At 40.3% G+C, this 144179-nt stretch overlaps 3 protein-coding genes and 2 pseudogenes across 6 annotated transcripts; 3 read left to right on the top strand and 2 right to left on the bottom strand.

Annotated features, from left to right (window-relative positions):
• Window positions 1-28235: 28235 nt before the first annotated feature.
• On the bottom strand, window positions 28236-59363 carry LOC114681710 (guanylate-binding protein 1-like). Of its 3 annotated transcripts, XM_037207143.1 has the most exons (16): window positions 59312-59363; window positions 56350-56467; window positions 53287-53495; window positions 51369-51496; window positions 50213-50322; window positions 49789-49988; window positions 49193-49435; window positions 47656-47936; window positions 46071-46283; window positions 45556-45658; window positions 43964-44157; window positions 41827-41920; window positions 40167-40360; window positions 38999-39101; window positions 37801-37991; window positions 28342-28476 (listed from the first exon to the last, which is right to left on the bottom strand). In XM_037207143.1, the coding sequence occupies exons 3-16, from the start codon at window positions 53480-53482 to the stop codon at window positions 28366-28368; spliced, it is 2361 nt and encodes a 786-aa protein (XP_037063038.1). In that variant the 5' UTR covers window positions 53483-53495; window positions 56350-56467; window positions 59312-59363; the 3' UTR covers window positions 28342-28365. The 3 variants fall into 3 exon arrangements, with proteins under 3 accessions (XP_028711197.1, XP_037063038.1, XP_037063039.1); XM_028855364.2 differs by lacking the exon at window positions 59312-59363 and having other exon boundaries at window positions 28236-28476; window positions 56350-56675; XM_037207144.1 differs by lacking the exons at window positions 53287-53495; window positions 59312-59363 and having other exon boundaries at window positions 56350-56674.
• On the top strand, window positions 55703-97643 carry LOC114681711 (guanylate-binding protein 1-like). 2 transcript variants are annotated; one of them, XM_028855369.2, is made up of 13 exons: window positions 55703-55788; window positions 75249-75458; window positions 77367-77494; window positions 77909-78018; window positions 78394-78590; window positions 78896-79138; window positions 79718-79998; window positions 80575-80787; window positions 81885-81987; window positions 82258-82451; window positions 89654-89747; window positions 90755-90902; window positions 97558-97643. In XM_028855369.2, the coding sequence occupies exons 2-12, from the start codon at window positions 75269-75271 to the stop codon at window positions 90826-90828; spliced, it is 1827 nt and encodes a 608-aa protein (XP_028711202.1). In that variant the 5' UTR covers window positions 55703-55788; window positions 75249-75268; the 3' UTR covers window positions 90829-90902; window positions 97558-97643. The 2 variants fall into 2 exon arrangements, with proteins under 2 accessions (XP_028711202.1, XP_028711200.1); XM_028855367.2 differs by lacking the exon at window positions 55703-55788 and adding an exon at window positions 66446-67095.
• LOC114681706 (guanylate-binding protein 4-like) lies at window positions 97558-111171 on the top strand. The gene is made up of 10 exons (XM_037207146.1): window positions 97558-97750; window positions 98589-98716; window positions 100951-101060; window positions 101250-101446; window positions 103218-103463; window positions 104756-105036; window positions 106829-107041; window positions 109127-109229; window positions 109502-109695; window positions 110523-111171. The coding sequence occupies exons 1-10, from the start codon at window positions 97564-97566 to the stop codon at window positions 110727-110729; spliced, it is 1866 nt and encodes a 621-aa protein (XP_037063041.1). The 5' UTR covers window positions 97558-97563; the 3' UTR covers window positions 110730-111171.
• A 9546-nt stretch (window positions 111172-120717) lies between these two features.
• On the bottom strand, window positions 120718-135989 carry LOC114681714 (annotated as a pseudogene).
• LOC114681704 lies at window positions 124274-125628 on the top strand (annotated as a pseudogene).
• Window positions 135990-144179: the final 8190 nt, after the last annotated feature.

Here is a 144179-nt window from a genome sequence, read left to right as displayed (position 1 = left end):
AGAACTCCATGACAAAATATTAGCCAACCAAATCCAGGAATGTAACCAAATAATTTAATTACATCAGGTAGGTTTATCTTAAGGAAAATGGCTGGGGCAAAAACATATAATTTAATACACTGAAAGCCTAAGAAGACAAAACAAAATGCTGTGTTTCTCATGCAGCTACATAGTAAGGCTGACATGGCACCCATGAACAATGGAACAGTTCCCAGAGCAGTGCAATTCTCTTCTCTTGTGTTATATAGATTGGGGCTTGGGAATGGTTGTTGTTTGTTGTGTTGTTTGCTTTGATATAGTGTCTTTTTACACTGCCCAGGCTACCTATAAATTTGCACCAATTCTTTATTCTCTGCTTCCAAGGTATTGGCATTGTAGGTATTCACCACAACAGGCCAGATATCAACTTTTTAAAGGGAATAAAGTGCAGCTACCAAAAGCCTTCACCAGCATCATAGTTAATGAGACATTAAATGTTTGCCCTTCTGACCTAGGAAAAACTCCCAGGGCTTCCATCCTCACCACTCATATGCAACCTGACACTGGGTCCTAAAGGCATGTGGATCAGAAAGGATAAAATAAACTGTATTTGTTTGCAGATATCATGACTATGAAAATCCCAGGGAATTCACAAAACTATTCTGACAAGTAACCAGTGAGTGTCCCAAATCTGTGAATCCAGATTCACTGAGAAAGTCTGTCTCAAAAATTAGGGTAGGACCTATCAAGAAATAGATGTCCAGTGTTGACCTCTGACCTCCTCATGCACACATATACATGCTCACAGGAAATACATAGATCACACATTTTATACACACACACACACACACATTTTATACACACACACACACACACACACACACACACACACACGAAGACCCATCACCAACTCAATCAAAAAATAAAATCCAAACATCAACTATTTCTATATGCAATCAATGAACAACCAGAAATAAAAAAACAGTAACTAGAGAAAAAAGTGAAATATTTAGTTGAAAATCTAACAACATATGCAGGATCTCTATGTTAAAAACCAATCTAAGAACAGACATTTGCAGGAAAACTCATGATCCACGAATCTCAAAATACACTTCAAGGGGCACCACAGGCCTGAGCATGGCAAACATGGCACTGACAGGCTTTGGCCTTCTCTCCTGTTTCCTCCAATTAGCTAAAAACTTTAAGATTACATCCTTAAAGCTAGCTCCCAAGGTCTATGTCCTTATTTGGCCACTTCCTCCTCCTAATACTGACTACTAAAGTCCAGCTATCAAAACATAGAGATCCAACAATCAAAAGCCCCCTTTGGTTCACCTAGTTTATATGCCCAATCTAAATTAAACACCTCGTCGTAACATGGGGTTTCCCTCTTACCTTTATAAATTCCATTTGCCCATGGGCCATGTTCGACTCCTCATTATCCAAGGCAGTCCTTTTCATCATCCTCCCCAAATATCCATGTCCCTCTACATTGCCTCTTTCCCCCCCTCCCCTTTTCCTTCCCTTCCTCCCTAGTCCTCTATCTCCTGTCTTTCGTCTCTTATTCCTTGCTCTTTGTCTCTTTGGAGCAAATAACTCTTGTGTCAAGAACTTGGATTTGTAGTATCTTGAGCCTACTTCAAGGTCCCTACAATACGATTACATAACTGTATTTGGCACTCAACTCTGTGAAGATTCCAGACCCTCTTTCTTATAGGAGTACTTCCTAGGGTGGTGATGCAAGAAGTAAGAAAGTATGTGCCTCATATTGCAAGTGCCAGTGGACACTAAATATATCTAGGTGAGTTTCAAACTTTATTTAAATTTGCTTAACTCATGAGATATCAACTTTCATTATCTAATTTATATTACTTAAGTACAAAAGTAACTGATTCACTTTTATAATTCTTAATTATATTATGAACATGCTATCTATTCTTTCATAATTTATATCTCTTAATCTTTTTTTAGTATTTTCTTTTGAATTCTTAACTAAGGAAGACTATAACTATCTAATCTTTAACTAACTATAACTATCTAATCTTCAATTCCCTCAGAGACCCAAGGAGGAAATAATACTTACCTAATAAAAAATAAAAACAGGAAGTGCATGCAAGCAGCTTTCAAAAAAAAAAAAATGTGAGTTGACAGAAACAGCCAGCTGCCTGGACAGTCGCTCAAGGTTTCTCCGCAGCATTGGGGCATTATCTTCAGCCTATAGGCTTAGCATATCTGACAGACTCATTTGTGAACTAGGATGTATGCAAGGCCAACAGTTCGACCTCACATTTGGTGAGAGCAGTCCATCTACCAGAAACATCTGAATTCCACCAGTGTTCTGTCATGATTCAGGATTTTAAATTCTGGAAATTGTTGTTGTTGTTGTTGTTTTAAATTCAACTCTCCATTCTTCCTAGCTTGTGTGTGTGGCTTCATCTTGGCACCCCATTCTCCGCATCCCTTTCTTCTCAGCTTGTGGGTGGCTTCAACTCTTGTATTAAATGCCAGTCTACCATTGAGAGGTTAGACTCCATCAGCTTAGTTACTCTTTCAAGAATAACTGTTTCAGCTGCTGTTCCACTGCACATCAGAAGCCATTGGCCCACTGCCTGTTCAGCTGCCTTCGAAGAAAAGGGCACTGTACCTTTTCCAGATAGCAAAGGCCATTTCAGGGATGGTGCCATATTGTCCTGGCCATAGAAGATGCCTTTTGTTAAAGCCATAACCACATGTCTTGGCATGAATTGGTAGTCCTTTGTTTCATGTCCTGTCTGTCCATTTTCTCCTATTTGTCAGCAGTTGATTGAGGATACTTTGTTGTCCAGTGGCTAACTTTTGCCACAATGAAAGTTAACTCCATATTCAGTTTCTTCAGTGTCCATATTTTCTCTGAAGTAGATTGGTACTGCCAGGAGCCGACATGTCTCACAGTTATAACAAAAAAAGAAAAATTTCTAAGTTATTAAAACATTTTAAATGCCATATTCTGTAGATCTCTGAAGGGTTTGAAGATGACCTGTCTATCTAAAATATATCTGCTCAATCTTGAAAATATACCTAATATGACTACAAGTTCGATTGTAATGTCTAACTACTAACTTTCATTTCTTTATATCTTAATAGTTGGTAATAATAACATTCAAGGATCAGCAAATTGCATTACATTGTTAAATGAACAGTATAAGTACAATATCTTGAACAAGATTAGAAATATACATATAGCGTTTTCTAACAATATCAATCTCAATATATATAATTTGTATTCAATATACAAAAATCCAATCCAATGTAAAGTATTTAAAACTAGTAATTGTCCTTTAAATGTAGATTCAATAATCTATCTTTTTATCTACATCATGTCTATATCTTCTCTTTATTTTTCTGAATAGATTGAATAATCTTCCCTCTACTCTATTATTTCTATGTATCTTTTTTTAAAAACAGGAACCTTAAATCTAATCTCCTTTGCTTAGCCCTTTCCTAACCCTTAACAAAAACTTGTAACCAACCCTCCCAAACAATGAAAATTATCCCAGACACAAAACCCATTAGAAGAGCAAAAACCACACGCCTCACACCACCTCTTTGGGAATGTGGGTGTCATATTCTTAAAATTATTTCCTCCTGGATATGGGCGAAGGTATCTTTTTTCTGAAAAGAAAAATTTTAGGTTAATTGTTAAATTCTAGGAAAGGTAGCTATATCCTTTGTTGTCCAGTTTGAGCATAATGCCAAATTATGGCATCAGGGCTTATCTCAAGTCCTTATTCAAGTAGTCTTTGAAACTGGATCATCTCAGCTAGCCATCTCAAAATTGCTCTGAGCCATTTGCAGTCCAAAGCTGATCTGTAGATGATGTTTGTCAGCTTAGTGATATTGTTATTGCCCATGTGGAATTGTTGTTGTTGTGGGGCCCCATCTTCTTCCTGGAGACTTCAGCTGATGTTAGGCCTGGCCATGATTTCCTGCAGAAAACTGATAAAAGACTCCAACACAAAGACATATATATGCAGCTAATTGAAGCCTTTTTCTAGAATTAGTTAGTACTCTATATGACCATTCATATCTTAACAAAGTTTAAAATGTATATATATATCTGTATATATATATATTTATTAATCTTGCAAATTTTGATATAAAATTCACACTTTAAGAAAAGTTTAAAGATTCAGAATAGAATCAAAGAGTTGAGATTAGTAATAGAATAGTACCTTAATTAATTTGGTTTTTCTCCTGTCCCATAGCAGAAGATGGCTCCTTTCTTCTGGCATGATACAGGGAGTTTGCATTTTCCTTTTAACAACATGCTTGAGTTTAAAGAAGGAGAAAGCCATTCTCCAACTCCAAAGTCAGCTTTAAATTTTAATTGAACTGGGACTACAAGAAGACCAAAAGTGTTAAATGTCTTTAGAGAAGAGCAGAAACAAACATTTAGGAAGACTTATAAAATTTCATAGATGATATCCCAATAGACCATTATACTCTGTTTCCTGGGATAGACGATTGTCCTTTTTCTTCGGTTGTCTCATTTGTCCAGTGTTCTTCAGATTCCTTAGCCTTCATTCTCTTAAAAGACAAAAACAAAAACCTTTCCCCAAGACTAATTTTGGGGAGGTTCCTTTTTGGCAAGTAATTATCTGATTAAATGAATAGGCATGTATTACTGGTATGTAAGTTTAAATTGGATGTTCATGCTGGTTGATGAACTATCACCTCCTCTAATTAAGAGGTTTCTCTTGTTCAAATCGAACCTTTATCAATTTTGATGGTACCCACAGCTTATCTTCTCCTGTAGAAACAAAAGCAAAACCTTGTCCCCAATGTAACCCATATCCTGGTTTCCATTCTGAGGTCAGCACATCCTTAAAGTATATAGGCTAATATAATTCTGTAGTTTTTTCTATTACCCAATGTCTCTCTGCAGCTGTTGTTCCTTTCTCATTAGCATTGAGAAAATTCAAAGTTAATATAGCATTATGCAGTCTATTTCTGGGTTTTTTTTTTTACCCCTTTCTGTTTATTTAGCATATCCTTTAGAGTTCTGTTTGATCTTTCTATAACTGCTTGACCTGTAGGATTATGTGGTATACCTGTAATATGCTTTATATTGTAATAAGCAAAAAACTGTTTCATTTTAACAGAGACATATGATGGAGCATTGTCAGTTTTGATTTGTTCAGGTATACCCATGATGGCCATAACTTCTAGCAAATGAGTGATTACACAATTAGCCTTTTCAGAATTCAAAGCAGTTGCCCATTGAAATCCTGAATAAGTATCGATGGTATGGTGTACATATTTCAATTTTCCAAACTCTGCATAGTGAAACATGTCCATCTGCCAGATTTCATTCCTCTGAGTACCCTTTGGGTTACATCCTGCTGGTAATGGTGTTTGATTGTAGAAGGAACAAGTAGGACTTTTCTTTACTATTTCTTGGGCTTGTTGCCATGTTATAGAAAAATCCGTTTTTAAACTTTTACTATTGACATGATGGTTTTTTTTTATGAAATTCTGAGGCCTCCAGCACATTTCCTATCAATAATTTGTCAATCTCATCGTTGCCTTGTGCTAGAGGGCTTGGCAGACCCATATGGGATCAGATGTGAGTTATATATAAAGGATGACTCCCTTTCCTGATTGTATCTTGTAACTGAATAAATAGTAAAGTTAATTCTGAAGCATCAGGGATAAATTCTGCAGTCTCAATATGTAATACCACTCTTTCAGCATACTGAGAGTCAGTTACTATGTTGAGAGGTTCTGAAAAATCCATTAATACCAACAGAATAGCATACAATTCTGATTTTTGAACTGAATTATAAGGATTTTGAACCACTTTACTTAAATTTTCTGATTTGTAATCTTCCTTCCCTTGATTGTTTGCATCTGTATAAAATATATGAACTCCAGATATGGGTTTTTCCCATACAATTCGAGGCAAAATCCAATCAGCTCTCTTTATAAGATCAATTCTATCGCCTTTGGGATAATTGCTGTTAATTTATCCCAAAAATTACTGCAAACTCTTTGCCATGTTTCACTTTCTGCCCATAATTTTTCAATGTCTTCCTTAATTAAAGGTATGACAATTTCTGCTGGGTCTGTTCCTGCTAATTGATAAAGTCTCAATTTTCCTTTCCAAATCAAGTCAGAGATTTTTTCCACATAAGTTTTTAATTTTTTATTTTGTTTATTTGGTAAAAATATTCATTCCATTATAATATCTTTCCTCTGCATTAATATTCCTGTAGGAGAATGCCTAGAGGGTAAAATAACCAAAATGCAATCCAGCTTTGGATCAGTAAGATCCACGTGTCCTTCATGCACTTTCTTTTCTACCAAGGCCAATTATTTCTCAGCTTCAGGTGATAATTCTCTTGGACTGTTTAAGTCCTTGTCACCTTCTAAGGTTTTGAACAAATTATTCAGTTCATCATTTTTTACTCGTAGATGAGAAATATCTCCAAATAATCTTTGAAAGTCATTAAGAGTTTGTAATTGATCTCTCCTAATTTGTACCTTTTGGGGTCTAATTTTTTGTAGACTTTTTTATATCCTAAGTAATTAATAGAATCTCTTCTTTGTATCTTTTCAGGAGCAATTTGTAATCCCCAGCAAGACAAAATTTTCTTTACTTCTTTAAACATTCTTTCTAAAGTATCTGCGTTTGAGTCAGCTAGTAATATAACATCCATATATTGATAAATTATAGACTTAGGAAATTTTTTACATATTACTTCCAATGGCTTTTGTACAAAATATTGGCATAGGACCCTCCATTGATATCTCTTAACCGGTTGAGAATTATTATAAATAGGTACCATGAAAGCAAATCTTTCTCTTTTTCTTGTAAGGGTATTGAAAAGAAACAGTCTTTTAAATCAATAACTATAAGAGGCCATCCTTTAGGTAACAGAGTAGCCAAAGGAATTCCAGATTGTAGAGAGCCTATTGAATTACTTTGTTAATTGCTCTAAGGTCTGTTACCATTCTCCATTTACCAGATTTTTTTTAAATAACAAATACAGGAGAATTCTAAGGGCTGATTGATTCTTCAATATGCTGAGCATTTAACTGCTCTTCTACCAGCTCTTCTAAAGCCTGGAGTTTCTCTGTTGTTAAAGGCCATTGATGAACCCATACAGACTTGTCTGTTAATCATTTTAAAGGTAAAGCTGTTGGTGTCTTTGGAAGATGATCAGTTGTTGTGCCCTGTTCTTGTACAATCTGGATGGCTGGTGACCACTCATTAGAATAATACCTTCTAATATTTCTCTCAGAAACATGTGCTAGTTTATGATTTGTTTCTGAGGTTGGAGGGATGTTAATCTGAGTATTTCATTGTTGCAACAGGCCTCGACCCCATGGGTTCATAGCTATGTTAGCCACATATGGTTTTAATTTTCCTCTCTGTCCTTCTGGACCTATACATTCAAGCCATCTTGCACTCTGTTTCACTTGAGATAATGTTTCAATTTCTAGCAGCTGAATGTTTACCTCCTGAAAAGGCCAAGTTGGATGCTAAAATTCTGGTGCAATTATGGCCATGTCAGCACCTGTGTCTACCAGACCAGACAACAAAACACCATTTATTTTTATTGTTAATTTTGGTCTTTATTCATTTATAGAAGTCTGCCAAATTTTTTTCTTTATGTTTTCTCTAGAATTTTCTGTTCTCTCTGTCTCAGCTGTTTCATCACCCCAAGCAGCCTGGTTTATTCCAATAGGCATTTGGTTATTTATTTGCTCTGAGTAGGGATTTCCTCTACAACTGCAGGAAAGGTCTGAACTGGATTTGCTGTGGGGGCCCGTCTGAGGCTCTCTGGGAGTTTCCCGAAGACCAAGGCATAGTATTACCTTGCCTGTCCCTTGTTGATCTACATTCATTGGTCCAGTGTTTTCTCTTACCTCACCTTCTGCATACTCCAGAAGGAAGGGGCATTCTGTTGCCATTGTTCCTTGAAGAAACATGTTTCTAGGAATACCCTGTTTACAGTCCCTTTTCAAATGTCCTTGCTTTCGACATCCAAAACATCTGACATTCCTCAAACCTTTGAAATTGCTTCTCCTGTCCACATATCATCATGGTCATGAGTCTCAACATTAAACATGTCTCTAATCCAATCTTCCAAGGGTGCAGATCTTGCCTTTAACGGCCTGATTATTCTCTTGCATGCTGTATTCACATTTTCAAGACCCAAAGATTCGATTATTATCTTGCTAGCTTCTGAATTTTGGATCACTCTCTTTACTGCTGCAGACTTGTACCCAGCCTGCCCCTTTCATATCCTCTCCTTCCTTGTCAACTGAAATGTGAGCCAGCATCTGCTACAAGCTCTCTCAGCACCTCCTGCTGCCAGCCTTCCCTCCTATGATGAACTGTAGTCCTCAGACCATGACCCCAAGTCAACCTTTCTGTAAGTTACTTCTAGGCAGATATGTTGTCATCACAATAAGAAATGTAATTAACACAGAAAATTGGTAGCTAGAATAGTGAGTTTCCTTGCTGTGGATTCCTGAAGCCTAACCTGGTTTGTGGGACCAAAGTGTAAGAGCTTCAAGCTGCAGGCTAATGAAGCCCTGGGACACCAGAAGCAGAGCACTATTTGAGCTGTTATGAAGGGAGTGGGGAAGACCAGAATGCAATAGAAATGTAGATGTAGAGACTGCTTGGGTTGCAGGGAGCTATGGTGAATCAGGCAGAGGTAGAGGCTGTAGCAGCTGTGACCAGTGTATGAAGCAGAAGAGCCCAACTGTCCTGGTTAGGAGACCCTTTGGCCAATGTAGGAGAGCAAGCTTCCACAGCTTTCCCATAGGCTCAGCCAAGAGTGTGCCTCACAGCACATGGTGTGCCCTACCACCTTCAGACTCCATCGTCTCCATCAGGAGGTAAAGAGAGACTATTTCTGGGACAGAAGCACCATGTCCCACGGGGTCTTCATCAGCACCAGGCTATAGCCACTCTCACCGTGTATTCTAGTTTCACTTCTGTCCCAAGGAAGATAACTAGGAAATAAGATGAAAACTGCATAACTCCATGAGCCACTAAGACCACAGTGTACTACCACTGCCCACCCATTGAATGAGAAAAGAAGACAATAAAGTTTAGTGTGATTATCTGGGAAGAATACAAATGTGTTCAAATATAGAACTGTATGGTAGTGTTTATTGATGTTGTTACACACATCACTGTAGTAGACAGTGCTCATGGACACACTAAAGAAAGTATACACAGTGAAATAAAGGTTTATGCAAGAATTTGTAGCAACCCTTTTTTAAAATTTTAGACAGGGTTTCACTAGGTAACCCTGTCTGACTAGGAATTACTATATAGAATAGTCTGCCCTCTGATTCAGAGATCCTCTTGCTCTGCTTCTCAACTGCTTGGATTAAAGATATGTGCCACCATACCCAGTCAACAGATCTTTTCATAATAGCTAAAAATGAAACAGAAGCCAGGTGCAATGACCCATGTAGTAGTTCTAATTGTCCACATGAGTGGAGGGGACAGAGCTAGAGGGGGAGAGAGAGAGACAGAGAAGGAAGCAAAGAAATGTATTCAAAAGAAACACATAGTTCAGTGTCAATTTTGAGGAATATTTTGACATTTAATATCATCACATTTTTAATGCTCAATAAAAACCTAACAGTGTGTGTGGACCTCTAGGTATATTTTCTCTATTTGGTATCATAAACATTATGAATACAGTGTTGATGTGCCCACCAGGAAGAAAATGAGGCACAGGGACCCTGAAGCTGGTAAGTGCACATGTTTTACATGTTTGCTGTGCCAGACCGCCCTTTAGTGCTGACTATACTTGCCCCACATCAGAACTTGAAGGAGTCTCAGGTGGTATGGGTTGGTGAGATGTCTGTCTTGCTCCTCATTTGGGGTCCAGATCTTTTATCTTGTTTCTTCAGTCCCTCAGTCTCAACCCTAGAAATGCACGGGAGAAATAACAAGACAGAAATGTGTCTATGGAACACAAATCTTCAGTCTATGCTAGGCAGGACTCTGTACTGCAGGTTTCCCCTGGTCTCCCAACCCCTTTGTTCAGTGAGGAATTCAGCAGCTGGCTTTCTCTTCCTAAACACTGCAGTCATCAACCTTCAGTCTTCCTGATTCTTAGCCTCTCCCTATTTGAAAAGACACCATAAGATCATGTATAGGAGCTGGTGTGGGGGCACACACTTCTAGTCGCAGTACTTGAGGTACTAAGGCAGAGGTCTATCAGTTTGAGACTAGCCTGTGCTAAAATTAAGAATCTATCTAAAAAAATATGTGAGTGATATCAGAATTTACTAAAATAAAAGCAAACGTATACCAGGAAATAACTACAAGTGAAAAAACCTGAAAAATCATGTTTTAAAAATCTGAATCAATTTGATAAAAAAACAGTAAAATAAATCCTCATTGTTAAGTTTCCAATGCTCTCCTTGGTGATCTTGGGCTATTTAGTTATGTGGTATCTAGTTCTCTTGTTTTCCTCTATTTTTCCACCCTCTGAAGAGTCCATTTATTCCACTGCAATGAACCTGTTAGGTCAGTGACTGTGTCAAATGAGTCTTCATGCTCCTCTGTACATTTCGCACAGTGCTTGTGCTCAGTAGACACCAACATGCATTGTGATAATTGTTTTCCTAATTTGAAGGTCCTGTCTCTGTTCTACTGAGAACTCTGTGATCCCTGTTGCTGTGTAGTGGAGCTTGCTACAGAGTTCATATTGTAATCTGCAGCTTAACATAAAAGCATTCTGTACCTGATATTCATACTCTCATGATTTGGAAAAAAACTTCAAGCAGCTCCATGTAAAACAACTGTGGAAACTGTGATACCTCAGTAAAACCCCCCACTCTATCCCCTACAGACAAAGAGAAGCTTAAACCAGGATTCCTAAGTGTAGATAAGAACTTAGACCCCTTTTCCCCAGGTGACTGTATCTGCTACAGGGACTTTGGAAAACAGTCAGGATATTCGACCAAAAGACTAAAAAGGGAGGTGGGTTAAAATAAATTATATAGTCTGTGTCTTTAAGAACTAGCCTCACAAAGAAAGGGGAGAGCTCCTTCCCACCTCCCTGCTGTGAGTGAGAGGTTTGGAAGAGCCTCCCTGGAGACTTGTAAACTTAGAAAACACCTTACTTTTGCATTCTGTACCTAAAGTCTTCAGTGGGGGCTTTGGGGACTGTGATTTAGGCCAGGCCAGTTTCAAGTCCCCAGAAATGATGGCGCCAGCCCAGGAACAAAAGAACAGAGTCAGGATGTCTGATGGTAACCAATTAACCACGAGATGCCCTCTCCAGAGATAACAAGACCTGACCCGGAGAGAAGTTGTAAAACTCCTGACAAGGCAAACAGACAAGCTAAAATAAGATAAAGTCCAGGCCCGGGAAAAACTTGACCAATCAAGGATGGACCCGTACTAACCCCCTCCCCTCTAAGAAATTTTATGGGTTTTGCCTATAAAAACTAACTTCCCCAAGAAAGAGGCACTCCTCCCTGCCTCACTGCATTGGGTGTAGGAATGAGTCCCTGTCTAGACTTGTATCTGCAGAATAAACCTTGCTGTTGCATTCTGGAACATCCAACAAGGTCTTCGGTGGTCTCTTTGGGGGGTCACAATCTGGGCATAACAGAAACCAGACTCCAATCCATTCAAGAAGTCATGTGGTTTCTAGACATTCAGGGTATTTCTGAGAAGCTGAGCCTGTCTGCTTTCACTTTCACTCTGGTGTCCATAGTGACAAAATGTCCTGGTTGTCCTGAATTGACATCAGAAAATGTGTCATAACAAATAGAAGCAGAGGAAAGCCCAGGGCTTTCCTCCATACTTTATTGGGGGCTATGTAGATTTCAAATTCAGGGAGAGTGAATGGACAGGCATTTATAGTTAGAAATATTCCAATGGCATTTGTAAAAAATAGAATCAAGAAACCTGCTTTGAGTTTCTGTTAACACTGGCCAATTTATTGTTTTCTGAACTCCTGGATAGAGCAGCTGTCTGAACACCATGACCGGATAAACTGCTAAGAATACATTAGAGGATGGAGGGATGGCTTGCTGTCTAAGGGGAGGGCTTTCTGCTCTTTCAAAGGACAGAGTTCATATCTCAGCAACCATGCAGAGCAACTCACAACTGTTTGTAACTCTAGCTCCAGGGAAACCTCATGACCTCTTTCGACTTCTGCAGGAACTTACATATATGAAGTAGACAGACACATACACTTAAATAAATAAAATAAAATCTTAAAAAACCACATAGTACCTGTCTTTGTTGTTCTACAAAGTGCAGAAAATTAACACATGTAGAAGGAAAACTAAAAACACCTAAAAAGGTTAAGTGCATTCATCACATAACAGACAATAGTCACCTATAGCATAAAACTTTGCTGGATTTTGAAGTTACTGTCTTGAAAGGTTGGTTCCTGAGGACACCTCACAGGATTACAATGAAGAAAATGAATCTCCAGCCCACGGGTTATAGGAAGCTGGGAAATCTTCACTGTAAACTTAGGCTATGTCTGAGGAAAGGAGTGATCATCTATCTATCTAAAATATATCTCTGTATGACCTTGAAAACACACCTAACATGACTATAAGTTTGATTGCTATAGATAATATTTCTATATTATCCTAAATAGCTTTGAAGGACTAAAACTTTACATTATTATTTTAAATGAGCTGCACAGGTACAATATCTTAAACAAGAATACAAACACATATACATTATAACAAAAATAACCTTAAATTTGTATCAATATACAAAATTCCATACCAATCTAAAATATTTAAGACTAGATGTTGCTTTTTTAGTTTAACAGTATATTCAATAATCTACCCTTTTATCTTACCATTCCTATATCCCCCTTTTTTTCTTTTCAGAATGAGATCCCTGAATCTAATCTCCTTTGTTTAGTTTCTTCACTGATTATGACGCGCTACCACCACCTGTTCACCATGTCTGAGCGAGGGGCTGTGGATTACAAAATAGAGACAAGAGACAGAGAGTCATTTGCCACAGCAGAATGCCAAATGTCCTTTACTGAAAGAGGGAGGAATCTTTAAATGCAGTCTTACAGCACAATGGAGGAACCCTGGAGGGCAGAAGTTCACTACTCAATGTTCTACATTCTTGCATCTAAGCTGTTTACACCAAATGCAGGATACAGGAACAAAGAACCTCTGGTGAGCATTCAGTTAGATGGAAATCAGCAGGGAATTAGCATAGGGAGGACATCTGGTTAAGGTCGGCAAGCAGGCAACAGTTTACTGGATATGGGAAGGCCAGGGCCCACAGGTCCCCCCCCCCTTTTTACTAAAAAATGAGCTTCTGACTTAGGTTGCCTGGGATGTCAGCAGGTCACCTTACCCATCATGGAGACACCTGCCCAGGCTACACAGGTGCTCTGGCTTAGGTTGATGACGCCCCCCAGGCATTACCCGTCTCTGAATACTCATTATCATACAGACTCAACCACGTGAGCTGCTACTGCTGCCAAAGATCTCAAAGTGGTGCTGGGCTTGCAACCCGTGCAACACAGAAAAGACCAACAGAAGTCCTAACACACCCATAAGCCAGTAGGGTGAAGGCAACTGAGCCATTCCCTTCCTTAACGAGCCTTACTGCAAATTGGAGTCCTCTTAAGGTGGTATCCCATAGGCAAGTGGAACCTGAGTTTTATAAATTTTACAACTTTCAAAGCCAATTGAAATGTATATAACTGTTGAATAAAATTTAGCATGCCCAATAGAATGAAAGATAAATTAACTGTGGTATCTCCTTTTGCTGCCAGGGTCTTCATTGTGCTAGCTGTAATAACCAATTATGAAATGGCAATCCCAGAAACATAGCAGCAGTGGCCACCACCGCTATAACAGCAACAATGGCAACAGTGATGTCAGATTCTCTTCTGGAGCATGTGAGCATCCATCATCTGTGTCTAACTGCCACGGTCCACTAGCATGGACACAGCTCCAGGAACACAAACCACCAAGGCCCATTTTTCTTGATCCCAGCATTACTTAGGCTGGCAGCTCTGCAAAAGAACAACTAAGAACCATAAAGAAAAACAGACAGCAAACAAGGTGCAGAACTAATGGTCTCATAATAGCTACCTTCAGGTTCACAAATTTTAAGGTATCTTCAAAAGAGGCTAGATGAATTTCAGGAGGCCAATAAATGTTGCACAGAACCGCTCCTGAAAAGTAGGTACTACACCAGCTTGAAGAGAATTATGAAAATGAAAAAGGCTTAGCTGGCATGCTATTGTTAACAAATGAAGGTCAGTGACCTTCAGAGTTATCCTTAATCTCCAAGATGTCTGGGTGACATGTTCTCAACATTTTTGAAAAAAGTTACCATACAGTACCTTCTGAAGAATCCAACCACATGGCTACAGTTCCTAGGCTTACATTAATGCTGGCCGTATTGGGTTCTCAATCCCCATTGGCATCAGAAGGGGAGAGTTTTGCAAGAAGGCCCAATAGGTCTCTGCCATGTTGGGATTCAGCAGCAGCCACAGGGCGCACACAGCACTCAGGAATCCAAAGAGGAACCTCATTGTTCTGCGGAAGGACACAAACAGATCCCCCGGCCCACACCAACACCAGATCGGGTCCCCTCCAAGTGCCAGTAGAAAGATCCTTCCATTGCACTAGAGGATGATTTGCAACAGGAGCCATCCAGTGCTTATCTGTAGTGGATACTCCAGCAGAATCCATCAATAAAAAATTTTAAATATATAAAACAAGGGAAAGAATAGAATGTGGAGAGGAGAGATGAGGCCCTAGCTCCCCCTTTTTACTTTAGCAATATATGTTTTTAAGGTACAATGGAAGCGTTCTACTATTGCCTGTCCTTGAGGATTATAGGGAATACCAGTCTTATTAACAATAGAAAAATCTTGGCAGAATTTTGAAAATCCCATACTGCTGTAGGCGGGACCATTATCAGTCTTTATGCATTTTGGCAGTCCCATATAGGCAAAAGCATGAAGACAATGATTCTTTACATCCTTAGCCTTTTCCCCTGAATGGGCAGAAGCAAAAATTAGAGAAGAATATGTATCAATAGACACATGGATATATTGTAATTTTCCAAAGGAAGGCACGTGTGTGACAACTATCTGCCACACATGATTAGGTAAAAGTCCTTGGGGATTAACTCCCAAATGAGGAATAGGTAAAAATTCAGCACAAATAGGACACGATTTAACTATCTGGATGGCTTGTTCCTGGGTTATGCCTGTGTGATGACGAAGAGATTCAGCATTAAGATGATAAGGTTGATACAACTGAGTAGCCTTTTCAAAGGCAGAACAAATTAATGTGACAGCCATACGAGTAATGGCATCAGCCCTCTGATTACCTTCACTTAGAGGTCCAGGCAATTGGGTATGAGTTCTAATATGACCCACAAAAAGGTTATGTGAGTGGGACCATATGAATCCTTGCACTTGCAATAAGTATTCATGAATGGGAGAGATGGATGTTATGTAGGCTGTTGTCTCCAAAGTCATAACTGCATGTGTCATATATTGACTATCAGTATAAATGTTTAAAAGCCCATCAGAAAACATCTGTAAAGCAAGCAACAGTGCCTTTACCTCTGCCATCTGGGCAGAAGTGCCCTGGACTTTCATTCTCTTCACTATGTTACCAGAAACTACCACAGCAAAACCACGTGAGGTGCCATCAGTAAATATCACACAGGCCTGAGGAATAGGAGTCATCTGTACTATCTTGGGAAATATAACAGGATGCAATTTAAAAAAATGACACACATCATTGGAGGGGTAGTGTGTATCAAACTGACCCTGTATGGAGCATGTCAATATGGTCCAATCATTATCATTAGTTTGTAACCATGTTATTTGAGACTGGGTGTATGGGGTCACCACAATATCTGGCTCCCTACCAAAGGTTTGAACACTGATCTGGATTCCCTTAAATATAATCTGAGCAAGCAACAGCCTGTGGATAAGGAGTAATGTTTTTGCTGGAGAAGCTGGGGAATGTACCCTTAGAATAGGACCTGTTTGCCAAAACACTCCAGTAGGTGAATGAGAAAAACAAAATATCAAATATAATAAGGGAGAAGAAAGATCTATATACTGCACGTGAGCCTGCTCCAGGGCCTCTTGCACTCGTTGTAGGGCTACACATCCTTCAGCTGTTAATTTGCGGGGAGATGAAGGGTCAGGGTCGCCCTTTGAGACATCATACAAAGGGCAAAGCTGACCTGTTGGAATCTTTAAAGTGGACCGAAGCCATTGAATATCTCCTAGAAAGGTTTGGAGATCATTAAGTGTGCGTAGCTGATCCGTACACAGAGTAATCTTTTGTGGACGTATGCCTGTGCGTAACAATTCATGACCTAAATAATGATAGGGAAAAGATGCCTGTACCTTTTCTGGGGCTATCTGTAAATTAGCCAGGCTAAGAACCTCTTGTAATTTAGAAAAGACATCGAAAACAAGTTTTTATCTTTAGCAGGCAATAATATATAAGTCAATCACAATTAAATGCCAATGTTTAGGAATTGCCCCCAGGGCAGGCAAACCAGGCTGTGTTGCTCCCATGAGAAGCATGGTTTTATTTACAGCTCTCAGATCCTGTAATAGCCTCCATTTCCTGATTTCTTTTTAATAACAAATATTGGTGAGTTCCAAGGTGAAGTGGAAGGAATGATATGTCCAGCATCTAACTGTACCTTAACTAAAGCATTTGCAGCCTCCAATTTTTCTTTAGTAAGGGGCCAGTGTTCCACCCATACAGGGTCATCACTTTTCCAAGTGATTTTATTGGTTGTATTATCGAAGGCTGCTGTGCAGTGACCCCTATGGAAAAGACCCTAATCCTCTAGTATCCCCAGGACATCTAGTGACACAGCTTTTGTCTGCCACAGGGAGTGGGTCTCCTTGCAACATTTTCCCTAAGCCTCTGCCCAGGCAGTAGCCCTGACTCTTCAGCATCTGTTGTACAAGCTGTGTTGTAAGCACTGCTCCCATACTGTCTAACACATCCTGTCCCCACAAGTTCACTAGAATGTCAGGTAGCACAAAAGGTTGAAAAGTTCCCGCCTGACCTTCCTCATCCTTCCAAATTAAAAGTAGCCTGCTCTGTAATGGCATCTGAGCTGTGCTGATACCTTGTAGGTTAGAGGTAGAATTTTTAAGGGGCCAGTTGGGATCTCAGGATTCTTGTGAAATTATAGATATACCCAGCACCAGAATACAATATTCTTTCAATCTCAATCCCATATAATTTTATTTCTAATTTAGGCTGTTTGTCATTGATAACTATTTGTCAAAACACATTTTTTCCTGTGCCTCCAAAGTCTCCAGTTCTACATATAGATGCTATTTTGCATTTAAAATATGAAAGCAATAATAATTGAGCAATTCTATCACCAGCTTCTATTTCTATGGTCCTTTTTACATATGCCAACTATAAAAGCATTAAATACAATCTCTATAGGATTTGAAGAGGTAACTTTAGGCAATACTCTTCTAGAGTATTTTTATAAAATCTTAAAAAGAGGATCCTTTTTGATAGATTCCAAGTAACACATTAGCACAAATAGCCAATTATTAACAATGTGGACCAAACAATTTACCTGTATTTTATTTACTGGAAAAATAATTTTGTAACTTCTTTATCAGTAAGAGATTATTTTTATGGTTTTATCTTAGCAACAACATTATTTAATAAGCTAACAACCCAATGCATTTTAGGTGTTATATTTCTATAGAATTAAACCAAGAATTTCTAGAAAGCAACTTAAAAAGCAGAGCCAAATTTTCACTAATGATCAACAGACAAGAGCATACCTAATATATAGTTCAAAATTATGAATCCTACTCTTTTAGTTTATCTACCATGAAAATCCAAACATCTATTAAGACAATCAAAAGAACAGAACATCCTTTATTAAACAGCATTGACTTAGCATTCCATGTCCTGACCAAAACCATTTTTCACCAGAAGTTAGGGCCGTTTAAACTTTTAGCACTAGTCCCTTCCAGGGCCTCTGCTTGCTTGCCTGCCCAGGAATCTGTTCTTCTCATTGGCCTTTCCGCTTCACTTCCTGCCTGCTTACCTGCCAGCGGGGCAGCAGGCACCTTTGTCCACAGTTGCTCTGGGGCACGCCCCACACACATGCACTCTTGTTTAAACTTCTTACTCCCATGAAGGGGCTACCTAATAATGAGTTATTCCCACCACAAGGGAAAAACATTTCCCATGAAGGAATCCTAAATATTGAATTATTCCCACTCTGAGGGAAAAATTAAAAAAAAAAAAAAAAAGCATTTAAACAAAATAAGCAGACAGACAGCAAAACTTTAAGCTCTGGGCTCACTTGCTTGTTCATCCAGCAGCAGTCGGCCCACCTGCTGACTCTTTGTAATTCAGATGTTGCTGCTCTGCATTGGCAGGCAGAAAGAACTCAGAGTTTCAGCTATCCTGAACATTCTACAATTGGAAAGAGTCTTTTCTTCCTCAATTACCACTGGGAAGCGGCTTCTCTCTTTTGGTCATCCTTCCTCTACAAGGCCCTAAAAATCTTTAGGCCTAGTTTCAAAATTTTCCCCCCTTTTTACCGGGAAAATCCTTTTTTCTTGATTAAAAAATTTTCTCCCTTTTCTAATGGGAAATTTCCTTTCCTTCCCTCTTCTCTATTGGGAAGATTTCCTTTTTTATTTAAAATCTTTAGCTGTCTTGCCCTTTCTTAACTGTGGTGGTGCCCTAATTGCCCCCATGACAATTCACTCTTACCTTTTCTTTTTTCTTTAAATTACTGGCCAGCCTTCCAAGAGTGTCCATAAGCCTGTCCCTTCTTTCTCGGATCTTGGTAGGGTCTCAGTGGGACCTCCATTTGTGGCGCTACTGAAGGGTTTATTTACCAGGCGGACACTTCCCCCTAGCCATTTCCGGATCAAGGCGTCTCGTAGCTAAGATACCCGGTGGGCCCGGATATCTCCGCCTAGCAAGTTCCGGGCCAAGGGGTCTCGCGTGATCAGGGTCCGTGACTTTACATGGTCACGTAAGTGCGCAACGTGACCATGTGATCTATGCACACTCGTAGAGTAGTGACGTGACCTGGCCACGCCCCTAGCCGGTTTTAAAAGTCGAGCGCCATGTTCCCCACTCTCTTCTCCACGCACGTGTCTCTCCCACAGGCCTGCACTCTCTGTCCCTTTATTTTCTAATAAACTCTTATAAGCGGATTCTGTCGTGTTTCGTGACGTTTCCTTGCAGGGTAAGAACAGCTAAATAACTAACAGCTACTGCCACCCGTTCACCATGTCCGAGCGAGGGGCTGTGGATTAAAAAATAGAGACAAGAGATGCAAAGTCATTCACCACAGCAGAATGCCAAATGTCCTTTATTGAAAGAGGGAGGAAACTTTAAATACAGGCTTACAGCACAATGGAGGATCCCCAGAGCGCAGAAGTTCACTACCCAATGTTCTACATTCTTGCATCTAAGCTGTCTACACCAAATGCAGGATACAGGAACAAAGAACCTCTGGTGAGCATTCAGTAAGATGGAAATCGGCAGGGAATCAGGATAGGGAGGACATCTAGTCAAGGTCGGCAAGCAGGCAACAATTTACTCCATATCGGAAGGCCAGGGCCCACAGATACATATCCATAATCCACGAAAAAAACAAACAAACAAAAATATACACACCCCCACCTCTTGGGAATGTGGTTGTTGTGTGTTTTAGACTGCTTCCTGTTGTCTAGGGGGCAAAGGCATCTTTAGTGGACCCTGAGAAAATTGAAAGAATGGTCAAGTCCTGGGAGAGCTAGTTGTATCATTTGTGTTCCAGCCTCTGTGCAATGGGAAAGTGAGTTGGGCTGGAGTAGTCTGTGGCCACCTAGCAGGACCATCTCATCCATCAATCTTGAAGCTGTTCTGTGAAGAACTCTGAAGAAACTGCACCAGAGGCACTCAGAGAGGTTGGATCACCTGGGCCACCCATTTCCATTGGTGTTTGGTCCCCTTGCTCTGAAAACACATAAACTTTCAAAGGTAGCAGACAGATCTGCATTAGTATAAATATGAAATGTGCAGTGTGCACAAATCAGTTAAAAATGATCTTTTTTTGTTTTATGTTTGAGCAAGTAAAAGGCATCTGTCAACTTTATAAGTTTGTTTGGATTATATAATCAAACTGTAATATAAATCTCTATCCATGCATTGTGAAATGATGTAGCCAACAAGATTTATCATGTCTCATCTCAGTTCTGAGTTGTTCCCATGTCAAGGGATCAGCTTACAAGTCACCTGTTCTGTAGTCTTTCTTGGCTTCTTCCCCGAGTGTGTGGCCAGGATACTCAGGTCTCCTCTCGTCAAACCTGATCTCTACTAACCTGGTAAGAATACACAGCCTTTCCTTTCCTGTGGAAACAAAAACATAACCTCTCTCCCAAGAAAACACTTTGTCCAACTTCCATTTTGAAGTTAAGACATTTTTAAAATATATAGGTTGGTTTAGTTTAGCAGTCTCCATAATTCAATATCTCTGAGCAGCCATTATTTTTTGTACATTAGCATTTAAAAAATTTAAAGTTAACAAGACACAATATAGGATCCAGACACCCTGTATATTTTCCATCCTGACGTGGCTTATTATTTTTTTTATTACTTTTCTTTCTCTTTAAAGACTTTATTATTTTTAAACTATTTTGATGACTGTCTATATCACTTTTTTCTCAATCCTAAGCATATTGTTAAATTCACTGTAACATATTTAGACTTTTCCCATCTTTGCCTGCTCTCTGCATATCTGTAACCTTTTCTGTCTACATGAGCAAACCTGAAACCCACCACACAGCTTAGCTCATGGCACACTGGTGGCTCAAGCAGGCAGGCAACTGCTGGGAGACGTGTCTCTGTACCATGGCCAGCATGAGAGACACAAGACTAGAAAGCCATGGTTGGCTCAGTTTTTGATTGTTTAGAATCTTAAAAAAAAAATAAAAAAAAAACTTTCTCAGGATTTATGTGGATTTATAATGAGAACAGGTGAAGCAGTTGTATCACCATAAAGCCCACCCTGGCATGAGTGATGGCCATGGCTAGGGAGCACAGATTTAGGTCCCCCAAATTCCATGTTCCAATGCGGCAACAATTGCATGAAATTTCTACAGTGACAGAACACTGAACTTCACACATCAGGACACTCTTAAAATACGTTGTCTGAAACCTTAGGTGAGCAGGTTACAGCAAGGTGGGAAATCTCTGTGGTAGACCTCACATGCTATCAGAGGACATTCTTAGATTTGGGTTGGTGGAAGTCGGAGGGTCTATCTGTATATTCCAAAAAGACTTACCTAATTGTCACAAGGATTTTAGGTCACACATAGAGGTAGACAATGAATGGCTACTTAGAGGGGCAAGGTAATTTAACTGTGCTCTGCCTCTCAACATCCTAACCTGTCTGCAGTCACTGAAATTCTGGTCAGTCACCAGTATTTATAAGGGGGGGAGGGTCCATTTTGGCTTCTTTTTAGGATCTTTGGTTTATAAATGATACATTCTTTCAAGTTTATACATGTCTCTAATTGTATTATATCAATCATCAGTTTGAGCACAAACTTAGGCACTTTTCATTCCAGGAATTTGTCACTCTGTAATTGAAAGGGTTAAACACTAACCATCAGAATCATGATATGTTATTATGTGCAATAATTATAACTGGCTGTCTAATAAATTGTTAAACCTCTTTTGATCTTTTTGTAGCATCTTTATCAAGCTTCATTACTATTTCCTGTGGACATTCTGTCACAAAAATAGGGACCATATAAAATCCCCCTTCATCTCTCCCACCCAGAAGAAAGCAGGCAGAGAGAGCCCTGTTCAATTCAATAAACAGGGAAGGGGAAAGTGAGTGGATACAAACATGAACCACGCCTCAGCTTCCAGTTTTTCAGCTGTGATAGGTGATGCAAAGAGAGGTTTGTTGCCCAGCCTTCTCTCTTTGCTTCTTATTTCTTTCACTTATGTTCACGCCACACAGCAGACAAGAGGTAAAGTATATGTTCAGAGAAGATACAAGCTTTTGCACTATTCTGTTCTTTGTCTAAACAAACAAACAAACAAACAAGCAAACAAGCAAGCAAGCAAACAAACAAACAAATAAATAAATGTGGGAACTGAGAGGCAGACAAAGAACTCTGACAGGCAGGAAATGACCAGGGACTATTCACCCATCATTGAACATAAAATTACTGTATCAACATCTTGGGAAAGATTACGATAGACTCCAGCTAAACTCAGCACATAAGCCCCTCCTTCTAATCCTCTCACTTGCCTAAGATTGTCCAAAAATGTCTCTCTTTGTCATTGACTTCTTGAAGTCTTTCAATTCCTTCCAAGTGTGGAAACGGATCACATAAACCCACACAAAACAGGGACCTTCATTCAGGCATTGTGTGTGTGTCAGCTACAAACAAAGCGCAGGATGGCAGATCAACAGAATCTTCAAAACTTGCAGAGCCCCCGGGAGTAGCTGTCAGATCTGAAATGGAGTCACATTAGAGATGGTGGCGCTGAAAACCATAGGAGCAGGAGTTTGAGGCCAGCTTGAACATCTGGAGAGAGACAGAGATGATGGGGGCATGGGAAGGGCAAAGAGCCCCTCACCCCAGAGTAACACCTCTCCTCAGCTGAGAAACTGGAATTCCAGCCCCGTTATCCTGTGCTGTAAGGGCTGATGGAGTTGTGTATCCTGATATTTCATGTGGCCCAGGCTGTATATGGCCCAAAGTGTATATGACGTTGGTCAGGGCCTTACTCTTTTCCTCAGATATAGCCTCAGTTTACAGTGAAGATTTCTTACTTTCCTATAGCCCTGTGGGCTGGATGCTCACTTTCTTGATTGTAATCCTGTGAGGTATCCTCAGGAACCACATTTTAAAGGTAGTTACTCCAAAATTCAGCAGAGTCTGTATGTGATTATTGTATGTTATGTGATAAATGCACTTAATCTTTTTAGGTGGTGTTAGTTTTCTTCTTTATGTGTTATCATCTGCACTTCGTAGAACAACAAATACAGCTTGAAGGTAATTTGTGGGTTATTGAAAGATTTTATTGTATTTGCTCACGTGCTTGTGTCTGTTGACCACCTGCATTCAGGTGTCTGCAGAAGTCAGAAGTGGCCGTGGGATCCCTGGAGCTGGAGTCACAAACATGCTGATTTGCATGGTTCCTGAGATACAAACTCTGTCCTTTGTAAGAACAGAAAGCCCTGTCCTTAGTTGCCAAGCCATCCCTCCAGCCCCTAAAATGTTCTCAATCATTTATCAAGCCACGATGTCCAGACAGCTGGTTGAAATGGGATTTCAGCAAACAGAAAGTTGGCCAGTGTTAACAGAAGTTCAAATTGGGTTTCTATGTGACTCTAGGTTTCACCAATTATGACTGGAAATTTTCTGTGCATTCATGCCTGTCTGCTAACCTCCCTGAATCGGAGGTCTACATAGTCACCCAATAAAAGACTAAAGAAAGCCTCAGGGTTCCTCTGCTTCTCTTTGTGAGGAAAGTCTTCTGATGTCAATTCTGGACAACCTATGACTGTCATAATTTGCTGAGTCAAAATTAGGATCATTTTGTGAGGATTCAGGAGAACTGGACTTACATTTAACATAGTGGGTAAATATACGTTGATTTATAAATATGGATTTTAGGATCTACCTTCATTTTTGAAGCCTGAATTGTTGTTCCACTCATTTTACTTCATTTTAAATCACTCATGATTATTTGGCAGATTTCTTCATTTTCATTCTAAGAGGTTTCAGTTTGGGATTCAGGGTAGGTACTGAGGCAAATTGTCTTTTGGAGTAAGATTTATTAGCAGTTACTAATGCCATGGACAGACAGACAGAGGCATGATGGTGGATCAGAGGAGAGTTTGGTCCCCAAACCCACTGATAAGCAGACAGTGTGATGAGGGTTCTGATGAGAGTTCAAACCCACGAGGCAGAGTGGGGTTCTCGGCTTGGAGGGCTGAGAGGAAGGGGACTTGTGATGTGTAGCTCAGAACACTGACCTGCAGCCAGCCTGTCCCTGACTGCTGGGCAGAGGAGGGAGTCCTGCCTGCACCGGGGAGGGTAGAGAATGCCTGACTCTTAGCAGGTGAGGAAGTGTGGGGAGGGGCACATACAGCTGAGGTGTGCCTAGTAGAGCAGTATCCCTTTCATGTCCAGGAGTCTGGCAACATGAGGCCTGTGAGAACTGGGAAAGTGAGAATTGAATGAGGATGGCTGTGCTCTTGGAATCAGGAAAACATGCACAGGTCCACTGCCAGGGATGGTTCTAGAACTTCATAGTGGGCTCCATGGTGAGGAAAAGAGAGACAGGCTAAGAATCAGGACGAGCAAAGGCTGATGACTGCAGTGTTAAGGGAAGGGAAAGTCAGCTGCTGAATTCTTCATTGACTAAAGGGATTGGGAGACCAGGGCAAGCCTGGAGGACAGGATCCTGCCTAGCATAGACTGAAGACTTGAGTTCCATAGACACATTTCTGCCCTATTCGTTTTTGTGTGTGTTTGAAGGGGTGAGACTGAGGGCCTGAAGAAATAAGAAAAAATCTGGACACCAAAATGAGGAGCAAGACAGACATCTCACCCACCCATGCTGCCTGAGAATCCTCCAAGTTCTGATGTGGGGCAAGGATAGTCAGTCACCACTGGAGGGAGGTGCTGGCACAACAAGCATTTAACTCAGTGTGCCTTCACCAACTTTGATGTCCCTGCGCCTCATTTTTATTTTGATGGGTGGGCACATCAAATCTACCTTTTATCTTATATCTATATCCTCTTTTTTTTTTTTTCCAAAAAAGAACTCTAAATCTAATCTCCTTTGTTTAACCTTTTTTCTATTAACAATAACAACTTGTAACCAAACATCCTAAACAAATGACAATTATCTATAACTCATTGAAAGAACAAAATCCACCCACCCCACCTCTTGGGAATGTGGGCATTGTGTTCTTAAAATTACTTCTTGCTGTCTGGTGGCAAAGGCTTCTTTAGGTGATCCTGAAAAGAAAAAAAATTAGGTTAAGTGTCAAGTTCTGGGAAAGGTAGCTGTACCATTTGTTGTTCAGTCTTTGCATAATGCAAAAGTTCAGGGCTTGTCTCAAGTCCTTCCTTGAGTAGTCTGTGAGGCTGGATCATCTCAGCTAGCCATCTCAAAATTGTCCTGAGCAGTTTGTAGTCCAAAGCCGATCTTTGGGTAGTGTTTGTCAGCTTAGTGGTATTATCATCATCCTGATGGATTCATCATTGTGTGGTCCCATCATCTTTTTGGAGACTTCAGAGTCTCTGTTAGGCATGGTCATAGTTTCCTGCAGAAAACTGATAGAGACTCAAACCCCAAATCATGTACAGCTAGATGAAGCCTTTTTTTCTAGAATTAGTTAGTACTCCATGTGCCCATTAACATTATGACAAAAGTTTAAAATATATATATATATAAATCTTATAAATTTTGATATAAAATTCATACCTTAAGAAAATTTTAAAGAGTCCAAATAAAACCAAAGAATTATGACATTAGTGGCAATAGAATAGAGCCTTAATTTTGGTTTCTCTTCTGTCCCATATCAGATAGCTCTTCTGACATGATACATAGATTTTACATTTTCTTTTAACAAGAATGCTTGCGTTTAGAGAAGGAGAGAGCCACTCTCCAACTCCAAAGCCAGCTTTAATTAAACTGGGACTACATAAAGACAATTTGCATTATATATCTGTAGAGAACAGCAGAAACAAACATCTAGGAAGACTTATGACATTTTATCCTGCTAGATATGTGATATACCAATAGGCCAATTTACTCTTTTTTCTTGGGACATTTTTTTTTCTGGATGATTTGTCCTTTTTCTTCAGTTGTCTCATTTGTTCAGTGTTCTTCAGATTCCTTAGCCTTCACTCTCCTGAAAGACAAAAACAAAACCCCTCCCCAACCCTAATTTTGTGGAGTTTCCATATCTAATCTTTATCAGTTTTGATTTATGGTTTCTCCTTAAATTTTTGTTTTATTTTCTATAGCCATTCTATCATCCAGAGCAGTATGGTTTTTTACAGTAGAAATTAGATTCTTTAATTGCTCTAGGAAGGGTTTTCTTCTATGATCTCAGGAAAGGACTGAACTGAATTTGAAATGGGGGCCTACAAGAGGCCCCTCAGGGAGTTTCCCAACAGCAACGGCAAAGGATTACCTTGCCTGTCCCTTGCTGACCTACATTTGTTAGTCCAATGATTGCCTTTACTACACCTTCTGCATATTCTAGAAGGAGGGGCATTCTATTGGGATTATTCCTTGAAAAAAGATTGTTTGTAGGAATGCCCTGTTTACAGTCCCTTTTTAGGTGACCTTGTTTACCACATTTGAAACACCTGACATTACTATTTTTCTTCAAATTCTGGAAATCACCTCTCCTATCTAAGTATCATCATGGTCATGAGATGTAATATTAATTGTATCTTGGATCCATTCCTCCAAGGGTGCTGATCTTGCTTTTAACAGCCTAATTACTCTTTTGCAATGTGTATTAACATTTTCAAAAGTCAGAGTTTCAATTATTATCTTTCTATCCTCTGAATTTGGTATTGCTCTATTTATTGCTGAAGACAGTCTTTGTAAGAAATCAGTGAAGGTTTCTTTTGGGCCCTGTATAACTTTTGCAAATGACTCTATTTCCTTTCCTGCTTCTTCAAATCTGTCCCAAGCATTCAAGGCTGCCATTCAGCATAAAGTTAGAGTATGGTCATCATATAAAGATTGTGTTTGTGTATCAGCATAGTCGTATCCTCCAAGAAGTTGATCTTGGGAAATTTCAGTACCTATAGCTCTACATTGTTGTTCAATGGTCTTAGCCTCATCTTTCTACCAGGTCCTCCTTTGTAACTGGGGACCAGCCTCTAAGACTGCTGTAACCAAATCTCTCTAGTCTTGAGGGATAATTCTATTACAAGTTGACGATGAGTTTAACATTTGCTTCATGAGTGGAGAATGCACACCATATAACATTATAGCTTCTTTGAACCTCCTCAAATCTAACATTTGCACAAAATTCCAATCAGCTTGTACACAGCAGCCCTGAGCATTTGGCAGTTCCTGTATGGTTATTAGATAAATTAAGGTTGGCTGTTTGAAAGCCTTAGGCTGTGTCCCTGTAACTGTATAATGCAATGCTGAGATTGGTTCACATTTATATTCTTCTGTCTGGGTCTGAATTTCCCTATGGTCTGTTTTAACAAGTTTTTCTAAAATTTTTATCTTGGCACTCACAATAATCAACATTTTTTTTTTTTTCCAATGAGACAGGGTTTCTCTGTGTAGTTTTTGGTGCCTGTCCTGGATCTCATTCTGTAGACCAGGCTGAATAACCAACTTTTCAAAGATAAAACAGAAATGATCAAACAAATAATATTTATAATTGACATTGCATCTATCTCAGCAACATTAATTATCCTCTCGTTTAATTGTTTCATTTTTAGACCGCTTAATGTGTTATCAAATAGAGACCAAATAATCTACATTGTAAAAATGTTTCCCACTTTTTAATGTGTGGAAAAATTCTCTTTTAACTAATTTCTCCCTTTAAGAAATCTTAATTGACTCATCAACTCAGCCAACTTCATAGAACAGTAGAAGCCCAAGTAGGTTTCAAGGTAGCTACCTAGTGTGTCAGCAGCCTGAGATGGAGCTTCAGGGAGAGCCTACAACACACTAGGAGAGAAGAAGTGAAAGAACAAGCCATCTGGATCCAGTTGGTTAGGGACTCTGGCCCACATCGGGTCCAGACTCTGGCCTCCTGTAGCTCAGCACTGAGCTGGGACCTGCTCAGTGAATTTGTGCCAGATATGTTGGGTACCATATGTAACACGAGTCTTAAAGGGATTTATAATAAAAAAAAAAACCCAGAGCCATCAGAAAAGCAGAACATCCAGCCATTAGCTTACCTCAGCCTCAAGAGAGTGAGTTCCTGTTTCCTCACACCTTATGTACCTTTCCACGTCCTGCCATATTACTTCCTGGGATTAAGGGAGTATGTCACCACTACCTGGTTCTGTTTCTCTCATGTAGCCTGGTGTGGCCTTGAACTCACCTGTGTGATAGGATTAAGGGTGTGTGCCACCACTGTCTGACCTCTATGTGTAATTTAGTGGCTGGCTCTGTCCTCTGATCCCCAGGTAAGCTTTATTGGGGTACACAATATATCACCACACATAGGCTCTTAGGCTTTGCCATCTTTATTATTGTGGATTACATTTAGTTCTGATGTGAGATGGTCTGAAGCATATCAGTAAGATTCTGCCCTGAAGGAGAGAGCAGGGGAGGAAGCCAGTGTGCTTAGGCTTTTCACATCACGGAACAAGGAGAATTCTTCTTTTTCATCATGATATTCCTTATTTCGTCCTCATAATTTTTGTTCTGCTTCCTGAGTTTTTTATTAAAAATTTCTTCTTGTTCCTGAAAGGAGAAATTGGAAACTGAAATTTGCAGAGAGTGTTATCATCTCAGTAAGAATGTCTGTCATCCAGGAATCAAGTGACAGAGGTGAGGATGCAGGGGACAGTAGCCCATTACACTGCTGCTTGGAATATAAATTAAATTATTATAGCTACTACAGAAGTCAATCTGTAGGATCCTCCAAAAACTTGAGAGACAACTTCTATCAGATCCAGTCATGTTACTTCTGGGTACCCATCCAAAAGAATCAAAGTCAACGTACTACAGAGAAACCTGTGTCCTCATGCTTATTATTCACTGCCCCCAGAAGCTAAACTATACAACCGACTGGGTGTTCTTTAATAGATGAGAGAATAATGATTGTTGTCATATATACATAACTATATCTTTTACAGCTGTAAATGAGAGTTAAATTATAGTATTTTCAGACAAGTAGCTGGAAATGGCATAAGCCAGGCTAAAAATAGGAAATATGCTTTGTCTCATGTGGAATCCAGAGAGGGGAGAGAAGGATGCATCATTAAAGGGGAAATACTAGGGCAAAAGAGGAGGGGAAGAGAGGTCATTAAAGGTTAACATCATGCCTTCAAATCTGGTTATATGCAAATTATGGGAATGGTATAATGAAATCCTTAAGTTGTATTGATAATATATAGTAAGTAACCAAAACTAAGATAATTATATTTTTTTTCCGATAATGGTCAAGCAAGTATCCTTTAAAAATTCTTTAAATGTATCTTTTAGTGTTGTGTCTGTTGTGTGTGTAGAATGTGTGTGAACACTTATGAGTGTGAATGTGTGTGTGTTTGAGAGAAGGAGAGGGAAAAGGAGATGGATGGGGAGAGGAGGAGGAGGAAGAGGAAGAGGAGGAGAGGAGAGAGAGAGAGGGAGGGAGGGAGGAAGGGAGGAGGGAGGGAGGGAGGGAGAACATGTGTGGAGGTCAGATGATAGCCATCATGTTGCTTCTCACTTTCCACCTTGTTTGAGACAAGATTCCTCCACTGTTTTTCTGAGCAAGCTGGCCTGGGAGTTTCCAAGGATTCTGTTTATGCTTTCTATCTCCCTGTAAAATGTTGGGAACAGGAATTCATGATACTGTATCCTGCTTATACACAGGTTCTGGGGATTCATATTCATATCCTTACATTTGAACAGCAACCACTTTTATGCTCTGAGCCATCTCTCCAGCCCACATTTTTATTTTTTCAATGTGATTCTTCATAGCTTTAGTAGATTTCTACTTTAGCATCTGAAATGTTCTGTCTACATTCCTTAGCATAGTGTTACTATGTTACATTGCTATATCGCTGTTACCCTATATTCAGCCTCTTACTCCATATTTTGAATTTACCTTAAAAATATCTCCTCAGATCCTGCCCCCGACTTCCCTTCTGGACCAGAGGTGAGTATCCAGGCCCAACCTGGACTCCATCCCTGGGCACCAGCCACTACGGGGAAGACCTGCCCAACTTGGCCCCAGGTTCTGGCCACCAGGCAGGTCCCCTTCTAGCCCCACCGGGAGGGATCCCCTTCTCCAAGCCCCGCCCCAAGCCCCTGCAATCTCCACGCCCTGCCCCCATGCCCATCTGCCCGAGACACCAGCCACTTCCTGAGACTTAGAGACTGGCCCCCACCTCCCATCCTGCCCCTGACTTCCCTTCTGGAACAGAGGTGAGTATCCAGGCCCAACCTGGACCCCATCCCTGGGCACCAGCCACTACGGGGAAGACCTGCCCAACTTGGCCCCAGGTTCTGGCCACCGGGCAGGTCCCCTTCTAGCCCCACTGGGAAGGATCCCCTTCTCTAAGGCCCGTGGCAGCCCCTGCAATCTCCGCGCCCTGCCCCCATGCCTATCTGCCCGAGACCCCAGCCACTTCCTGAGTCTTACAGACCGGCCCCCAGCTCCCATCCTGCTCCCAACTTCCCTTCTGGACCAGAGGTGAGTATTCCAGGCCCAGCCCATATCACATTCCCGGGCACCAGCCACTCTGGGGAAGACCTGCCCAACTTGGCCCCAGGTTCTGGCCACCAGGCAGGTCCCCTTCTAGCCCCACCGGAAAGGATCCCCTTCTCCAAGCCCCCAGCAGCCCCTGCAATCTCCACGCTCTGCCCCCACGGCCATCCGTCCGAGGCCTCCCAGCTACTTCCTGGGACTTAGAGACTGGCCCCCAGCTCCCATCCTGCCCTGGACTTCCCTTCTGGACAAGAGTGCCCATCCTACCCCGGACTTCCTGTCTGGACAAAAGCTCCCATCCTGCCCCAGACTTCCTGTCCATATAAGAGCTTCCATCCTGCCCCGGAGTTCCCATTTGGACAAGAGATCTCCCATCTAGACAGGAGAGAGAGACTTCCTTAATCTGTCAGATCTGTCTGAACCAAGATATGACCAAGAATGAACCACAAGGAGATGGGCAGATGTCAAGGCAGAAGTACATACAACAAAATGAAGAGCAATACAGCATCACCAGAACCTAGCCCGCCTCCAATATCTAGACCTGAACATCAAAAATTGGAAGAAGCAGAAGAAAACAGTCTTATGAATAACATCATGAAGAAGGTAGAGGCTTGTGTAGAGGAAAAGACAAAAAAAATGGGAAGAACGCTATAAACAACTAGAGGAAAGGGCAAACAAATTAGAAGAAAATAATAAAGTCCTGGAAGAAAACAATAAAGTCCTGGAAGAAAACAATAAAATCCTGGAAGAAAACAATAAAGTACTAGAAGAAAACAATAAAGTACTGAAAGAAAATCATGAAAAAGCAATGAAACAAATAAAGGAAACAGTCCAAGACCTGAAAAGGGAAATAGAAAAAATGAAGAAGACACAAACAGAGGGAATGCTGGAAATAGAAAATCTGAGTAAAAGATTGGGAACTTCAGATGCAGGTATAACCAACAGAATGCAACAAAATCATAGAAGAAAACTTTCCCAACTTAAAGAAGGAAATGCCTATGAAGATACAAGAAGCTTATAGAACACCAAACAGACTAGACCCCCCAAAAAGTCCCCTTGACACATAATTATTAAACAACTAAATGTACAGAATAAAGAAAGAATATTAAGAGCAGCAAAGGAAAAAGGCCAAGTGACCTATAAAGGCAAACCCATCAGAATAACACCCGATTTCTCAATGGAGACTTTGAAAGCCAGAAGGACCTGGACAGATGTAATGCAGACACTAAGAGCCAATGGATGTCAGCCCAGACTAATATACCCAGCAAAACTTTCAATCATCATAGACGGAATGAACAAGACATTCCAAGACAAAGCCAGATTTAAACAATACTTATCCACAAACCCAGCCCTACAGAAAGCACTAGAAGGAAAATTCCAACCGAAGAAGCCAAATACACACTTGAAAACACAGGCAATAGATAAAGCCACAGCAGTAAACCCCAAAAAAGAGAAGTACACACACACTACCACCAAAAATAAGAGGGATGAACAATCACTCGTCATTAATAACCCTTAATATCAACAGACTTAATTCACCTATAAAAAGACATAGGCTTACAGAATGGATACGAAAGCAGGACCCATCTTTCTGCTGCATACAAGAAACACACCTCAAATTCAAAGACAGACACTACCTAAGAATAAAAGGCTTGGAAAAGACTTTCCAATCAAATGGTCTTAAGAAACAAGCAAGTGTAGCCATCCTGATATCCAACAAAATAGGCTTCAAACTAAAATCAATCAAAAGAGATCAAGAAGGGCATTACATACTCATCACAGGAAAGATCCACCAAGATGAAGTTTCAATTCTGAACATTTATGCCCCAAACACAAGGGCACCCACATATGTAAAAGAAACACTACTAAAGCTTAAACCACATATGAAACCCCACACATTAATAGTGGGAGATCTCAACACCCCACTTTCACCACTGGACAGATCTCCCAAATTGAAACTTAGCAGAGAAATAAAGGACTTAACTGATGTCACAACACAATTGGACCTAATAGATATCTACAGAACATTCCATCCTAAGAAAAAAGAATATACCTTCTTCTCAGCACCCCATGGAACTTTCTCTAAAATCGAACACATACTTGGCCACAAAGCAAATCTCAACAGATACAAAACAATTGGAATAACCTCCTGTATTCTATCAGACCACCATGGTTTAAAGTTAGATTTCAACAACAACAAAAACTGCAGAAAACCTACAATCTCATGGAAACTGAATAATGCTCAACTGAATCACCAATGGGTTAAGGAAGAAATAAAGAAAGAAATTAAAGACTTCCTAGAGATCAATGAAAATGAAGACACCGCATACCCAAACTTATGGGACACTATGAAAGCAATGCTAAGTGGGAAATTCATAGCACTAAATGCCCACATAAAGAAGTTGGAGAAATCTCACACTAGTGACTTAACAGCACACCTGAAAGCGCTAGAACAAGAAGAAGCAAAGTCTCCCAGGAAGAATAGACACCAGGAAATTATCAAAGTGAGAGGTGAAATTAATAAAATAGAAACTAAGAGAATAATACAAAAAATTAATGAAACAAAGAGTTGGTTATTTGAGAAAATCAACAAGGTAGACAAGCCCTTGTCCAAACTAACCAAAAGACAGAGAGAGAGAGAATCCTAATCAACAAAATCAGAAATGAAAAGGGGGACATAACAACAGACATTGAAGAAATCCAGAGAATTATCGGGTCATATTTCAGAAACCTCTACTCCACAAAACTGGAAAACCTAAAAGAAATGGACAATTTTCTGGATAGGTACCACATACCTAAGTTAAATCAAGACCAGATAAACTATTTAAATAGTCCAATAACCCCTAAGGAAATAGAAACAGTCATTAAAAGTCTCCCAACCAAAAAAAGCCCAGGACCAGATGGTTTCAGTGCAGAATTTTACCAGATCTTCAAAGAAGAGTTAATACCAATACTCTCTAAATTGTTCCACATAATAGAAACAGAAGGAACATTACCAAACTCCTTCTATGAGGCTACAATTACCCTGATTCCTAAACCAAACAAGGATACAACAAAGAAAGAGAACTACAGACCGATCTCCCTCATGAACATTGATGCAAAAATACTCAATAAAATACTGGCAAACAGACTCCAAGAACACATCAGAACAATTATCCACCATGATCAAGTAGGCTTCATCCCAGGGATGCAAGGGTGGTTCAACATACGAATGTCCATCAATGTAATACACCATATAAACAAACTCAAAGAAAAAAAACCACATGATCATCTCACTAGATGCAGAAAAGGCATTTGACAAAATCCAACACCCCTTCATGATAAAAGTCTTGGAGCGATCAGGAATACAGGGAACATACCTAAACATAATAAAGGCAATTTACAGCAAGCCAACAGCCAACATCAAATTAAATGGAGAGAAACTCAAAGCAATTCCACTAAAATCAGGAATGAGGCAAGGCTGTCTACTCTCCGCATACTTATTCAATATAGTACTTGAACTCCTAGCCAGAGCAATAAGACAAAATAAGGAGATTAAGGGGATACAAATTGGAAAGGAAGAAGTCAAGCTTTCCCTATTTGCAGATGACATGATAATATACTTTGAGTGACCCCAAAGATTCCACCCAGGAACTGATAATGCTTATAAACACCTTCAGCAATATAGCAGGATACAAGATCAACTAAAAAAAAAAAAAAAATCGGTAGCCCTCCTATATACAATGGACAAAGAAGCTGAGAAGGAAATCAGAGATACATCACCCTTTACAATAGCCACATATGACATAAAATACCTTGGGGTAACACTAACCAAGCAAATGAAGGACCTATATGACAAGAACTTTAAGTCCCTGAAAAAAGAAATTGAAGAAGATGTCAGAAAATGGAAAGATCTCCCATGCTCATGGATAGGCAGGACCAACATAGTAAAAATAGCAATTTTACCAAAAGCAATCTACAGATTCAATGCAACCCCCATCAAAATCCCAACACAATTCTTCACAGACCTGGAAAGAATAATACTCAACTTCATATGAAAAAACAAAAAACCCAGGATAGCCAAAAGAATCCTGTACAATAAAACAACCTCTGGAGGCATCACAATCCCTGACTTCAAGCTCTACTATAGAGCTACAGTAATAAAAACAGCTTGGTATTGGCATAAAAACTGACATGTGGACCAATGGAATCGAATTGAAGACCCTGACATTAACCCACACACCTATGAACATATAATTTTTGACAAAGAAGCCAAAAGCGTACAATGGAAAACAGAAAGCATCTTCAACAAATGGTGCTGGCATAACTGGATATCAACATGTAGAAGGCTGCAAATAGATCCATATCTGTCATCATGCACAAAACTTAAGTCCAATTGGATCAAGGGCCTCAACATAAATCCAGCTACTCTGAACCTGCTAGAAGAGAAAGTAAGAAGTAGTCTGGAACGCATTGGCATAGGAGATCACTTCCTAAATATAACACCAGTAGCACAGACACTGAGAGAAACAATCAATCAATGGGACCTCTTGAAACTGAGAACCTTTTGTAGAGCAAAGGATACGGTCAACAAGGCAAAGCGACAGCCTACAGAATGGGAAAAGATCTTCACCAACCCCACATCTGACAGAGGGCTGATATTCAGAATATATAAGGAACTCAAGAAATTAGACCTCAAAACGACCAACAGTCCAATTAAGAAATGGGCTATAGAACTAAACAGAATTCTCAACAGAGGAAACTCAAATGGCTGAAAGACATTTAAGGAATTGCTCAACATCCTTAATCATCAGGGAAATGCAAATCAAAACAACTCTGAGATACCACCTTACGCCTGTCAGAATGGCTAAGATCAAAAACACTGAAGACACTTTATGCTGGAGAGGATGTGGAACTAGGGGAACTCTCCTCAACTGCTGGTGGGAATGCAAGCTTGTACAACCACTTTGGAAATCAATATGGCACTTTCTTAGAAAATCAATCTCCCCCAAGATCCAGCTATACCACTCTTGGGCATATACCCAAGAAATGCTCAATCATACCACAAGAGCCCTTGCTCAGCTATATTCATATGAGCATTGTTTATAATAGCCAAAACCTGGAAACAACCTAGATGCCCTTCAACTGAAGAATGGATAAATAAATTGTGGCACATATACACAATGGAATACTACTCAGCAGAGAAAAACAATGACATCATGAGGTTTGCAGGCAAATGGATGGATCTAGAAAAAAATCATCCTGAGTGAAGTAACCCAGACTCAGAAAGACAAATATGGTATGTACTCACTCATAGGAGGATACTAGATGGGGAACAAGGATGACTGGACTGCTACTCACATCACCAGTGAGGCTACCTGGAAAACAGGACCCCAAGAAAGACACGAGGATCGCCCAATGATGGAGAAATGGCTGAGATCTACAAAAACAACCTGGACATGAGTGGGAGCAATGAAGGGCAAGGGTCGAGGGAAAGAGAGCCTGTGGGAGTGGGAGATCCCAGCTGGATCAAGAACAGAGAGGGAGAACAAGGAATAGGAGACCGTGGTAAATGAAGACCACATGAGAAAAGGAAGAAACAAAGTGCTAAAGAGGCCCACAGAAATCCACAAAGATACCCCCACAAAGACTGCTGGCAATGGCCGAGAGGCAGCCGGGACTGACCTACTCTGGTGGTGGGATGGCCAAACACCCTAATAGTTGTGCCAGAAACCCCATCCAAGGACTGAGGAATCTGGATGCAGACATCCATGGCTAGGCCCTGGGTAGAGCGCTGGGAGTCTAATTATCGAGAAAGAGGAGGGTTTATATGAGTGAGAATTGTTGAAACCAAGGTTGGATATAGCACAGGGACAAATAGCCAAACGAATGGAAACACATGAACTATGAACCAAAGACTGAGGGGCCCCCAACTGGATCAGGCCCTCTGAATAGTTGAGACAGTTGATTGGCTTGATCTGTTTGGGAGGCATCTAGGCAGTGGTGCCAGGTCCTGGGCTCATTGCATGAGTTAGCTATTTGAAACCTGGGACTTATGCAGGGACGCTTGGCTCAATCTGGGAGGAGGGGACTGGACCGTCCTGGACTGAGTCTATCAGGTCGATCTCAGTCCTCAGGGGAGGCCTTGCTCTGGAGGAGGTGGGAATGGGGGGTGTGCTGGGGGGAAGGGGAGGGGGGCAGGAAGGAGGAGAACAAGGGAATCTGGCTGATATGTAGAACTGAATCGTATTGTAAAATAAAATAAAATTAAATTTAAAAAAAAATCTCAAAATTTTCTAACCATGTGACGTGAATATCACATATATGTAAATAGGATAATAAATATACATTTAGAAGAGTGATGCATGGTTTCCAGATTAAGGAAAGACACATGATTGGGGGGTTTTATACAGACCTGTAAGATTGTGTTGGCATTACAAAGAGTATAAAGTACTGAGTTCTGGGAGTGCATTTGCCCAGAGTGTGACTCAGACTCAAGGCCTGGAGAATAGAAAGTGCCTACAATCAGTGCTGCTAAGTGGCCTTAGGTAGGTGAAACTGCTTTTTTTTTTTTTTTTTTTTTTTAAAGCATGCACCACCACTGCCTGGTGGAGGGTGCTTTTTTTTTTTTTTTTTTTTTTTTTTTTAAGATTTATTTATTATGTATACAGTGTTCTGTCTGCAGGCCAGAAGAGGGCACCAGATCTCATTACAGATGGTTATGAGCCGCCATGTGGTTGCTGGAATTGAACTTAGGACTTCAGAAAGAACAGCCAGTGCTCTTAACCGCTGAGCCATCTCTCCAGCCTGTGAAACTGCTTTTTTAGGATCCTTACAGAGATAAAGACTTGTAGAGATGGCAAAAATGAAACCACTGTGGAGTGCACTAGGCAAGAGAAACATGCCAGACGACCACCCATGAATAGTATCTCCACATACTTTTTATCTTTCAGGAATGGCAATTTCTACAGTAGAAAAAAAAAGACATCAGTGCCCAGTGTAGTGGTACAAGGCTGTAATGTCAGATTTGGGGTACTGAAGTGGGAAAATCTTAAGTGCCAGTCTAGCCTAAGCTACACAGAGACACCCTATCTAGAACAAACAATGAGATATAAAGATAATAGAGTAGTCCTGTGTCCTTAAAGAAGCAATATTTAATGTGGGTAGAGTAGTTTGTATATGTATTTCAGTTATGTGCTTATATATTTTGAGTGATACAATGATTCAGTAGTCATGAAGCATAATCTTTTTGTAATGAGTCTTTGTCAGAGATCCAAAGGTGACGATGTCTACACTGAAAAATCTTTTACATAATCACGTATACTAATGATTAATCAATGTCTTTTATTACTCGCCATTGAATGAGGAAAAAAGATGCCACAATGACTTACCTGAAGCTTCTTAGTCAAGATCTCCTCTTGCTTTGCCATTAGCCTCGCTGTATCCGCATCCATCTTCTCAGTCAATTGTTTCACATAATCCTCAAAAGCTTTTTCTTTCTGCCCCATAATCTCCAGATTCATCTCTTCCATTTCCTGGAACATTTGCCTTGCCTCTGGGGACTGAGCTTGTGCAGATTCCACTGAAAATAAAGAATAAAGCAGAAAAAATATGTAGGATCAGGGTTTAGCTTCTCCCTCCCCCGAATGTTCATTTATGTTGATTCTTTATGAGCGGAATTCCTAGGCTCATTATTTCTCCTAAAGTGACCATAGCTCCTATGACACATTTTCTTAAGCCAGGTATGACTTTCATGAGTGAAGACACATCTTTGTTCTTTCTGTAGTCTGAAAATATGATGTCACTGGGCCATGATCAAGGAGAGGGCAGCAGTTACCCTTGGCTTCACTGACAAGGAAGCTGGAAGCGCTACACACTCACTCTTCACAGGGACAACCTTCCACTTGACCATGGAGCTTCTGCACTCTGAACCTAGGCTAAGTCAGATGACTAAGCATTCAAGGGGCAATTTAATAAAATTCATTGTTTTACACAATTAGTATAAAATAAAGTTTAAAATTTAAAAAGAAACATTTCCTTTTATGTTGAAACATTATTCACTGAACCCCCAGTATTTATACTTATTTGGGCCTTAAGTTCCTTTGTTCACTTTGCATCTAATTTTCTCTATGTTCATATCATTCCTACCATATTCAACAGTGTGAGTAATCCCCTAAATCAGAACATGGGTCTACAATCACTATGTGGATGAACAAAAAGTCTTAATCAGACTACATAATAGCTCTCTATTTAAAATATATCTTACTATAAAATTTGTATTTTTTCCAAAGGAAATGTAAATGACTTGACATATAGTATGCACTTAACCATCCTTAAAAGCATTGCCAGTAAAAATAAGAGGGAAATCAACAGTTTTAGTAAGAAGCATCAAAGAAATCGCCTTAGTAGCAACTCTTGTCTTTTTACACCATCTTCATTTCTGCAATGTTTATGGGCTAGCATAATGCAAGCATTAAAAGTTCATGTTCAATGCTATTGATTGCTGTGTGGGAGTTGATCATTGCAATTGAGTCCTGGTGATAATGTGGGGCAGGGATATATTGATTGTATGAATGCAGAATCTAATACATTTTAGGAGCATTTCTCTGTTTTTTGCCTCCATCTCCTGAATCTCCTTCTGATGTTTTCTTCTTTTTTCAGAGATTTCTTCCTTGAGATGTTGTTCTTGCTCCTAAGGAGGAAGAGGATTTAAAGACGCATAGAATAAAATCATCTCATAGAAATTTTTTTCATAATTACTAAAAACTTTCTCTTATATTTCTCAAATTGAATCCTCATCAGACTTGAAACTCTCTTTTAAGTCAGCCTCCTATCTCTTATCTCTTATCTCTTATCTCTTATCTCTTATCTCATCTCATCTCATCTCATCTTATAGCATGTTACTTTCTCTTGAGGCTCTTGTGTTTGGAATTATTTCCCAAGCACTTCTTCATAGTCTTTAGAAGAGGCTCATTCATGGAGTCCCTGAATTATTGCTGCTGTAGAGTTCTACTTTGGGATTCTTGATCCAATAGGCAACACAATTGGGTATAATTATCACTCTCCTTACCTCCTCCAACTGACCCCTTCTATAGTGTGGATATTCATTTCAAAATGATGGTCACTTGGGAGGATTTCTCCATGGTGCTTAGATGCACAAGTATAATTAGATAATGAAATTCTGATGGGATTATTAATAATAATAAAATAAAATTGAGAAGACTGGGACTGTTGTTGCTCAGAGTGCACTTCTGGGCCAACGTACAGAATCTTTGGATTTAGAGGAATCTCAGAGAGCAGTTAGAGTAGAACAGTGAGGAGAGCATTTCCCCCATGTATTTTAACAAAGACAAAATCACCAGGCAGAAAACATATGCTAGGTATTTTCCCATGATATATGATGCAGAAATTCCTTATCTCATTTGCAACCATAATTTTCCTTTTAGAAAAGTTAACCAATTCTGCATCATTTGATGTGGGTACAATATGCAATGCATTGAAGGCTTTTTGTACAGGGCTTGATGACCACTAGCTACTATATAGTGAGTGAGAATAATGCAGGCTCCAGGGAGCACAGTCTACCAGCAAGAGGCCATTAGCAATTGCCCATTTTCTATGACACAGACACAAAGGATGTAAAACTGCAATAGAATGTCTGGCTGCAATGGTCCTTCACCTAGATCAACTGCACTAAACTCTAATCAGTGTCTTTTATTCCTGCCATTGGTGAGAATGTTAAGATGGCACAATGGAATACCTGAAGCATACGAGTCATCATCTTCTCTTGCTCTGCTATTTGCTGAGCTCTGTCTCTCTCCATCTTTTCTATCAACTGTCGCACATGTTCCTGGTGATTCTTGTCTTTATTTTCCATCATTTGATCATATTTCCTTTGCATTTCTTCCATTATTTTTGCCGTAGTCTTTGAAGATTCAGCTTGCATATGATCCACTGTGGAGGAAAAGGAAACAAAAAACATGTAGGATTGGTATGATGTCTCCTTCTGCCAACACCTGTTTGGTAGTTTGCTAAACACTTATTTAGTAGTACTAGTTTGGATACATAGAGTTCTGTGGTACCAGCATTGAGAGACCATGATGCCTCTGACATATCTCACCAAGACATGATTTGGGGAGTGAAGGTCCATCCTTGCTTTTGTTGTTTCAAGGAGACCTGTAGCTGAGGATACCCACTTATCACTATAGAGTGATGGATGAATATGCCGTGTGTGTGTGTGTGTGTGTGTGTGTGTGTGTGTGTGTGTGTGTGTGGTGTTTCTACAGCCCTCTCTGGATTCTGAGTCTAAATGTCAATACTGCTCTACTACTTGTTAATTGTACATCAATAACACACTGAAACTATTGTGATTTGACACTGATGGCTAAAAAGAACTTCCCTTTAATTTAAAAAGAATTATTATTTTACTTTCTGAATATGGATGTTTTTTGCCTGAATGTTTTTCTGTGCATGTGCATGCCTTGTGCCCGTAAAAGCCAGAAGATAACACTGGATCCCCTGGAACTAGAGTTACAGATAATTATGAGCTGCCATGTGGGTGCTGGAAAGTGAATCAGTCCTCCAGAAGAGCAACCAGTGTTCTTGACTACTGAGCCATCTCTCAAGTCCTGGAGCTTCCCTTTATATATTATCACATATGTTCCATGGCCTATCAGCAGGAATACTCAACAATACCTAAAGAACTGGTTCACTTCTCAGTGCACAAAAGGGAGAATGCTCACAGGGTTGAAGAGTCTGAGTTTTACACAGATGAAGACAGAACAACTCTCAGAACTTTCCTGACAGCTCTCTCATGCCCCTTAATTACATAATTTATGACATTTCTAACAAAAAGGATGGATAGTTCAAATAGAGGAGCCAGTGAAGGTTATGCTAATGTATACAATACAGTTAAAAATGAAATGACAAACTTAAGATGGAAAAAATGTTTTTACAAGTAATTTCATTTTGCCAATTTATACCTCAGTGATGGTATAAATGCCACAGCTTGTGGCTCAGTGATGGTATAAATGCCACAGCTTGTGGCTCAGTGATGGTATAAATGTCATGATTTCAAAGTAAAGCAGGGGGAGTTGTTAGATACCCCAAGTTCAATATTAGACTTCTTCCCTGATTGGATAGTGTTCTAATAGAAACTCTTGTCCTACGTATTCAATTTTTATTTATTATTATTGCATGTATGTATGGCTTGTAGGGAGCAGGGGCACCCATGTGCCACTGTCCATGTGTGGAGATAGGAGGACAACTATGTGCTGCCTCTTCTCTCCCCCTTTACACAGCTTCTCGTGATTGAACCCAGGTCTCCAGGCTTTACAGGAAGTGCCTTTTACATGGTAAGTCCTCTTACCAACCCTGTTCTATGTATTTTTACATTCTATTTATAGTGCAGAAGATAATACTTTTTTCTTTGTATCTCTTCTCCACGTTCTTTATCTCTTCTTGAAGTTTTCTGCTCTCTTCTCGGAAGCCCTCTTGGAGTAGCTGTTTCTGCTCCTAAGAGGGAAAAAGAATATTTAATTTTGCACAAAAGGAACAGGATAACAAAAACATACCAAACAATTTTCAAATTGGTGCTTTTGAAATAATTTGGTAATTCCTCCAGACCTTTGGAATTCACTATTAAATTTTGTCTATTTGTCTCTATACCCATCCCTCTCTTGAGTTTTCAGTCTTTATTACAATCTATGGCTTTTTCTTTTTCTTTTCTTTTCTTTTCTTTTGATTTTTGGAGACAGGGTTACTCTGTGTAGTTTTTTTGCCTGTCCTGGATCCTGCCCTGTAGACCAGGCTGGCCTCGAACTCACAGAGATCTGCCTGGCTCTGCCTCCTGAGTGCTGGGATTAAAGGCATGTGCCACCACCGCCTGGCCCTGATTTTTTCTTATTTGGTCAAATTTAGTGTCTATATACAGTCCCTGAAAAACTTTTGATCTGAAATTCTACCCTGGGATTTGTGGATCCACAGAGAATTTACTCATTACATCTAAATCTAGACAACATTTTCATCAACTGGCAATTATATAGTATAGGTTTTGTTTTTACACACACTTGCCCTTCTGTAATGACAAGTCCCAGGTATCTGGACTCTACCAACTGTGGTCAATCATATTTTAATTGGTCCTTCACTTAATATATATAAACATTTATTTTTATTATTCACTGAAAAATAATGGACTTGAGTACTACCAACATCCATGAGGGTCTTGGAATTATTGCTCCATAATCACTGACAGAAAATTTTATGATACAGGAGTAACTGAAATTTAAGTCTGTGACTCTTAGAGTAAAGTGAAATGTCTCATCAGAGAATTGTATATAAGCTTTCAAGTTCCATATGCAGAGTAAGAGATAGTAGTTGAGGACCTGAAGAATTGACATGGCTGACAGTACATTTCTGAACTGACATTTAGTCTCAACCTATACTTGGAGGAAAGGCTATGAACAGAAAGTTGTTGGAAGACTGATTGTATGTCAGTTGGTGATGCTTTGAGGGGAGGTTTGATGAAGACATCCTAGTTAGGGCTGAGTGCTCCAAAGTCTCTCATTCTCTACATATTGTCCATTTGTGGTTCTCTGTGTTGATTCCCACCTACTGCAAGAAGAAGCTTCTCTCATATGGGATGAGAAAGGCACTGATCTATGAGTATAGCAGTGTGTCATTAGGAGTCATTTTGTTGATAGGTTTCTTTAGCATAATAAAAGTAGTATGTTTTCCCCTAGGCCTATTAACTATCTAGTCTCATGTTCTTGGCCACTTAAGCAGTGTCAGGAGTGGGCCTTAAATCAAATAAAAAAATGATTGGTTATTCCCATTGCATGTGGCCACTATTGCACCAGGATATCTTACAAGCAGGTCATTGTTGTAGGTCACAGGGCTAGTAACTTGGTGGTATTGATGATTAACTTTCTCCTCTGAGTGTGCAGAGTACCTTCTAGTACCATGAATGCTAGTCAGTAGGAATGAAGCTTCTAGTTAGGCACCAGCTTGACTTCTCTGTGTTCAATGACATAAGAAAGTATAGTCTCTAGCAATAGGGCCTTACCATTAGGTTCTGGAGAATAACCAATAGTCTTGACAATAGTCTTTGATGTTTGGGGGTTTCCATAGGGCCCCTTTTAACAATGTACATTTGATCTCTCTCTCTCTCTCTCTCTCTCTCTCTCTCTCTCTCTCTCTCTCTCTCTCTCTCTCTCTCTCACATATGGAAATGGAAATGTTTAAATTGGAGCTGCATTATTCCAAATATTTTTAAGTTTAAATTTTGAAGAATAAAATAAAGCTTGTAAAATACTTGCACAGTGCCTCTCTATGAATAGGTGTTGTTTGTATTGATTCAGGAAAATGGTCTTCACAGGACTTTTTTTTTTTTGTGATCTAGTGGCTTTGGACAGCTATCCATGTACAGCAGTGGGCACAATCAGCTTGTAGGGGCTGATACAGAATATTGGCTGGAGAATTCCTTAAAATATGTGATTGTCTAGTCCCCTACAGAGTGGTTTCTGTTAAAGATTCTGGAGGATAAAAATAACAGGGTACCTGAAGTTTAAGAGCTAATGTCCGCTCTTGCTCTGCCTTTAGCTGGATTCTGTCATTCTCCATTTTCTGAGTCAGCTGTCTCATGTGCTCCTGATAACTCCTTTCTTTCTGTTCCATCAGCTCCTCATTTTTCTTCTGTGTTTCCTCCATTAGTTTTGCAGCAGCCATTGCAGATTCAGTTTTCTTACGCTCCACTGAGAAAGAGAGGAAATAATTTTTACGTGGGTCTACAGTGGGAAGGCACCGAGCGCTGGTGCTCTTTATGTACTCATAGGTTGAAGTTGTAGTCACAGTGTGATGATATAGCGAGTTGTGATTCTGGTGAGGTAATTGGATTTAGATGATTGTGAGGGTGGAGCCCCCATAGAAGCTCAGTGCTGTTGTAAGATGATAATAAAAAACCAGAGTTCAGTCTTCCCACCCTCCAAGGATGCAGTGGGAAGACAACCAAGATACTAGAGAGAGCACCCTTGACCATCCCAGAATCCAGACCCTGGATTCCTGTTCTCCAGAACTGTGAGAAGTACATGTGTTTTCCCTGTAGCACCTGCCTATGGCATTCTGTCCTGGCAGTTCTCCCTGGAGGAGACAGTATTGCCTCCTCCTTCCTTCCATGGTTTCTTGTCAGTACTATTAATTTTGGGGTGTTTTGGCTCTACTTTGTTCTTTTTCTTTTATTTTTTATTTATTCTATATGTGTCTTTTACATGATGTATATTGATCCTACTCATTTCCTCATCCCTTTGCATCCACCCTCCTCCTCTGCAGCCTCCCTAAGACATAACAAAGTTTAAGAGAAAAAGGAGGAAAAAGAAAGAGAAAACAGAGAAAAAGATAAAGAAAAAACAAAAAATTTTAAAGGGGAAACATTAAAAATCTCGTCATGGAAGCTGCAGTGTGGCACAGCGAGTCCTGCAGTAAACCACCTTGTCCACATATCTTTACTTGCAAGTGTTCATTGCAGGGAGTCATTGGTCTGGTTCGAGGCCTCTGGTTTCTGCTACACTTTCAATGCATAGTCCTCACTAGGACTCTTTCTGGATATCATGTTGTTGCCCTGTGTTGTGGAGATTCTGCAGCTTTGTTTCTATGGGTCAGGTCCCTACACATGCTCCAGAAGGATCACAGAATGGGTGGATATTGGGGTGGACCAAGTCATAATAACCCTGGTTCTGGGCCTGTTTTACTTTATTTTATGTGTATGGGTGTTTTGCCTGCATGTATATCTGTATATACCATGCATATGCTTTGTGCCTGTGAAGCTCAGAAGGGGCCAGTTATGAACCACTAGGTAGGTATTAGAAATCAAACTGGGGTCCTCTAGAAGAATATCCAGTGTTCTTAACCAGAGACATCTCCGTAGCCTATTGTGGTCATCACTATTTGATAGAAAGGATATCCCAAGGCCAATATGCTCTTGAGGTAACTCCTATCATAATATCAGCAACCATGTACACCATGGTCAGAAAGACCTTTGGTGATAGACTCATCTTTCTTTGTTGTTTCAGTTTAAGAGTTACTGTTTTAAGACAGGCAATGGTTAAGCTGTTACAAGATTTTCTTACTGGTTTGTTTTTTGGTTCATTTCTTACCTTCAATCTCCTTTTCTTTTTTGGTCAGACTCTGATCTGTCTGTAAAATTGCATTAGAAACAGCCTCCTTGGATTGTATGTATGTCTGTAGAACCTCTTCAGCCTTGGAGTCCAGAGAACATAAGTTAGTGGAAGGACATCTATCTGTTTCCCTACCACCCTCAAGAATTGTCCTTTTTATTTAAGATTCCTTACTACAGGAATGGGCAAATCATCCAAGGCAACCAAATGGAGCCCCCTACTGGTTAATACTGGGAGAAAGTGATTCTATACATTTAGACTAAGGCATGTGAATTGGAGATGATAATCTTGTGGGCTTACATGGGCAAATCATTCTGAGCTATAAGGCCTTCAGGGAGAACACAGTTCAGAGAGATATAGATGTAAAGATGAAATGGTCAGAATGTAGAGTTAAAGTAATCATCAATCAGATGAATAGATGTCATTTTTCTGAATATTTGGATCAAGAAGACATGTCGGCACTGGTAGAGCGTACCGATAAATATCTTGGTTACCTGTATGCCTTTCTTTGGTTCTCCATAGTACTTTTTCTTTAGTCTTTGTGTATCCTGAACAAAGAGGAAGTAACCTCCTGGCTTAGAATAAATGCCTTGCCTCACACCTTCTTCAAGAGGTCTGAAAATATCCTGAAGCAATGCCCAGCAATGGTTTGATGATGCTTCCAGATTGCGTTTACAAAAAGCATCCCATCTTTCTTCTAGCTGAGACTGCAGTGTGAAAATGGAAGTAAAAAGAACACCAGAGAAGATAGTAACAAGGGTTAGAATTTCTCCAAGGGCTTCCCAAAAACCTCATTATCTCCAGAAACTTAATGACAGCTGAGGAAAACTGTAGCTCTTCTCTGAGTTTGGACCTTCCTATGAATCCCCTCCTTACTAGAAATGATGCTCAGAGGTTTATGCCAAACCTAATTGTAAACTTTGCATTTAAACTGGACTGATGATGACTATGAATGGAATGAAGGAGCCAAAGCATAAGCCCAAGGAGACAACTAAAACAACAAGTTCATCTCTTTTGATCAAATGGAATAAAATTGATCTATCCAAGTACAGAATTTGCTTTAAAGCACCAATTGTCAATGGTATGTACTTTAGACTAAAGACGAGTATCATAACTGTTTTTTCAAATTTGAGTCCAAGCTTTAAAAAAATTGTTTCATTTGAGTATTATGACTCTAAAGAGTTGTCACCATTTTAAGGGTGACAAAGGATAGTTTCCTTCGAAATTAATGGGACACTATGAAAGCAGTGCTAAGAGGAAAATTTATAGCACTAGATGCCCACATAAAAAAGTTGGAGAAATCTCACACTAGCGACTTAACAGCACACCTGAAAGCTCTAGAAGAAAAAAGAAGTAAACTCATCTAGGAGGAATAGATGCCAAGCAATAATCAAATTGAGGGGTGATATCAATAAAATAGGAACAAAGAGAACAAGTCAAAGAATCAATGAAACAAAGAGTTGGTTCTTTGAGAAAATCAACAAGATAGATAAGCCATTATCCAAACTAACCAAAAAGCAGAGAGAGAACATTCAAGTTAACAAAATCAGAAATGAAAAGGGAGACATAACAACAGATAATGAGGAAATCCATCCAGAGAATCATCAGGTCATACTTCAAAGACCTGTACTTCATAAAACTGGAAAATCTAAAAGAAGAAATGGATAATTTTCTGGATAGTTACCACATACCCAAATTAAATCAAGACCAGATAAACAATGTAAACAGACCTATAATCCCTAAGAAATAGAAACAGTTATTGAAAGCCTCCCAACAAAAAAAGCCCAAGACCAGAAGCTTACAGCACAGAATTCTACCAGAATTTCAAAGAAGAGCTAGTACCAATACTCTTCAAATTGTTCCACACAATAGAAACAGAAGGGACATTGCCAAACTCCTTTTACTCCTTTTATCAGGGTAACTCCTACAGTTACCCTGATACCCAAACCACACAAAGATACAACAATGAAAGAGAATTACAGACCAATCTCCCTCCTTCAAAATTAATGCTCATTTCATTGTCTGATGTATACTTTGCCTTATACAACATAGATCCATATAAACTTAGGAGGAAATTACCCCCAATTCCTTTTGGAATGAGTGGTCTTCATCTTTAAAGGCAGTCCTGAGGAAGATTTCTATGGCCTCTTTCTCACAGGTCCTATGCTGATCCAGTAGCTCCTGGAGGGTCTCTGTGGGCAGCTGCACCCTCTGGCTCATCTGCTGGTCATAGTGGGCAGTGGCCTTTTGCACTGCAGCTGCATTCTCTATTGTTGCCAAGGCTAGGACTGCATTCTCCATGCAGGGCAGGTCTCCACTGCAGATGGCTTCAACATAGGTCAGCACTAGACTTTCTAATCCTATAAACAGAGAGCAAATGATGACATCCACTAAGTAGAACTTTCTTCTTTAAGGAAAAGATAAGGCAGGCCTGTGTATACTGAACATGAATATCTCAGTCCTCCAACATGTTTAGAATAAGACTTCTCACAGTGGTTCTCAACCTATGGGTTGAGACCCCTCTGGGGTCTTCTAACACCATTGGAAATAACAGACAATTACATTATGATTCATAACTAGCAAAATTACAGTTATGAAGTGGCAACAAAATAATTTTATGGTTGAGGGTCACTACAGCATGAGGAACTGTATTAAAGGAACTGCATTAGGAAGGTTGAGAACTGTAAGTCTTCTATATTACTCCCTTGGAAAGTCTTTAATTAAATATGTGTGGAAAAGCAATGTTTTCCTTATCAAAAAGTGTTCTCCCTTGTCTCATCCTAGCTCAGTGTTACTTTGAAGGGAGTCAATTGTTTAATGACTCTGCTTTTCATCACAGTAACCATGAGAAATAAGGCTGTATAGTCTATTTTTTTTTTCACTTAATAGTCTGAATTAATTTCACTGAATTTTTATTTAAATTTAAATGACTATGCTGTTGGAGCCCACAACTGACTCAGTTTCCCATTTTGAATTTGAAGTCTATTCTGAGTCAATAGAGTCCAAACTTGTTTGCTCCAGGGCTGTGAGAAAGTTCTAATTAGTCCATGGGAAGGAACTTGCTATCTAGCTAGACTCAGGCTGCTGATGCCAGCTGGAGGTACATTGAGATAGAAAATGAAACTGCCTGCTCCTTGGCTCAAGGACGGGATAGACAGTGGGTGAATGCCTGTGCTGTGCATTGTTCTACCTCTGTCCTTCAAGACTGTTATAAGCTGACTCTGAAATAAACTCAGGACTGTCTGGCATTGACTGGCAGTCCTCTCGACTCTTTTCTGTCTTCTTCATTGTCTCTATAATCCACATGCCCTCACCCAGCTACTCAGCTGACTGTCTCAGGCTGTGACACTATGCATGTATTGGCTAGATATTGAGCAACAGCACATATCTGGCTTTGTGTAATATTATGGAGACTTAACTCGGTTTAACTTATTTAAACTAGGTTTTCACTATCTATTCCACTTCAGGATTTGACCAAAATCTGGTAGATGAGCTTAAACTGTCTAGAATTTAACATAAATAGTCATAGCCTTTACACTTTTGAAACCTGAAACTTTATGAATGCTTCCTTCTCCCTCCATCTTGAAATGAGTGGAAGACTAAGATGGGGACTCACGTGGGCCATTGACAGGGATGCCTCCTGGAAGAGTTTTGGCTTTGCAATGGTTAAAGATGTACAAACAGAATTCTTCTACTTGCTTCAGAAAATCGGACTCGATCTCATTTTCTTGCAGTGTCTCCAGCTGGGAGAGCTTTTTCCACTCAGTAGGTGGGTAGAAGATAAAACACTTCTTCTTTGGAAAGAACTTCCGAATACAGAGTCGGGGCAAGTTGTATTTTTCAACTTCTTTGCAGATACCTGGGGAAATAATTTTTCCAAAGGAGGATGAATAGTTAGTGGAAGTGTTAGTTTGTCATTTTAAGAATTTCTTCAAATAAATCTATGTTATAGTTTTTGGTTATGTGCAGCTCTGCCACATAAGTTGTGAAGTAAGTGAAGAGATGAATACACTCTGGTAACAGTACTCAGAAAAGGGGGGCAGCCAAAGAAACTGCAAATTAACATAGTTATTATTGGTTCTATTCAGGCAGATGATTAATAATAATTAGTTCTTAGGAATAGCCAGAAGCATAGAAATGAAAAACTGAATGTGTCACCCCAAAAGGGTATAAATTTCTGGCATTTTCATCTACAAGTATCAATCTCTGTACCTTCTTTGAGCTTCAGCGAATTCTCCAGGTAGTCATCTGCTGTGACATGGACTCCATCTATTTCCATCTTCAAGGTCATGTCTCTCAGGCTCCACACGAAGTCAGGAAAGAAGCTCACAAACTCAGCTGAGTCCTCCCCTTCATCCTCCTGGTCAGGTGAGGCCCTTGCTCTGATGCGATCTGTCAGCTCTGTCACATAGCTGGGTAGCTAAGGAAAAGTGGTGAATGAATAGGGTCCCCAGTCTTATTCCTCCCATTGGTCTCATCAATCCCCACACATGGTTTTACAATGCTCTGACTCAGTATGGACTCATTAGTTGATGTATGAAGTCTCCCCTTATGCTGGGATTATTCTGCCTCCTGTCTGTCAACACTGACTCTGCAGCATTCCAGGCTGGGATGTTCTCCATCACAGAAAGGATACTGCAGCTGGTCCATGGCCTGCTGGTTGATGGCTCCCATGCTGTTGTACACGAAGGTGCTGCTCAGAAGTACAGCCAGGGCAAAGATCCAGCAGTCATTCTGGTTGTCTCCCTGGAAGTCCAGACACACATGGGTCAGGAATATGTCTTGTGTCAGTTTTCAGGTGAGCAGTGACAGAAGTATGCTCATTTAATCAGATGTTTTCCACAGTGATTAGTAAAACTAATACTGTCTCAAACACCTATACAAGACAACTCTAAAGAAAAGTACTCATGAATTCCATTGAATTTGAATATATTTTACTAAGATTTTTGGTTTACACTTATTCTTTGAAGGTGTTTTTTGATCATTGGCATGTAATTGTTAGACAGTGGATGTCTGCAGATATTCTAAAACTTCAAATACACTGTAGATTTAAGTATCTCATTGCTAATGAGAAGATTTACTTTCATGTAACTCATACCTGCGGCTATGTTTTTAAAGCTCATTTAATTTTTTCTTCTAGTGCTGGGAATGGAAACTAGGGCTTTCCCCAAGCTTGTCAAGCACGGGGGACTGAGATAGGCCATTATTGGCCATTCTTAGGCACTCATTATGTACCAGAAAAAATATTTATTTTATTAAATAGTAAAAGAAATGCCATAAGGTATGTAGAGTATTGTTTATTTAATTCAGTTGATGTATCAGAAAGTTAAGGCTAAAAGTGTTGTTCAAATCTTAAATGGTCTTTTAATAAAAAAAAAAACAAAAAAAACAAAAAACAAAACCTCTGATCCTCAGGCAAGGTTATCAGGGTATACAATATATCACCACATAAAAGAAGTTTTAAAATAAGGACTGTGATTTAGTAACAAGGTATGCATTTAAACACAGTTTAAATGCATTCAAACTCAAATATGTAATTGAAGTTCTGGGTAGGCTTGGATACATGACACTGAATTTATCCTTGGTACGTTCATGAGGTGGGGTACCAGGTTTAGGTTACATTCTAAAAGTTGCTGGGATACTGCAGAATGACCATCCTCCTCTTCTGTGAGTCTGTTTATTAGTGGTGGCTAAACTTAATTACATGACGATACAGTAAATTTAGGTTATTTAAAAACTAGAGAACATTTAGATATCAAGTCTGAATCTCAAGTTGAATTCTCAATCCTTACTTTCTCAACATCGCCCAGGCCCTCAGTGTCAAGCAGAACGAGCGTGTGGTCTTTCTTGTGGGGATGAGGCACACACCACATCCAGATTCCTTTTGTATGAGCCTGCACTGTGGAGCCCAGAGAGAAGCCTGTGACATGTAGAAGAGAGGACACAGTGACAGAGAGTTAGAAGCAGGCATCTTAGGAAATTGCTGTAAAAATGAGAACAATCCAAGTCAATAGAGCTAACTAAAACCAAAACTAGCATTGATCTTGCAACCAGAGAAATAGTAAAAATCATAATACCAAATATGTGAAAATAAACATTTCACAGTTATTGTTAAAAATAGTATTCAGCAAACTACAAGAATTTCTTAACATAAATGTATGAAATGCCATATATAAAAATCCATGCCAATATTGTACTCAGTGGTAAAAACTGAAAATTTTTTCCTTTAAGATCATAGAAGAGAAAAGTGTACCCAATTTGGACACTGGTGTTCAATACAGCACTTGAAGTGTTATTCAAAGTAATTAGGAAAAACAAAAACAAAACAAAAATAGCTGGCACCCAAGTTGGAAAGGAAGAATAAGATTATCTTTATCACAGATGGTATAATCTTATATGTTAAAACCTTTAAATATTCCACAGAACAAAGTTAGATGTAATCAATTTATCCAGCATGGCTACAGCACACAGAATTATTTCTGTGATTTCTATATTAGTTTCTTTTCTACACACCAATAACGAATAATCAAAATAATAATGTACAGAAAACTAAGAAATTAACCTCACTTACAATGCCATCTAAAGAGTGAACTACTTGGGAATACACTCATCTATAAGGTGACAAATCTGCACAGGGAAATATACAAATTATTAGAAAATATTTCAGAAGACACAAACAATTACATGTTCCATGTTTAAGGTCTGGAAGAAACAATATTCTTAAAATATCATTGCTACACGAAGTGATAAATGTCCATTCTTTTTGTGAGGAAGACCTTGCTTGGTTATCAAAGCTGTGCTTGTACTAGGGGGTTCCAATGATATTCCAACCTCAGCTTCCCGAGTGCTGGGATTTCTGCCTTGCATCACAGCCCTTACTCCCCTCTTATTTTGTTTTAAGGGTTAAATACATAGGAACAGATTATAGAACAGTGGTGGAAAATGGAAAATGGGGGGGTGGATAATTATTGTATGATGGGTACTTGGCTTGTGTTGGAAAAAATATAATAAATATATAAGTAAATTAATGTGATGAGTGTACAATGATGTGAATTTGTTTAATGATATAGAACTGCAGTTGAAATGGTTAGAAGAGTTAATTTTATGTTATGTTTATTCATGACAAAAAGACTTTCCAATTCAATTTGACATATTTTAAAACCTGAAAGGTGAGAGGAAACTCACTGTTACCTCATGACCTTATTAATTACAAAATCATCATCATCATTATTGTGTGCGTGTGTTTGTATATGCGCGATGTGTGTTAGGGTGTGTGTGTGTGTCACAGCATGTGTGTAGAGGTCAGAGGACAGCTCTGTAGATTTGACTGTCTCTTTCTATCTTCTCAGTATTAGGTCAAGTTTGCCTTGTGCAGGAATGGCCTTTACCTGCTGAATCGTCTTCTTGGCCCAGCCTTTACTTTTAATGACTGTCCTACAGACTATTATGTAATTGAATTATTCTTCTTAATGCTTTCTCCCTTTCTAGGAGAGGAATGATTTCTGTTTTTAAAATAGAACTGAAGATAATAAAGAGTGTTATGGAGCTAACAGACTTCCTGAAATAGAGTGAAGATAAAAAGCCCAACTCTGAGTAGGAGATTAGATTTCAGAATCTATCTCCTTCCCTAACATTGTTCTCCCTCACAACCCAAGTTCAAAGTGTGACCAAACAGAGGGGACTCAGCAAAGCACGGTGGGTGGCACTCACCTGTGTTCTTCCCAGCCAGCTTGTTCATCAGGTAGGATTTGCCTGTGCGGTAGAGGCCCACAATGGCCACCACCACCACTGGCTGTGTGATGGCTGACAGGATCTCCAGGGCCTTCTGATTAGGCCTCAGCTGTCCTTTCTCATTCTCAATGAGACACACGGGCTCTGGCATGTGAACCTTTAGAGCCGTGTCCATTGGGGTTCCTTGTCTTTGAGGGAAGAGGTGGAATAAATTAGAAATCCCTTCTCTTCTCAGAGGTGGAGTCATACAACCCTCCAGCACAAACTGAAGGTTTATTGTATTGTCGAAGTGGTAAAGCAAAAAGCTGCATAATTTTAGAAGGTTATGAAAATATTATCCAAGAAGTTGAATAAGAATGATAGTACTAATGAATTTTCAAAATTCAACTACAAGCAACTCAAATCTTCCCTTTAAGTTATCATGGGAGATACTCCTTTTGGATTCTAATTTTAAATTTTATGCTAAATATTGAATAGGGAAGATAATTTGTTAAAAAACATTTTAAATACTTTTATTTTAAAATTTTTGGTATTATAATTGAAATGCATTTTCCTTTTCTTGTCGCCCCTCAAAATCATCCCATATAACCACCCCCACTATCCTGCAAATTTATGGCCTCTTTTTTTCACTAGTTATTACATGCATATATGTATATGTACATGTATATATGTATATGTTCCTAAATATAACCCACTCAGTCTATATAATGCTACCTGTATGGCTGTTTTCAGAGCTGAAAGAAAATTATCTTTTTAAAGCATAAGCTTTCTTGGGGCTGGTTTGTTGGCTCAGATAGTAAAGGTGCTCAGTATTCAGCAAGACAACCTGAGCTCAATCTCCAGGATGTATATGTTGGCCGGAGAGCACTGACTCTCACAAGTTGTCCTCTGGTTTCTCAATATGTTACATGACATGTTCACACCCCATACACAAAGGCATATAAAGTAAATAGATAAATGAAAGAATAAAAAACTCCTTAAAAATAGGATTTCTCTAAATTTAGCATTAGGTGAATTTATTATTTTATTTAGACTGCATGCAAGAAATACAATATGGATTTATTACCACAATAATTCTTTCAATGAGTAAAAACACTCGTGAATAAATTCTCTATTTTCTTCACATTTATACCTGGATGATAATCTGCTCAGGTGTTTAGTATTTGCCCCTCCCTCTGGCTCTTAGGAACGTTTCGGTGGATTGAGCATGTGCGGGACCCCTTCTGCTGCTGCTCTAGGGATGAAGTCAGCACAATTGACTTGTGTATATTTATAAGCAATGGGACATCCTGGACTAGGAACTCTTCCAAGGACATGGCAGGTGTGAAGGAGGGTCCCAGAAGGAAGAATACACTTCAGTTAACCCTCTACAAGCCTTACTCACTGGTGGGAACTTCAGTGACAGTGGAGAGCTGGAACGTTGAAGCCTAGAGACAAATTATCTTTGCTACTTCAGACTCAAGATCCCATTCATTGTCCACTTCTGTGTTTGACTAATATCCACCTATCAGGTACGATCTTTTTTTTGGAATGTACAAACAGAGCCCTGGCTTCCACCACCCAAAGGGTGAGAATGTTGTCAGAGAGTATCCGAGACCTATTTCCTTACTGTGCTCTCCATCGCCTCCCTGATGTGTCCAGCAGTATGTTTGAAAGTGTCTTCAGCTATGATATCTTTGTTCTGTCATAAAACTTTATGAAACTGTTACCCTGTTGGAACCTGGTATTTGGGTAACCATGTTTGTGTCCTTGCAAATTATTAAAATTCACTGGTAACAACTCAAAGCTTCCTTTTAGTTTATCATGGAAGAATTTCCTCTTGTATTACAATTTTAAAATTTATACTAGATATTGAATGGGAGTATTCAATATCACAATATTTACTTCCAAAACAATAAGTTATCCCTTTATTTATTAGAAGTAAGAGCTGTGGGTTTTTTGTTTTGTTTTGCTTTTTTTGTTCGTTTGTTTTTTTGTTTTGTTTTGTTTTGGTCAGTTAAGATGTTATGTGCCAGAACAGTGCTGTGAAGCCTCACTAGCTACTCAGTAAGCTAACCTAAGTGAGGAGGGGTCTGGGGGCAGCATTTTAAATGCCACAGGAAGCTCAAAACAATGATGACAGGAAAACTGAAAACCAGAGAGCAGATCAAGAGCAATAAGTTGTTCAAAGACAATGGCTGTTTCCTGTGGCCCATTTTTAGGTTTCCTGATTATTTTTTCTCTTTAGTAGAAGAAAGAAAAGAGAACTGGGGAGGAGAGAGAAGTAAAGAATGCAGAGGTAAGAGCTGACAATGGAGAGAGAGAGAACTGATGAATGGAGTTGGTGCCTGGCCAGGAACTCAAGGGAGGGGCTTTTAGGAAAGACTTTCTGAAGGCCTGTTTGGGTGAGGCCAATTAAGCCTAGACACTGGCCCTAGTCCTGTACTGCACGGGATTCTTTGGAGGAAGTCTTTTCGTGAAACACAAGTCTGAATCCTACAGGTGAGAGGTAAGGGGGAGGCTCTAGGAATGAGAGAGTCTGCCCAGTGAAAGAGGAAATCCTCTTAGAAGCCAAGTTCAGGTGTGTGGTAGAAAGCATGTTAACCTGGTCTCTATCTTTCCCTCTGGGTTACAAAGTTTTCCTTGTGCTTCCACAGTGTCAGTGGCTGTTTGCATCATGTATTGTTTTATATTATTTAGTTTTTTCATCTCTGCTCTTCATGGAGACAATGCATGGACAGACTTTTCAGTTGCTTAGCTGCAGTAGGAGCAGGAAAAAGTGAGTACTGTCAATGTCCATAGTCATTTAATTGTGTTCCGACTCAATAGAGACAATGTGAACACAGAGAAGAGCACTCATAGTTTCAGTATTTCCAGCTGAATTCAAGCCCAATACTGGAATGTAGGGAATGTCAACCAGTGAATGCTCAGCTGCTGCCCATTTTGATTCTGGTATTGTCTAAGTGACCTATACGAAACATTCTCATTCCCTTCCGGATATTATAGACCCCATTTCCCTGAGCAGAACAATACAGAGCTGGGAAGAGAAGTGAGCCTACTTACCTGCTCTTGCTGTTTATGGTGGATAGACTGGCTTCCTCCCTGGTCTCTTATTTCCTTCTCCAAGGCTGTGAGATTTTTTTTCTGAGTGTGGTTGATCAAATGTACAGCAACAGTCTTACTGGATACGAGGAATATGAAAATGAAAGTACTTGCTCCATAGTAGTGAATCAACAATTGTGAAAGTAGTTTCCAGACTGAGCTAGTGGGAGGGTTCGTGAGGACTTCTCAGCCAGAGCTGGCAAACATTTACTTGGAAGAGACCTTTGTAACCACTTGCTGTTTTGACCACTGTATGTTAGATATGCATGTTTTCTATATAGGCAGGGACTCTGAAGGATGGTGGCCTGTGTGATCATTTGAGATGAGGAGGCAGGATATTATTTTTTAAATGTAGTTGCCTAAAAATAAATCTCCTCGTGTGGCTAATTCTTCTTTTAGAAATAGTTAGTGAGGGGAATGGCATGTTTCCCACCCTCCCAAAAGCCCAGAACCTGCTGCTGTCACTCACTACTGTCAGCCAGTTCAGTCAGGATGGGCTCTGTGTATTATAAAGTGTTTCAGGCTGGTAGTTGGTGATTACATGAATTTTTTCCTTAATGCTGTTTTACAATTTTATTCAAGTTCTTCTTTCTTAACATTTTAGCTTCACTGTTCTTGAATCTATTTCAAATTCACTTAGCTTATTTAGTATTTTGCACAAAAATATGACACAAACTCTTTGCAAAAATGACTTGAGTCATGTTAAAACTGTATTTTCCCAGAGAGGATACTTGAGTCAGTTCCCAGTAAGGTTTGTTATGACTGCAGTAAGAGTGGCAGAAATCTGCCACTTGAGTCCTGCCTGTATCTTCTCCATCTCTACTTCTCTGTCACAGAAACTCTACTGCAGTTGAGTGTGGCCCCAGGGCTTGGGAATGGCTTGTGGGTCACAAGGTCCATCCTTTGGATCTTGTTTTGCCATGTGGTGATGGAAAGAGATGGTATGTATGATTAATCAAACATAGAATCTAGTAGGAAGTCATCATAGATGTCTCTGGGATCTCCATGGCTTCTTCTGTCACCTGTGACCTTCCCTCCCTTAAGCAATCCTGCCATGATGTGATCTGCTGAGTCCATGAGGCTGTCTGACCTAGCAGTTCATCTACACAGCTGAGCTATATGAATTTCTCTACTTTAGGAAGCATCTAATGCCCAATGCTGTGTTTTCATAATAGAAAAATAAATAGACTAGTTCATACAATCAACAAACTGAGGTTCCTCTTTCTTTATCTCCCATGTAATAACTTTTTTTTTTTTTTTTTTTTTTTTTTTTTTTTTTTTTTTTTTTTTTTTTTTTTTTTGGACAGGGTTTCTCTGTATAGCCCTGGCTATTCTGGAACTAGCTTTGTAGACCAGGCTGACCTCAAACTCAAAGAGCTCCACCTGCCTCTACACCCCAATTGCTGGAATTAAAGGTATGCACCACCATGCCCAGAGACTTGTACTTTTTGATACTACTCCCTTATAAATACTTATTTTGTGTGTCACTGTCAGATACAACACCATTTTCATTTTAAATGTATTTATTTTTCTTAATCCAGACATGGGTTGTCACTTTTGTTGATAATTTTCATTTCCATGACTCAACTCTTAGTTATGTTAATTTTTTGTTGCTTTCTAATGTCTGATCATATATCTCTGTTCTAATCTTTATCATTCTCCCTTTGTCAAGAAAGCTTAGTTTGCTCTTTTTGTAGTTCCTTGAAGTTTTAGTTTTGAGCTTGAAGCAGTTTGCTTTTCTTCTTTTAAAAAGTGTTTTGAGGAGCATACAGCAGAGAGTGGGCAGGGTTCAAAAAGCAGCTGCAGAGGCAAGGGTTCTGAGAGCAAGATGGGATATAGATGAGACTGGGCAACTGGAAGTGTGGCTGTGTGGGGACCATGTGTGCGGGGGATGATGGGAGCCAAAGAAGCTGGATTGCATCTCCAAAGGACTTGAGTAGGGTTCTCTGTGAACTGCATTCTTAAGAATCCCAGAGCTAAACCAACCAACCAATCAATCAATCAAGAATCCCAGAGCAGGTGATGCTGCAAGGCAGAACAAACTCTATAGAGAATTCATGTCAATAGCATGTTTTCCCTTTTTGCTAACACTTGTCAAACTATCATGGTTGTTACTACAGTTGACTCCCCTCTGTACAGAAACTCAACCAAAGACAACCCACTAGGAAGACTCACATTTTCTTTAAAAAGCAAACAAAAACAGTGGGAAGAGGAGAATTAGAAACCAGCACACATATACACCCCAGATTAAAAAAAAACAACACAGTGAAGAAACACACATATACACACATGCACACATGCAAGCACACATGCATGTACATACATGCTCGCATACACATGCACACACGTTCAAACATGCACACATACCACATACCCACAGAAAACAAAAAGAATATATAGAAAAGAATACCACTAGAATAATAACACTATGAAAAAAATCCCCAAGCATAGACATCAGAATAATGTCTGATTTATTATTGTCAGCAGACTTAAGAGCCAGGAAACTATGGATTGACATATTCCAAGTCTTACAAGTAACCAAAATAGGAATATTCTGAAAAATTGTGTACTTAGAGATTAGAGAAATAAGAATATTTCAAGACAAACAAAAGTTAAAACCATTAATTCCATCTAATCCAGAACTGCAGGAAATCCTTACAGGAGTACACTACAGAGAGGAAGAAGAAAGTTTCATGCACAAGTACACAGATCAGACTGCGGTCCATGAAAGCCATGGATGGACAGATGAGAGAGCAAAGGAGGAACTAATCTTGTCCAACACAGCAAACCAGCAATATTCAGTACTTCAGGAGAGGAAAAAGAACTAACAATTTAACCAGCCAACCAGAGCAACAAACACAAAATTATAAACAATAGCAAATTCTTCTCAATCATTCTGTAAATGAAAATTCCCTTAACTCACCAATTAAAAGACACAGACTACTGAACTGGATTTGAAAACATGAACAAACTATCTGCTGTCTCCAGGTAACACACATAGCTAAAAAGACACCCATAACCTGAGAGCCAAAGGTTAAAAATCAAACTACTAAGCACAGAGAACATGTAAACAAGTTGATGTCGCAATTCTCATATCTGTAAAGTAGACTTTAAACCAACCTCATCGGAAGAGGTAATGGAGGTTGGCTGCTACATTTCAATAGAAGGAACACTTAGTCAAGTGGACATCAGTATTACAAATATGCAACAAATTTTATTCCTTTGCTTTCAAAACACAAACACTAGAAAACTACTGGAATCCAGACACATTAATAATGGGAGAACTCAGTGTATCTAGAAAGGGTCTCCAAATAAAAACTCAGCAAGCAAACCTCAGAACTTAATTACTGAATAGATCAATTGTACTTGAAAGACATCTACAGGAAATACACATTCTTCTCAGCAGCACATGGAACATTGTCTACAATTGACCACACTGCAAAAGAACAAACCTTCGTAAATACATACATCATAAGATTGGGGGCTAGAGAGGTGGCGCAGCTGGTAAGAGCATTTGCTGCTCTTGCAAAGGACACAGGTTCTCCCAGCATCCATAAGGTAACTCAGAACTGCCTGTAATGCCAGTTCTATAGGTCCTGACACACTCTTCTGACTTCTGCATACACTACATGCACGTGCACATACATATATGCAGGTAAAACACTCATGCACACAAAACAAAAAATTTAAGTTATTTAAATTAAAAAAACTTCCTGCATCCTATCAAATCACAGCAGAATTAAACTAGAAATCAGCAGGACTAACCTTGGAAAATACATAGATGCTTGGAGATTAAGCAATACACTTTAAAAGTGTGTGTGTGTGTGTGTGTGTGTGTGTGTGTATAATTCTTTTGAAAATTTTACACGTGTATATAATGTATTTTTAAAATAACCATCCCTTACTCTCTTCTTCCAATTATTTCTTGGTATCTCCAAGCTCTTCCAAATTTAATTTTCACTTTTTTTTTTTTTTTTAAAAAAACTTCTTCTTTTTAAATTTCTTTATAAAAAATACCTCACCATGTCCCATTAGTGCTGCCTGTATGCATATGGGTGTGGTATCACCCACTGGGTCATGGTCAACCTACTAGGGACTGTATCTCTGGGAAGTACTGACTCTTCTCTCAGAAGCCATCAACTGCCAATAGATAGCTTCTCTGCTAGGGGTGGGGCCTCCTAAACACCTCCCCACCCATATTGGAGTGAACAATAGGCCATTAATAAGTCAGGAAGGAAAATTAATATTCCAAGATTTACAACCTACCAGATGCTGTGAGATGCAATGAAGGTAGTCCTAAGAGGAAAGTTTATAGCTCTAAATAAATTAAAAAAAATAAAAAAATCTAATTATGCACCCAAAGCTTTAGAAAAGCAAGAGGATACCAAATCCAAATGCTGCATGTAGCAAGAAACAGTGGAAACCAGGCCAAGGGCTAATGATATAGAGACTAAGAGAACAATATATAGAATTAGCAAAAGAAAAAGCTCTTTTTTTTTTTTTGTAAGATTAACAAGATTAAACAACACCTAATCAAACTAATCAACAGGAAAGAGGAACCAAATTAATAAAATTAGAGACAAAAGGGAGTTGTTACAATATACTGTTATGAAATCCATACCATCAGGGAATGCTTTGAAAACATTTTAACAAATTAGAGAATCCAGGAGAAATGGAGAAATCTCTAAACACATGCGCCCTCCCAAAATTCAAGGCAAAAGACAAACAATCTAAGCAAACCCATAACAGTCAGACTGAAACAGTATTTAAATGTCTCTCACCAAGAAAGGTGCCAGGCCAATCAGATTTAATGCTGATTTTTACCAAAATTTCAATGAAGATCTAATTCCAACACTTCTCAGGCTGTTCCCCAGAATAGAAAGGAAAGGAACTCCACCAAACTTACTTTATGAAGTCAGTATGACTCTGACACCAGAACCAGGTGAAATTACACAAGAAAGCACAACAACCAAGACAAAAAAACAGACCGATTTCCAAAGATGCAAAACTCCTCCATAAAATACAAACCAAATTCAATACCATATTCAGAGCATACACCATGACCAAGTTCCTGTTATCCTACAAAATTGTTTCAACCTACACAAATCAATAAGCATACCCCAATTAGGGCTGGAGAGAGGGCTCAGTGGGAAGGAGCATTTGCTGGTCTTCCAAGGACCCAGCCCCCACATGGCAGCTCACAATCATGTGGAACTCCAATTCCAAGGGACCCAACCCCCTCTCTGTCAACCACAGGCACCAGGTACATATGTAGTACACAAACATACATGCAGACAAAATATTTGTCTATAAAAATAAACAAATCTTCAAAAAATAACATACATCATATTAATAGACTTAAATATACAAAACCACACAATCATCTAAGAGATGGAGAAAAGGTATTTGATAAAGCTCAACGTGCTATTATGATAAAAGATCTCTAGGAACAGACTGAGAATCCATCAGGATGATAGTCTGTATATAATAAACCCATAGTCACATATCAGAGAAACAAACCAATCTCTAAAATCTGGAATGAGACAAAGGTGCCCACCCTCTCACTCTCACTTAATATAATTCTTGAACTCTTAGATAAGGGAAAGATAGATTACAGAAGAGATAAAAATTAGAAAGATAGAGTGTATGCTTCTCTATTGCCAACATGGTTCTGTTCTTAAAAGAAGGGATAGTGGACAGGAGAGTACAAGGCTTAGGCACTACAGGATGGAGGGGAACCACTGCAGAGTTAATGAGCCGGAGGTCTTGAACCAGGCAGTGGGTTCCATTAGACTTTTTAACTGCAAGTATGGAGGTGTTAAAAGGTGAAGAGGTTAGTCAGAGCAGATTTTTCCTGAGGTCAGAAATGATAGGCTTATGTCCTCTTGGGCTCTGGGGTGAGAGAGGGTACTGAGCTTGGGTGATATATCTGGCAGGATCTTGTAGCTGGATAATAATAGGCTGATGGTGTCTAGCAATAGAAGGGTTTTGGGTATCCCAGACTTTTGGGTCTACCTGAGAGGCTGGCAAGGGAAAAGAATTGTTAGAGTCAGTAGAGTGAGTGGCTAGGAGAAGGAGGAGGGGAGCTGCTGGCACATCTGGGATTAGGCGAATGTGTGGAGCAAAAGAAATGGATGCTCCTACCTTAGCTGGAAGATCCCTCCCCATTAAAGGTACAGGGCAGCTTGGCACCACTAAGAATGTGTGTGTGTGAGAGGGATGCCTCTGAAAATGCAATTGAGTGGTGGTGTCTGATGAGGCAGGTAAGGCTGTCTCCCAACCTCAACAATAGGGAGACAAGCAGGAGAGGTGGGCCCCCAAAACTTTCTCAGGACAGAGTAGGTAGCTCTGGTGTCCAAATGGAATGAGATGGGATGCCCATTTACTTTTATTATTACCCTTGGTTCCCTGTGTGAGATGGGAGTGGCCGGGGCAGGAACTGGGCAGCGTCAGTCCTCGCTGTAGGCCAAGCCTAGAAGTTGGCCGGAGGGTGGTCTTCATCTGGTGTTCCTATGTCGCTTGGGACATTAGGACAGTCAGCTGACCAGTGACCCTTTTGGCAACATTTGGACAAGGCCTTGTCAGTACCCTTCGTGGGGTAGTGGTGCAAGCCCGGGCCCAATAGTCCCAGTGTGGTTCTTGGTCAGGAACCACCTCAGCTCCTAGCAGGTATGAAAGGTTAGTCTGGGGAATTTCATCTGCATGGGTCCTAGCTTGTTTCCATACCTACCTGTGCTCCTCAGGAAGTAAATTATTAGAAAGTATCATGTATAGATCATGAAAGGTGAGACTATAAGATTGAGTTATATATTGAAACCGTTTAATAAAGGAAGCAGAATTAGAAGTATAAGAACCCAGCTTAGTTTCTATCTGAGAGAATTCTGCAAGAGAGAATTGTAGCAGGATTCTTAAAGGTACTTATTAATAAAATCAAACCTGAGGCGAGTTATTGGGGTCCATGCTGGTAGATCAGAGAGACAGAACAAGCCACAGCTATCTCACCTCGCCGGATCCTCAGCTGGTCTTGTCTCCTCAGACTGGAGGCCTCTGAGTCCTCATCCGGAAGGGGTCTCAGCTGAATTGCTGCTAGAAACCTGAAAGCTTAACCAGCCAAATGCTTAACCAGCCAAATGCTTCTAGTTTCTGGTCCTCACGCCTTATATATCCCTCTGCTTTCTACCACCACTCTCTGGGATTAAAGGCTGGCTTTCTGGGATTAAAGGCATGTCACCATGCTTGTCTGTTTCCAATGTGGCCTTGAACTCACAGAGATCCAGAGGGATTTCTATCTCTGGAATGCCAGGATTAAAGGTGTGAGTGCCACCATTTTCTAGCCTTTGTATCTAGTGGCTGTCTGTTCTCTGACCCCAGATAAGTTTATTAAGGTACACAATATTTTGGGGAACACAATAGCAGCACAGAGAAAAGAACATGAACCTTAATCAGTCCATCCACACCAGCCACCTCTCACAAAGGGAGAACAGTGGAAGGGTTTGGATGGCTGGAATCAGGCAATTTAGCAGTTCCAGAATGGGTGGTAGGAGGAGTCAAGGTCGGAGCCAGGGCAGGGCCTTTGGAAACGGCCGCTGCCAAGGGAGGAGCAGCTGCTGCCGAAGGAGGGTCAGCTTTAGAGGGAGAAGAATCCAGAAGAGGAGCTGAAGGAACAGTCGCCCTAGGAGTAGGGGTGGGAACTGGAGGTCGGATAGGTGGAGGTTCATTAGCAGGATCTAGAGTCAGAGATTCCGGAGTCAGAGAATCCTCCGGTTTAGGCATTGCTAAGAGCATATGAGCAGGAGAGAAGGAATCCAGAAGAGACGGTTTAGCACTCAGAAAGAAGAAAGCAACTCTTTTCATTTGCCTGCTTGCTGACAGAAATTAGATAACTCCTGTAAAATACCGGGATCTAAGGAACCGCTGGGTGGCCATTTTTTGTTATGAGGCATTAAGCTGAGAGGTTTTAAAGCTTCAAGAATACAGCCTAAGGGAGAGGAAGGACTAATAGGGTTAGAAGCCTTGTTTCCCATGTCTGCAGCAGAGAGGCAGAAAAATAAAAAACAAAAAACAACAACAACAAAAAAAAAACAACAACAAAAAAAACCAAATGTGATCCGGAGCCAAGGCCCCAGGCTTCCCCAAGGCCAAGGACGGATACCGGGCACAGGCCGCTAATTGGCTCGTCAGCCAAGAAGCGGGAGCCCCGCTGCGTGAGGCAAGGATTCCATGGGAATCCGGACAGCATCTACCGCTTCGTCAAACCGGAAGAACGTACCGCCCTCACACAGCCCCCAAGACACACCCAACAGTGGTGGTCCAACCGCAAGGAATATCTCAGGCTACAGACATGGGAGATGGCTAGAAATTTAGACCTGTGATGGGGCTGACCATAGGCAATAAAGACCGTGGCTGGGGGTTCCCCAGTTTCAACAATACTTCGTGAGGCGCCGGATGCTCAACGGTCATTCTCACAGATTCAGGAAACCATTTACGCTGGTCAAAAAGTGGGGGACTCACCAATCAGAAAAGCGGTGTTGCGTGGAGTTTTGTGTGGCCAGGTGAATGAAGAGCGGTCTGTTGTGTATGGAGCAGAGTCCCCGGTTTGTGTGCAGCAGTCCTGGTTAACAGGTTTCCAGGCACAGGGCACCCGGAAGCGCCCGCTTGGTCTCAGCACCAGATGTTAGTTATTTAGTGGTGGTGCTCTTACCCTGCAAGGAAATGTCACAAAACACGACAGAATCCACTAACAAGAGTTTTATTAAGATAAAAGGACAGATAAGTGCTCAGGCCTGCGGAAGAGACACGTGTGTGGAGAAGAAGGAGGAGGAGGAGGAGAAGAAGAAGGAAGCTGGGAATATGGTGCTGGCTTATAAAGGCTGGGTGGTGCATGCGTAAACAGGTCTATGTGGCTACTCCATGCATTCGCAGATCACATGGTTGTGTTGCATGCTCTTATGCAACCATGCAAAGCCACGGGGTCCTGGTCACGCGAGACACCTTGGCCTGTAAATGGCTATTTTGCCCTGGAACTGGCTAGGCGGAAGTGTCTAGGTCCACCAGACATGTACAACCATGAGGGTGTGTTGTGGGTCTATCATCCATATCTCATGAATAGGGAATTCACAGGGCAAAGGCCAATGCACTTCAGTTGTGTTACAGTAAGTTATTAAGGTGAGCAGGGTGTGGGGAGAAAACAGGACATAGTGACAAAATCACAGTGAGAGAGAGAAGAAAACTTTTAACTCAGGATAGAGCATCAACCATGTCTTAGGAATTTGCCCATTTTCAGAGTTTGCTGGCATGTAGCTGTCTAGAACAGTGGTTCTTAACCTTCCTAGTGCTGCACCCCCTTAATGTAGTTCCTCATGTTGTGGTGACCCCAACCATGAAATTATTTTCATTGCCTTTTCAGAACATGAATCTTAATGTAAATAGCTGATATGCAGGATATATAATATGTGACCCTGTGAAAGGGTCGTTTGACCTCCAAAGGCGTCACAACCCACATTTGAGAACCACTATGTAAGGATTCTCTCCTTATTACGTCATCAGCCTGTGAAGCCTAGAAAGTGTATGTGCCCTTCCATGCACTCTCTCTCCTTTCTTTCTCTCCCCGTCTTTCTCTCCACACTCTGTACTTTCCCTCCACGTGGTCTCTCTGTCTATGTCTCTCTGTATCTCTGTATCTCTGTATCTCTGTATCTCTGTATCTCTCTCTCTCTCTCTCTCTCTCTCTCTCTCTCTCTCTCTCTCTCTCTCTCCTTCCTCCTAATAAAGCTCTAAAAAGGTAAACATGGCTCATGATTCTTCCACCACCGCAGCATCTAACGTCAGCCACTAGCGCTGTATACCCACTGCAGCCACAGCCGGCCATGAGCGCTGATCCACCTCTTCACACTGGTCTGGAGTATTCTGGGCTGCTAAGTGGCACAGGCACCTTTAGGAGCAAAGCACTATATTATATACCTTTAACATGTCCTTTAAGCTTGAGCGAGGGCCTACTTCAGCCATCCACATCTGCAGCAGGCTCCTTCTGTCTGTACCCCTCACAGTGCTATAAAAGAAATAAAAGGGACCATACTGAGACTCTGTGGACATCTGCTATTTTCACTTCCCTGGAAATGTTCAGGAGGTTCCCTATCTTGGACCCTAGGAAATCAACAAGCACCCTACCCTGATTTTGTAACTGTCACTTCCCTAAGAGGAATCTAGCAAGTTCCCTGTGGAGCAATGAGAAGCCTCAACCTGGCTGCAGTGAGCATTGAGTTCCAGGTGCTGGGTGTCCAGGCGGCTGGAAGACACACTGGTCTCCTCCCTCATCACTCCTCTAACAGCATACCCAGTCCACTGAGTGAGTCTCTAGTTCTGGAGATTAGAGTTAAAAACAAGACGTTGTTTCATGTTTGTGCTCCTCCAAATGGCAGCATACGTGAAAATCATATCTACTCTCAAGTCTTATGGAAGCGCATTTTAAACAGAGTACCGTTCCAAGTCTCTTCAAACTAAATATCTGAGGAGTTTTCATTGAAAGACCTTCGCGTGACTGTTGATTCATTGCCTGGGCTGGATGGTTTCGGTTTCACAGCTCTTTGACCCACTGCAAAGGTTGCTGGGATCCAATATCTTATCACTTGGGGAAAGGCTCACAGCGTTGCAGGAGGAAATACCAGAGAAGAGAAGGAGACTTTCCACCCACTCTGTGATCAAAAGCCGGTAAGGGACTAACTGACTTCTCTTTTCAGTCTTTTCTCCAACTCTGAAGAGCTCTGGGGGCATAAGCTGGGCAGGGATGAGAAGGCATTTATGAGAGTTCATTAATTTCTTTAAAACTACTAGAACTAGGAAAGTCTGCTCCTGGGCGTGGGCTGGAGCAAGGCATCAGATGAATCCTGCGTGGTATTATCAAGGCGTCCAGTCTCTAAAGGCCACTATTGGACTTGCTTTGAGCTAGATATTAGCAGATATGTGTGGTTGAAACAGGGCAGGGTATGCATCAGGATTGTCTTTCTCTGTGTTCACACTGTCTCTGCTGACGGGGACACAGTTGAATGACTATGGTCAGTGATGGAGGTAACTTAGTCCTATTCCTACTGAAGGGACTGCCTGCAGCTGAGTTACACAGGAAAGCAGAATGTGATGCAGGGTAAAGAGCCATCGCCATGGGGAAGGACAGAGAAGAAGCACTGTGTTGATGTAAAAACACAGCTCCCACTTAAAGAGAATAGCAATCTATTCTGGAGCCAAATATGAGTGATAATGACCCAGGAATATAGATTCAGAGCATCCCAGACACCATGTTCCAACTCGGTAAGTCTCCTGCAGTTTTTATAGTTGTAGAGCAAAGGATACATTGGCCCTTGTACTTTAAAAATGTATTGGACCATCAGGTTATAATAAAGTGAGGGAGCCTCTGCCACAGGCTTCAGATACTATCACATAATATTCTTAGCCTTTGGGGAGGTGAGCGCTAGGGGTCTCTTTGTACATTCCAGAAAGGATTTTACTTGATAGTCATAGGAGGTTAAGTCAAGCACAAAGATTGGCCACCTAGGCAGCTAAAGATAACCTAGGAGAATCTGGCTCTGGACTTGCAACATTCCAAATCAGTCAGTCAGCCTTGTGGGTTCGTTAACACTGCTGTGGCTGTGTTGTGGGAAGCTCAGGTCACAGCTGGCAGGAGAGTGAAAGGCGATCAGGGTGGTGACATGTTTTCTATCACACAGCTGACTTCCCAGTAGATCCCTTCAGTACTTCAGAGCCGCTCGCTGTCGGGCCCCCCCAGTTCTTTTCCCTTGCCTGCTCCTGTGGGATTCAGACCCTGTGTTTTACCAAAGGGCTTCCTTTAAGACTCCCTCACAGGACTAAGGATGGTGTCTCTGTTTGCTTTACCTGCCACCTGCTCATCTCTCAGTTAATTGTTCCTGTACTTTGGAAATCGCTTCTCTAAACTTCTGGCCACCAGCCTCCCTCCCTGTTTTAACAATTGTCTCCCACCTCTGTTTTCTCCTCTCCTCCTCCTTTTCTTCCCATTTTTTTCCATCTCTTCTGTAGTAAGCAGAAAATCGAAACAGAAATGCCTAAACATATACAGCAGGAAGGATGGCTTTCCTCTGACCCTGTCCTCTCTAGCGCTCTTGACCTGCTCCCTGCTCTCTCACTAACCACCACAGTTCCTTTCAGCAATATCCAATATTTGAAATTTTTGTTTTGCAAATAATGCTGTTTTTTCAATATTTGATTTCACATCTTTCCTGATTTAAGATCATTTAGTGTATAGCTAATCAAGCTTATGTTTCAGGGTACAACTCTTTTTTTAAAATTATTTTTTCATTTTACATACCAACCACAGTTTCCCCTCCCTTTCCTCTTTCCACTCCCCCCCACCTCCTTCCTACCCACAGGACCAAGCCACTCCTCCCTGCATCAAGGCTCAGCATAGGGAATGGGCTCCAAAAAGCCAGTTCATATACCAGGGATAAATCCTAGGTCCACTGCCAGGCACCCCACAAACAGACCAAGCCACACAACTGTTACCCAGATTCAGAGGGCTAGTTCGGTCCCATGCAGGCTCAGTCCAGAGTCCATCATCTCCCACTGGCTCAGGTCAGTTGTCTCTGTGGGTTTCCCCACCATGATCTTGACCCTCTTGCTTATATAATCCCTTCTCCCTCTCTTCGACTGGCCTGCAAGAGCTCAGCCCAGTGCTTGGTTGTAGATCTCTGTATCTGCTTCCATTTGTTACTGGATGAAGGTTCTATGATCCTCTCTGTTATAAGTTCATTTAGTGTATAGATAATGAAGCTTATGTTACAGGGTGCAACTCTTTTTTTAAAAATATATATCCCAACTACAGTTTACCTTCTATCTACTCCTCCCAGTCCCTCTCCCCCATAGTCCTCCTCCCCTAGATCCACTCATCTTCTGTTTCCCCTCAGAATAGAACAGGCCTCCATATCAACTGAACATGGCATAACAGTTACAAACCCTCAGATCAGAGCTGGGTGAAGAAACCCAGTAGGAGGAAAAGGGTCCCAAGAGCAGGCAAAAGAGTTAGAGACACCCCCTACTCCCACTGTTAGGAGTCCAACAAGAACACCAAGCTCCTACACAACCATAACATAGATGCAGAGGACCGAGGTCAGACTCATATAGGCTCCATGATTGCTGCTTCAGTCTCTGTGAGCCCCTATAAGCCCTGCTGCCTAGTTGATTCTTTAGACCATGTTCTCATGGTGTCCTTGACCACTCTGGTTCCTTCAATCCTACTTTCCCCTCTTCTGTGGGGTTCTCAGAGCTGTTTGGCTGTGGGCCTCTGTATCTGCTCCCATCAGCTGCTGGAGGAAGCCTCTCTGATGATGATTGGACTAGGTGTCCATCTATGATTATAGGAGAATATCATTAGGAATCATTTCATTAGCTTTTTTCCAGTCATGTTTGGTTCTATCCTAGGTCTCTGGGCTATCCAGCCTCTGGTCCTTGGCCAGTGTTAGGCATGGGCTCCCTCCATTGTCATGGGCCTCAAGTTGGACCAGTCATTGGTTGGCCACTCCCACAAGTTCTGAGCCACCATTACCCCAAGCACATCTTGTAGGCAGGATAAATTGTAAGTCAAAGGTTTTATGGCTGTGTTAATGTTCCAGTGCCACTACTGGAAGCTTTGCCTGGTTAAAGAAGATCACCAGTTCATGTAGGTGGAAGTTTCCCTGTGTTTTGGCCTGCAAGTGTTTAGGACAAATCTCTCCTACTCATGTTCCCCAAGTAAACTCACAGAGGCTTATATTAATTGTAACTGCTTGGCCACTAGCTCAGGCTTATTACTGACTAGCTCATATGTAGCTAGAGTTTTCCTGCCTGGCCCATAGTCAGGACAAATCTCTGTCACCCGCCAGTCCCACAGCAGCTCAGACCCAACCAAGTAAACACAGAGGCTTATATTGCTTACAAACTGTATGGTTGTGGCAGGCTTCTTATATCTTAACTGTTCTTATATCTTAAATTAATCCATTTCTATAAATCTATACCTTGCCACATGGCTTGTGGCTTACCAGCATCTTTTCATGCTGCTTGTCATGGCAGTGGCTGGCAGTGTCTCCACCCACCTTCCTGTTCTCTCAGTTCTCCTCTCTGTTAGTCCCACCTATACTTCCTGCCTGGCCACTGGGCAATCAGTGTTTTATTTATTGACCAATCAGAGCATTTGACATACAGACCATCCCACAGCACTCATATATTTGAGTTAACCCATAATTCTTATCTATGTTTAGCCACATGGCTTGGTACCTTTTCTCAGTTCTGTCTTGTCACCTTGTTTCCTCCATGTCTGGCTGGCAACTCCTGACTCAGCCTTCCTCTTCCCAGATTATCCCACCTATACTTCCAGCTTGGCTACTGGCCAATCAGCATTTTCTTTATCAACCAATCAGAGCAAAACAATTAACAGCATACAGAACATCCCACAGCAAGTTTAGGCTTTGTATTCCCCATTACTAGGAGTCTTTGCTTGGGTCACCCTCATAGATTCCAGGAAGTTTCCACTGCACTAGATTTCCACATTGCCCTCAAAATGTCCCTCTTTCCAATCATCTCTCCCTCCATTCCCCCACCAGCACCCAATCCCTCCTGTTCTCATCCTCACATGCCTCCAGCATACCCACAAAATCTATTCTATTTGCCCTTCCCAGGGAGATCCTTGCATCCCCTTAGAGCCTTCCTTATTACTTAGCCTTTCTACGTCTATGAATTATAACATGATTATCATTGACTTAACAGCTAATATCCACTTATAAGTGAGTACATACCATATTTGCCTTTCTGGGTCTGAATTACCTAACTCAGTGATTTTTTTTTCTATTCATCCATTTGCATGCAAAGTTCATGATGTCATTTTTTTTAACAGCTGAGTAATACTCCATTGGGTAAATGTACCATATTTTCTTTATCCATTCTTCGGTTAAGGGACATCTAGGTTGTATCCAGTTTCTGGCTATTATGAATAAAGCTGCTATGAACATAGCTGAGTGAGTGTCCTTATGGTAGGATGTAGCATCCTTTGGGTATTTTCCCAGGAGTGGTATAGCTGGATCATGAGGTGGATCAATTCCCAAATTTTGAGGAACAGTCATATTGATTTTTATATTGTCTGTACAAGTTTGCACTCTGACAGCAATGGAGGAGTGTTCCCCTTGCTCCACATGCTCTCCAGCATGAGCTGTAACTTTTTTTGATCTTAGTCATTTTGACAGGAGTAAGATGTTCTTCAGAGACATTTTGATATGCATTTCCCTGATGACTAAGGATGTTGAACATTTCTTTTACTGTTTCAAAGCCATTTGACATTCCTCTGTTATGAATTATGTTTATATCTGTAGCCCACTTTTTTCTTGTTTCTCTGATGGTTTATTTTCTTCTTCTTTTTTTATTAAGAGATTTTTCTATTTATTTTACATATCAACCACAGATTCCCCTGTCCTCCCTCCTCTCACCCCCTAGTCTTCCCCCAACCGACCCTCCATTTTCATCTCCTCCAAGACAAGGTCTCCCATTGGGAGTCAGCAGAGCCTGGTACATTCATGTGAGGTGGGTCCAAGCCCCTCCTCCCTACACCAAGGCTGCATAAAGTGTCTCACCATAGGCACTTTTTAAATTGGACGATTTTGTTTGTTGAGTTTAGTTTCTTGAATTATTTATATATTTTGAATATTGTCCCTCTGTCAGATGTGGAGTTGGTGAAGATATTTTCCCTTTTTGGGGGTGGCTGTTTTGTTCTAATGACAATGTCTGCCTTATAGAAGCTTCTCAGTTTCATGAGGTCCCTTTTATTAATTGTTGATCTTAGTGCCTGCTCTATTGGTGTTCTGTTCAGGAAGTTGTTTCCTGTGTCAATGCATTCAAGTTTTTTCCCCTTTCTCTTCTATCAGATTCAGTGTCTCTGATTTTATGTTGATGTCTTTGATCCATTTGGACTTGCGTTTTGTGCAGGGTGATAGATATGGATTCATTTGCATTCTTCTATATGCATATATTCAGTTAGACTAACATTAGGGTGCAATGGATCATTATTCCTTATATGAGTAAATGAACAAATTAATTAAACTTATTACATGTAGCTGGGGTAAAAATAAATTCTCTAAATCATATTTTATTTATTCATTTATTTTTTGCTTAGGAACTTATATTTTGATTTCTTTCTTTTTTTATTCTTTTACAATTTCATACTTGTATGTCACACATTTTGATCATATTCCCCTCTATGTTACTCTCTTTTCTCTTCCCAACTCCCCCATGACCCCTCCGTCCCACAAATTCTCTTCCTACCTTCATCTTTATTTTTCCCTAAAGAAAGCTTTATCAACCACTGATGTCCTGAGAGTATTGTCAATGGAGAGAGTCTAAAACCCTTTTTTTTTTTTTGATTCAACAAATAACAAAGCTAAAGAATCCAAACTAGTAGTATTTCTGGAAACAACTCAGAATTTTAGGGAAAAATCTCCATTAGTTTGCTATTAACTTTAAAATAGTTCCCATTTTAAGCTATGAACTCACCTCAGTGGTGTCTGTGAAACAATAGAAACAGGTAAAACCACAGATAGCAATCCCACCGCTACTTAACTGTCTGTCACTTACACTTGTTTTTAAGGTAGTTTGGTGATGATCACGTTAACATAGTCCTTCTGCAAATATTTTCCAGGCTTGTGTAAAACACAGTAGGAACATGGGTCCTCTATGAACTTCTGTGACAGTCCTTCACCAGGAGAGGACTTCTTTTACACAAGTCAAGGAATGAGGACCTGATTCAGCTGTACCAGCTTACTCATTCCAACACACCCATGTGCAGGTGCAGCTTGCTGAGCCAATCCTCAACTTTTTTGTGTGTCTACTATTAGTTAGGGTTTCTGTTGCTGTGATAAAACACCATGATCAAAGCAACTTGGAGGGGAAAGAATTTATTTAGATTATAATTCTCCAGTCATACTCTATCACTAAGGAACTCAAGGCAGAAACCTAGAGGCAGGAACTGATGCAGATGAAATGGAAGAATTTTATTTATTGATTTGTGCCTCATTGCTTTCTCAGTCTGCTTTTGTTTTTATAGCAATAAGGAGTACCAGCCCAGGACTGGTACTATGCATAGTGAGCTAGGCCCTCCCACATCAATCATCAATCAAGAAAATGCACCACATGCTTTCACATTGACCCACTTGGTAGGAAAGTTTTTCTCAATTGAGGTTCCCTCTTTCAAAAGACTCTAGCTTACATCAAATTGACATAAAACTACCCAGCATAGTGTCATTCAACAATGATGGGAATGGATATTAGGAATGTTTAAAGACCTTAGCAGGGGGTCAATAATTTTATAGAAAAGTTAAATAAATATTTCTTGTGTATAAAAGCTCAAGCTATTATGATAAGGGGACAGGAAACAATTGAGAATCTCTTAATTAAAAAAGTAAACCTTAGGAATACTTGTTAAGAGAATGCCCAACAATTAATATGCAAATAATAATTCTGTTCATCTGCAAAATCTGCTAGGGGGAAAGATTTGAGGGATTCTGTTATGACATAAAACACAATTATCTAATCACTACCTAATTGCATACATACTTCCTTGACTAAACCTTAAAATATCCATGTTGATGTAATTCATAAAGGAGATGACAACCTCACAATCTGACTTTATTTTACACTTATTCTGTTGAAGAAAAGCTTTCAAACAGGCACAGAACCCTGTATTCATGTTTTTATTTTCTAATAAAGCAAACCTTTTTAATAGAGATGAAATAAAATGGTTTTTATTTTGCATTAAACTCCATACATTCTACTTTGGTGGCTCATATACTTTTTTTAAAAAATGATTCTTTGAGTTTAATTGTGGTTGTTCACATAGGCAGGAGTGTGGTAGGTTTACTGGAGCATGGGCAACTTAAAACAGTACTACACTACTTAAGGACAGTTCCTCCTTCCACCAGGTATTAACTGTCAATAGCTTCTCAGGTATGGGTGGGGCTTCAACAGCTTGTTCCTTATCCATAATGGACCCAAGACTGATGGGGTCAGTCTTCTACAGCTCACTCACTACCACTACTGTGAGTTCAGGAGTACAGGGCTGTGTCATGTACAGAAGAAACTGTTTCACAGCATCATCTGGGGCTCTAACATTCTTTCCGCCCCTCTTTCCCGTGATGTTCCTTGAGTCTTGGGCAGGGGTAACCTAGATTTCCAATGTGGGGCTGAAAATTCAGCACTCATCAATTGTACTTACTCACAGTCACTTATCCTCAGCACTTTGTCTAGTTATGAATCTCTGTATTAACTATTCCAAAAGGAAGCTTCTCTGTCCAAGGTTGAGAGCAGCACTAATCTATGAGAATAAGCACAAAAATGTAGAAAGTAGTTTGACAACGTGTCCATTTACAGTAAAACAATGGCAAGTTCTGCCCAAGGGCATATGACCTCCCAGCCATGAGCCTTTGAGCATATTGACAGTACCAGGCATGACTTTTCTTTCATGGATCAAGCCTCAGATCTAATCACAAAGAAGCTGGCTATTCCATGTGTGTATTTCACTATTGTACCAATGGGTATATCTTGCTTGTCCAGCTGGTATTGGGTCTCAGAGTGTATAGTATAAATTTTTTAATAAGGAAAATTTCAATGGTAAACTGAGTGGAATATTTGAGTATGAGAGCAGTAGAATGTTAAATCATTGTTTTGATATTTTACATACAATTCTTTTTAATAGTTTTATAACTTTCTAAATGAATACAGATTTTCACACACTCAGTCACTGATAGATGCAAAACAGTGGAGAATTTTTGTTCTCTGCCTTCTGAGTGCTAAAGACTAATTATAATTAATCCTACTTGAAGATAGGAGACAACCCTGAAAAATGGCCTCAGAGACTTGCATGCCAGACCCCATGTGCTTGATTGAGAATGTGAAAGGACAACTGAGGCCTAATCAGAAGGCCCTGGAGACCCTGTCGGCCATCACACAGCCTGTGGTGGTGGTGGCCATCGTGGGCCTCTACCGCACTGGCAAATCCTACCTGATGAACAAGCTGGCTGGGAAGAACACAGGTGAGTACCACCAACAAAGCCGGGCTGGGTCCCTTTGTCCACTCACATCATCAGCTTCCAGCATGCAAGTGTGAAGAATTTAGTATTTCAGCCACAGTTGAGTTGGTTGTTTATTTGTTATTTGTCTTTAAGACAGGGTCTTGCTATGCTACTCAAGCTGTCTTTGAACTCATGATTGTCTTGCCATAGCCTCCAGAGTGCTGGGGTATTGCCCATACACCATCACCATCAGCCCAAAGTTTTCCTTTCAAAGACATAAATCATTCCTTTTCTAGATGAAAGCAGTAATAAAAATTACCAATTTCTGTATTAATAAACTTTAACATGTTATTATGTTTCTATAACAAGTTTCCACTTGTGTCTATATTTAAAAAGGTGTAATCCATATTGTCTACTTTAGATTTTTTGTATTATTGTAAAATATCTAACATAAAATTTACAACTATTGTCAAATATACAGTTTTGTGACAGTAGGTAAATTTATAATTTTGTGTATCCATCACCCTCATCTCTCCCTAGAACTATCTCATTTTCCCCTCGAGAAATGAAATCCATCTGTAGCCCATCTCCTAGAATTATCTGACGTTCTGTATTTCTAAATTTGACAGCAGTGGGAAAGTCACATAAGTGGACTCATTAGATTTATTTCTTTGTAACTTGCTTCTTTCACTTAACATGGTAGTGTCAAGACTTACCATTGCTAGAACATATACCAATTTTCCTTCTTTTTTAGAGTTGAATAATTGTATGTGTATAACAATTTTGTTATCTGTTCATCTGTACACAGAAACCATTGGCTGCTATGACTAATGCTAATATGAATATTGGTATAAAATTTTTTCTTAGTTCACACAATTATTTTAGGTTGTATTCTGCTTGTCGCTGTGATCAAATACCCAAGTAAAGCAACTTTAGGAAGGCAGGTTTACTCTGATTCACAGTTAAAGGGCTATCAGTTCATTATGGTAAAGAAGACTTACACAGTAGTTCCTCCCATGGCAGTGGAAGCTTCGGGATTATTCATATCACACTTAGGCAACAAGAAGTACAAGACCCACGTTAGAGTCACTGTTAACCATCAAAGGTCTTCTGCTAGCCAGTCTTCACCTTCCAAAGGTCTACATCTCCAAAAACTGGCACTACCCACTGGGGACCAAGTATTAAAACATATGAGCCTGAGGTGGATGGTTCACACACAAACCATAACATTCTGCCTCTGGGCCCTACTGGTTCATGGACATCTCAGAATGCAAAATTTATTGGATTTAATCTCCAAAGCCCTCATAATCATAAAGTTCTAATAGCATATAAAATTCCAATGTCTCTTCTGAGGTTCAAGGTTTTAGCTGTGATCCTGTGGAAAATCAAAATACCAGTTACACACTTCCAATATATGACAACAAAGAATAAAAATCCCCATTCCTAAGATAAATAGAATAGTTGGAAAGACCATACCAAAACAATAAAATTCAGACAAAGATCAAACCAAGCTCCACACCCAGCACCAGAGCAGGTGGAGGCTCCCTGTACATTCCAAGGGGTTTTTAGTTTTGTTCCTAACCATATCCTCCATCTTAGACCGGCTACACTCAGTACCTCTAGCTTTTCTCAGTGGATGCCACACAGACCTGGCATGTCCTGCATCCTGGAGTATCCACTGCAACTTATATTTTACCTTCACAGCTTTATTCACAGCATTCTCAGGAATTTGACTTGTTTCTGCAATCTTGGTGCAAAACTGGATGGATGTGTGCCTCTTGCATGCTGAATGACTGGAAACTAATTACTTTTCTGCTGAAACTTTGGTTTTAGTTAGATGTCCTGGCCTTTAGTATGCTAATTTTATATCATTTCTTGAAATACCTGATAGTAACTACATTCCTCTCCTCTCTCTTCTATGCTCTACAGGCTTCTCTCTGGGCTCCACAGTGCAGTCTCACACCAAAGGGATCTGGATGTGGTGTGTCCCTCATCCCCAGAAGGCAGGACACACCCTAGTTCTGCTTGACACTGAGGGCCTGGGAGATGTTGAGAAAGTAAGGATTGAGGGCTCAGTGTGCAATTCATCCTCTCATCTCTTATATTAGATAGCTTTTAATGCTATTTCATTTATATTTACCTAACATGTATCTAAATTTAGCTACCAGAGTTGAGGAAAAATCTTACAAGGATCACTGAAGAGCAATGTGGTTAATAAACAGTATTCATGGGACTAACAACAGGCTAGCAGCATTAATCAGAATCATTATAAATAAAAATGCACATAAAATTGTCATTTTCTTTAGAAATTTGTATTTGAATTTGGATGCCTTGCATAGATCATAAATATTATATAGGTTTTTCTAATTCTTCTAGACACACTCTACATGATTGTACTTTTGTTATAGTTGATCTGGAAAGTGGCATAAGGATAGAATATATTCTTGACCCATATGTGTTCTGACTCCCAGGGTGACAACCAGAATGACTGCTGGATCTTTGCCCTGGCTGTACTTCTGAGCAGCACCTTCGTGTACAACAGCATGGGAGCCATCAACCAGCAGGCCATGGACCAGCTGCAGTATCCTTTTTTTTTTTTTTTAATTCCCTGGAGAAACATTCCTGAGTAATTTGCAGTATCCTTTATGTAGCACAGAGCATAAATACACACACACACACACACACACACACACACACACACATACACATGAGACAGAGAGAGAAAGGAGGAGAGACTGAAAGACTGAGACTCTTCTGTTAACAGGACAGTGGCCTATGTATCCTGTAGAGTTAAATTATAAATATACATATAAATCTAAATGCAGAGGGGCATGATACATGTCATACACCTATCAATAGGTTGATAATTGGATCAGAGGAAGGCAATACAGAGTGTGGGAATAGATGAATCTAATATGAGGATTTGGACCTTGGACCCTCTTCCTTAGCTTCTTAGATATGTGACAGAGCTGACAGATCGGATCAGAACAACATCCTCACCTCATAGCAATGGGGTTGAGGACTCAGCTGAGTTTGTGAGCTTCTTCCCTGATTTTGTATGGACTCTGAGGGATGTGACTGTAAGGCTTGAAGCAGATGGACAAAGCCTAACAGCAGATGAATACCTGGAGAATTCTCTGAAGCTCAAACAAGGTACCTGGACTGTTATTGGAAAATAGGGAGAAGAGTACCAGAAACTTTTTTTGCAGGTGTTAGTATTCACTATTTTATTTTCTAGACTATTTCTTGAAGTAGTTTATTTTGTATCTGTCTCAATATGTCAATTTCAATGATCGAGTTCCCTGACAATGGAGACGTGTTCACTCTGCACTGTGATCAACTTGTTTAACATCACAAAAAAAAAAATGGAACAGAAGGAACATTTATTAGAAGAAATCCATAAGTAACATATCAACACCCTACTAGCTGTGTGGCTATATTTTCTTTACTTTCTCCAGGTACCAGCAAAGAAGATAGAAATTACAACCTGCCCCGACTCTGTATTCGAAAGTTCTTCCCCAAGAAGAAATGCTTTGTTTTCTGTCCACCCACTGGGTGGAAGAAGCTTTCTGAGCTTGAGAACCTGCAAGATGATGAGTTGGATTCTGACTTTGTGCAGCAGGCAGCTGAGTTCTGTTCCTTCATCCTCAGCTCTTCCAAGGCTAAAGCTCTCCCAGGAGGCATTGGGGTCACTGGAACTCGTGAGTGTCCTGCTCAGTCCTTCTTGATAGCTTTAGAAAGTACACTCCTTGCTGGTAAAATAACACCCAGTCACTTCATTTTTGACAATTTTTGAAAATTCTAGGTATCCTAAAATAATAACTTAAATTTGGGGGTAAGAAAATTTAGTGTCTTTGAAAAGTTCATGTAGGTCAAAGTGAAGAGACTCTATCCATATCATTTCTCTACCAAAATGGACTTGCACTGTGCAATTTGGCATCCAAAGACATATGACACTATTTAGTTTAAATGTAAGTTGATTTTATAGAGTACAGATTCAATGCACATGTCCATATTTTGAGAGCAAAATAGCTGTATAAGGCTAGGGCCTAGTGGTAATGGGAGTCACAGATACAAAACACTTAGTTTACCTTAAAGTTCTATTGGACAATACTGAGCTTGGCTAAACTGGAAGTGTGCATCAGGTTTGCTATCAGGTTTCTGGTTAATATTCATGCTATTGAGGAATTTATTGATTATTTGTGGACATGCTCAGAACTATAAAATATGAAGACTACTTCACTCTAAAACAAATATTATCACCTGTTTTCTAAATGTAGGACTAGAGAAACTGGTGCTCACATACATCAATGCCATCAGCAGTGGGGATCTCCCCTGCATGGAGAATGCAATCCTGGCCTTGGCAAAAATAGAGAACTCAGCTGCAGTGCAAAAGGCCATTACCCACTATGACCAGCAGATGAGCCAGAGGGTGCTACTGCCCACAGAGACCCTCCAGGAGCTTCTGGATCATCACAGGACCTGTGAGAGAGAGGCCATAGAAATCTTCCTCAGGACTTCCTTTAAAGACGAAGACCATTCATTTAAAAAGGAATTACTGGTAAATTTATGCCATGTTTAAATGGATAGGGATTGTGAAATTCAGAATATTATGAGGAAATATCAGGCATTTATTTTGAGAGGCACTTGTTACCAGATAGTGACAGTCATCTTTTTAATAATCATTTAAAAGAACTTTCTTTGTGGACTCAAATTTTGAAGCTTTTGAAATACATAATTTATATATGTATAATCTTCATTCTAATTGCACACATATAAGAGATGATTGGAAGCTCCAATTTGATAAGATGCCTCCTGACGTCATACTGATTTACTGTCAAAATAAACAAAATCAAAGAAACTTGACCAAGAAAATGTTGTATCACATATATTCCCTTTATGGTGATGATTGGTCTGTTTTGAGATAGAACTATTTCATTCATGTGTTGTAAAAGTAGTTGTGATTGTGCTAAACACCCTTTAGATGGAGAAAGGGCTGCATGAGAAAGTCAGGTTGAGGGAAAAGATGAGTCTCTGCTGTAAGAATGAAGAGTCTTCAAGGAGAATTGCCTCAAGTTCTGGGTTGAACTAAAGTTTTCCTGTTACTCTTGTTTTGCTTCCTATTTTTGGATTAAAGGCTCAGCTAGAAAAGAAGTGGAAGGGCATCTGTAACGAGAACGTGAAACTATCATCGGACAGGTGCTCACAATTACTTCGGAACATCTTCAGCCCTCTAGAAGAAGCAGTGACAAAGGATGCTTATTCTCAGCCAGGTGGATATTTTCTCTTTGTTGAGAAAAGAGAAGAGCTGAAGGAAAAGTACCTTAGGGAACCCAGGAAAGGGATACAGGTAATCAAGCTTTGTCTATTAACACTGAGAGGCTACTGGCATGCATTCTTGGAACACCAGTGTGACCATATGTGATTGCACATGGATGTGGAGTTTTGTAGGCATAGCACTCATTTTCTAAACCAGTAAAAAAAAAAAAAAACTGCCAAAGGAGTCCATTAATGACATCGACTGTGTTCAAGTGCTCACCAAAGGAAGTGCATTCAAATGACATGGATTATGAGGTAATCTACAGTAACAGCTAAACTTTTGATGTTACAGAGGACAGAGATGCAATGGTTATTGCTTAACTAGAAATGATATGTTATAAGTTTAGTCTTCAAGATAGCTTTAAGGGAAACAGGACCTGCCTTCAGTTCTCTCCTTTCTTGCTCTGTTTCAATTCCTCTGTAGCTGAAGGATTTCCTGTGCTTGCCTGGCACCAAGGACCCCACAGCCACTTATAAAATAATTACTCAGAAGCTTATATTAATTAAATCTGCTTGGCCATTAGCTCAGGCTAACTACTGACTAGTTCTTCCACTTAAATTCAGCCCATTTCTGTTAATCTATATGTTGCCACATGTTCCATGGCTTTACCTGTGTACCATTACATTCTGCTCCCTGGACGGTGGGTTGGTGTCTCCTGAACTAGCCTTCCTCTTCTAGGAATTCTCCTCATCTCCTTGTCCCACCTATACTTCCTGCCTGGCTACTGGCCAATCAGTGTTTTATTTATCAACCAATCAGAGCCACATATATTCACAGCATACAGAAAGACATTCACAGCATTTCTCTAATTTGCTTTTCCCATGAAGGCATCATTCTTGAGCATCTTCAGCCCACATGGAGCCATAGTTCTAGAATTACCAGTAATGGAAATGGCTGTCCATTTGAAGGGCCCAACTTTCTTTGTTTTAATGTCCCTATAACTTCTTACAAGACTCTTTCTAGAAGGTCTCACAATTGCCTTTGTGGCAGCATGTGACAGGGAGACTTGAGCTCCAGCACTACCTAATACAAGAAGCATAGCTCCTTGGTGAAAAGATGGCAGGGACAGACAGAAACAAACACTTGCACCATTTCCTTCTGTTAACCTGTGTTCTTGGGACTCCAAGGCTGAAGAGATTCTGCAGGCGTACCTGAAGTCCAACATGGTTATGGCTGAGACAATTCTGCAGAGAGACCAGGCTCTCACAGTAAAGCAAAAGGAGATTGAAGGTGAGAACTGGCCCAAGAAACTGACTGTAATATCTCTTAAAAGTTTCAACACTCTCCACTAAATCTGTTGTCATTAGACAAGAGCACAAAAGCAAGATTGTCTTGGCTTCTGAAGTCATTGCTGAGTTTGGCAAATGCACTCATCGACATTACGTTTACCTCAAAGAATGTGGTTTTCTCTATAAAGTCACACAGCTTGCTCTTCAGAAGTGGAGAACAAGGAAAGAGATAATGAAGAGGGACTTACTTTGCTTCCCTTTTTCTCCTCAGCGGAACAGGCAAAAGCTAAGTCTGCACAGGCTGCTGTCAAGATATTGAAGGACATGGAAGAGAAGCACGTGCAGATGATGAAGGAAAAAGAAAGATGTTATCAGGAACGAGTGAGGCAGTTGACTGAGAAGATGGAGCAAGAAAGAACTCAGATAGTGGAGGAGCAAGGGAGGATTCTGGCCCTTAAACTGCAGGTATTCATCTGTGTTACGTCAGCAGCATCATCCACTGTCCTCAATCAAAAGCACAGCATAGGGCTAAATATCACAGGATTCTTAATGCAATTCATTTCATTAAGCATTGCAGAAAACCCTCTTGCCTAGACCACTAAAACATCCAAGATCTTGAATTCTACAGGGCCATTCATCTGAGGGAGTCAAGGCATTCTTGTCATGCCTTGATAGTGACAATGGTGGCTACCCTTGTCTGTTGTAGTACCAAGGGCAGGTTTGGGTTGACCTTTCTTTCTTTTTCTTTAATTAACATTTTCCATTATTTCACATACCAGCCACAGTTTCCACTTCCCTCTCCTCCCATCCCCTCCCCACAACTCCCATCTACCCTGCTTCCCATCCACCCACTCCTCTGTCTCCATTCAGAAAGGGGCAGGCTTCCCATGAGCTTGAACATAGCATAACACATCAAGTTGAGATAGAACTGAGCTCCTCCCAAAATATCGAGGCTGCACAAGACAATCCAGCACAGGGAACAGGTTCCCAAAAGCCAGCTAAGCACCAGGGACAGGTCCTGATCTCACTGCTAGGAGCCTTACAAATAGACCAAGCTACACAACTGTCACACACATGCAGAGGGCCTAGGTCAGTCCCATGCAGGCTCCCTAACTGTTGGTCCAGAGTCCATGTGCTCACACAAGCTCAGGTTAGCTGTCTCTGTGGGTTCCTCCATCATGATCTTGATCCCCCTGACTGGCACTATCCATCCTCCCTTTCTTCAGGAGGACTCCCAGAGCTCAGCCCATTGGTTGACTGTGGATTTCTGCATCAGCTTTCATCAGTTACTGGATAAAGAAAGGCTCTATGATGACAATTAGGATAGTCACCAATCTGATTACAGTAGATGGCCGGTTCAGGCACCCTCTCCACTATTGCTAGGGGTCTTAGGTCACCCTTGTGGATTCCTAGGAGTTTACCTGGCACCAGGTTTCTCCCTAGTCCTTTGTCCTGCCCCCAAACTGCTTCCTGCACCCAGCTCACCCAACCTGCTCCCTCAAGTTCCCACCCCCACTTCCTCCCCACCCATACCTCCTGTGTATACAGGAGATCTTTTCTATTTCCCCTTTCCGGGAAAATCTATACATCCCTCTTTGGGTCCTCTTGGTTATCTAGCCTCTCTGGGGCTGTGGATTATAGGTTGGTTACCCTACACTTTACTACTAATAGTACTACCATGTTTGTTTTTCTGGGTCTGGGTTATCTCACTCAGAATTGTTTTTTTTAGTTCCATCCATTTGCCTGCAAATTTCATGCGGTCATTATTTTTTACAGATAAGTAATACTCCATTGTGTAAATGTACCACATTTTCCATATCCATTCTTTGGTTGAGGGGCATCTAGGTTGTTTCTGGGTTCTGGCTACTATGAATAATGCTGCTATGAACATAGTTGAGCAAGAGTCCTTGTGGTATGATTGTGCACACTTTGGGCATATGCCCAAGATTAGTATAGCTAGATCTTGAGGTAGATTGATTCCCGTTTTTCTGAGAAACTGCCATGTTGATTTCCAACATGGCTATACCAGTTTGCATTCCCATCAGCAATGGAGGAGTGTTCCCCTTACTCCACATCCTCTTCAACATAAACTGTCATCAGTGTTTTTGATCTTAGCCATTCTGACAGATGTATAATGGTATCTCAGAGTCTTTTTTATTTGCATTTCCATGATGACTAAGGATGTTGAACAATTTCTTAAATATCTTTTAGCCATTTGAGACTCTTCTGTTGAGAATTCTCTATTTAGATCTGTAGTCAATTTTTTATTTGAGTTGTTTGGTATTTTGATGTCTAGTTTTTTGAGTTCTTCATATATTTTAAAGACCAGCCCTCTGTCAGATGTGGGATTGGTGAAGAACTTTTCCTATTCTATAGGCTGCTGTTTTGTCTTATTTACTCTGTCCTTTGCCTTACAGAAGCTATTCAGTTTCAGGAGGTCCCATTTATTAAATGTCAATATCAGTGTCTGTGTTGCTGGTGTTATGTTCATGAAGCAGTCTCCTGTGCCAATGTTTTCAAGACTAGTGCTCACTTTCTTTTCCATCAGGTTCAGTGTAATTAGATTTATGTTGAGGTCTTTGATCCATTTGGAGTTTTGTGCAGGGTAATAGATATGGATCTATTTGCAATCTTTTACATGCCCACCTCCATTTATGCCAGCACCATTTTTTGAAGATGCTTTCATTTTTCCATTGTGTATTTTTGGCTTCTTTGTCAAAAATTGGGTGTTCACAGGTATGTGGATTTATATCAGGGTCTTTGATTAAATTCCATTGATCCACATGTCTGTTTTTATGCCAATACCAAGCTGTTTTTATTACTATAGTTCCATAGTAGAACTTGAAGTCAGGGATGGTGATACCTCCAGAAGTTACTTCATCGTATAGGATTGTTTTAGCTACCCTGTTGTTTTTTTTTTGTTTGTTTGTTTTTCCATATCAGGTTGAGTATTGTTCTTTTGAGGTCTGTGAAGAATTGTGTCGAGATTTTGATGAGGACTGCATTGAATCTGTAGATTGCTTTTGATAAGATTGCCATTTTTACCGTGTTAATCCTACCTATCCATGAACATGGGAGATCTTTCCATTTTCTCGTCTCTTCTTCAATTTCTTCCTTCAAAGACTTAAAGTTCTTGTCATACTGTAGCAGGAATCTTACAGTCTTATTAATAAAATCAAACCTGAGCCAGGGGGTGAAATGCTGGAAGATCAGAGAGACAGAACAAGCCACAGCTAACCTCACCTGGCCAACTTCTCAGCTGGTCTTGTTTCCTCAGACTGGAAGCCTCTGTGTCCTCATATCCAAATGGCTCTCAGCTGAACTGTGCTGCTAGAAGCCTGAAAGCTTAACCAGCCAAATGCTTCTAGTTTCTGGTCTTCACGCCTTATATATCTTTCCTTTCTACCATCACTTCCTGGGATTAAAGTCTCGCTTTCTGGGATTAAAGGTGTGAGTCACCATGCTTGGCTGCATCCTTTAACACATGGATTTCTGCCTCTGGAATGCTAGGATTAAAGGTGTGAGTGCCAACATTTTCTAGCCTAAGTATCTAGTGGCTTTTCTGTTCTCTGACCCCAGATAATTTTATTAGGGTACACAATATTTCGGGGAAAACATTACCTCCACATTTCCCCTCTTTTGTCTAAAATTTAAAAAAAGCTTATAACTAATACAAGAAAAATTATATCCAATAAGTATATACAATATACACAATCAAGATTACATTAATGATGTCTAGTCCATTAACATTTGACAGATTCAGATGAAAATCTCCATTATATATTAACAATGTCCAGTCCAGTAACATTTGATAAACTCAGACAAAAAATTTTCGTCACTTCTTATTTAAAACAAGTAATACCTTTTTAAAAGTATTTTTTCTTTTCATAATAGATTCAGTAATCTACCTTTTGTTATTTTTATATCTTCCTTGTGGAATCATCATTGTGGAGTCTTGTTGTCTTTTGAAGATTTCAAAGTTGCTGTTAGGTGTGGTCATGGTTCCCTTTAGATTTTTTTTTTTGTGCCTCCTCTGTGGTTTGGAGCAATCACAGTCTGATAAATGTCTATCTTTTGGAACCATGAATGTTCTTCCCTAGAAGAGAATATTTTCACAGCAATTTCTCCCCACAATTTGTCTTGCCAAACTTTTCCAAACTGACCTTTGCCAATGCTTTCTTGTAACTCGATGGTCCTGACAATTCTTCTCTGAACAAGCAGCAGTAAACCCTTCATCCTAGGTAGCAGCATCATTGCAGTCACCACCACGATAACCTCGGAGCAGCAGCCACTGCCTCCATGGTCCCACCACTGTTTGTGGCTCAGTCTAGGCCGAAGCTTCTCCCAAGCCTCCTAGGTTGGCCTCAAACTCGGGATTCTTCAGTAAATCCTACCTACTGGCGGGTACCACCACAACCGGCCAAGTGTAACTTGGACCTGAGCTGGGGCACACGAGGCCACAGACAAGCAGCTTTTTCATGAACTCGTACCACAAACGTTGGGTGCCAGATGTAGATGTAACCAACCATCTTATTAAATAAGAAACACAGACCAATGCAAAGAGGAAAGCCAAGAGATCAGAGCTAAGAGCCTTACCAGTCTGCTGCAGCTAGCCTCTTCAGCCAAGAGACCTCTCCGAAAGAGACCTACTTCCTGTCTGTCTTTATATAGACTTCCTCTTCTGCCTTCTCATTGGTTGTAAACCCAACCACATGACTGCCTCATCACTGCCTGTCTGTACAGACCTCCAGGTCTTCTATGGTTGGTATTGAGATTAAAGGTGTGTGTCTCCAATGCTGGCTGTATCCTTGACCACACAGAGATCTACCTAGTTCTGTCTACCAAGTGCTGGGATTAAAGGTGTGCACCATGAATGCCCAGCTCTGCTATGGCTTGCTATTAGCTCTGACCCCCCAGACAACTTTATTTATTAACATACAAATAAAATCACATTTCAGTACAAATGAAATATCACCATATTTCCCCTTTTCTATTTTAATAAAAAGAAAAAAAGGAAGAAGGTTATAACTAACATAAGAAAAACTATGTACAAAAGTACAATAACTATATACAATATATACAAGTAATAAATGCCTAAACAATGTCTAGTCCATTTGTATTTGACAAATTCAGAGAAAATAATTCCATTAGCTATCCTATTTTGGTAAGTCCAAAATGTACCTAATTCACTTTCTATCCTAAGTAATCTTTAACTATAACTAATTAATCTTCACCTCCCTCAGAGACCCAAGAAGGAAATAATGTTACCTAACAAAAATAAAAACAGGAAGTGCATGCAAGCAGCTTGCAAAAAAAAAAAATGTGAGTTGACAAACAGCCAGCTGCCTGGACAGTCACCTGAGGTTTCTCCGCAGTGTTGGGGCATCATCTTCAGCCTATAGGCTTAGCATATCTGACAGACTCATTTGTGAAGTAGGATATACACAAGGTCAACAGTTCAACCTCACATTGGGTGAGAGCAGTCTATGTACCAGAAACACCTGAATTCCACTAGTGTCATGTCATGATTCAGGATTTTAAATTCTGGAAATTGTTGACAGTTTTTTAATTCAGCTGTCCATTCTTCTTGGCTGTGTATGTGTGGCTTCATCTCAGCATCCCGTTCTTCTCCACATCCCTCTATTAAATGCCAGTCTGCTATTGAGAGGCGTGAGCTTTGAGAGGCATGAGCTTAGTTACTTTTCAAGAATAACTGTTTCAGCTGCTGTTCCATTGGCCCACTGCCTGTTCAGGTGCCTTCGAAGAAAAGGGCACTGTACCTTTTCCGGATTGCGAAGGCCACTTCAGGGATGGTGCCATATTGTCCTGGCCTCAGAAGATGCCTTTTGATAAAGCCATAACAACACTTGTTTTGGCAAGAATCAGTAGTCATTTGTTTTGTGTCCTGTCTGTTCTGTTTGTCAGCAGTTGATTCGAGGATACTTTGTTGTCCAGTGGCTAACTTTTGCCACAATGAAAGTTAACTCCATATGTAGTTTCTTCAATGCCCATATTCTCTCAGAAGTAGATTGGTACTGCTAGGAGCCAACATGTCTCATAATCATAACAAAAAGAAAAATTTTCTGTTATTAAAACATTTTAAATGTCATATTCTGTAGATCTCTGAAGGGTTTGAAGATGACCTGTCTATCTAAAATATATCTGCTCAATTTTGAAAACATACTAATATTACTACAAGTTCTATTATAATGTTTAACTACTAACTTTCATTTTTTTATATCCTAATAGTTGGTAATAATAACTTTCAAGGATCAGAAAATTGCATTACATTGTTAGATGAATGGTATAAGTAAAATTAGAAATATACATATAGCATTTTCTAACAATATCAATTTCAATATATATAATTTGTATATGATATAAAATAATCCAATCCAATGTAAAGTATTTAAAACTAGTAATTGTCTTTTTCTTTTCTTTTCTTTTTTTAAACAAGAACCTTAAATCTAATCTCTTTTGCTTAACCTTTTTCCTAACCCTTGACGACAACTTGCAACCAACCCCCGCTAAACAATGAAAATTATCCCAGACCCAAAACCCTTTTAAAAGACCAAAAAATCACCTGCCCCACACTACCTTTTTGGGAATGTGGGCATCGTATTCTTAAATTGTTTCCTGCTGGGTATGGGCGAAGGTATCTTTATCCTGATGATATTTTATTTGTACTGAAATGTGATTTTATTTGTATGTTAATAAATAAAGTTGCCTGGGGGTCAGAGCTAATAGCAAGCCATAGCAGAACTGGGCATTCATGGCACACGCCTTTAATCCCAGCACTTGGTAGACAGAACTAGGTAGATCTCTGTGTGGTCAAGGATACAGCCAGCATTGGAGAAACATGCCTTTAATCTCAATACCAACCATAGAAGACCTGGAGGTCTGTACAGACAGGCAGTGATGAGGCAGTCATGTGGTTGGGTTTACAACCAATGAGAAGGCAGAAGAGGAAGTCTATATAAAGATAAACAGACAGGAAGTAGGTCTCTTTTGGAGAGGTCTCTTGGCTGAAGAGGCTAGCTGCAGCAGACTGGTAAGGCTCTTAGCTCTGATCTCTTGGCTTTCCTCTTTGCATTGGTCTGTGTTTCTTATTTAATAAGATGGTTGGTTACATCTACATCACACAGGTATTTTACTTGTTTGGTTATAGTTACCCCTAGGATATTTTATATTATTTATGGCTATTGTAAAGGGTGCTGTATCTTAGGTTGACTTTTCTAATGTTAATGTCCCCTCAGGGAAAAGTAACCTCTGAATGGACTAAAGCAGTCCTACTCATTTTAATACTAGATTGTCAGTATTTAGGTCACCAAATTCATGAATGAGTTTGGCAACCCTAGGGCTCTGTCTGTCTGTCTGTCTCTGTCTCTCTCTTTTTCTCTCTCTTTTTTAAAGGGAGCCATAACTGGGAGATCTAGAGAAGACTCCACGTTAACAATGGACCCAGCCTATCTCTGAAGGGGATGAAGAGGATAATGGATGATAAAAATGACCAGAATTCATTTACACATTTATGACATTGTTGAAGAATAACTATAGCAACCGAGAAAAAGTGTTGAAAGCTGATAGTGAAAAGAGATCTAGGCAGCTAGGAATAAATTCATCCATCTTGTTATTCTTGCAGCTTCATTACTCAATTTTCTTCTTAGGAACAGGAACAACTGCTCAAGGAAGGGTTGAAAGAAGAGAGTGTAAGGCTTCAAAATGAGATTCAGGTTATGGAAAAGAAAAACAGAGAAAAAGGTACTTTGCCTACATGTTATTATAATCTATGAATTCAATGATAGAGCTTTCTCCTCTACATTCTTGCCAGGGCAAAAATTTAAGAGCAACTTTGGGGCATCAGATGATTGTTAGTAAATGAACTTCTGTTCTTGATGCTTGCATATCTGTTTTGCCATCAAGTTTATAAAGATGAAGCCCAGGTAGGGGAAAAATGTGTTAGCCACTAGTCATACATGGTACTGACTAATGTAACCTTAACAGAATCCTTTGTGAAAAGTCCATCACTAGTTGAGATGCACTTTCAATTATATAATCAAGATCCTTTTTAAAATAGGGATTTACCTGCCATAATCTGGATTACTTCCTTATTCCCACCATGCTTCTAGACATCTTCTATAACAGCATTTTCTCAAGGGTTACCTGCACCTTGGGATGCACCTAGAGTGTTATGCATTATAGGATGAATCAGGTAGAACTGAACAATGTTTTTGGGTACAGCTCAGGATTGTGCCTGCTTTGTGACCAATGATCATGAGAAGGAAGTCCTCATCTTCCACAAGTTAGGACATTAGTCTGGCTTTGATATGTAGACTGTACAATTTCTCAGCTGGGTCAAGGCTATATGATATGTAGCCAGTGATCTATATCCCAGTGACAGAAGAATGCTCACATTTGTACAATAGTAAATGTGTTAGTAGTTGAGGATTAGCATCTGATGTCTATAAAAGCCCTTTGGTTAACTACCACAGCCTTTCCTGTTGTTCCACATATAATCATTAAACTACAATGATCACACACACATACACACACACACACACACACAATGGTGTTTATATAGCAAAGGTGCTCTGTTTTTCATGAAACCATTCATGAGTAAGGCATAAATGCAGTCAACAAAAGTGGGAATTTTCCAGTGAAAAATTAAGGTGACAGGCTTACCTCTATGTAATAGCAACAATAGCAGAAAGAAGGAGCGGGCACAGTGATGCTACGTTAATTTTCTGATTAATTTTCCTTCTCAATAGTACATGAAGAAGCTGAATATGCTCAGTCTGCCATGAAAATGCTGGGGATATGCACAAGATGGAACAGCACATAATGGCACAGAAAGGGAAAAGTCACCAGGAACACATGAAGCAATTAACTGAGAAGAAAGAGGCTCTTGGATGTCAGGTAATCCATCCCACAATATTCACACAGAATAGGCAGAGAACATATAAAAATTAATAAAACATGCTCACTCCATGTTTGGAAAGTGGGCTGGTTTGTTGTTTAATAATCTATGCAGTATCTCAAATAACATAGAAGGGTAATTATTGCATTACACCATTGTCTTAGGGTTTCTATTGCTATGATAAAACACCAGGACCAGGAGCAGCTTGGAGAGGAAATAATTATTTCTACTTATAACCCTCAGGTCATACTCCATTTTGGAGGGAAGTTAGGGCAGGATTTGTGTTAGGAACCTGGAAGCAGGAACTGAAGCAGAGACCATGAAAGAGTGCTGCTTACTGCCTTGCTCCATGGCTTGCTCAGTCTTTTTATATATATACTGCAGGACTACCTGTTCAGGATGGTACTGCTAATTAATCACTAGTCAACAACTAATTAAAAAAATACTGTATAGGCTTACCCATAAGGTAATCATACTGAGGCATTTGCTCAATTGTGATTCCCTCTTCTCAGATAACTTTTCAACTTGTCAAGTTGACAAGACAAACAAACAAAAACAGGGTAGCAAGCCAGCTGTAGAACTGTGCTGTTTTTCCACCAACGCAGTGGCTGCACCTGAATCTGCAGCTGTTTCAGTCAGTAATTGCGGCTCTGCAGTTACTGGCCCACTTCTCAGGCAACAGCCTGGCTGAACTTTTACAATCCTGCTGGATCCACCTCCTGCTGCTGCCACCAAATGTAGTTTTTATCTAAATATCTATCATTCTATTTACCAAAAAAGACTCAAGTCATAGGCTGGGGTGAAACCCGGCTAACTCAGAGGTTAAGGAGCAATTAGCTGACCTACCCTCCTCACCAGCATCTCAGAAAGAGAGTGTCATTTCTATCACTCCAAATAGGGTGGCCACACTTGAAGTCCCTCTCTAGTACTTCCTGTGTGTCTTTTTAGATGTATTTTCTGGACTTCCTCTGACTCTCTATGATTACTTTCTGTCAACTAGTTGCTGCCTCTGCCTCCTGACACAATGTTAGTTTTATTTAATTAATGTAAACACAAACTTGGGATTCACAGTGTTATCATATATCCCTCAACGCAACTGGGCTTAGGTGACCTAGTAGTGGTGAGTATACATCCTTCCATGAGGAGATGCTCACTTGTGCCTGGACAGGTCAATTTTGACTTATGGTCAAACTACCCCTCTCAGGCTTCAGGAGTACTACTGCTGACTATACCCTACACCTAAGGAGAAGTTGGAAACTATGGAAACACATGAGCTTTGTTTCACGCTGTCTTGGGCCACAGGGACAGACAAGGCCTACTGATGGTCTCTGCTTGTTTGTGCCATTAAACATTCCTGTTACTGGGATGAAAACAATCAACAATTAATGGTGATTAGACATGAAACCATCAGATCTTGATCATCCCTGTTGTGAGCTCTTTTCTGTCAGCATAGAAACAAAAGAAACAGGTCTCTTTATTAAACTAAACTATGCTTTCTATGAACTCTCTGACAGTCTGTTCTGTTCTGTTTGTGAACTCCACTCATCTTTTCCCCCCTGTGCTGGAAGATCAAGCACAGAGGATTGGATGCAAATAATCCACCAAAAATAAATCCCCAACCTCTTCCTCATTGTATCTCACTCCCTATTACACAGTTGCTCTCCTGTAAGCCAATATCACTTCTGCCTTCATCAATGCACTGTTCATTTTGAAAGTCACCGATTGACTTCAGTTTGCCTGTTCTCGGCAAGGCCTATCACGGCTACACATCTCAGTCAACTCTTGCTACTATCACAGAACACTATAGACTGGGTAGAGAAAAAATGTACTTCATGTATCCAGGCTGAGTGAGTAGTCCAAGAACAATGTCTCATCAAAGTCAGTGTCTGGTTAGGGCACCCTTTTTGGTTCACAGGCTGCTGTGTTCTCTCTGTCTTCACATGGTAGACTCAGAAAGCCCTGCTCTCTTCCTTTTCTTACAAGGATACTGACCATGGGAACTCCTCCTGCTTAACGTCATCTAAGTCTGATGATCTGTGAAGAGCTCCCATGTACACTGAGTACCAGGGATTCAATAGACAAATTGGGGAAGGTATAAACATTCAGACCATAGTTCTCTACAATTATCATTTCAATATCAAACATTGCTTCCCCCATTTTATGATTGTTTTTATACACACGTATACATCCACAAGAATGGATTCTAGTGGAAGAAGTTGATAAACACAAAATAAGCTCACAAATGTAAAATTCATTTTGTAGTTATACATAATATATGTGTATTTACACACATACACATATGTATGAAATATCATTATCATCCCAGTGAGATCTACATGACACAGGACAAGAATTTATCTCTGTTTTGTTAATGGCTAGATTCTGAACACTTTGAACTGTGCCCAGCATATAACAGTTCTTTTCTCTCTCTTCCTCCCTTCCTCTTTCTCTCTTCTTCCTTCCTTCTTCCACCACCCCTTTCTTCACCCCACCTCTCTCAGAATGGGACAGGGCAGACTTTACGGTGTATGGAGATAAGATGGAACTAATTTGACTCTTAACAAAACTAGACATTGAGCAAATATAGGCTTAAATTGATGTGAAGTTCAAGAGTCAGATCATCCTACAAAGTTACGCACGACAGTGAGACTGGCCCGTGAGCTGGAGGAACTGTCTATCACCAGCTCCAGTGTGTTGGTGCTTTTCAGTAACATTGACTGAATCACCCAGACAAGCAACTTTGGATCATTCTAAATGTCCCCATCATATTTTAATCTTGTCAGCTGTTGAATATGCTATTTCCTGTCAGTTTAAATTCTCTACCATCTTTATTCAGTGTTATTCTATTTGTCTTTCAATATCTCTTCTATACCCTTTCTTAATTCGTGTGTGTGTGTGTGTGTGTGTGTGTGTGTGTGTGTGTGATATGCACATGTGTGTATTTGTGAGTGCATACCTATGCAGAGACCAGAGGAAGATTTTGGATGCCCTCTTCATCAGTCTCTGCCTTATTACCATGAAAGAGGGCTTCTCACTGAAATTGGAACTAGTCAGGCAGCTATCAAGCATCAGCATCCTCCTGTCTCAACCCCACACAGTTCTAAGTCTAGTGCTTTCTAAGTGGGTTCTGGGGTTCTCAGTTACACATACTTGCACAGCAAATCCTCTCACTCCCTGAGTCATCTCATCCATATTTAATTAATTTTCCTTCAAATTATACTTGATCACTTTCCTTTTTACTCATTATATATTCATAATAAGTATATATCTGGTAGCATTTATTTATGCATACATGAAAATGGCATATTGTCTGTTTTTTACTATATACCATGAGACATTCATGGTTAATTTATCATAAATTGATGTCCATTTTCTTGTACCACTTATTCTTTCTTTTACTGCTTATCTATATTTCTTTTAATGCCTATCTTAGCATTTTGGAAGAGAGGCTGTCAATGAGACCTAATTGTTACAAATGAGGTATGAGTAGAATTATGCATGAAAATTCACCCATGATATGTTCTTAATGAGAGGAGACCTAGACTCTTTCCTTTTCCCTTTATTTACTGGATGGAATGCCTATGATGAGGACTAATTGTGAACCATGAGGTATAAAAAAAAGAGAGCTAACTGCTGACTCCACATGGGAGACCTTGATCGGGGGATGTGGGGATGTGGGGTGGCTTGGGAGGGAGGGCTGGGGTGGGAAGAGGGAGGAGATGAGATCTTTGGGTGGTATGCAGAGTAAGTAGAAAATTTCTTAATAAAGTAAAATGAAAAAAATCTAAAAAAAGGAAAAAAATAAAGAAGAAAAGAAAAAAGAGAACTAAGCAGAAATAGAATAGTAAGATGTCCCTTTGTGAAACAGATCCAAGTGCTCTTTGTCTTGAGCCCCTGAAAAGGCAAATGAACTATCAAATGCTTAAACCACAGTGTTCTGGAGGCAGTTCTACTATCAGTGAGTCAGAGTCTAGTTGGTAAACACCCCAAGACACTTTTGAATTCTACATTGACCATGGCATTATGATCACCAAATATGTAATGAATAAGCCAATCATGGTATTAAATAAGACTAGATGGGGTTGGCTGACGTGTCTCTCACATGATGTATAGTGAGCCAAACTTCCCTTCCCCAAGTCTCACATGTACTATAGGGAGCCTGTTCATTCTGCAGGCATTTCAGGGTTTACAATATGACTTCAGGGAAACAGTTCCTATGCAGATCAGAGCACATACTGAAAACACGTACATGACTGGCAATAAAGAGCCCTAGTAGCTTCTCTATCAACAACATTGTCATATGAAATTGTTAAGAAAAAGGGGGATTTGGGCAGGTTACTTTTCATAGAGGATAAATGTGGTAAAAAAATCAATTATTCTCTAAATCAGACTTGTCCATGGATAGACTGTAAGGTCTCTGCCAAGTTATTTAGCCTATCCCTCTGGTGCTTTTACCCATCTATAATAAAGAGGTAATTTAAAAAGTCATCTGTAGGCTCCTTCTCAGGATCAGTAAGATAATGAACACAAGATATCTGTACCAGGTATTTCCATACAGACATATTTATTAACAAGAATATTATAGAAAATGGGTCATTAAATACTTGGACATGGACTAGAGTTTTGGTTGCATGGAGCTCTGGACTCATGTGGTACTCATGTGCTGTGATATGTTTGAACATTTATAACTAATTAAGTTTTTCAAAATGTTGTCATCTTGGATTTTTGGGGTAAGCTTTTTAATCCAATAACAAGTGTCTGTATCAGAAAGAGGCAGAGAGAGAGAGAGAGAGAAAGAGAGAGAGAGAGAGATAGAGAGAGAGAGATTTAACACAGAAAAGAATAAAACAGAGAAGTAGAGATGGTAATGTCAAGCAAAAGAAAGAGATATGGCAAAAACCTGAAGCTGAAGAGACTCCAAAACCATGAAGAAGCAAGGAATAGTGTTACCTTAATTGCTGGGAGGAAGACCACTTCTTCTAGATGATTTTGGATTCTGGCATCCAAGATATGAGAAAGGAATTTTCTGTATTTTAAGCCACTTGATTTGGCATTTTGTTGAGGTAGACTTAGAAATTACTAAGATTTAGCCACTGAAATATGGCATGGTACCATAACAAATACTTAGATCCATGGAAATAATTAGAGGTTAATTTTAAGAGGTACAGTAGGAAAGTTCTAGATTGATTTAAAAGGAATGTTGGTGAAAATGTGGGCACTTAATTTTCTGGTGAGGGCTCAGAATGAAGTGAGGAGAATGTCACAGAAAGCACCTGCCATTCCAAGGAATGATATTATCATTAATAATATAGTGATGGGAAAATCAATGTAAAAGAGACTTTTGTTAAGGCACAGGAGAAAGTGAGGAGTATGTGACTAGAAGTTGGCAAAAGAATCTTTTTATGCAGTAGTAGAAAACTTGGCTAAATTAATTAACATTTGTGCAGGAAAAGACATGCTTGTAAAGATGAATTGTAGCCCGTGTGATTTGAAGGGGAAGTCTGGTTTCTCTTTGTTGCTTAGAGAAAATGTGTTAGGGAAGAAATTCAATAGGAACCAGTAGGAGACTTTTGACCTGTCCATGCAGATTCCAAAGGATGCCACAGTTAGGAAATTCCTCTTGGGAAAGGGACTATGCAAAGAAAGTCAAGTGTGTGGATGGAGAAATTGTTGTTGCAAGTTGGGCATGTGATACATGGGTCCTCTCAGTACTTCTGCAAGGACAGAAGTGAAGGTGGGATGGATATTAATGAAGAATCAGTAGTGCACCATTTTCTGTTATTGTACAGAACCCTAGTGTGTACATAGAAGACTCATGGGGGCTCTCAAAATATTGAATCAACAGCACTCTAGATGATGGTTTAGATAGATTTATATTTAGAATTTGTACATTCATGTTTATGTTTAGAAATGGAGCTAATGCCACATTAGTTATGGAATTTTACAGATGTTAGAATGCAATGGATACACTTTGCATTTGAGGCAAATGTGAATCTCACAGGTCCAGAAGGCATTCTACAGAAATTCTGCTACTTCAATTCAGCAAGTCTAAAACAAGGTCATAGGATTATCCATTCCAACACAGGCTACTCCTCAAGAAAAAAAAGAAGGATTACCTTTCAGTTTTTCAAATATGTGTCCATGTCCTAGCCACCAGAACCAGGTTCCCCTGAATGTCACCTTCTGATTTGTTTTTTAAGATGGCATAATTAAGTTATAGGTCTTAACCATGTTGGTTTTCTTTCTGGTGGGCACCTTGTCTAATTGACTAATAATATACATTAAAGAGAGAGGCAGAGGGAAATTTGAAAAAGACAGAAGTCAAAGAAAGAGAATATGAAATATCAATGAAATGACAAATGCCATAAGAAGCCTGAGTCGGCTGGCACTCAGAGACAAGCATTCACCCCCGAAATCCCCATGGAGCACACAGCCCTACCCACTTACCAAACATTCAGGTGTTTGACCCAAGTATGAGACAAGAAAATACTGTCATGTTTTTAATGTGCAGTTTGTGCTATTATGATTTGATAGAGGCCCAGGAAACTAGTCCAGCTTCACAAGCAGTAAGCTCTGATGACCATGCCTTGAATAACCACCATTTGAAATGCCTTCAGGATGCAGTATTGTACTGACAGCCTTTTTGTTTGACAGGTTTTCATGGCATCAGAAACGATGAAGGCCCCCATGTGCTTGGTGGAAAATAAGAACAAGCAGCTGTCGGTGAATCCAGGTGCCATCCAGATTCTTAACAGTATTTCTCAGCCTGTGGTGGTGGTGAGCATTGTGGGAATGTACCGCACAGGAAAATCGTATCTGATGAACTGCCTGGCTGGACAGAACCATGGTGAGTGTTGTCATGGACAGAGGCCAATTGCTTGAACTCCTTATAGCTTAGGTTCTTATTTGTGATAGAGCTACATATGGGAAAGCCAGTCTACCCAAAGAAGAAAAGTAAATCTTGACCTTGAGTTAATTACAGGCATCAATTCCTTTTCTTGTTTAAATTTTGTTGATGAAATAACTTACACTGCTCCTCAGGATCCAATTAATTTGTTTTAACCTTCACTTACTCAACAGTTGTAGTTATGTCTACTCTTTTTAAAAAAATTTTTTGTTTTCTGAGTGGAATGTATCCATTCCAGTAAGGTGACTTTGTTATTTAATGTGTAATAATTCTTCTGGGCTCCACATTCCATCATGAGTACACCATACCTCATTTACCGATTTTTTAAAGTAATGTACAATCTCTGTATGTTTCAAGTCTTCTATTTTATTTAAAAATTTAATTTAAACATTTATTTACATGTACATTTCTTTTTTGAGTCTAGTTTCAGGTATCCCAGGCTAGCCTTGAACTCATTGTATAACTGGAGATGATGTTGAATTAATCTCCCTGTCTCCACTCAGGCTTTAAAGCCTGTTTGTTCAGATTCGTTCTTGTCATCAGCAGCCTTCACTTAACTTAGCTCAGAAGACGCTCTCTCATTTCCATCTTGGACCCTTACTTAGCATTGTCCACATAGCTAATTTCTTCTTGCCTCTTGAAATAGATGGTAAATGAAGTCAGATGCTTATGATGAAGTGGAGACATGGAGACACCACCATTTTATTTTCAGGGGTGCTCTGCCATGTTGAAATGAAACAGTTCCTTAGCTGCCTGATCTATCTGCTCTTCCCTTCAGGCTTCCCTCTGGGCTCCACAGTACAGTCTCAAACCAAGGGCATCTGGATGTGGTGTGTGCCCCACCCCACCAAACCAAACCACACCCTCATCCTTCTAGACACTGAGGGTCTTGGGGATGTAGAAAAGGTGAGTCAGAAAGAGAGTGACAGATGAAGTTACTCTTGATTTCTCCTTGTGTTTTAATAATCTCCTGTAATTCAACATATGGAATGTATTCTGTCTAGAAACAAAACCATAGAAGATGTCTTGAACTTGATGCTTTTAGCCACATTTCTCAGGAAAAACAGACACCAAATATTGCATAGTGTTAGATAAAGCATTTATTTCTTTTCAAAGAAGTGAATAATTAGACTGCATTGAACCAATCGTCTTTTAGTGGCTCAGTCCTTTGGAATTAGCTCTGGAGACACTGGTGAGAAGAGGAAAGGTTCTGCCCTGATGCAGGTCTCATAACCATGTGTATCCAATGACCTTAATCTGCTGCTATTGATGCATCAGTATTTAAACAAGGTAGGCTCCCATGAGAGCAGACGTGGGGTGCTTTATTGGCATAAGCCCCTTGATGAAACCCTGTGGAATATAGAGAGGAAGGAGTAAGGTAGAGGGAAATGGGCACATTCCCCAAACTTACTCTATTCCATGGAAGCTGTGTTTCAAAAATGATTCCTCTGCCTTGAACTGGAACAACAATTCATAACTGGAAGTCTGCCATGGAGACATTTCTCATCACCAGGCTAACACCTCAAGGTGTTATTCATCACCACTCACTTGCATGTTAGTTCTCCCTAGAACTTTGCCACTCAGCATGTTATGGGCTTCATCACAAGCTGGGAGGTGTAAAGCTGACCTAAGAGGGAAGCAGAGAGGCAATGATCTATCTCACAAGTTAAGGAAAGACTTGAGAGCTACCTTCTGAGGTATTAGGCGAAGAGTGCATTTGGAAGTTAGCATTTAGTGTTGATGGCATTTACTATGGATATTTATCTTCTAGACACAGAACATTCAGCAAGGCTGTGAAACCCCACTCCCAGGGTTTCTATAAAGCCAAACATTTTTAGATGAATTTTCAGATATTTTTATATTATAAAATAGATTAGGCAAATGATATTTCTTGTCTTTCTTTTTTCTTTTTACTTTGAAACTGACTTGTAAAGAAGACATTTTTCTGTAAGTCTTTATATCTTTCCAAAGTGGAGTGAGAGAGTCTATTTTCCTTTAGAACCATATACCAAACAAAGTTATATTCCCAGTATTTAAGGATTTTATTCTTTAGCACAGTTCATACTATTGATTTTTCCTAACTAGTTACTTTTAAATTTTGTTATATGGACTCTTTCACCAAAAAGTTCATGGAGAATCCCCTACCAGTCAATTTTAGTTTTACATTTACTTAAGGACTCAGGACTAAACTTCATAAACCATTCAGAGAAAATATAATTTCTGGATTATGCTATAATTTAGACAGTAGTATAATTTATATAAGAAAAATTGCCCGACTTTTAAGGTCCTTTGTCATCTTGTCTCAGAATTCAGTCCAACCTTTTACCCCCTCCAGTAGCAAACAAAGTAACTTTATGCTGATTGGAAGGATTTCTACAGTACCGTATCTTTGATGGTGCTTCTGCTGGCTTCTACCTTCATGTTAGCATCAGTCCATCATGTCCTCATTTCACCAAGTCCTTAACACATAGCAGTAGGCTCCCAGAACATCTTAGCAAGTACTATTTTTCCAACTGTCTAAATTAATGCTTTTCCATAAGACATATTCAATTTTATCTATGAAGGTCTTGCAATCCTCTTATCTATAATTAATAGGAAAGCTCAAGTTTGTTGAATTCATCTTATAAATTTACTATTGGCATTACTTTCAATGATTTGTCCATGAAGTATACAGACAGTATGAAACATCTATTTGTCATAGATAGCTGCATGTTGGTTTTAATTGGGTATAAGTCAAGTCCTCAGTTGTGTAAAGGGTATGGTACAAGGCTCAAATGTATTCTGAAAGAATAAGCGCTAGTACCTACTACTGAACATCTAATTTTACTTCAGATACCATGTTGGGTTTTTCTATAGCACTATGTTATTCCATCTCATTGCTTAAAAAAGAAGGAAAAAGAAAACACTGTAAAGAAAATATCACTTAAGTTCTATTATCAAGAAAATGTGATCACAAAAATTTCCAAAGCAATAGTTGAAGCAGAAATGTGTGCTCCTGTCCTTAGAGCTCGTTCCTCTGCAGAACTAATAGAGTAGTTGAAACAGTAGTTGAAAGCTCAAGAGAACAAAGATTGGATGAGCTTTAAATGAGAGCTAAGAAAAGAATTGGCCCCAAAGACCATTGCCGGTGTGCCTTCTAGGGTGACCCTAGGAATGATGCCTGGATCTTTGCACTGGCTGTTCTTCTGAGCAGCACTTTTGTCTACAATAGCATGAGCACCATCAACAACGATGCCCTGGAGAAGCTGCAGTATCCTTCAAAGAGTCAAGGTTTTAGTTTCTATTGAAGAGCTTTTGGTAATGAGACTCAGGTATGGCTGAGTTGCTAGTGGTCGATCAGATGGAATAGAAAATAAAACAAAATGTTTATACCTACTTTTTAAAGAAAGGGATTGTGGGGATTGTGATTTTGAGTTCCTTTTCCTTAATTGAGTCCTGGTTATGTGACAAAACTCACAGAGCTCATTAGAGCAAAGTCCTCCCAAAGATCTGATGCAATAGAAGATGTTAGAGAGTTTGTGAGTTTTTTTCCAGACTTTATCTGGACTGTACGGGACTTCACCCTGGAGCTGAAGTTAGATGGTCACTGCATCACGGAAGATGAATACCTGGAGAATGCTTTGAAACTGATTCCAGGTATCAGAGCTTGAACCGGATATAGGGTATCTTAGTAAGGGATGGGATCCACTGAGTACTGCCCATCATGTCTGGAGTAACATTGGCTTTTGAAGCTAGACTGAAGTCCATAGAAGTGGGACCTGGAAGTTGGGTGGAAATGCTTAAGGCCAGGAATTCAAACTCACCCGAGAAGGGCTGAGCCCAATACCAAACAAGGATACTTAAAGTCAAGTTGTACTTTACCCAAGATGTACCTTAGACTCAAATGAGAAAAAAAAAAAAAGGGAAAGTTTTGAAGACTGAGCACTTCTATTTGCTACGTTGGCCTCTGCTTTTATTTGCTGAAAGCAATTAAATGTTTATTTGTTAGACACAAAATCTCAGTAAAAAGCTCCCTATTGGAACAGTCTATTTCACATATTAAGTCTAATTTTGTCAAAGTATAAATACAACTTTCTAAAACTGGTACTGGTATATTGTCCATAAAATTATTTATTTAAAAAAAAAAACATGAAGAAAACTATCTCCTTAAACAATGGGGAGGAATGTATTGGGCTGCTGTTACCTTGATGGTGATATGGCCATTGAAATCACACACACAGTAGCATGCATGGGGCCTAAAGGAAAAAAGAAAGAAAGGAAAAATGTGACATGAGTGGGGGAGGCGTTAATCTAGAAGGAGAAAGGAGCTGGTGGGAGGGGGTGAGAGGGAAGTAATGTGTGAATATTATCTTATAGTCTTGTATATGATACCTTCAAAAATAAAAATAGTCATGTCCAGGAGTACACAAAATGAATTCATTAGTATTTTTGAAGGGCTTTTTTTCCCCTTTGGTCTCACTATGCTTTGTCTGGGCATTTTTTTTAACCCTACAGATCATTTGCTTATATATTATGGTTCCCAGTTTTTTTTTTTTTTTTTTTTTGTGTGTGTGTGTGTTGGTTTTCTATGTGCAAAGGTGAGTGTGTGTGTGTGTGTGTGTGTGTGTGTGTGTGTGTGTGTCTTGGTGTCTGTATGTGTTTGTTGTGCTTTTTCTCAGAATACTTTTTTTTTCCTATTTGCTTGTTTAGCTTGTCCTATTCTAGGGGTTTTTTTTGGGGGGGAAGAGTGGGGCTTGGGACAGAGTTTCTCTTTGTGTAGTTCTGGCTGTCCTAAAACTCATTCCATAGACCAGGCTGGTCTCGAACTCACAGAGATCTGCCTGCCTCTTCCTTCTGAGTGCTGGGATTAAAGGTGTGTGCCACCACCACCCAGCTCTAGTTTATTTTTTATTTTATCTTATTATTACTATTACTAAATGTCTGTTTCCTAATGAGGGGTGAAAGGAAGGGAATGGATTTGTGTGGGTGGGAAAAGGCAGAGTCTAGAAGCAGCTGTGGGAGGAGAAACTATAAGCAGAATATACTGTATGAAAACAAATTTATTTCAATAAATTAATCAATAAAATAAAAATAATGTAAATCACTCCCTGAGGGATATAGCTCAGTTGATAAAGTGCTTGTCTAAGGTGTGGAGCCCTAGGTTTGATGTCTAGTACCTCCTAATCTAGGTGTGCTAGTATACTACTATGGTCTCACATTCACCAGGTGAAGGCAGAAAAATCAAGGGTTCATGATCATCTTTGGCTATATAGCAAATCCTAGGCTAGCCTACACTGGGATATTTAAATCCTTGTATAAAAAAACAAAACCAAACAAGCAAAAAACCTGGAAGTAAAAGCATGACTTAAAAAAAAAAAAAAACCCATCAGATATATCCATGGACCTCTCTGTTTTTCCTCTTCCTCAGGGCATGGTCCCCAAATCCAGACATCCAACTGGCCCAGGGAATGCATCAGACAATTCTTTCCCAGGAGGAAATGTTTTGTCTTTGACTGGCCAGTGAGTGACCCACAGCTCTTAGCCAAGATTGAGAATATACCAGAAAGCCAACTGAATCCTAAATTCCAGAAGCAATCGAAGACTTTCTGTTCTCATATCTTCACCCATGCAAGTACCAAGAAACTCAAAGAGGGAATCCTGGTCACTGGGACTCGTGAGTCACTTTTGAAAGGTTTATGTTTTCTGTGGGTCAGGACAGGGTGAAGTCTGGATTCTTTGGTAGGATTATCAGTACTTTTATTTGCTGTATTATAGAAACATGGGAATGAAGAAATTTGTTTCATACATGGAAATTCCCGTTTCTTTATTAACGTTTCTCTATTTAGGAAAGAGAGAAATCTGTGTGGTGATGTCATATAAGATGATAGTTTCTCAATAAAGACATTTAAAAAAAAACAAGTTTTATGCTGGATGTTTTGGTACACAGCTGCAATCCCAGTTATATAGGATGCTGAAGAAGGAGATCCCTAACTTGATGTCAACCAAGGCAACTTAGCAAATTGTCTCCAGATAATAGACGAAAGAAGGCAGAGCTGAGCTCAATAGTCTAGCAAGTACTTACAATGGGCATCAGAACCGGGAAAAAATAGCTAGCAGGTCAATTATTTAAATGAAAAGTAGATATTAAACAGGGATATAGGCATAGTTCAATGGGAGGGCACTTGACCAGCATGCAAATAAGGCATACAGCAAGCATGCCAAAGGTTTAAGGTTCAGAATCACAAAACATATTAATTAAAAATAGATAAATTAATAAATATAAAGCAGAGCTGTGGCTATAGCTCAGTAGAAGCTCACCTAGCCTTCATATAGGACTATAAGTTCAACCCCCAGCATCACCGTCTATCAGCCAACCAACAAAAGATTTTAGTTGGCTTACATGAGTCAGAAAAAGAAACAGAAGGCTAAGAGTGCTGTACACGGTTAGTGAATGAGTGAGAAACAAATTTGAACTTAATCTTCTTTACAGAACTGACTTTGTGGCCATGGGACCTCTGCAGTAGCTCATGCTAAGATGGGTCCAAGCTTCATTAACATCTGTCTCATTGCCTTGAAACTCTTGACTTTTTTGGACAAAGGCTCAACATTTTCATCTGGAAAGGGGCTCACAAAAAAAAAAGATTTTTTTCTATGTAACAGGATACTTCATTTCTTTTGATGGGAAAATGTTCTAGAAATCCTTTGAATATACTGCTTTAATCATTAATTTAATTTTACAGTGTGGTGAAGAACAACAAACCTAACTAAATAAGAAACACAGTTGAGATTTTTACATGAAAATGGATTCAGAGAAGCAGGATGAAGATAGGGACAAGGAGTAAAATAAAGGAAGAAAAGAGAACTTTATATTCAGTATGATGGGGCTTTTGAAGATGTTGGCCATCACATCGTGTAAAATAGAGAGTGAAAAATTTCTAGCATAATCTATATATCATATTTCTTTAGGATTAGGGACTCTCGTGGAGACCTATGTGGATGCCATCAACAGTGGGACAATTCCTTGCTTGGAGAATGCAGTAAAAACACTGGCAGAGCGTGAGAACTCCATAGCTGTACAGAGGGCAGTTGACCACTACAGTGAGCAGATGGCCCAGCGAGTGAGGCTCCCCACAGACACACTCCAGGAGCTGCTGGATGTGCACACAGCCTGTGAGAAGGAAGCCATTGCTGTCTTCATGGAGCACTCCTTCTCAGATAACCAGTGGGAGTTCCAGAAGAAGCTTGTGGTGATATGCCTTAGCCTTTGTTTCTCATGCCTGTCCTTCTGCCATAAGCCTCTACATTTTGATTCCATGTTGTCTCTGTCCTATCATGAAGGAGCCAGGGTTCTTATGGGTAACAGAGTTCTTCACCACAATAATATCCTCTTCTCTATTAGCTGTTTTTAATTTTTAATAGTTCTTCAGAAAAATATGTGTACAGGTGTTTTGCCTATTGTACACCCGCATATTAATGGTATGCAGTGCCCATGAAGGAAGGCTGAGATGGTACATTGGATCTCCTGTATCTGGAATTACAGATGGTTGTGAGCTCTCCTGTGGATGCTAGGAATTGAAACTTCCTTCAGAAAAACAGTCATTGCTCTTGACTGCTGAGCCATTTCTCTAGCCCAACTTCATTTTTATTGCTATAGAATAGGTTGGTATGTGCTTAGTGTCTTTAAATATATATATTTATAAGTCACAGTTCCTCAAGTCAGGTGCAACATTGGATATATGGGTCTCTGCTCAGTGCATCCCATTTTTAAATCAAGGTGTCAAGGAGACTTAGCTCTTGTCTAAAGGCTCTGAGAATCCCTTCTGTCTTCAGTGTGTTAAGGGGGCATTCTGTCCTTTCCTCATTTCTCATCTCTGGTTTTCCTTGTCTATAATCAACTGCAGAAAGTGATTTTGGCAGGTTCCTATGGTGAAGTAAATATCACTTCTTTTTTTTTTCACCCTTGACAAAGTTTAAATATTAAAAGCATGACAATAGCTGGGCGTTGGTGGCACATGCCTTTAATCCCAGCACTTGGGAGGCCGATCTCTGTGAGTTCAAGGTCAGCCTGGTCTACAGAGTGAGATCCAGGACAGGCACCAAAACTACACAAAGAAACCCTGTCTTCAAAAACCAAAAACCAAAAACAAACAAACAAAAAAAATGTCAAATGTTTTCTTCCTTAGCAGTTTTCCAGACAATATGTGATATCTGTCAATCAGAGCTGACCAACTGTTAAAAAAGTGTCTCTATAAATTAATGAGTTCGTGTATACTTCAGAGAGTTGACACACTGAAGCTCTTTTGGTTATGACTGCCCCCCTTGGTCAGTTAAACTCCAGTTGTTGAAGTTGTCCTGTGCTGTGTACTGATGTGGTCACAGGATTAATGTCCATCTTATTCTGAGATGATGAAGGATGTAGATGCCAAGTGTCCTTGTGGCAGCAACATCATTCTGATGACCAGAGACACTGTCATAACATTTTTCTTTTACCCTGTCAATGACCATTCTAAAAGGGACAAACATCATCCATAGTGAGAAAAGCAGCATGATTGTAACTTAAAAGTATAAATATTAAAACTTGAGTTCTTTTAACTTCTTAGCCATCACTCTTGCTAAAGGAATTTTTGATGCACTAAATTCTCTGTCCATCACAAACCTATTCAGAACTGACAGGTGAATTTCTGTGCAGAAATTTTCACCCACACCAAAGCACATTCTCCAAGGAAGCTGTGTCCCCTCCCAGTTAAACTTTACATTCATTATTGATGCATGGATACTCTTCATCTCAGCCCACAAAGAAGAACAGAGATTACATGCTCACTCACCTCACTTTCATAGCTTTTGAGCTTGAGGCCAAGGAAATTAGGAAGGTTTCTAGATGTCATTCAGAGTTTACCAGGCCAGGGCTAAAGCAAGTCTCCTAATCCTCCTCCTGTCCCAGTCCATTGTGGGGTCATCACATTGCTTCATCCAGCAATATTACAGTGGCACCTTCCTTCTAATAGCTTCTTTGTTTTATTTTCCTGATTCATCTGGCAGGCTGCCATAGAGGAAAGGAAGGAAGATTTCATGCAACGGAATGAAGCATCATCTCTCAGTTACTGCCAGACTGAGCTGGAGAAGCTTTCAGAGCCCCTGAGGGAGAGCATCTCACATGGAGCTTTCTCTGTTCCTGGTGGGCACAGCCTCTACTTAGAAGCCAGGAAGAAGGTTAAGCAGGGTTACAAGCAAGTGCCCAGGAAGGGAGTGAAGGTGAGGAATGAGGGCAGGTATGGTCAGACAGCTAGAGCACAGCTACAGGGGTACGTGCTACTCCTGGAATCGAAGAACCTTCTCTGGAGAAAAATTAGAGTATCTTGTATCTCGGCCATTCTAGTCTTTATACCCACAAAATACTGTATGATAATAAATAACTAACAAATATTCATTTCCTCAGAATAGACTTATAACATAAATCCAAATGAAAGAGAACATTAGTTTATTGAATAATCTGTTACTTTTTGATCAGAGTATACATGTTATTAGAGAAAGAACTTTTATTCTCAGGAAGCCTATGATCTTAGCTGACATGGACAAATAGAGTTATGCTTGCTAAATAGGAACTAGTTATTCAACTTAGAGAGATGGAGGTAGCAGTGGAGATGATAGTGGGTGGTGGTGGTGATGGTGATGCTACCATATTGAGTACTCGTTTTCTAAATTAACTTAGAATTATTTTTCTCATGGGAATATCAGTTTATTACAAATGACAGAATGAATTGGTTTGCAACAGTATTTCTATTGTACAGTTGAGGGGTATGCTGAACAGAAAATCTCACACAGATTTGCAAAAGAAGCAGGGCAACTTCATTCAGAGTGAAGCAATCATTTAGATAGAGAGGAGGCCAACAACAGAGGCCATATAAGTAAGGATATTCAAATGACCCAAATTCCACCCTGGGCCACTTTGAATGGATCTAAAGAAGGCAGAGGCAGTTACTACCATCATAGTTTGAGTTGTTCTCTACTTTGAAGGATAGATTAAGTCATACATTCAATTTCCCTAATACTCATGCCTTTTCTCACACATAATATATCTGATTTTAATCACATGAAGGCTCAGTTGTGCATAGGCATGAGATGCTAAGTATAGGCATCCTTCATAAAATTTCACCTGAAGGACAAAGTTTGCCTGACAGAACTGTGCATGTACTGAAAACTGCTTGAGGCCAGATCTATTATATTGGATGCACTGGCAATATACTTGAATAGAACCTGTCATGACTTGATTGATTTAGGGGTGGAGATACTTAGAATGTTGTTCGGAGAGGAGTGTATATGTGACCAGTGCAGGGATTCAATGGGAGGGTCTGAGGGTGTGTTGTTTTAAGGGGGATATGTGTGCACAGTACACCTGGGTAAAGAAATCAGGCTGGCAAGTGCATCATTACAAGACAGAGAGGATGTATATACTAAACCAAATAAGATAGACTACTAATCTATTCCCTAAGCCTGCCTGCCTCGTATGTGTTTGTGGAACTGTGTAATTGGGCTCCTTTTAATACTCTTTACTCTTTTGGCTCTTTGCTCTTTGGGGGGCCTGACACCCAGCTCCCAGGTAAATACAGAGGCTTATTATTATTTATGAATGCCCGGCCTTAGCTTGGCTTGTTTCTAGCGAGCTTTTTAAGACTAAATTATCCTATCTACCTTTTGCCTCTGGGTTTTTTTTACTTTTTTTACTTCTTTATATCTTACTTTCACTCTTACTCCATGGCTGGCTGTGTGGCTGGGTGACTGGCCTCTAGCATCCTCCTCTCCTTGTTCTCCTGTTCCTGATCCTCTTCTCTCTCCTGTTTTCCTTCTATTTATTCTCTCTGCTTGCCAGCCCCATCTATCCTTTCTCCTGTCTTGCTATTGGTCATTAAGCTCTTTATTAGACCATCAGATGTTAGACAGACAAAGTAACACAGCTTCACAGAGTTAAACAAATGCATTATAAAAGAAAGCAACACATCTTTGCATCATTAAAACAAATGTTCCACAGCATAAACAAATGCAATATATCTGAAAATAATATTCTACAAGAGAACTGCACACAGTTCTGACTGGGGCTGCTACCCAGGGTGGGATATTCCTAGAAAATGAGGCTGGAGAGATAGCAGGAGGCTGTTACAGAGGGCCTTTTAATCTCAGCAAAGAAATCATAGACTTTGTTACAACCACACAATTAAAGCACTCACATGGAAACTAAAGCAGAATTCAAATGTTGCAGTAAGGTTAGTAATTTCATTGAATGATAACTCTTTCATCAGAAGAATACATCTTTCTACTTATCTTCTCTCTTTTGATACCCAGGCAAATGAGGTGTTCCAGAACTTCTTAAAGTCACTGATCACTACTGAAGACTCCATCTTGCAGTCAGATAAAGCCCTCACTGATGGTCAGAAAGCCACGGCAGGTACAGAGGAGGGCTCAGCTCTCAGAGAATTCCTATAAATCCCACAAACAAGGAGATCTCTCCTGTATCCTCTTCCCAATCTCAAAACCACAATTGGGACTGGTGTCACCTGGCAAGCCTGCCAGGACATTTCCATCACTTATGGAATCAGTGGCTACTGATGGGAAGACACAGAGAGTTTCTATAGGGAAATCAGCTTGGTCTCTGAAGTCAGGAGGGTAGCTCTCACTTCTGAATGTCCTTTCTTCCCTCTCTAAAACCCTCGTGGACAGCTGAGCAGGCCAAGAAGGAGGCAGCTAAGAAGGAACTGGAACTAACAAGGCAGCAACAGAAGGAACAAGAGCAGATGATGGAGGCTCAAAAGAGAACCTTTTCAGAAAACATGGCCCAGCTGCAGAAGAAGATGGAGAGGGAAAGGGAGACCCTTCTGAGAGAGCAGGAGAGGGTACTGGAGCACAAGCTGAAGGTGAGGATACATGGGATGGAAGTACCTGCTAGACCCTGGCTCCCCAGGAAGAAAAAGTGTGACATTGTCAAGGAGATCATGATCCCAAAGAGAACCCTCAAAGACATGTATGTGATCATAAAAACCTCAGATCTGCCTAGATCCTGGTCAAGCCCTTAATTCTAGAAACACATCACTTTCTGTAGCATTAGCAACCTAAAGAGTGTTGGAGTGAAGAAATAAAAATATCCACAGGGATTGCTCTTGTGTATGTTAGTGTGGTTTCATTCAAAATGAAAATACCTCAGCCGACCATTCCTAGGAATTTTTAGCACAATAATCCAGGATATCAGTTTGAAATGATCAGATTAGTCAGGATATGAACCTGAAGATCTGAATCCTGCAGTGTCCTTTTCCAGATCCGACTGGTGCATTCTACACCATTAGAGTAAAGTGCAGTCTTTCTCAACCCAGAGCATGACAGCTCAGCTCTCAGGACAGCAGGTAGTTCCCACCATTTGTTACACAGATGGGGTCTGCTCAGCTCGCTGAAACTGAACCTGAATGAGAGTCAAAGCTGCAGCCCTGCCAAGTGGCATTGTGCTTTACTCCATAGTTTTCAGGGCTGTCCTGGGCCCAGGTCCCCTTCATACCAGGGAGAGAATTGCAAACAAATATCTGCCATAGCTACTCTCACTCTTTAGGTCAAGAGTGTGAGCTATTGGACAAACTTGTCAAATACTGTTTTTTATAGTTGGAGGAATCATGTACATATGTGCTCAGCTGCTGACGTTGATTATGAAATATTATAATGCATATTTTTAAAAATGGGCTCTCTCTTTTTATAGGCACTCAAAGAACTAATTCTTGATGGAATTGAGGAGAGATGTGATGATTTAAAAAGAGAAATAAAGCTAAGAGAAGAAGAGATTGAAGACATTAAACACAGCTCCATTCAGGATATTCTTGATATTGCTGGCAATATATTAACTGAAGCACTTCCTATAGTGTGTAATATAGGGATGCAGCTTCTCAACTCCTATATGATAGGCTGAGGATTCCTGTGAAGTATAGTATGAAGGCCTCTTATGTGTTAGCAATACTGTTAAACACACTTTTTTTCATGTGTGTGTCATCATGGTTTCATTCAACAGCCATTTCAAATTAAAGACATATCAAAGAATGTCAGAGGCCAACAACTTCCCCACCAAAAAATCAACTAAAATTTCATTTGATAAATATAAATCATTCATGAAAAAGATGTAGTTAAGGCACAAGGAAAATGGTCCACCCATAAATTCTCATCAACATAACTGCCCAACCAGGAGCTGAACAAATACAATAAACTTGTCAAAGTATACAAGAAAAAGCCCTATACCTTATGCAAAGAACTGCAGATAACTACAGAAGGCTAAGAGGAAGAGAAATAGTCTTCTCCAGAGAAGAGCACACCAATGGGTTATCCAATATCAAATGGTCAACACTGAAAATATACATACAAATAGCACTATACAGACTGAACAGCTTACATTTAGGAACACATATATGCATGCAATAACAATTAATGAAAAAAGAGGCCATGAATTTGAAAGAGAGCAAGGAAGGGTGTATTGGGAGGGATTGGAGGGAAGAAAGCAAAGGAAGAAATGTAATTTCTAATGAATAAATGAATTAATTTCTAATGTAATTTATATAATTAATAATATCAAAAATTAAAAAGGAAAAAAGTAAATGTTTGCAATGCCTATTTCAATCCTGTGCATTATTTATCATAAACTTTTTGTGAGACTGCCAACCACATTTTAATAGGCATAAATATGAGGAAAAAGTATGTTTTGATGAAATAAAATCCTACAAAATGAAGTTAAGAGGTTTACGTTTTACTTGTATTATGAGCAAGAAAAGAACGTTGGCACAATATTTGTTGAGTTTTATGGAGTTGACAGTCTCTCATGTTTGGTGGTAAGAAGGGACATGTTGGAATTATACATCAAAATTTAATATACATATACTTCTGACCTGTAAAATCCATATTCAGGAATTTCTCTCATGGGTCATTTCTCCAAGTGAAAACGTCACTTGCAGTGAAAGATGTGTTCTTAGTTAGGACTTCTATTGCCGCAAAGAAACACCATGGCCCAAAAGCAAGTTGGAAAGAAAGGAGTTAATTGACTTACACTTCTATATTACTGTTGATCACTGAAGGAAGTTAGGACACCAACTCAAACAGAGCAGGGACCTGGAGGCAGGGCTGATGCAGAAACCATGAAGAGATGCTGCTTATTGACTTTGCTTCTCATGGCTTGCCCAGCTTGCTTTCTTATAGAACCCAGGCCCACCAGCCACAGGATGGCACCACCCACCATAGCTGGTCCCTCACACATTGATCAGCTGGATCTTATGGAGCCATTTCCTCAACTGAGGCGCCTTCCTCTGATGACTCTAACTTGCATCAAGTTGACACAAAATCAGCCAGTACAGATATGTCACAGGATGATTGTCTTGTCAAAATTCTGGAACAACTTTAATGCTCTTTTGTTGGCTCTTGGTGATGAACATAAATGGAAAGGGATATTCTTTATCTACCCAAGTTAAAGGAAACCACTGTTTGTACTGATATAAGAAAGTCTTCAGGATTTACTATAACTGAAAGTAATACACACAGTTTGTGAGTGCTGCACTAAGTTAAGAAAATAATGAGGATTTTAATATCTCATTATCAACACATAGTAAAATACAAAATAAGTTAGTATTCATGACTACCACAGGAGTGAAGATAACTGAGGCAGGGTAGAAGAGGACCACTAACATTAAATTAGCTTTTGCTTGAATTTTACATTTCTCATGAATTTACTATTCATATTCATTTAAATATTTTAAAATGACAAACATTAAAAATGCAAACAGTCACATGGAATGAGAGCATTCATGGCAGGATGGAAGTCTTTAATGTAACTAGAAACAGCTTGAGTCAGCCTATAGGAGACAGAAGGTATGTGCCATGCCTCTCATTTTATTCTCTTCCAGGCCTCTCAATGAGGAATTGAAATTCTAATTCCTACATTACTTCACAATAGGTGTCACCCTGTGATATTGCTGAAATGATCTTTAAATCCACCCACCACACAATTTATAAAGATGATAAATCACAAAAGACAATATTTTCTTTTGTGTCAGTCAACTCAACATGTTAAGAATCTTTTCCATGACATAGTGGTCAAGACTGTTATAGAAGAATGAAAGTCAAGTAATTTCCACCCTTGGAAGCTTTCTCTTGACTGTGAGCTTCAGCATGCTGCTGCACACAGACACACAACTTTGAACAGCTCAACTTCTCCATCCCATGTCCTTTATTTGTGAGTTTGCTTTGCCTTAAAGCCTTGCATTTGCTGATTGCTAGAGACAAAATGAGGTGGCTGCCTCTGTATTGCCATTGGACCAGCTTGTCACAATTATAATTATCCATTTCTATGGCATCGAAAAGCAAAGCAATCTGTGTTCAGTTCTTTTCCTGCTGTTTCTTGGTTTCAAGAGTTAGTCATACTCATCATCATAACTGTGCATGTGAGTGTGGGTGTGGGTGCATGTGTGCATGTGGGGTAAGTATGTGGGAGAGGTGTGTGTATTTGTGTGTGTGTGTGTATTTGTGGGGGTAGTGGTGGGTGTGTTCCTATGACAGGGTGGGTGCTTGTGTGCTATGGTGAACTTTTGGAAGTTAGAAGAAAACCATGGGTTCCAGTCTGTCTTTCACCTTGATTAAACAGGTTGTTGTTTTGCTGTTGCATGTACCAGGTAGCTGATCTTTGAACTTCCAGGGATTTTTGTCTCTGCTTACCATCTCTCTGCTTTACATGGGTTCTGGGAATCCAAACTCAAGTTTGCAAATGTAAGCGAGGTATAGTGAAACCACCAAACTAGACCACTCCATGGGTAGAAAGAAGAGGTTTTAGGGCAAACTGCCAAGCTTCCTCAGAGATTAAAGAACAGCAGCTTGGGGAGGAATGTCTTGTTAGTTTTTTCTGGACAGGTAGCCATGGGAGGTGGGTGGAGGTCAGAATTGCTGGGGAGTCAGCATGGGGATTTTGAACTCATACCTGCTTATCGGGTTAATCATGAACCAGATAGACGTTGCTATTGGGGATGGAGAATGGAAGTAGTTGCTTTCCTCACAAACAGAAATTTGCCTTATAGCCATGGTTTTCAACCTGTGGGCCGCAAGCCTTTTGGGGGTCAAATCACCCTTCACAGGGGTAACCTAAGACAATCTGCATATCAGATATTTACATTAAGATTCATAACAGTAGCAAAATTCCAGTTATGAAGTAGCAACAAAACTAATTTTATGTTTGGGGGTCACCACAACATGAGGAACTGTATTAAAAGGTTGTAGCATAAGGAAGATTGAGCACCACTGCCTTGGAGAATTCTGAGAATGCCTAGTTTAGGTTTCTCTTTACCCAGTTACAACCCTTCTCTTTGCCTGTAAGAATCTGGCCTGGTTTGGACCCATACATCCTCTTAGAACATGGTAAGCAGCACTGACAGTTTTGGAGTCTACTTTGTGACCTACCATCCCAGCCGTTTGTTGATCAGGGTGACAACAGACCTCTGGCTACTTCCAGCTCTGAAGGGACATTGGAATAGGGAGAAGAGGAGTCTCTAATACTTGTCCAAAGCAGGAGTTCAAGCCTTCAGGAGACCTGAGGAAATTCCACCAGAAGCTTCTGTTGTACTGACTGTCCCTTGGAAGAACCCGAAGAGACAGGAGAAGTCATGATTTTCAAAAGTATGGGTAAGGGTGGGAGGAAAGAGCTCATCCTCAGAGATGGGTACTAGGCAGGACAGCTTAAGCATTAAGTGGTCACATCAACCCACAGGATTTCTTATCAGGCCATGGGTCCAGAGATCATTTGAGTTGTGACGGATGGATCAACTCACGGAATCTCAGCTGCTTTTGGTACAGTAAGGATGACCAAACGTGGACCTATCCCATGTGGGCCAAGGGCCTATGACTGAGAGCCTTTTGAATACTTCATCTCTTGGGAAAATGGTTTGGGTAACAGGATCTATAGAGTATTGAGGGAGGGCATGATTTGCATGTTGCTAAAGAAGGTGTCTTAAGAGAATGAGGAAAGGCACATGTTCACGGAATGGGACTTATTCCAGAAGAGGTAAGTTTTCCAAAAGAACAGAACCTTACATTACCTGAAATGGACTGAGGAAGGACGGGGCTCAGAGCATGGCCTGAATGTAATACATTATTTTGAGAAGTAGGAGTTGAGTGATGATCAGTTGACAGTTTTGATAAGTGAGTTTTCATAAGTCCATTAGTCCTTCCTACATTTCCTGGAGACCAGGCACAGTAGGGAATGTGCCACTCACTGTATCCTTAAACTAACTAAATATCTTTAGATCTAGGAAGTCCAAATATGGGCAAAATGTCATTTATGAGGTGGGAGCAAATCACTTCTGAAGTCCTGGACACGGGACAGTGTCTACCCATCCTGAGAAAGCATCTATCATAGGAAGAAAATATTTGTGTGGCTTTTTTTTTGTTAGGGTTCATATGTGTGTAGTACATCTGCCTAGCCCCCTCAAGATTCCCATCAAAATTGGTGTAGACTGAAGTTAGGTGGGGGTCACAAGGCCTTCTGTGGGGAGAGTTTGAGTGCAGGTGGAGCATCCTTGGGTAACAGCCCTCAGTGGGGCAGAAAGGCTGGGCTGGAAAAGAGAAGCTGGAGGAAGTGGTACAGAAGTCATGACCCAGTGTGAAAGGACTTGTGAATAGCTGTTGAGAAGGGTTTTACCTGGGTGTCAGGGAGATAGCACCTGTCCTGTAGAGTGAGCTATCCCTGGGAGGCCCATACCTGATTCCATAGTCTGGAGGGCTTGCCTTTGGGATGTGGCGAAGATTTAGGCTTAGAGCAGCCAAGAAGAGGATAGAGAAAGGGGGATGAAGTTCTGCCTGGCCTCTCCAGCAGTCTTGTCAGCAAAAGCATTTCCCAGAGTCATATTATTATTAGAGGCCTGGGACCTGGTGGAGAGTAACTACTACTTGCTTAGGAAGATACGATTTTTCCTGCAGCTTTAGGATTAGAGGCCTGATGGTAATAGGTGTGCCTTGGGGAGTGAGAAATCCCCTCTCTTACCAAATGGAAGCATGGTGGTGGTGGATGTGGGATGCATATTTAGAAGCTGTGTATAGAGTAAGGGTTTTGACCTGTGCTCGGTGACATCTCCAGCGATGGCTCTGTCTTCTTCTGCAAAGTGGCGCCTGGTGGTAAAGGGGCAGATTTTATAATTTAGTCAGAGGAGACTCAGGCATAGCCCACTTGGCAGGAGCCAGTGGAGCTGAGAGATGAGCTTCCATCCATGAACCAAGTGTCCCCAGGCTGTGACAGAGGGGCAACAGTAGATTTTGGAGTTTTGTGGGTAAGGGGTTTGAGCGATTCTAGGCAGGAATGGGTGAGGGTAGTAGCCTTGGGTAGGAGTGTGGCAGGGTTGAGAGGGGGGCAAGAATCAAGGGAGATATCAGGATTTCCTAGGAAGGTGATGTGAAAAAGGTGAAGCTCAGAAGGGGAAAAAGTAGACAGGCTTTTGTGTGAAAAGAGACCCTTGAGCCGGAGTGGTGTGAGGACACACACAGAGATCAAAAGTGAGTTTAGAGAACTCCTGGACCAGTGAGGAGGCTGTTGCTAGTCCATGTATGCAAAGTTGCTATCACCTAAGTGTTGCATGAAGCTGTTTGGAAAGATAAGCAACAGGACCTTTCCCTTGTTCCCAAACCATAGGTTCATTCACCATTTTTTCAATAGTATAAAAAATAAAGTGTTGGTCACAATCTAGGAGAGCCAGAGCAAGGGCCAATGTGCGTTCATCTCACAAACAAATGAAGGCAGGTATGACAGGCTTAGTAAGGTCAAGGGGCTCAGTTGGAGGACCGTTGGCTGCTTAAAAGAAAGGGCAAGCCAGAAGACCAAAATTGAGAATCCAGGTTTCAAGATAAGCCACCAGTTCCAGGAAGGAAAGAATCTCTTCCTTGATGGTAGTGGTGGTGTGAGGGACTGCAGGAACTGTCTATGATTGAGGGTGAGTTTTCAGGAGTTAACTGATAACAGAAAGCCTAGATACATGATCTGAAGGCCAGATCCGAGTGAGCTGAGACTCTGTTCCAGTGTCAGGATCTTTCGAGGTGAAAGCAAGGATGTCCAGTCAATCTGGGTGTAAAAGAATTGTAAAGAAATCATCCTTAAGGTCTAAGACAGTTAAGTGAGAAGTAGAGGGGTGAATCTGAGAAAGCATAAAGATTGGGCACCTGCAGGTGTGTAGGAAGGAATGTGGAAATAATCCCTAGGACCTAGCCCAGGTGTGAGAACCATTAGCATGAGCAACACAGAAGTCTTCCAGGGTTAGTGAGTGGGTTTGAGAATACTTTTATTAGGAAGGCATTGTATACTTTAGGCCTTGTCTGTTTTAAGGAGATGTGGTATTCAGAGCTACAGGGTTAGGAGGTAGGGTCCTGGAGCAGGATCTTAAAGGAGGAGATTGTACATTTTGTAATTTCATAGGTAAGACGTATGCAGAATGTGTCAAGTCAGGAAACAGGTGATTGTTGCTGGTAGCTGGAGAAGGGAAAGATATAGGTGATGATTTATGGCTTTGCCCCGAGAATGTTAGAAGACCAAACATTAATTTCTACTAAGACACATGGCATTAGTCAGATCCATGCCTGTCCCCAAAAATAACTGCCCTGTGTCTATAAAGACCTATGTGAGCTAGCTGACTTGCACAGGGCTTGAGGAAATAACAGAAAAAGGAGGGTGTTACAGGTCTCAAGAAGGTTGGTCCCCGCTACTTCCAGGCATTGTGTTTTAAAATGTACTTGTACAAAGGTTTTCCAGCCAAGAAAAAAGAACCTTTTTGGTTTCCAACTTTTTGGCTTTTCTGGGCCAAGCTGAAGAAAGCATAATTGTCTCAGGCTACCACATTAAATAAGTACACTAATACTAATGCAGGCTGATGAGAGGATGGGGTTTGTGTATTTTTTAAAATATATCTGCCACTATAAATAAGCAAAAAAATCTTTAAACAATAAGGGCTGGGAATCCCTGTGGGTCAATTAAAGGTTATTGGAAATGGAATGTCTTTCATTTGTTGCTCACATGCATCCAGAAACTGAAAGTAAATAATTACTTATGTTAGTGGGCTCAATTCTGAAAAATCTGCTCCTTTCTTGTTGAAGCAAAACAAGAACTTTCTTCTAAAAATGAAATTCCATTGCTTATTTCCTAAGGAGTATCCAAGGAGAACTAACATAGACTACACTTACTCCATGTTGAGAAGAATGTTCCACGATACACTATACTAACGCTGTACTAAATCTAAACCATAGACTAAATAAGATGAGGACTGGACACCTATGGGCTTTTGAAAGGTGCTGATTCCCGGGACACTGGATACTGCAATTGAGAGGGAAGTGTGTTTACTAGTAAGGGAAAAGTAAGGACTGAGTGAGACAAGGAAAATGTAGGATAGAATGTCAGGAGGTGAGTGAGAGAGCACAGTACTGCTCACATCTAATGAATGGCAAGGCCTCAAAATGAACCATGGAAGAAGTAGAGAAGACATGCCATTTTAAATCCAGGAAATGAAGAAAGCCCATGGAGTGATTGAAACATGTGTGAAGAGCTGAGAATGTAAATTTGAGGGTCAAAACTCCCCTCAAAAGGATCTATGAGGCATAATGGAAGCCCCAGAGCAGAGAAAAGGTGTCTGAGTAGGGTTTTTATTGTTACGATAAACACCAGGACAAAAAGTATGTGGAAGGAAATGGTTTATATCATATTATAACTCTTAAGCCACACTCGATTACTGAGGGAAGTGAGGTCAAGAACTCAAGGCAAGAACCTGGAGGCAGGAACTTATGCAGAGGCTATGGAGAAATGCTGCTTACAATCTAACTTTATCCTGGCTTGCTCAGTTTGCTTTCTTATACCATTCAGGGCCATCTGCCCAGGGGTTGCATCACTCACAATGGGCTGGGTCCATCTACATCATTCATCAGTCAATACAATACCCCACAGGCTAATCTTAGTGAGTCATTTTCACAACAGTGATTCCATTTTCAAAACATGTCTACAATTTTGTAAAATTAACAAAATTTACCAACACAAGGAAGATAGGCAGATAGATAGATAGATAGATAGATAGATAGATAGATGGATGATGGATGGACGGACGGACGGACAGATAGATTGATAGATAGATAGACAGATAGATAGAAGAGCAGACTGAAAAAGAGGTCTATCCCCAATCATGTGGGCAATCATCATGCCACTCATTGAGGTTACACAGGGAAAATAATACAAAGGACAAATGAATTCTCCTCTCTCTGTCTCTCTGTCTATCTCTCTCTGTCTCTGTCTCTCTGTCTCTCTCTTCTCTCTCTCTCTCTCTCTCTCTCTCTCTCTCTCTCTCTCTCACACACACACACACACACACACACACACACACACACACACACACACACACACGTACTTGCTCCAGTTTGTATATGGATACTTTTGTCATGATGCTCTTCTGAACTATTCCATGGAAAAATTTCAACTGAAGCAAATCTACCTCTACCTCTCTGAAATGTCCATGTGGGTGTGAACAAGCCAAGTTGCTTTTCAACATTTCCCTGGTGAGTATTTCTGCAAATGAGGAGGCATCCACTGTTCAGAAATGACACTGGATGATTGCTGGTAAGTTCAGGCTTTGCTGTCAGGTCGCAGATTTCACAAGATGACTTCACAGTATACTTGTCATTTGTTTTTATTGTACACATATAAGGTTTACAGGTACATAACTGACATACATATGCATTGTAAAATAATCATCATTATTAAGGCTTACTAACATGTCACTATATAGTTAACTTTTTGTGAAGATTATACTTAGACTTCCTTAGCTATCAGTCTCTGACATTCTTGATAACTCTTAATTTGACACTGCCCTTGAATGAATCAATTTACATGCACATTAGAAAAGTAAGCCATGTCAATAATGCTTCTTTGACCTTTTCTTGTGTGAGCTGGATTTGTTCACTATTAGTTTAAACCCTGAAGACAGACATTTCTCAACGCACTTGAGAAAGACCATCTGCCCAATGCAGGCAAGAAATTCTTTAGTTGGATTTCTTTCCCTTCTTAAGTCATCATATTGCTTCACATAAAGTAGGTTTCCTAGTTCCTACCAAAAAAAGAGTAAACTTTTAAGAATGTACATACTAGCATTTCATAATTAACAACATCAACAGCTGAGCACATATGTACATGTTTCCTCCATTTATAAAAAACAGTATTTGACAAGTTTGTCCAAAATCTCGCACTTTTGACCTAAAGAATGAGAGTAGCTATGGCAAATATCTGTTTGCAATTCTCTCCCTGGTATGAAGGGGACTTGGGGCCAGGACAGCCCTGAGAACTATGGAGTAAAGCACAATGCCACTTGGCAGGGCTGCAGCTTTGACTCTCATTCAGTTTCAGTTTCAGCGAGCTGAGCAGACCCCATCTGTGTAACAAATGGTGGGAACTACCTGCTGTCCTGAGAGCTGAGCTGTCATGCTCTGGGTTGAGAAAGACTGCACTTTACTCTAATGGTGTAGAATGCACCAGCCGGATCTGGAAAAGGACACTGCAGGATTCAGATCTTCAGGTTCATATCCTGACTAATCTGATCATTTCAAACTGATATCTCGGACAGTTGTGCTAAGAATTCTTAGGAGAGATATGTTAAGGTATTTTCAGTTGGAGTAAAATAACATACAAGAGCAGCCCCTGTGGATATATTTTTTCACTCCAACACTCTTTAGATTACTAACACCACAGAAGGTGATGAGTCTTTAGAATTAAGGGCTTCACCAGGGATATAGGTGGATCTGAGGTTTGCCTTTGGGGGTTCTCTCTGGGAACATGATTTCCTGACAATGTCACACTTTTCCTTCCTGGGTATCCAGGGTCTAGCAGGTACTTTCAGCCTATATGTCCTCACCTTCAGCTTGTGATCCAGTTCCCTGTCTCGCTCTCTCAAAAGGTTCTCCCTTTCCCTCTCCATCTTCTTCTGCAGCTGGGCCCTGTTTTCTGAAAAGGTTCTCCTTTCAGCCTCCATCATCTGCTCTTGTTCCTTTCTGTTGCTGCCTTGTTAGTTCCAGTTCCTTCTTAGCTGCCTCCTTCTTGGCCTGCTCAGCTGTCCACGAGGGTTTTAGAGAGGGAAGAAAGGACATTCAGAAGTGAGAGCTACCCTCCTGACTTCAGAGACCAAGCTGATTTCCCTATAGAAACTCTCTGTGTCTTCCCATCAGTAGCCACTGATTCCATAAGTGATGGAAATGTCCTGGCAGGCTTGCCAGGTGACACCAGTCCCAATTGTGGTTTTGAGACTGGGAAGAGGATACAGGAGAGATCTCCTTGTTTGGGGGATTTATAGGAATTCTCTGAGAGCTGAGCCCTCCTCTGTACCTGCCATGGCTTTCTGACCATCAGTGAGGGCTTTATCTGACTGCAAGATGGAGTCTTCAGTAGTGATCAGTGACTTCAGAAAGTTCTGGAACACCTCATTTGCCTGGGTACCAAAAGAGAGAAGACAAGTAGAAAGATGCATTCTTCTGATGAAAGAGTTATCATTCAATGAAATTACTAACCTTACTGCAACATTTGAATCCTGCTTTAGTTCTCACGTGAGTGCTTGAATTGTGTGGTTGTAACAAAGTCTATGATTTCTTTGCTGAGATTAAACAGCCTTCTGTAACAGCCTCCTGATATCTCTCCAGCCTCATTTCTCAGGAATGTCACACACTAGTAACTCTGGGTAACAGCCCCAACCAGAATTCAGTGCAGTTCCACAAACACATATGAGGCAGGCAGGCTTAGGGAATAGGTTAGGAGTCTGGGGCCTTATTCGGTTTAGGGTATACATCCCTCCCTGACTTGTAATGATGCACTTGCCAGTCTGATCCCTTTACCCGAGTGCACTATGCACACATATCCCTCTAAAACAACACATATAACACCTCAGTCCTTCCCTCCGCATCCTTGCACTGGCTACACATACACTCCTCTCTGAACAATAGTCTAAGTATCTCCACCCCTAAATCAATCAAGTCATGACAGGTTGTTTTCGAGTATATTGCCAGTGCATCCAATAGAATAGACCAAATCTCAAGCTGCTTTCAGTGCACGCTCAGTGCTATCAGGCAAACTCTCTCCTTTCAGTAAAGTTTTTTTTTTTTTTTTGGTTTTTCGAGACAGGGTTTCTCTGTGTAGCTTTGCACCTTTCCTAGAGCTCACTGTAGCCAGCTGCTCGAACTCACAGAATCCACCTGGCTCTGCTCCCGAGTGCTGGATTAAAGCTGGCAAACCCCCTCAGTAAAGTTTTATGAAGAATACCCATACTTAGCATCTCATGCCTATGTACAGCTGAGCATTCATCTGATTAAAATCAGACACACTATGTGTGAGAAAGTGCATGTGCATTAACAAAATTGAATGTATGTCCTAATTTATCCTTCAAAGTAGAGAACAACTCAAACTATTACCATACTATCTGCCTGTGCCTTCTTTTAGATCCATTCAAAGTGACTGTCTCAGGGTTCCTTTGCTGTGAAGAAACACCATGACCACAGCAACTCTTATAAAGGAAAATATTTAATTGTGGTGGCTCAATTAGAGTTCAGAGTTTTAGTCCGTTATTGTCATGACAGGAAGCAAGGCAGCATACAGGCAGACATAACAACTCACAGACAACAGGAAGTGGTCTGTTTCATGGAGCATGGCTTGAGCATTTATGATACCTCAAAGTCGGCCTCCATAGTGACACTTCCTCCAACAAGGCCACACCTCCTAACAGTGCTATTCCTTTTGGGGGCATTTTCTTTCAAACCACCACAATGACCAAGGGTGGAACTTGAGTCATTTGAATATCCTCACTTTTATGGTCTCTGTCAATCTGAGCAATGTACTCCTCTCTTATCTTTTTAATGCTTCACTCTGAATGAAATTGTTCAGCTTCTTTTTCAAATTTGTGTGACCTTCTCTGTTCATTGTGGAGCCCACAGAGACTCCCTGTTAAGGCTTTACTCAAGGTCAGAGAATCTGAGCTTACTTTACCCAGCAGTATGGTGATATTTTATTTGTGCTGATATGTGATTTTATTTGTTAATAAATAAGTAAAGTTGCCTGGGGATCAGACCTAAAAGCAAGACATTTAGCAGAAGTCCAGCAGTGGTGGCATACGCCCTTAATCCAATCACATGGCAGGCAGAGTCTCTGTGTGGTCAAGGACACAGCCTTGTGGTGACCCAGTACCAACCATAGAGACCTGGAGGTGATGAGGAAGTCATGTGGTTGGGTTTAGAGCCAATGAGAAGGCAGAACAGAAAGACAATAAAAAGGCAGGACACAGGAAGAAGGTCTCTCTCTCAGGGGAAGGATGGTAGTGAGTGATAAGCTAAAGGCTATTCGCTAGTTCTCTGATATCTTGGGCTTTTAACTCAGCATTTGGCTCTGTGTTTCTTATTTAATAAGGCTGTTTAGAATTTTGTCTACACAGCAGGGCCTCATATAAGATGATTTGGCCAGGGGTGTGGTTACCAGGTGTTTTGAAGGGTCTACACTTGGCAGTATGTTTTGCTTTGATCTTGAAAGGGAGAGATCTTTTGCCTCTTCCCTGGTTAGTGTAGAAAAGGCCCATTATGAATAAAGTTGAGGCTGCTGGGTATTGACCCAGGGCCCTCCAAAATCTATCCTGTGTTTCTATCTATATTTCTGTCTAAATACTTCCTCATTCCTCTCTCCTCCCTCCAAGAACCCTACGAGAGGTTGGAGCTGGTCCTCCTACAGTTCATCACATCCCTCAACTGTACAATGAAGATACTCTTAAGAATACTTCATTCTGTCCTTAGTTTTAAAGCAATATTCCAATGATAAAAATAACACTAACTCAATTTAGAAAAGGAGTACTCAATATATTAGTAGCATCACCATCATCATCATTATTATCATCACTGTCATCACCATCATCATCATCTCCACTACTTCCTCTAGATCGATTCAGGTCATTTAAGTATGATAACTAGTCCCTCCTTAGCAAATACATTCTATTTGTCCATGTCAGCTAAAATAATGTTTCCTAAGAATGAAAGTTCTTTCTGTAATAGCATCTATACTCTGAACAAAATTGTCACATTGTTGAGAGACTGAGCTGGGAGTCATGCTGCCCTGAGGTAGGCTGCACAATTGCCACCACTGCAGCTACTGCAAGGTGTGGTATCAGGGGTGGGAGCTGCAGTTACTGCTGCTGCTCCTAAGTGGGCTCCTTTCTTACTGGATGTGGGCTACCAAGGATGAGGGTTTCCTCACAGTAAGTGGTTGTGAACTGATGAAGCTGCACTCCCTTACAAAAAAAAGATGGGCTACCTATTGCATGAGCTGTAGAGTTTGTGGAATCATTTACATTGGGTTCATAGTGGCGCAATGCATGCAGACTCTTGCAAGCTCTCTTAAGTTCTTAGTACACTGCTTTTTCTTTTAAATCAGAAAGTTGCAAATTTAGATAAAGAATGGCCCCCATGAATGAGCACAAATTCAAGCAACAGCGATTGGACAGAAGGTATCTGCCACCAGATCATGAATGACCCCCTGGACTGAAGCTCCCTCGTGGCAATGCTGGACCAGCAAACATGGCACTGTGGAACTGTCCATCCTGAAGGACCTGGCCACTGTGGCCTTCTACAATTCACAGTCCACTCAAGGAATCCATTAGAAAGTGTTGAATGAGACCATGGGTGCTATAATGTTCCACACTACCACCCTCACCAGGGAAGACCTGGAGAAGTTGAAGGCTTTGAAAGTGATAATGAGAATTAGCATCAGCTACGACAACGTGGACCCCAAGGCTGCTGGTGAACTTGGGATCTCCATGTGTATCATCTGTCTATCACAGTGGAGGAGACAACCAGTTTTACAGTCTGCCACATCCTCAAGCTCTATTGGCACAACACAAAGCTGTACCAGGTCCTGTGAGAAAGCACATGACTACAGAGCATGGAATAGATTCATCAGGTCACCTCAGAAGTGGTTTAGACTCCTGGGGAGACACTGGGCCTCATTGGTTTTGGTTGTACACGGCAGGTGGTTGGTGCTCCAGCCAAGGTTTGGGGATTCAGCATCACATTTGCTGACGTCTACTTACAATGTGGATTAGAGCAATCTCTGGGCATGCAAAGTGTCTACACCCTGCATGACTTGACCTACCAGAGCAAATGAATATTCTTGCACTTCAACCTGAGCCAGCATAACCACTACCTCATCAATAACTTCACTATCAAGCAGATGAGGCAAAGAGCTCTCCTCTTGAATGCAGCCTGAGGTGACTTAGTGGATGAGAACACCCAGGCTTTCAAAGAGGAAAGGATATGAGAAGCAGCCCTCGATGTGCATAAGTCTGAGCCCTTTAGCTTCCCTCAGGGTCCATCAAAAGATGCACCAAGTCCTATGTGCACACCACACAAGGTCCCATACACTGAACAAGCATCACTAGAGATTAGGGAGGCACCTGCCACTGAGATCCCCTGAGCAATTGCAGGTTGCATCCCAGAAAGCTTACACAACTGTCATCAAATAATTCTTCATTACTTTCAGCTCCTTGGTCAGTCATTAATTAGCAAGCAACTCATCCAAAGTTCAAGGGTGCTATAAGAGATATCCACCAGACATAGCAGGTGTGGCTCCAGGAGGGCTTCCTGTAGCTGTGAAAGGATCATCCCAGGAGGCATCTCAGTAACTCACAAGCCCCCCTACAGTGTCACACACTTCCCAAGCTCCTTCTCCCAACCAGCCCACAAAGCACCCAAAGAGCAATAAGAGAAAGCTAGAAGATAACTATTCAGATAAACTTGAGACAAAGAGACAGTAGAAAATGGATGAACTAACAAAAAGAATTTGACAGTATTTTAAACTGATCCTGGCTATTGCTGATACTGTGCTGTTAAAACTACAAGAACTAGAAAACTAAAGATAGTATCTACTTCCAGAAGCATGGAAACACTGGGATGTAATTTATTAATGATCAACTTCTCTTATTATGTATAAGTTTTTCATCTATGTATTAAATCACAAAGAAAAAACAGAGCTTTCTGTTGGGGAATATTATTTTAAAGTGTGTTGCATTTTTCCTACTGCTTTTGTTAACAATTCAAAGATGTGCTTGATTAAATAAAATTAACCTGTGTGCAGGAAGCTGAGTCAGCAAGTAGCTGACAGGAAGTGGTAGGAAGAAACCATGTGTATCAAGGGTTTTTTAAGTGGGGGCTGAGAGAAGGACGAGGGGTTTTTTGAAGACACCAGCAAAGGGAGAAGGTTAGCTACTAGCTATTCAACCTCTCTGAGTGTGCAGAATTCCAACTAAGCCATTGTATCAGGAGTTCTTTAGATTTAGATAAAGTTTCCCTTAGTAGTTTTCAAGGAGTCTGTGCCTGAGGGAACAGAATCCCCTGAGCCTGTGGCCCTGACCACCTAACTGCTACTGATAGCAGGGGAGTTGCATTTGCTATTTAGGATAGCCTTTGCTTAAGGGGCAGCCACTGTAAAAAAAAAAAGAAAAAGAAAAAAGAAAAAAAAAAAAGGCTTTCCATTTATCAGTCCCTTGGGCACAGAAGCTTCCAAGTAACCTGCTCTAGACTGTTATATCAAGAGCTCCAAATATCAAAATTTTAAAAATTGATAGGGAATCCCCACTGGGACTAGTCTTTTTAGTCTACAGGAGTGGTTACCTCTTTTTGCTGATAGGATGATTAAATTATGACCAGACAGGGAGGACATTGCCTGTCTAGACATTTACAACCATGAGATTGAAGAAATAAAAGCTCCCGTACAGAAGTGTCTTACCTCTGAGCAGGCAAGTTGGTTGTAAGTTCAGTAAAACCCTCTGATGATGGAAAAAAACAAAAAACAAACAAAAACCAATTTAAAAAGGGAGTGAATAAAGAGAAAAAAGTATTAAGGTTCACAAATGATTTGTACTCAAATATATTTTCTCAGTACCAGATCCTCAGCTATGTTATTGAGTTGAAAGTTTTGAACTAGAAGGGTTCTAGAAGAATAATGTTGCCACTCCTTATGTCTCAGGAAATGCCTTTTATTGTAACTTGTCAGACTAACGATGTACACGTCTACTCTTTTAGACATTGATAAATTCTTTTCTCCACATGGTATTTTATACAACACTTCAGATGTGCTATTAGATGTGAATTATTTTAACAAATTCTATTAGAATTATATGAACTAGTTACTTTGATATATCCACAGTCTTTTTTAAATCAATGCCTTTTTGTTTTCCCAGATGGCTTACTCTGAGCCTTTCTATAGCTACATTTCCATTTTTGTGACAAAGGAAAACAATAAGCTGTACCAAACAGGAAAATAATGGCTATCAGAAGTATGTTTGTTTTAGAGTAAGTTACCATTTCTGTATTTGTTTACTGAAAAGATGGAAATTTAGCATTCAATATAGTTTTCAATAAAAAAGTAATTAAAATTTCAAAAAATGAATAAAAATCACTTCATAAAATAATGTTCTCTTTCATTTGAATTTATATTCTAAATCTCTTCTGAGGAAATGAATATTTATTAGTTATTTAGTATAATGCAGAATTTTGTGTATGTAAAGACTGGAATGGCCAAGATACAAGAGACTCTGATTTTTCTCCAGAGAAGGTTCTCAGAACTAGAAGCAGCACTTACCACTCTAGCTGTGCTCTAGCTGTCTGACCATACCTGCCCTCATGCCTCACCTTCACTCTCTTCCTGGGTACTTGCTTGTAGCCTTGCTCAACCTTGTTCCTGGCTTCTAAGTAGAGGCTGTGCCCACCAGGAATAAAGAAAGCTCCACGTGAGATGCTTTCCCTCAGGGGCTCTGCCAACTTCTCCATCTCAGCCTGGCAGTAACTGACAGATGCTGCTTCATTCTGTAGCATTAAATCTTCCTTCCTTTCCTCTGTGGTGGCCTGCCAGATGAGTTGGGAAGACAAAACAAAGAAGCTATTAGAAGGAAGGTGCCATTGTGATATTCCTGGGTGAAGCAATGTGATGGCCCCACAGTGGACTGGGACAGGAGGAGGATTGTGAGACTTGCTTTAGCCATGGTTTGGTCAACTCTGAGTGACTTCTAGAAACCTTCCTAATTTCCTTGGCCTCAAGCTCAAAAGCTATGAAAATGAGATGAGTGGGCATGGAATCTGTGTTATTCGGAAAAAAACAGGTTTCCACACATCAGTGAAGAACACAAGATTCAACCAGGAGAGAACACAGCCTCCTTGGAGAACGTGCTTGGTGTGGGTGAAAATATCTGCACAGAAAATTCACCTGTCAGTTCAGAGTGGGTTCATTATGAACATAGTGAGTACTTCATGGAATTCTTCAAGGAGAATGAAGGGTGTGAAGTTAAAGGATTTAGTGGAAACACATGAACTGTGAACCAATAGCTGAGGAGCCCCCATGGAACTGGATCCAGCCCTCTAGATAAGTGAGACAGTCCATTAGCTTGAACTGTTTAGGAGGCCTCCAGGCAGTAGGACTGGGATCTGTCCTTAGTGCATGAGCCGGCTTTTTGGAACCTAGGGCCTATGCTGGGACACTTTGCTCAGCCTAGGTGAAAGGAGGAGGGAACTGGACCTGCCTCAACTGAATCTACCAGGCTGAGCTGAATCCTCAAGGGATTCCTTGCCTTGGAGGAGGTGGGAATGGGGAGTGGATTGAGGAGAGGGTGGGGGAGGGGGGATGAGGGAGGACAGGGGAATCTGTGGCTGATATGTAAAATTAAATTAATTATAAAATTTAAAAAAAGATTTTAAAGTGGATACTTGTAAACTACAATTGGACTGTTTTCTTCAGGATAAATTAATATTTTTGTCACTTGTAAGATGGTCAAAGGAAGATTGAAAGACAAACTTTCAGGAATAGCATCTCTGATCATTATAATTAAGAGGAAGCCCTAGAGTACTTTTCCTTGGTGTCTTTGTACCATAACATCCATAAGCAGTGTGTCTCAACTTTCCTAATGCTGGAACCCTTTAATACAGTTCCACATGCTTTGGTGAGCTCCAACCATAATTTTTTTTGTTGCTACTTCATTACTGTAATTTTGCCACTGTTATGAATAGTAGTGTAAATATCTGAAATGCAGGATAACTGATATGCGACTCCTGGGAAAGGGCCATTCAACCCCCAAAGGGTTAGCAACTCACAGGCCAAGAAACATTGCCATAAATGATAGACACTCATTGTCTTATAAACTCCAGCTGATCTGAAAACATGGAGCTTGTTTAATTACACTGGTCCTTGAAAATCAGTTATCTATAATTGATTGTAGACAAGGAAAACCAGAGAGATGAGAAACAAGGAAAGACAGAATACATCCTTTGTATTTTGAATATTGAATGAGTTCTTAAAGACTCTAGGTGAAAGCCCATTTGACCTCTTGCTTTGGCTTGGTGTACACTGAGCAGAATCCTGCATAGCTTGTGCTGCATCTCAACAGCATGACCCAAGAGATGCTCATTGTTTCAAGCTGCTGATGAAAATCAAGTGCTATATTTTAGCTCCTCAACCTCTTCACCTTGGAACTTGGTTGGTTGTAAGACCCCTAGCTCCTTCCACAATAAGAAGGACACAGCATAAGATCAAAATGCAGTCTAGGAAGGTGACTCTAACCAAGACTCCTAGCAATGGGGGATATGGAGCCTGAACCAGCCATCTCCTATAACCAGGCAAGACTTCCAGTAGAGGAATTGGGACACCAACCCAGCCACATAACCTATAACCTACAATTTGCCCTGCCTACAAGATATGTTGGGGTAAAAGTGGCACAGAAATTATAGGGAAGGCCAACCAGTGAATGGCCCGGTTTGAGAGGAATCCCACCCCTGACACTGCCTAGAAGGTCAGGGCCCAGAGGCTGGACAGCCCAGAAACCTAGGATAGAACCAATCATGACTGGCAAAAAAAAAAAAATAGTAAGTGAAATGATTCCTAATAATATTCTGCTATACTCGTAGATTGATGAATAGCCCAATTGTCAGCAGAGTCTTTATCCAGCAACTGATGGAAACAGACACAGAGACCCACAGCCAAACATTAGGTGAACCTTGGAGAATCCTGTGGAAGAGGAGTAGGAAGGATTGTGAGAGCCAGAGGGGCCAAGGATACCACAAGAAAACCACAGAATCAACTAACCTGGGTTCACAGATACTAAACCACCCACCAGAGAGCTTGCATGGGACTGACCTAGGCCCTCTGTGTAGCTTGGTCTTCTTGTGGGACTCCTAACAGTGGGAGCAGGGGCTGTCTCCAACTCTGTTACCTGCTTTAGAAGCCTTTCCTCCTACTGGTTTGCCTTGTCCAGCCTCAACAGGGGAGGAGGTACCTAGTCTCACTTCAACTTGATATACCATGGCTACTGACATACCTGACATACCTTTTCTGAAGAGAAAGGAGAAGGAGTGGATGTGGGGGGGGGAGGTTGGAGGGAGGAACTGGGATGAGAGGAGGGAGGGAGAGGAAACTGTGATTGGGCTGGAAAAAATTAATTAAATAACAGAAACTTTAAAATGCAAGGTCAGAGCCACATGAAGAAGGGCCGGCATCAATAAAGATAAATGCTAAGGCATATTACCGCAAGCTTCCTCTGGAACTCACACGTCATCCTCTGAAATGCTCAGAAGACATTGATAGCTTCCTTCTTAGAGGCTGCATGTACTTTCAGCAGGTCTTGGAGCGTGTCTGTTGGGAGCCTCAGTTGCTGGGCCATCTGCTCATTGTAGCAGTCAATTGCCTTCTGCACAGCAGTTGAGTTCTTATGCTGGGCCAGGGTCATCACTGCATTCTCCAAACAAGGCAGAGTCCCACTGTTGATGGCATCCAAGTAGGTCAGCACTAGAATCCCCAGTTCTGATGAGACACAACAGGTAGAAGTCACATTTATCTTTATGTTTCATAGTCTGCATTCTTAATGGGTACATTATACTGAAAATAACCTTTTTCTTTCTATCTCTTTATCTTCCCCTTTGTCCCCACATACACCCTGTTCCTATGAGTCCCCTTTTATGTAATATCATAGCATTTTTCTTGTTCATTTTGTCTTTTATTGTTCTTTAATTAATTACATTATGAAAGTTGCTGTGGATATTGATTGCTCTGTATGCTGTAAATGTGCTGCTCTGATTGGTTGATAAATAAAATGCTGATTGGCCAGTAGCCAGGCAGGAAATATAGTACAGGCAGGACAAGTAGAGAGGAGAACGCTGGGAACAGGAAGGCTGAGTCAGGAGACGCTGCTGCCACCATGAGAAGTAAGATATGTAAAGTACCAGTAAGCCACAAGCCACAGGGCAACTTATAGATTAATAGAAATGGATTAATTTAAAATATAAGAACTAGATAGCAAGAAGCCTGCCATGGCCATGCAGTTTATAAGTAATATGTCTATGTTTGTTTACTTGGGTCTGAGTGGCTGTGGGCCCAGCCAGACTGGAGAAATCTCCAACTACAGAAAGTAAATTAATGATTCAAGCATTATGTTCAGATGTCATTTGGAAGTACACTTTGCCACTGAAACTAAATGAAGTGACCTAATATATACACTAAATGCTTTAATTTGTGAAGCCCTTTTCCAAGCAGAGTGTATGCCAAAAATGTCTTTAATTTCAAGACATTGAGACAAAGGTTAGTGCAGCATGAGCTTGTTAGATTCATGACCCAGAATAAAGTGACAAGGAGCACACAGAGACCATAATTTGACCTTCAATAGACAGAACTGTTTTTTAGTAGCATACACATACCCTCTCTCTCATCAAGGGAAACTGAGGAGTCTTCAGGGAAAAAAGCTTCCTGTGACCATTTACAGGGATGTAGTGAGGACCTTTTAAAGAGGTGCAGTGAGGGGCTAGGGAGTGAGCAAACTGTTGCAGCCATAATATACTTTTCTCTACTTCAGTCTTTCCTTTGCCCAGGGTGAGATGGGCTGTCTTGGGAAACAGGTTGCAACTACCAACATTCCTTTATGTGCAAGGCCACTGGTAATTTCACAGGAATCCTGTTTTACCACTGAAGCACTCTATCAAGACCCACTTCACTATGGTCACTGGGATACCACAGGAGTCCAACATCTATAAATCCAGCTCTGGGCAGAAGAGTGACTCTACATTTGAGTCTCAAACATTCACTGAACTTGCAGAACACTCATGGCCTTCTGTTTAAATTCTGAAGGGTGAAAAAATAACAAAATATCTCTGTGTTGATTGTTTTGTTGGTGACCAAAGCCTAGTTCTTACATGCATGCAGGGCAAGTGATCACCAATTGAAGTGCACCCCAGGTCTGTTTTGTATTTAATTGTTAATTTAATTAATTATCTTATTAGTTAATTGCTGTTTGTGGTTCTGGGTGTTGAATCAGGTTCTTGTCTATTCTAATGACCTATTCTATCTCAGAACTTCCCTTTAGCAAGCCACTCAGGTGATTTATGGCTCATCGATAGGAAAAACCCCTCTTTTATATCAAATAAGACTGGGTTTAATTGAATATGTATCCAGTTAGTCTTAATGTGTGTGTTATCTATACTTTGAATATTAGTTCTGGTAGGATTCAGTCATTGTGTGAGCAACACACGATACAATTCAAGTCAAATAGAGTATGTTACTTGGTTTGAACAAGCTCAGTGTTGTCAAATAGGGCCTTAAATTGATGAATATATTTTATGCTTATGATTCCCATTATTATTGGCATTAGTCTTACATATTTACTGAACAATCAAAGTGGGTACATGATCTGAATTTTTAAATCTATTTTAATTAAATGACATTTAGGCTAAATAGACACACATGTGTCTTTTGATGCCAAATTGGATAGTTTAAATACCCAATACTTACTACAGGTAAGCACAGAAATATTGATAATAAAGTCTCTCTTCCCTGATCATTATAAACTTTTCCCAGCCAGAGATCTGACTTACAAAGACATTTAGTATGACCTGAGACCATCTGTAATTTGGCAAAATTGTTAAAACTGGAGTTAGGTGGATATTATATCATGCTCCAAAGAGTGGCCTCTCTAAAGCTATCAAGAAGGACTGGGCAGGACATTCACGAGTTCCAGTGACTCCAATGCCTCCTGGGAGAGCTTTAGCCTTGGAAGAGCTGAGGATGAAGGAACAGAACTCAGCCACCTGCTGCACAAATTCAGAATTCAACTCATCATCGTGCAGGTTCTCAAGCTTGGGAATCTTCTTCCACTCAGTGGGTGGACAGAAGACAAAGCATTTCTTCTTGGGGAAGAACTTTTGAATACAGAGTCGGGGCAGGTTGTAAATTTTATCTTCTTTGCTGGTACCTGGAGATATAGCCATATAGCTAGTGAAGTGTTACTTGTGGATTTTTCCTAATAAATGTTCTTTTTGTTCCATGTTTTGGCAGTGTGCATCTCAAACAACCTAAAAGGGAGATTAAAACAATCTAAACACAGAACAGAATGAATGTGTCTACATTACTAGGGAACATTTCAATTGAAATTGACATATTGAGACAGATGCTAAACAGGAATCACTTCTTAGAAAGAGCCTAAAAATCCAAAAGAGAAAAGCAGATCTAAACACCTACATAAAGTGTAAATTCATGGAATTTCCCTCTGTTCTACAGTCACCATTCTGTGTACCTCTCTTGAGCGTCAGGGAATTCTTCAGGTACTCATCTGCTGTGAGACTTTGTCCATCTGCTTCAAGTCTTAGGGTCACATCCCTCAGAGCCCACACGAAGTCAGGGAAGAAGCTCACAAACTCAGCTGAGTCCTCCCCTTCATCTTCCTGATCAGGTTAGGCCCTTGTTCTGATGCGATCTGTCAGCTCTGTCACATAGCTGGGTAGCTAAGGAGAAGTGGTTGAATAAACAGGGTCCCCAGTCTTCTTCCTCCCATTGGTCTCATCCATCCCCACACATGGTTTTACCATGCTCTGACTCAGTATGGACTCATTAGTTGGTATATGAAGTCTCCCCTTATGCTGGGATTATTCTGCCTCCTGTCTGTCAACACTGACTCTGCAGTATTCCAGGCTGAGATGTTCTCCATCACAGAAAGGATACTGCAGCTGGTCCATGGCCTGCTGGTTGATGGCTCCCATGCTGTTGTACACGAAGGTGCTGCTCAGAAGTACAGCCAGGGCAAAGATCCAGCAGTCATTCTGGTTGTTGCCCTGGAAGTCAGAAAAGCTCTTTCTAGATGAAGTGCTCCAAAATTATTATTATTTTTTTAGAGTGAACTAGTACTACAGATTGTTAGAAAAAGAAAAAACAAAATATAGAGCTTGTTAGTAGAACTCAAAGAATATGTTGTTTCTGATGAAGGTCACTGGTTAGAACTGACTCATACTTTGTCAACTTAATCGGTCTTTTATGTCCATTAGTCGATAATTTTGATAAACAGTCCATATTGGTGGAGATTCCAAACTCTTATAGATTCTTAAAGGCTTCCCTTCATGTAAGGTTTAATTGTCCCATGTAAGAGTAATAATACTTACATTTCTGAGAAATTTTTACATATTTAAAGTTTTAAATTTAACTCAGTTTTCATCCACAAATAGAATCTGTTTGGGGCATATTTGTCTCCCTTACCCTCTCTTGTTCCTAACCCACCAACCCACTTCTTCCCAATGGGCCCTCCTTTATATTGAAGGGATACATGAGTATATGTTCCCCACTGCTTAATTAATCTCATTTGAAATAGTGAGTATCTAGAGTTATTTAGCACCTGGCTACACTATATTGCTAGTCTTAGTAAACGCACAGTGCTGAAAGTCAGATACAGACATATCACAATTATTTTACTCAATAGCACAGGGTACACAGAACTCATATGCCTTGCTGAAACCACAGAATTTGTAAGGGGCAGGACTATTTGTTGAACATAAAGTCTCAGTATTTTAGTACCTCAATCCTTAACCAGCATTCTCTGTGGGGAAATACTCATGGGAAAAATTCTACTGAAAGCATCTTTATACATCTGCATTAACTGGACTAGCTCCCTTAATGATGACTGTCCCCAGATGCTCCTAGTCCCCTAGAATAATGGCTTCTGGCTATCTTCTTCCACATTAGTTATCAAACTTCTCACCAGTAGAGAGAAACAAAAGATATATTGTGATTAGGAAGGAGTTCTTATTTAAGGAAAATCTTGGTACACCAGAGGTCAATCAGAGTTAAGGAGCTTAATCCAAAATACTGCCCCCTTCCTTACTTTCTCCACATCCCCCAGGCCTTCCATGTCAGGCAGAACTAGGGTATGGTCTGGCTTCAGGGGATGAGGCATACACCACATCCAGATCCCCTTGGTGTGAGACTGTATCATGGAACTCAGAGAGAAACCTGCAAAGAGCAGAGGATCAAGGGTAGAAATTTTCTAGCAGGTGTTTCTGGAAATATAAACAAGAATTAATGTAAATCAAAGTAAAAAAAATGTGTCATCGTAGTCAGAATTGGTGTACATGGGTGAAGTTGTAAAAAAAGAAAAAAAAGAACAATAAATAAACAAACAAATAAATAAATGGACTAAAAAGAAAGAAGAGTAAAGAAAAAGAGAAAATGGAATATTCCATTTGCTTTGGAAGGTTTTCTGTCACCTCCATGGACAATGGTTACTCACTGTCGACACATGAATATCTTACTAAATATTTTGTGACTTTGAAATGTATATGTAGCAATAGTCTCTATTATCTACTGGTTTATTCTACAAAGCAGAAAGAACATTACACTTTTTAAACATGGAACTAAGATAAATTGAGGAAACAGCATCTGGCTCTTCTTTTTCTGATTATTGCAAAGTGCACAAAATTAATTTGGATTTTTAGCTATAGCCGGCACATAAAGCTCTTTAAGATAAATAAATCTTAAACATGATTTCTCTTTTTTTCATTACGGATTAATGATTACCTTTCAGAATTCATCCTTGTCTTTAACTTTCTGTTATAATACCCCGTGCTGCAATTTAACAGTGTGGGTAGCCTCGGGGGACCCACCACAGCTGCGTTGATGGCACTCACCTGTGTTCTTCCCAGCCAGCTTGTTCATCAGGTAGGACTTGCCTGTGCGGTAGAGGCCCAAGATCGCCACCACCACCACAGGCTGTGTGATGGATGACAGGACCTTCAGGGCCTTCTGATTAGGCCTCAGCTGTCCTTTCACATTCTCAATGAGACACATAGGGACTTCTGATGCCATCTTCACTAGGGTTCCTTGACTGCAGAGGAAAAGATGGGATTAAGGAGAATTCCTTGCTTCCAGCTGAGAGAGCACTTCCACCAGTCTTCCAGCCTTCTGAATGTTAAGAGACTCTCCATGCCAGAAGCTGTGCATCAGGGAAGGAAATGAGATGAATACTTGTGTGGTTTCATAATGTCATAGGATACTTCAAAAGTAGTCAAGAACTAAATAATTTTATGGAAATATTTTGTTTGCATTAAAGAATGTAATAGCCAAAAATATTCAGGTAACTTATGATAAAAAATAACAATTTTTTCTTTGATCTTTCTCACTGAACAGTTTACAGTAGTCATAGTCATTAAGCAGAAAGCAGACTATCTTTTAGTGAAATTCTTATTTATGTATCTATCATCTATCCATCTATTTATATATATGTATGTATATGTAAGATATATACGTGTGTTTGTGCATTCGTGGAATTAAAATGTATTTGTTTTAAATTTTAATTCTATGTGTATGAGTGTTTTGGCTGCATGTTTGCCTGTATACCACTTGGGTGCCTGATGGCAGCAGACGCCAGAAGAAGATATCAGTTCCTCTGGAATTGGACTTTCAGATTGTTTCAAATTGCCATGTCGGTGCTGGAAAGCGAACCCAAGTCCTCTGGAAGATCAACAAGTGCTCTTAACCACTGAGCTAACAATCTAGCCCCTGCAAATTGCTTTTGTTTGTCATTATATGAGCTAAGGCTAAATACTTGATTTCTGACTTCAACAAACTTTTTAAATTCATTGTGAGAAAATTAACTCATTAACAGTATTCTGTTTATAGTCTTTGTACATTCTGCTAATTATTTAATGTACTCTTTTATATTGCTTGGCCAATAATGCTTTTACTTATATTCTATTTATTGTATATGTGTGTATGTGTGGGGAGATACACTCATGTGTATGTGTGAACTTCTTTTTTGACTTCGTGTGGACTCTGAGGGATGTGGTCCTAGGCTGGAAGCAGATGGATGAAACCTCACAGTGGATGAGTACCTGCACAAGTTCCTGAAGCTCAATTAAGGTACAGAGACTGCTCATTAGAGAACAGATGGAAAATGTTATAGGTTTGGATTTTATATTCTAAGTTTATATTTGCACATGTTCCCATTTAGCTTTCTCTTGATTTTTTTCAAACTGCTTCTGAAAAATAGTTCTTGCAACTGTTGGAAACATGTTAATGCTGTGTTGTTAGTTGGTTTTGATCCTCCTCCTAGGCTTTCTAGAGACACACTCTACCAAAAATATGAGCAGAAGGAATACTTATTAGGTCCATGCCAGGTGTCTTTCTCAATTGCTCTTAACCCTATTTATTTAATTATTTATTTTGAGAAAGTTTCTGTGAACCAAACTCACCCCACTGAACCAAATGCACCACCTTGGTAGACCAGTTGTCCAGCAAACTCAACCCAGGGATTCTGCTGTCTCTGCCTGTCTAGGGCTGTGTTATAGACACATGCTATGTCAGCTGACTTTTTAAAATTTTACCTGAGTATTGGGGATTTGAACTTGGGTTTTCCTGCTTATGCAGTGAGCACTTTACCACCTGAGCTATCTCCCAAACCCTCTTTTGTCTATCCTTGATCCTATACTCCTGAATTCTATTTCAGTTATGATGCCTGGCCCTTTGCTCGGCGATGCACATCAGCACAGTGTACATCTCTGCCCTGCAGTAGACTTCTAGTTGTCAATGTTCTCTTCCACACACATTTTCGGATTGAACTGTTCTTCTGTTTGTGCTGAGCTTGCCACTTCATCCACATTCCCGTGTGTCGAGATGAATTCTTCTTCAATGCTCTTGAGAGCATTTAAACTTTACTTTAAGACCAAGTCAGAAAACAGACACACTGGCACACACCTGTGATCCAAACACTTGGGAGGCAGAGGCAGAAAGATTAGGTGTTCAAGGCCTTCATTGATTGTATGACAAGTTTGAGGCTAACCTGGGTTATTTGAAACCCTGGCTTTAAACAAATTCACCAAATCAGTCTGATTAATTCATACCAGGGATCTTTGTTTAAAGATATTACTTTGTTTTCTCAAAGCTTCTAATGAGGTGGTTTCTGGTAAACCATGGCTCTCATCTTCTCTACACATCATTCTGTTAAAAACAATGTTTATGAATATGTTACTGTTGCTGGAGGGCTTCTCTCCAGGTTCCACCAAGCCCTGCAGTCCCATAATCCATGTATAAAATAATCACTCAGATGCTTATAATACTTATAAACTGTATGGCCATGGCAGGCTTCTTGCTAACTGTTCTTATATCTTAAATTAACCCATTTTTATAAATCTATACCTTGCCACGTCGCTTGTGGCCTACCAGCGTCTTTACATGTTGCTTGTCCTGGCAGTGGCTGCAGTGTCTTCCTCCCTCCTTCTTCCTGTTTCCCCAATTCTCCTCTCTCCTTGTCCCACCTATACTTCCTGTCTGGTCACTGGCCATCAGTGTTTTATTTATATAGAGTGATATCCACAGCATGTTACTGCTACATTAATGTAGCTCTAACTTGTAGCTAGAGTTTCCCTGCCTTGCCCACAGTCAGGACAAATCTTTCTCACCCTCCAGTCCCACAGCCGCTCAGACCCAACCAAGTAAACACAGAGACTTATATTGTTTACAAACTGTATGGCCGTGGCAGGCTTCTTGCTAACTGTTCTTATAGATTAAATTAATCAACTTTCACAAATCTATACCCTGCCACGCGGCTTGTGGCTTACTGGCATTTTCACATGCTGCTTTTCCCAGCGGGTGGCTGGCAGTGACTCCTTCTGCCTTTCTGTTCTTTTATTTCTCCTCTCTGTTAGTCCCGCCTATACTTCCTGCCTAGCCATGGCCAATCAGGTTTTATTTATTGACCAATCAGAGCAACACATTTGCCATACAGACCATCCCCCAGCACAACCAAGTGCAGACCATCTCAGACACCTGCACTCAGGCCCATGGTCCTAATCATCCTCTATGCGAACCTGCTGGATAAAGCCACGAGGAACCTGAGAACGGGCTCCCACAGGACATACAGAACATCCCACATCACTAACTGCTTCTGAAATTGTAGAGCATGAGAAATGAGCAAGGGCCTCTATTAGTAGAGCTATAACTTGTATCCCTATTTGTTTTGCTTCATACGTTTCACAATCCCTGCATCTGGATAACCTTGTGGTAGCTATCAATTTGCTCTCTGTGCAAGTCAGGTTTTACTTAGAAGTTCCTTTCTCCCCTTCCTCTGCAATAAAATTCTCATACGCTGAGATGTTTGTTTTTGTGCAAAAGGACAGCATGCATAGACCTATGCTTATTTTTAAACCCTAGAAAAAGGGACAAAAGGGACACAAATGTGAAACATCAGATATAAACCACAAACCACAAAGTTAAACAACTATGAAAGTTGGGAGGCAGGGAGAAAGCCTGTGATTGTTCTGTCTTGCTGATTTAGAGATTCCAAACACTGTCTCTAGTAGAGAACTCTCAGTGCTGTGGACTCTGATTTTAGAACATGAAGTTGAAAATCTACTGAGACAGAAGAGACTAGAATGTTGTACGGCTACTGTGAGAAGACAGCCGTGTACACGGAGAAAGTGAGAAGTCCCGAATGGCAGGACTCAGCTGGAACCTGCTGAGCATTGAGTTCAGGTGTCTAAAGAAACTAGTTGTGACTGAAGAAATAATACCAAAGGTTCAGAGGCAGGAGTGCTGGGATTTTTAAGAATTTGTATCGGCAGGGCCAGCAAGACAGCTCATGGAATAAAGGCGCTTACTTTAATTCGAGTATAATGGAAGTCTAATGTTGATTCAGGCCTTGGAACCCACATAAAAGAGAGAGGGGAGAACTGACTGCACAAAGTTGTCCTTGACCTCCACAGGTGCTCCATGGTACACATCCATCCACACTGATACACACAGGTGCTCCATGGTGTGCACACTTCCACACTGACACATACAGGTGCTCCATGGTACACATCCATCCACACTGACATACACAGGTGCTCCGTGGTATGTGTGCATCCACACTGACACACACAGGTGCTCCATGGTGTGCATCCATCCACACTGACACACACAGGTGCTCCGTGGTGTGCATCCATCCACACTGACACACACAGGTGCTCCATGGTGTGCATCCATCCACACTGACACACACAGGTGCTCCGTGGTGTGCATCCATCCACACTGACACACACAGGTGCTCCGTGGTGTGCATCCATCCACACTGACACACACGGGGCAGGGGAGAAGAAGAGCAGTATGGGATGCAAGGGTTCAGGCTGGCTGGAAATTCCCTCAGAAGCATCTCGTTTACATTGGCTTTTAGAAAGTTCAAGGCTCACTGGCTCTGATTTGGAGAGGTTTGCAGTCTTCAGTTGACTGGGAATCTGCCAGGACAGGTATAAACTAGGGACAGAGGGTAGAGTTAAGGAAGACTGGGAGAGAAAAACTTTATCTTGAGTGTATACTTCAAACTTCCAGGCCTGTGGTCCTGGTAGTTTCAGGTATAAAAGTAATTCCAAGACTAGGGGAAGGAAAGAGAGAGAGAGAGAGAGAGAGAGAGACAGAGACAGAGACAGAGACAGACAGAGAGAGACAGAGACAGAGAGAGACAGAGACAGAGAGACCCATCCTAAGGAATAGATAGTAGGTAGGGAGGCTTAGGCTGTTATTGACAGGAGTACTTGTTTTGAGAAGCACTTTTACGTCTAACTTAGAAGACAACCAAAGGAAATTTAAGTTTTTGAGCTTGTGACCATGATAATAGTAATCAGTGCTCTACTATTAGATAATAAATTATCAGAATTAATAATGCTAAAACTGAACTTGTGAAGTATTAATGCAATAATAACATAGTGAGAGGGAAAGAAATCTAAAGTGTCTCATGTTTTACTTAGTTTAAATCATTTCCTCAAACCTTTATCACTTGCATTTACACACCTTACATTACTTTCTTTGACCCTTACAACTTCCATAAACTTCCACCCTTTTCCTTTTCCATCCAATCACTTACTATGAGACACAAGTGATTGCTTATGACAGCAGTCATTGCAAAGCAAATTCCTTTAAATAGAGGAAGTGTAAAATTATCCTGAAACTTATTTTGCGAGTTTATCTCTTTTAGCGTGAGGTCCACCAGCAAGGTAAACTGTCAGTCCGATTTTTACAAGGGAAATGGACTGACCAGGAAGCTGAAGGTTTGTGGGAGGAGCTGGGTGCTTGCTGCTGTTAAACTGATAAATCTAAGTTAGCCATCAACCCTACTGTGTGTAAAGAAAAAAGAAAAATAGGTGGTTAACTAGAGCACTTGTGTAAGGTTTTGTAGAGTAGAAACAGGCTAGGAGTCTAATACACTGACACCACAAACAGCTGTCTGCCAGTACAAAGGAACTGGCTGAAATAGACTCGGCTTGCTTAAAACTTTGTTAGTCAATAATAAAAGAATCATTGCTTTGGGTGGAGATGTTATGGTGGGAAAATAATTACAAAGGAAAATGTTTAACTACTTGTGGACCTCTAAGAAAAACATGCAACTCGTGATCATAATGTGATTTCTCCACTTAAGACTTTAATTTGTTTTTGGAAAATATGTAACTTGTGGTTGTGAGGTGATTTCCTTCTTGCATAGAGATTTTGTCTTAGGTGGTAAAAAAAAAAGGGGGGGGGTGAAAAGAGAAATAAAGAGAGGAGGAAACAGAAGCGTCAAGTTTGGCCCGCTCAGACAAGTGTCCTGTGCATCTGTATAGCCACAGACTCCACGTCCTCTCTGGTTTCTCTGACCTGCTGGAGCTGGACTCCAGAACTTTGGTCACTGCTAAGAAATGGTATTTCTCTCTATCAAAGGAAGCATTTTTGTTAAACAATTTAAATACCATATTCAGATCTCTGAGGAGTTTGGGGGCCTTTATCAACTAAGTATACCTGATTTTAAATAAAATTTACTTATTTTTAGTTACTTGCTTCAGGCTTAACCTTGTAAACATACACAGAAAGCTAAAAAAAAGCTTGTCCTTATAAATGAATTATATTTGCACTTAGTATGACTACAAGCATAGTTCTGAGTACTTTAAAGAATTCAGTCATTTATAAGGTAATTGATCATTAACTTGCATGTCTTAATTATCTTTAACAGTTTACAACAAATTAGTAGCTTTTATAAGATTAGAATTTTTCACTTTTATCCCTGTTAAGTTGTAGCCTTAAAAGTTTGAGTTGAATTGCCAGGTGGTGGCAGTGCAAGCCTTTAATTCTGGCACTCAGGATGCAGAGGCAGAGGGATCTCTGAGTTTGAGGCCAGCCTGGCCTAGAGAGGAGAGTTCCAGGACAGCCAAGGACACACAGGGAAAACATGCCAAACAAAACAAAAACAACAAATGATTTGAAGACTTATTAGCATCAAAATAAAACTTTAAAGAATACAGTAAACTTTAAACCATAAATACAGTCCATAGGGAGACTGAGAACTTTACTTTCCTGGTCCTTTTATAGTGCACCATTATAGAAAATCACAGTTTCTTGTACAGCTCAGTTTATCCAAATAGCTAAAGCTTAACAAAGTTAACAAAGACAAAAAGGCTAGACATATATCATCTTTAAATCAGTTACTATTAACCTGAGTAGCACTTAGAAATTTATAAACCTTATTTATCAAACATACTTTATTCATCATTGTATGTTTCCTTACTTAAAAATTTCTAGAAGCCTGGTGTTGAACACTGCCAGCAAAGACATAGTGGTTAGATGTACATCTCTAAGTCAGTTTTTGTTAACCTGAGTATACCTTTATCACCTTAGGAATTTATCGTCATACAGAAATCCATATGTGCTGGATAGTTTTATGTCAATTTGATATAAAGCTAAAGTCATCTGAGAGGAAGGAACTTCAACTAAGCAAAAGCCCCCACCCCAACATGCACACAGATATGGATCCTGAACTGGCCATCTTCTGTAACCAGGCAAGGCTTCCACTGGAGGAACTGGGGCTCCGACCCAGCCACAAAACCTGCAGCCTGCAGTTTGTCCTGGCAATATGTGCTAGGGAAAAGTTGATGCAGAACTTGTGGGAGTGGCCAACCAATGAGTGGCCCAACTTGAGACCCACACCATGAGTGGGTGCCCACACCTGACACTGCTTTGAGTGCCAGGAACCAGAGGCTGGATAGCCCCAAGACCTAGGATAGGACCAAACATGACTGGCAAAAAAAAAAAAAGTCAATGAAATGATTCCCAATGATATTCTGCTGTACTCGTAGATCTGAGCCTAGCCCAATCATCATTAGAGAGGCTTCATCCAGCAGCTGGTGGGAGCAGATGCAGACATTAGGCAGAGCTTGGGGAATCTCACAGAAGAGGGAGCAGGAAGGATTGTAAGAGCCAGAGGGGCCAAGGGCACTAAGAGAACATGGCCTAAAGAATCAAGTAAGCAGGACTCATAGGACTCAAAGAAATTGAAGCAGCAATCACGGAGCCTCTATGGGTCTGAGCTGGGTCCTCTACATATATGTTATGGTTGTGTAGCTTGGTATTCTTGTGGGACTCCTAGCAGTGGGAGTAGAGGGTGTCTCTGACTCTTTTGCCTGCTCTTGGGACCCTTTTCCTCCTCCTGGATTTCCTTGCCCAGCCATGATATGAAGGGGTGTGCCTAGTCTTATTATAACTTGTTATGCCATGTTTGGTTGATATCTCTGGGAGGCCTGCTCTTTTCTGAAGGGAAATTGAGAAGGAGTGGGTCTGGGGGAGAAGAGAGATGGGGAGGGATTAAGAGGAAAGGAGGGAGGGGAAACTATGATCAGGATATAATATGAGAGAAGATAAATAAAAAAAGAAAGAAGGAAGGAAGGAAGAAGGAAGAAAGGAAAGAAAGAAAGAGAGAGAGAGAGAGAAAGAAAGAAAATGCCATAAGATTGGATTGTAGGCAGGCCTGTAAGGCACTTTCTTAGTGATTGATGAGGGAGGGCTTGCCCAGCTATTATTGGCAGTAGTACCATCCCTGGGCAGGTAGTCCTAGGTTCTATAAGAAAGCAGGCTGAAATAAAATATTCAAATACTACAAAAAAAGAGCATTTTTGGAGATAGCATTTTATATTTGGAAAATAACTGAGTGAATAATTTGTAGTGTAAGTGATGATGAAATGGCTTTAAGGTGAGCATGCTAATAATAATAATAATAATAATAATAATAATAATAATAAA

This window comes from Peromyscus leucopus, chromosome 6 (genome assembly GCF_004664715.2).
Source record: "Peromyscus leucopus breed LL Stock chromosome 6, UCI_PerLeu_2.1, whole genome shotgun sequence".
Lineage (NCBI taxonomy): Eukaryota > Metazoa > Chordata > Mammalia > Rodentia > Cricetidae > Peromyscus > Peromyscus leucopus.
This window is presented reverse-complemented; position numbering and strand designations above follow the sequence as displayed.

Coding starts and splice junctions, on each gene's coding strand:
- LOC114681710 (XM_037207143.1), bottom strand. CDS start 53,482: ATGGACACGGCTCTAAAGGTTCACATGCCAGAGCCCGTGTGTCTCATT. Junction 47,937..49,192: donor CATCCCTGTCAATGGCCCAC/GTGAGTCCCCAT, acceptor CTCTGTTTATAG/GATTAGAAAGTCTAGTGCTG. Junction 37,992..38,998: donor CAGAGAAATGCTCCTAAAAT/GTATTAGATTCT, acceptor CTTTATTTTCAG/TGGAATCTGCACAAGCTCAG.
- LOC114681711 (XM_028855369.2), top strand. CDS start 75,269: ATGGCCTCAGAGACTTGCATGCCAGACCCCATGTGCTTGATTGAGAAT. Junction 78,019..78,393: donor CAGGCCATGGACCAGCTGCA/GTATCCTTTTTT, acceptor TTAGCTTCTTAG/ATATGTGACAGAGCTGACAG. Junction 79,999..80,574: donor CATTTAAAAAGGAATTACTG/GTAAATTTATGC, acceptor TTTGGATTAAAG/GCTCAGCTAGAAAAGAAGTG.
- LOC114681706 (XM_037207146.1), top strand. CDS start 97,564: ATGGCATCAGAAACGATGAAGGCCCCCATGTGCTTGGTGGAAAATAAG. Junction 101,061..101,249: donor GATGCCCTGGAGAAGCTGCA/GTATCCTTCAAA, acceptor ATTGAGTCCTGG/TTATGTGACAAAACTCACAG. Junction 105,037..106,828: donor AGTTCCAGAAGAAGCTTGTG/GTGATATGCCTT, acceptor TTCATCTGGCAG/GCTGCCATAGAGGAAAGGAA.